This window comes from Stegodyphus dumicola, chromosome 6 (genome assembly GCF_044657685.1).
Source record: "Stegodyphus dumicola isolate Sdum_Otavi_A_Nest chromosome 6, ASM4465768v1".
NCBI lineage: Eukaryota > Metazoa > Arthropoda > Arachnida > Araneae > Eresidae > Stegodyphus > Stegodyphus dumicola.
This window is the reverse complement of record NC_140773.1, coordinates 217,665,839-217,792,143: the sequence shown is the minus strand read 5'-3', so window position 1 is coordinate 217,792,143 and position 126,305 is coordinate 217,665,839. Positions and strand designations below refer to the sequence as shown.

Genomic DNA, 126,305 nt, shown 5'->3' with positions numbered 1-126,305 from the left:
AATCAAATCGAGTTTATAGATAACCATATTCATAGGATCAAAGGGACTTACCAGCTCAGTTCACGTCTTCTTCTGTTCTCTGAAGACATCTCGTGGAGGACACACACTTTTATACTCGCGCGACATCTGTCGGGATCGCGACCCCATCTAAATGTCAGGGTCATTCCAACCTCTTAAAAGGATCGGAATGAAAGAAACACTTTGATAAAAAATATATTTATGAAAAGATATCTGAGGGTCGTGAGAATATTTTCTCTCCCCACCCCCCGCCTATTTCAAAAAAAAAAAAAATAAAAAGTCTTTCTTGGATCGCGTCAAGATTACAAAACAACTCACAGGACTTGTTTATCTCGATCTCGTCAGGGTCACCGTTTCACATAAGAAGATGGATGGACCCTGAACTTTAGACATGATAAAAATTAACTCTACCCGCCTTTTGTCTGGGAATAGGGTCTCACAGTTTCTAAAAATAGACCAGATCTCATTCTTGGAATTCTAGAAAGTGTGAGACAACATTCCCAGACAAAAAGAGGGTAGAGTTAATTTTTATCATGTCTAAGACATGATAAAAATTAACAAAAAGTTTTTTTTTTTTTTTTTTTTTTTAAGGCTGAAAAATTTTTCTGAGAGAGCTGAGAAAGATTTTTCCTCCCAATCTTTTTCGACGATGAAAAGGGAAAACTACTGATCCAATCTCCCTACGCTTTAGGGAAAAAAATACTTATGAAATATTCATGTGTTGAAATTGACTATTCAAATAAGTGACATTTTGTTTCTCATTGGAACTGTTCAACGGTGAGTCCATTCGTCTCATTCTTTGGGGTAGAGGATGAAAGTACAGCGGTTTGTTGAAATCGATGATAGTTTCCTCTTTAGTCGGCGGAACTGTAAATCTATCCCGTCTTAACTCTTCTAATCTCTTTGAAAGTCTTTCCACTTGCTCTGCTAAGGTTTCCTCGGTACTCATGGTCTCTCTTAGTTTAGGGAAGTCTTGACGTATTGGCTAGAGAACAGAGGGTCTTTTTCTCTCTATACATATATCACGTGGGAGCGTGTGATTTATAAATCCTTGTGAAATCTTTCTACGTCTTGTGTAACTTGGAAGATTCGAAGATTGGGATTGGAAAGAAATCAACATATTACAAAAAGAAAGAACTTTTTTTTCTATTTTTTTTTCTCTAGGGATTTACATACCATTTCATTCATGAACATTCAAGGGTTCTCTCCAAGACCAAATTTTAGAAGAGGACCACAAAGAGTACACTTGAGGATCCTCTTTCAGCTCTAGGTGAGATAAGGGTTGAGACCAAGATTCTTGGGTCTCTAAAGCATCCCAACTTAGACATTTATTATTATTATTATTATTATTATTAGAAAGTTCATCCTCCTCCTCCTCCTCATCGTCGCACGAGTTCTCCTGGGGAGATTATTCCGCCTCCTCTTCGTCTTCGACAGCTTTGCTTTCGGAGGGGTAACAATGTAATTTCCGGAAAACGTAACTGCCCTCCATCAAATGGTATCGAAAATTTCTCACCTTGTTCTCGGCACAATGAATCATCTTTTGGAAATATTGGTGTCGCGTGCATTTCGACTTGTTCCGCCACTCGGTTTTCCCTGGGATGTAAAACTCGTAAACGGATCGCTGGCAGAGCTTGCTGAAAAATTCGGCTTTATCGTATCCATTGACGTAGATCACCTCCACATTTTCGGTCAGTATTTTCAGGATCGTAGGAAGATGCTCGTAGGAAAGACGACCCTCGGTCCATTGAAGGCCGTGTCGGTTATTTGTAGTCTGGTTGACCACAGCTTGATTGCGGGACGATAAGTCATCGTAATGGACAGGAGGGAGAAAAATCATGGATTCGCATAAGGTTAAATCGCAAGTGATGTAGCCCAGTTCTTTCAAGATGAAACATATATCTCCCGTCTTTGGATCATAACAGTGAAAGTATTCCATGTCCAGAACAATGTAGGAATCTTTGAGAGGTTTGGCACTCAAAATGTCCATCTTCTTCAATTGAGGAAAAAAAGAAAACAAAATTCTCTCTCTCTCTCTCGCTGTGTGTCCTGAAGGAAAAAATGGATAGCGTTCTCTCGCCGTCTCCTCTTTTATATAGGGAGAGAAGGTTGCATGTGACAGGTCGTATGAATTCTGGGAAAGGTCACATTCGTATATATATTTGTTTTTGAATAATATCGTGCGTATCTCAATACACATCCATCATAATAATATTAAAGGTCACCTTGGAAAGAAAAAGAAATAAAAAACATGGAACACGTCCTCGACTTTGAAGGTTTCTACGATTCTCAAGGAGCCTTTATTGTGAAAGAATTGGCTTACGTCACATTGGACGGTACTTCTCGAGGGGTATTTGTTTTTAAACCCCCGTTTCCATGGCAAATGCTCACCGAGAAAGAAAAACGAACCGCTGTGTGGGTGAGTGATTATTATCACGGCTTGTCGTGGTACGAAGGAGAAATTCCGTACAGTTATTTTCCATGGGTGTTAACGACGTTGACGGAACCCTTTTCCATGATTTGGGTGCGAGGAGAAATGAAACGGCGGTTTTTAGAGAAATGGTTGCAAAGATCCATTTATTGCATTTCGGGATCGACGCAAGAGATTCTCAAATACAATGGGATTGAACACATGAATTGTCCTAACCATACAAAAGGTTTTTTCCATTGCGCTCTACAAAAAGCGGTTCGGTATCATTATTATTTAAAGACACAGAGAAGAAATTCGCAAGGTCGATCCTGCACAATTCAATCTTGACAGAACTCATTAAAAAAATACATATATCACGTTACTTCTTGAACAGCACAGATGGTTCTGAAGCGAAACTTGGAATTTTGAAATAATAGATCAGGGAGAAATCATTCTTAAAAACAAATGGTAAAGTCTCGAATCGGCTGGGAGAAAAAAAATTTCTCAGAGGTGAGATAAAAATTCTCTAATGGAAAAAAAAAAAAAGTTTGGTTAATTTTTATTATGTCTTAGACATGATAAAAATTAATAACCCTCCCTTTTTGTCTGGGAAGGATGTCTCACCCTTTCTAAAAATAGACCATGACTCATCCTTTCGCTAATGGCAATCATTCCATGAATGAATCACGATTTGTTTTTCAAAAGAGTGAGACAACATTCCCAGACGAAAAGGGAAGGGGGTCGTTAATTTTTATCATGTCTAAGACATGATAAAAATTAACAAAAAGTTTTTTTTTTTTTTTTTTGAGTTGGAGAATTTTTCTCAGCTCTGAAAATTTTTTTCCAGCCGACTCGAGACTTTACCATTTATATTTACGAATAGTCTTTGGATTATTTATTTATTTTCTTTTAAAAAGAAAAATTCTGAGCTAGACCTATCTATTGGCTTAACATTCTGGCCATAGAAACAGTCTAGAATCTCATTTTTTTTTCGAGGCTAATGCACGGGTTCTCCAATCAAAAGGGTTACTATAAAGGGATTGGTTTGAATGCATTTATCTGCAAATGTTGTAGGATTCTGTTGTTGAGAAGGGGGTATATTATTATTATTATTATTATGATGATGATTGTGGCAGATTCGTTTTCTACATGGAAGTCTAATCTCCTCCGAAGACCTTTTCTGGGGATCGTCGATAGATGGTTTTTCAATAGGAATCGTTTCCCTCGGATCCTCAAGAGATAGAGGAAGGTCCTATCTTGAGACATGAAGCGGTCTCTCCTCCTCCTCCTCGAGAAGTCTTGATAAAGGAAGAGGATTTTCGGTTCCCTTATTCTCGAGGGGTCTTGACAAATTGAGAGGTCCCTCCTCTTCGAAAGAGAGAGAAGTTTTGGTTCCCTTATCCTCGAGGGGTTTTGACAAATCGAGAGGTCCCTCATTTTCGAGGGGTCTTGATAAATGGAGAGGTTTTTCATCTTCGATGGGTCTTGAGAAAGGGAGAGGTTTTTCATCTTCGAGGAGGTTTGACAATGGGAGAGATCTCTCCTTCTCGAGGGGTCTCTCTTTCTCAAGGGGTTTTGAGGAAGGGAGAGGTTTTTCATCCTCGACGGGTTTTGACAAACGGAGAGGAATCTGAACAGGCTTCTCCTCATCCACATCATTATCGAGGAGGATGAGGATAGGCTTTTGGAAAGGTTTTTTCTTTTTCTTCTGAACAGGCTCCTCTTGATGCTCGGGGAGAGGGATGGGGTAGTTGTTCCACCATTCTATTTTTTCTTGCTCGAGGATTTTTTCAAAAGTCGTGGCCTCTCTATGATGAGACGAACGAGGAGAGTCCTCGAGAAGAATATAATAGGTATTCTTCCCAGTCTTCTCGATCGAGAGAGGTTCGTGCAAACATTTATGCAACCATTCACTAAAATGAACGAGAATCCCTTTTGTCTTCTCAAGACGATCCATAATCCTATTCATTTGCGAGACGGTTAGAAAGTGGGACGTGTAAAAATATTTGGCTCGTTTCATTAACAAAATTTGTGCATCCAAAGGTGGAATGTCACGAGCCATCAACACGTTTTCGTCGGACAAAAATTCGTCCCGCATCTTTTGATAACTCCCCACGGTATAATAACCCGCACATTTTGAAAAATCGGAGGCTTTCAGGTAAACGACTCCTTGGATGATATAAAAGGAAAGATCAACATATTTATATTTGAAAGGAATACACGTAGTGAGCTGGGGATGCCTCCTCATGATCCACTTGGACAAAAATACGACTTTGGGGCTCTCCCCTTTTATTTATAGAGAGAAAGAGAGTGTGACCTTCCCTTCCCTCCTCCTCCTCTCTCCCTGCTTCCTCTATCTCTGGACGTCCTTGGATTGGAAAGGTTGACTTTGAAAAAAAAAGAAGGTCATGGTTGGATAATTTTTTGTTTATTAAATTATTACTTTCACTTCCTCATTCCCACACACATTCATCTTTTTAAGAAAAGAAAAATAGGTCATGGAGATAAGATTTCTTGGAAAGAAGAGAGAGAGAAACAAAAAAAAACAAATAAAACGGACGTCATAGAGCCTCTATGTGTGTCTGTGTGTGTCTATATAGATATATAAAAAGACGAGAGTACTGTGCGAGATCATTTCTTTTCCATTGGGAGCCATGTCGCTATTAGACGTTTTTCCGACTCAACGGATTTCGAACGGGGAGGATTTGAAGACGCTAAAGCAAATCTCCAACTTGAAAATTTTTTTGGCGTGTCATTGTGCGACATTTATTCCGCATTTACCACCTCATCAAGCGATCGTTTCTTTCAACCTAGATGTCGAATCCTCCAACCTGCTCGTTCAGAATATATACAGAAATTTATTCGAATCGCAACAAACGAAAGAGGAATCTCCCTTCTCTTGGAATCGGATGGATCGACCTTTGAGACGGCCCATTCAAACAGACCGGCGATATACAGATCCGCGCACGAGTTTTCGGTGGAAGAATATTTTTCTCACGAAACGATATTTTACGTTTGGAGTGAGAACAACGGCTGAGGACGAAGTTCATATTGTTGAAACCACAGCCGCTCCTCTCGCCTATTACGAATCATCGTCCCCCAATCTGAAGGAAAGAAGTTTTAAAGTCAGCGACAGGATGAAATATAAGAAATATATTCTAAGACCTTTTCAAAACTATGTCGTTCCCCCGAAAACGCAATATCTCATCGTCACAACCCAGAAGAGTCTCTTTCTCGTCGATCGGTGCTCGTACTCGCTTTGGAAACAATTGAAAGAGGAGATTTCTTTCCAATCGCCGATGATGTTTCAAGAAAAAGAAGAAGAAACCCTCCGCCACCTTTACCCATCCCTTCCTTAGATGATAAGAGGAGCTGGACCAAACCGTTATTTCCCGAAACAAAATCGACCCGGCAACGGAATGAAATTGAAGTCATCACAATTGAAGATGAGGAGGAAGAAAAATAATTACCTCTTAAAAAACGGTCGACTTACCGGAACCTACCTGGCGTGCAAGATCCGCTTCAGAATCCAGAAGCTTCTTCTTCTTCTTCTTCCCCGACTTGTTCAAACAGGCAACCTCTTTTGGACTCCTCACAGACAGAACCTCTTCCAATATCCTCTTCTTCTTCTTCTTCTTCTTCTTCTCCTCCAACCTGTCTCGACATTGTAGAGGTAGAATGTCAGACGGGTTCACAAGCTTCAAAAAGTCCCGACATCGTAGAGGTAGATTGTCAGCCGGGTCCACAAGTTCCAACAGGTCCAGAAATCATGGAGGCAGAATCACAGCCGGGTTCACAAGTTCCAACGGGTCCAGAAATCGTAGAGGTAGAATTTCAGCCGGGTAAACAAGTTCCAACGGGTCCAGAAATCATGGAGGTAGAATTGCAGCCGGGTCCAGACATCCTAGATCCCTCCACTCATCCCAAAGAGACTCCAAGTGTTTCAAGACAGCCTTGTGAGGATCCAGCCCTTCCCGTATGGAATGATTATATGGACTTACCAAATTTTGTGCAACAGGAAGGAGAAGAAAATAATCATACGGATGGGTGGGTCAAAGACTCTTTACATCATTTAACCTCGAATGAAATTGAACTGTTATGGAATTGCATTTCTGAAATCACATCGGAAATGGGATAAAAACCAAAACAAAAAAAAATTTTTTAATAACAAATGGGAGGAGGGTCATGATGTCAATTAAAAAAAATATTATATAGAGTCCAATCTTGGTGGTTCACTTCAGTTTTCCAGCATGAGGTGATCCACGTTTCCCGAAATATGGATCCCATTCCAAGAAAGATTGTGTAGAGCCTTCACTTCAGTTCTTTTTTTTTTCTACCAAGAGGAGAGGGTCCCCAAAGGGCTACCCATGTCCAAAGAGAGAAAGTGTAGAGCGTTCATTTCAGTTTTTTTTCCAAGTTTAGGGGAGGGAGGTCTCAAAATGAAACCCCTCATTTTCAAAGAGAGATGGTAGAGCGTTCATTTGTGTTTTTTTCCAAAGTTAGGGAGTTTTCAAATGGCTACCCATTTCAGAGAGAGAGAAGGTGGAGAGCGTTCATTTCAGTTTTCCAACATTAGAAGGTCCCAAAATACCTTCTGAATTCAAAGAGAGATCGTGGAGAGCGTTCATTTCCAGTTCTCCAAGATCAAAAGAAGAGGGTCCGCTTTTCCCAAAAGGGCTTTCCGTATTCAGAGACAGCGAAATGCAGACTTCAGTTTTCTCCCTCCCCAAGAATAGAGGGTCCCAAAATGGCTTCCCATTTCAAAGAGAGAGGGAGAGGCGTTCATTTCCATTCTCCAAGATAGGGTCGTCTGCTTTTTCCCAAAATGGCTTCCCAATTCAAAGAGAGAGAGAGAGAGAGAGTAAAAGGGTGTGTAGAGCGGTCATGTTCATTCTCCAAGATAGTGTCGTCCGGTTTTGCTCAAAATGGCATCTCCCCATTCAAAAAGAGATCGTAACCAATTTTTTCCAGTTTTTTCCAAGATGGGGGGGAGAAGAAAACCTAGGCTGGAATAACACGACACACAGAGAGAAAGAGAAAAAAAACGCCATCTTGTCATTTTCTGATAGGGTACCGGTGTTCAAATACTTTTGTGACCGACTGTACATCAAAGATTACCATATAAAGCCCATTTTTATTTACAGCGTAAAATTCTACAGAGTAAGTCCAGAGAATCCCACATTTTAATGCATAACTTTCTAGAAAATATTCCTTTTAGAATAACAATAAACTAAACTCAAATATTTTTTACACTCACGATACACTTCTTCTATTAGGTTTTTTGACGAAAAACATATTTTTTTGCAAAACTAATGTGGGTATGTTAAAATAAATAAATACTTACCAAGCAGACGATAGCAAAATTCATTACGTTTAATTGAAGGGAATTTCTATGCTTGCCTCGCTACCACACTGCGAAAATTTTGCTAGAAAATTGAAATTAGTATTTTTCCATTTTGCCGGAGCAGACCATAAATTCGCCAAAACTGGTACAACTAAGGCTCCTCTAAACCAGGCTGAATCACCAACGTTTATCTCTTGGCGAGGGAGTGAACGCGCTGCCAATTTTGGCGCGTTTATCGCACACGCTGGCTGAATGTCTGCTGTTTTTTTAAAGATTTATTTTATAGACGCGCGGTATTCAGCGCATATAAACTTTTCGGATAATTTATTAATTCTCGAATATTATATAGACGTTTTTACTTAAATAAAAATTTCGCGTATATTTTGTAAACATATTCAAAATAACTTATTCTTTAGATGTTTCAGTTTCGTTAGCAGACTATAATAAATAAGATATGAATAAAAACTTTCAATAGTGTCAAATGGTGAAATAGTTAAAGCGTAGAGTGTGCAAATAAATTTATCTTAATGACATTTTAACAAAAATTTCCATAAAAACACTGTAAATTCATACTAAAAAAATAACTTAAGAATATGTTGTCATTTAAGTCTGAGGTACATGGAAATAATTGTGCAAGATTCTGAAGAAACACTTTCTTTTAAATGTGTGAAATATTTCATAACTGTTTGGGTCTCGTCCCAAATAACACACACTAAATAAATTCGCTGGTTCGATTCTTTATTAATTCTCATAATTAATTACAATTAACTCATAGCTGTGACCAGCCCTCTTATACCGTCGATGGCGATTCTCAAACTCGTTTGATCATCACATTACAGATGCGCATGCGTGGATTACATTACAGATGCGCAGGCGCGAACATGCCGCCCCGCGTTGCAATGCTTAGCATTCAACTATTGTAATTAAGATATAGCATAAAAATTAAACAAGTATATCATAAACAATTTTGAATAAGTACTATTACATAAAAATCATTTTTATAATTAGACATTTACCATATACATTAGCGTACAACTCAAAGCAATACAATATAACATTTCAGTTACATAATGACATTTTATGTGAAGCACATTCAATACTGCACAATAACTATAAAGAAGATACTCATTTTTGTATTGGTAAGACACATAATTTGGTAATTGGTCGTTTGAAAGTTCCAGTTTGAGTTTTCACATTACACACGTGAACCTTTCCATCTTTATCATAAAATACTTCTATTATACGACCAACCGCCCAATTACAACAAGGCAAATTATCTTTAATTAAGACCATGTCTCCAACTTGTATATTGGTTTTAGAACTTTGCCATTTAGATCGATTTTGTAAATGACTTAAATAATTGGAGTTCCATATTTTCCAGATAATTTGTACTAATCTTGTGATCTGTTGCCACAATTTTAACCTGTTAATGTTAACTTCCGTGATATCTGGCTCAGGGATCGAATTAATTGCTCTACCAATTAAAAAATGCCCAGGTGTTAGAACCTCTAAATCATCAATGTCCGAAGACAAGGGTGTCAATGGTCGAGAATTTAAAATTCCTTCAATCTGAATCATAATTGTTAAAAATTGTTCAAATGTCAATTTTGCATTACCTACGACACGTTTGAAGTGGTACTTAAAAGATTTAACTCCAGCCTCCAAAATTGGGTGCTCTGGGAGGGAGAAATTTCCATTCGATATTCTCAGAACTCAAATAACCAGCTAAAAGCTCATCTTGTTCGTTCACTATTTTGTTTAACCTCTTTAATTCTGCATTTGCACCTACAAAATTCGTAGCGTTATCACTAAATAGTGTTAAACTTTTACCTCTTCGTGCAAAGAAAAGTTTCAAGGTGGCTATTAATGCTTCAGATGTTAGATCTGTTATCAGCTCTAAATGAATGGCCTTAGTAACCATACAAATGAATATACACACATAAACTTTTTGATATATACCTTTTCTCTGGTTTTTGTATTTAATTAAGAATGGGCCACAGAGGTCAACTCCAGTACAATTGAATGTAAGATTAGCTGTGATTCTTTCCTTGGGTAAATCACCCATGATTTGCTGAGCTACAATGGGATTGGCTTTAAAACATATTATACAATTTTTTACAATTTTTCTAACATTTCTACCACTTACAATCCAAAATTTTTGTCTTATATGATATAACAAAGACTGAGGACCCACATGCAAATATTTTAAATGATAATAATTAACTATTAACTCTGTTAATTTATGTTTAGAAGGCAGAATAATAGGAAATTTTTTCTCATAAGTTAAATTGCTATTTTTTAATCTAACTCCAACTCTCAACAGTCCATTACTGTCAATGAAAGGGTTAAGACTTTTTATAGAACTATTTCTTGGAACAATACCTGATTTTTTAAGATCATTTATCTCATTTATAAAATACTCACCCTGTACTAATTTTATTAAAGTTTCTTCAGCTGCTCTCAATTCTCCCACTTGTAAATTACCTACCTGCTTTTGTTCTTGCTTACAATTCTTGTAAAACCAAAAACAAAAACTTATAATACGAATTAATTTTAAATACTTATTACTGCAATTCAATAAATCATTAATAAAATTTTTTACATTCAGATTTAAACATGTAGATAGTTCAGAATCATCAAAGTTTTTAAGTTCATTACTGTCCCTTTCAGTAATTGCTGCAGGTATAACTCTTATAGGGTACTCATCCTTCATTAAGAAGTCAGTCCCGTTCCACCACAGTTGACTTAGTTGCAGTTTTTTGGCAGACATACCTCTAGATATGAGATCTGATGGGTTTTCTTCAGAAGCGATATGATGCCACTGTGCTATTTCAGTCAGATCCTGTATCTTTGAAATCCGGTTTGCAACAAATGTCTTGAGAAGGTGTGGCTCTTTGTTGATCCATGACAGCACAATCATAGAATCGGTCCAAAAGTCGATAGCAATAAGCTCCAATTTTAACGATGATTTCACTCGATGCATTAGTTTAGCTAATAGCACTGCTGCACAAAGCTCAAGTCTTGGGATTGTAGTCTTCTTTAGGGGGGAGACACACGATTTACTGCACACCAACCTCATTGATGTATGGTTTGTTGCTGATGTTGCTTTACAGTAGATAACTGCTCCATAGGCGGCCTCTGAGGCATCACAGAAACCATGTAATTTAATCTTGATTCTATCTGGTAATAAAATACATCTAGGGACTTCAATGTTGTTAATTAGCTGCAAGGTAGTGGAGAATTCTTTCCATTCTTTAGCCTCCTTTTCTGGCAAAACATCATTCCAGCTCAATTTTAACAGCCATAATTTCTGCATAAATATTTTTGCTACAATTATAACTGGAGAAATGATACCCAACGGGTCAAAGATGCGAGATATGACGGATAACACTTGCCGTTTCATAACCTTTACGTTGTCTTCGATTTTAACGTTGAAGCTCAAACAATCTCCTTTTGACTTCCATAAAATACCCAATGCTTTAGATTCTTCTGATTTACCAAAGGGATATGTTTTGTCGTTTGTTTGACACAGTTCAGTAGCATTACTACACCACTTATGGAGTAACATACCTCCACTCTTCAAAATGCCTATTAACTGATTTTGAAGTTCTAACGCAGAACTTAGCGACTCAGCTCCAGATAGAATATCGTCCATGTACATGTCTTCTCTCAGTACAGGTGCTGCTAAAGGAAATTTATCTCCTTCATCCTTTGACAGCTGTACAAGTGTTCTCATTGCTAAAAATGGTGCACTCACAGTTCCATAGGTTACAGTGGTTAGCTCAAAGTTTTTAACTGGCTTATCAATGCCTTCTTTCCATAAAATCCTTTGCAACTTCCATTGATCTGGATGAATAGAAATAGCTCGATAGATCTTTTGTATATCAGCAGTGAAAGCAAAAATATATTTCCTGAATCTCAGCATAATTGAGAATAAATCATCTTGTATCACACCTCCATTATACTGTATAGAATTTAGAGAGTTTCCTTTGGTTGTCAAAGAAGAAGCGTTAAATATTACCCTCAAGGGAGTTGACTTACTTTTCTCTTCTCCCCTATATACTCCAATATGAGGAATGTAATATGAACCTCGTTCCTCCTCGCTTTCACTCACCTCAACCATATGTCCTAACTGTTGATATTCTTTTAAAAAATCTGAATATAATTTTAAATATTCGGGATTCTTTACTAAGCGTTTCCATAAGGAATTTAATTTATTCGTTGCAATTTGTTTAGAACTTCCTAAAGTGTCCGGATCCTCCTTTAATGGCATTTTAACAACGTACCTACCGGTTTTATCTCGTGTATAATTTTCTACGAAATGTTTCTCACAAATTAAAAATTCTTTGTTTTTGGGTTTATCAGTTTCAATACTTTCTAATTCCCAAAATTTTCTAAGAGCTTTATCTAAGTTATCTTCTTCCTTTATCAACCCACAATGAACCCTGTTTTCAGTCTCTGTTGGAATACTTCCAGATACGATAAAACCAAAAACTGTATCTTGAAAAATAAGATCAGGATTATTCATTCGAATTTGACTCGGTTTGAAAAGTTCATAAAAAACTCCCGCTCCCAACAACATATCTACCCTTTCTGGAACATTAAATCCTTCATCTGCTAATTTTAAATTAGGAAGATCTTGCACTGAAATTTTAATTTTGCGCGAAGGTGTTAAATCAGCAGTTATTTTTGGAATTACTAAAAAGTCCAAATTCTTTATAAAAGTTCCTTCTTTATTGCATATCGAAGCATTAATTTTATGCTTTATTGTTAAAGTAGCATCATTTATTCCCGAAACGGAAATGTTTGTTTTTTCTTTCTCTAACTGCAAATGCTCAATAAAATTCCGTGTCAAAAAGTTCGACATACTGCCCCCGTCCAGCAGACACTTCACTCTGTGTTTTTTTCCCTCGTTATCAATTAGAAAACATACGACTGTTGAAAGCAGAACTGTACTCTGTTTATTCGAATAATTGCTAATAAATGCCTTTTGAATGAACTCCTGCGCATTAACATTCAAGGTCGATGAGTCATCTCGTTTGGGAATGTTGCAGTCAGATACATTTGTTTTGTTTTTATTTTGTTCCGATTCCTTTACGATATTATTTGCTTTCGGAAAGTGAATAGTTTTGTGGTGCCGTTTTTGACAAAAACAATAATATTTCGATGGGCAATTTGATACTGAATGCATATGTAGACAGTTAAAATATAATTTATTAGATTTCACAACCTGTACTCTTTCTTGCACCGGTAATTTTAAATAGGATGGGCATTTTGCCAATCCGCGATTCTCGTGGCATAAAATACAGTTCTCTGTTTTAACATCTGATAAAAACACTTTAGCTACACTTTTTGAGCTATTATACTTACGATTAACATGAGAATTCTCAGTAAGAGGTTTTCCTCGTGACGTGAAATATAAATCTATTTCTTTACCTAACTCACTAGGTGAAAACCATGAATCACCTTGCCTCACAGCAATGTGAGAAGCTGTTCCTGTATCTAAAGATTGGTATAACCTATCTGAAACTATTAGTTGTTTGAGGGTCTCGAAGTCAGTTACCTTCCTTAATTTTAAATAATAATCCCAAGCAGTTACTAAGCGTGACGCAAACTGCACATGAGTTTCATGTGGTTGTTTAACAGTTTTTCTGAAGTTTTCTAAACACGAATATGGTGTTGGCTGAAACTCCTTCAGAACTACTTCTTTTACTTTTTCATAATTCGCGATATCCTTATCATGTAAATAGGTTATTATATTCGAAGCTTTGTCTCCTAACAGCTAACAGATTTAACAGAATTTCTGCTTTATAGTCCTCCGAAACATTTTTTGTAATAAACGCTCGTTCTAATGACGAAAAGAAAAATCCCCAACTCTCAGGCCGTATAGGAATTTTTACAGTTAAGGTTCTGATACTTTTTATTAATTGATCTAGTGACTCTGATTTTGTTTCGGTTCCGCTTACACCATCAAGTTTAGTTTCTGCTTTAAGCTTAGCCAACTCTAACTCATTCTTTGATCTCTCAAGTTTTATTTTTTCTAACTCGACAAGTTTTTGCTCTTCCTGTTTTCTATTTTCGATAATAGAGTTTGCTATCTCTTTTACTAAATCTTGTTTAGTTTTGAAAATTTCACTATTCTCAATAATATCAGTCAAATCTGCTATAGTCATTTTTTCTTCAACATTTAGATTTATTTCTAAGGCAATAAGCCTTAAATCTTCTTTTTTAGCACCCTTAAATAACATTGTTATTTATAACAGAACAAGCACAGAAAGTACAGAATTAACAAGAGAGGAATCACTTACCTCTGCTTTCCTATACTTTTGATGAATATCCGTATCCAAAATTAGCGATATTCGTTAAAAAGAACAAGCTTGGAATACTGGCAAACACAAACACTCTGTTCTCAAAAACGAAACACTACTTATTCATGCACAAACTCACACTCCGGTCGACTACGACCAGATATGTTTGGGTCTCGTCCCAAATAACACACACTAAATAAATTCGCTGGTTCGATTCTTTATTAATTCTCATAATTAATTACAATTAACTCATAGCTGTGACCAGCCCTCTTATACCGTCGATGGCGATTCTCAAACTCGTTTGATCATCACATTACAGATGCGCATGCGTGGATTACATTACAGATGCGCAGGCGCGAACAATAACATATATGGAAGAAGAAAGTACAGCATTCTGTGTTTTGGATGCTTTTCATCAAATGTAATATAAATACGAACTAGAAACCGTAATAAAAAGTCCTTCCTCTTCAATCAGATCACCTTTGTGTTGCATTGTATTTGTAATACTTCTAAAAATCCAGTTTTTACCTAAATTAAAAAAACAGTTATTCCATAAAAGATAATAGATATAGGAGCCTTAGGTACAACCGATGCCTCGCTGGTAACCTTTTACGCCTCATTTTTAAAACAAGTAGCAGCCATTTCTTATCGGATTGATTGTTTCTTTCAATACTGGCATACATTAGTTACATAATTTCTGATTAAGCTCTTCGTATTAATTGAAATAATTCTTGCATTTAAACTTGTATTCCAAATTAATATTTAAGAAATTAATGTAGATAATTACTGAGAGAATTATATTTTTGTAGCGTAGTTTACGATACGAACGTGATACGAGCCGGCGAATCAGGATGTTGAACCATGAAAGCGTACCTTTAAAGTAAATTCTTAAATTAATGTCTTTTTACAAATTTATTGTCTTTTTACAAAATTTTAAACGATATTAAAATATTTATGCCTTCAAAATAAAAAATTCTTATAACTAACATTTTTATGTGTATACTGTATGTTGTCGCCAATAAAGTCTGCTTGACGAAATTTGCGCCGGCGGAACGGAAAGTGCCTTGCAATTCTATTCTTATTCCAAGTGGTCGGAAAAAAATTAGCTTGAATTTACCTTGCCTTTATTCTGGAAAGCGGTTTTGCTTTTGTCATCGCAGTCTCAAAAGAGCGTTAATTTTTTTAGCCTGATTTCTGACGGCTCAATAGGTAGCAACAAATTCATCTTTGCAAGCGAATGGCAGCTCGTTGATTAAGGTCGAGGCAAACAAATATGGCGTTTTGAATTAAGAAGTGATTACGTTTAAAAGAAAAAGAGAAGTGTTATGTGAATCGTAATGTTTATGTGAGATATCTCAGGTATTATTTTAAATAAGGTAATTATCTCGTATTTGTATTATGTTCAATGTGTTATAGTTCGTATATCACATGCCAGTTGTGTATGTTCTGAAGCATTGGTGGTTTAAAATTTTTTTGTTTACATGAGACATACGATAATTTACTCATGTGACAGAGAACTAGCTCTGTCGACTAATGCCTTTCATATGCTTCTTTTTCTGTTTTTTTAACGTAATCGATGCACTTATTTTTTTATTAAAAGTTCTGTATATGGTTGGCGCCGTGCATGTTTTCAAAATTTTAATCGGGATTTAGATCAGAATGAGCAGTGATTTCGTATAAACTCAGTCAACTGAAAAGCACATGCTTGCATGTCTGTTTTCCTCTTAAATTCTATAGGAAATATAGTGTAAATTATGTGTATTTTATCGTAATGAATTTGAAAATTTGTATTTATTGTTGAGAAATGAAAAATACAGCTAATCTCTAAGTTTGATAGGTGCGTTGATGTTTGGATTTATTTATTTTGAGTTTTCGGTTGATCTTTACATTATGGTAACTTGGCGATTTTTGGCGAAAATTTGGCAACCAACTCTCCTACAGCAACCCTCTATTTTTTTTCCCCGCCGCCATTTTGTCTTCACGAAGTAAAGACATGTTTCTTTTCTTCTTATCTACTGAACACTTCTTCCAACAATCTACTAGCCGAATTACACTTTTGCTAGAAATTTTATCAAACAAAACTGCTTAATCATGACAAATATTCACTGCAAAATTGGGAAAAAGTGCACAATACCATACTCCTTACGCGTTTTTCAAAATAACACATACACATAAACCATGTACACGCCGACTTATTTTTACTTAAAAAAACATCCCAGAATTGCACAAAAATGGCATTGCGCACACTCTTCACTAAATCCATGTACACTGCTTTTTTCTCATAAATTAGAAAAATTTCACGAAAATACATGACAATTTTCTCAATCTTTAAACCCGGTAAAAAGAACATATATGAAATTACCTGATCGCGAAAAAGTATTTACCCTTTACAAATATGAATATTTCCACATATAAAATAAATAAAATATCCAAAAACTTTTACCTCTAAATCATCTATTACATTATACACGTCACCAATGAATTCATACCACAAGTATTACAAATACTTAGTATCAAATATTTAAATTATTTCCATGCACGTTTATTTCAACTTAAACGTATACCAAATTCCTACAAACATAAAATTCACAAAATAATTATCATTTAATTAAAATATCACTAAACCATGTACACGTCGACTTATTTTTACTTAAAAAAACATCCCAGAATTGCACAAAAATGGCATTGCACACACTCTTCACTATATCCATGTACACTGCTTTTTTCTCATAAATTAGAAAAATTTCACGAAAATACATGACAATTTTCTCAATCTTTAAACCCGGTAAAAAGAACAAATATGAAATTACCTGATCGCGAAAAAGTATTTACCCTTTACAAATATGAACATTTCCACATATAAAATAAATAAAATATCCAAAAACTTTTACCTCTAAATCATCTATTACATTATACACGTCACCAACAAATTCATACCGCAAGTATTACAAATACTTAATATCAAATATTTAAATTATTTCCATGCACGTTTATTTCAACTTAAACGTATACCAAATTCCTACAAACATAAAATTCACAAAATAACTATCATTTCATTAAAATATAATTAAATTCAAAAACACTACTTAAAATATAAATGAGCACATACATTAAATTAATAAAAATTACCTTACAATCCTAATTACTTTAAACTAAATCATTGCTAATAACAATTTCCCAATAATACCAAATTCCTTTCCACTTTACATTTAGAACAATGCATAAAAATAATATCCTCAAATAATAAAAAATACTAACTTACCTAATCTTCTTCAGAATCTTGATTACGTGGCGGATACACTTTTCTAATTCATTCAATATAATTATTGAAAGATTTTTTCTGCGAATTTTTCCTCCATACTTCCTTTGCTAAATAAAAAGCAAACTTCTCATTATCACAATGCCTAAATACCCATTTCAAATTCACTTTAGTTAGGGCCATGGCATCCAAAAACTACACAACACTGTTTCACACAACACAGAATAAAGCTAAATACAAAATTTCCACATTTTTTCCCGATTTCCGATTAAAGAACCGTAATTCGCCATTAATATCACATGACATATCCCATGATCTCTCATTTCCCTCATGCAAAATAATGCGTAATCGGAACTGAGTACTGCTCACATTATTACCAAAGTCCCAGGTAGTAACCTTTATCGCCTCCAAAATGTCGCCAAACTGCCAGTTACCATATTGTAAAGATCAACCCAGAATTGCACAAAAATGGCATTGCTCATACTCTTCACTATATCCATGTACACTGCTTTTTTCTCATAAATTAGAAAAATTTCACGAAAATACATGACAATTTTCTCAATCTTTAAACCCGGTAAAAAGAACATATATGAAATTACCTGATCGCGAAAAAGTATTTACCCTTTCCAAATATGAACATTTCCACATATAAAATAAATAAAATATCCAAAAACTTTTACCTCTAAATCATCTATTACATTATACACATCACCAACGAATTCATACCGCAACCATTACAAATACTTAGTGTCAGATATTTAAACTATTTCCATGCACGTTTACTTCAACTAAAACGTATACCAAATTCCTACAAACATAAAATTCACAAAATAACTATCATTTAATTAAAATATAATTAAATTCAAAAACACTACTTAAAATATAAATGAGCACATACATTAAATTAATACATACATAAATACCCATTTCGAATTCACTTTAGTTACGGCCATGGGATCCAAAAATTCACGAACACTGTTTCACACAACACAGAATAAAGCCAAATACAAAACTTCCAGATTTTTTCCCGATTTCCCCCCTTTTCCGATTAAAGAACCGTAATTCGTCCATTAATATCACATGACATATCCCATGATCTCTCATTTCCCTAACACAAAATAATGCGTAATCGGAACTGAGTACTGCTCACATTATTACCAAAGTCCCAGGTAGTAACCTTTATTGCCTCCAAAATGTCGCCAAACTACCAGTTACCATATTGTAAAGATCAACCGAGTTTTCTGTTAATATAATTCTATATTTTTGTTTTTGTCACTACATCATGTTACTCAGTGATAATTAAATAATCATCATCCGTAATGAATTCCTGAGTGCATAAGTTCTTTTGAATTGATATGTTAGTTCTTATGGATTGATATGTTTACTTTGTTCTTATGAATTCCTAAGTGCATAAGTTGTTATGATTGTAATAAGCTAAAAAACATGTTCACTGGCTTTTGCCAAGACATGTAGTTCAAAGTAAAATGTATATATATATATATATAACCCTATATAAAAGCTATTTAGCAGGAGACAAATAGAAATAAATTTTGACCCTTGATGAAGCATAGGTTTTACTAAATGACGGAAGGATCTATTTATTATTGAAAACGAACAAATGTACTAATCTGAATTCGTGAATCTAAAGAAAGGTTCACTAAGAGGTTTATGATTGTTGCAAGATTCTGTGACATGCGAAATTAAAAATAAGAAGTGGGGGAAAATGTTAAAATCAGCATGTTATCAAGAGAAAGTTTTATAATTGATATTTATGAAAAAAATTCCATTTCTTGATCCTAGTGACTTTTGAAGAGCGAAACTTCATCCAAGACCAAAAAACTCATATTTCGAAAAGTATTGTGTGTTGAGTGTCTTTCTGGTTTTAAAAAGTAGCCAATCGTAGATCAGTGAACTGTGGCTGTTAATTTCTGTAGCATAATTCCCTGCTGTAAAGGACTTGCTCACCTTGCTTTGGCTCCATTCATTTAGATTAGTGAGAGTGTAGGGGTGTATTTTGTGAATTGGGCCTCAGCTAGAAGTGTTTTTGTGAATTACCCCACCTCAAACTATAAAGCTGAAATTATCAAGCGAGAAATTTAAAAATTCATATTCTACATAATTTCCATACATTAAAATATCCGAAACTTCCATGAATCATGTACATTGCAATGTATGCAACGAAGACTTCTCATTTGCACATTGCGAAAAGGATGGTTGTTAATGCCATGGCAAAAAGGGTGACTGTGAATGTAATTTCTTATGCTTTGGTTTCTCAAAAGTATATAAAATTGGTATTTCAAAATCTAAAGAAGGACCAAATTTAATCATAAAAGGTTATGAAACAGATGGTATTAAAGCCGAATGCTATGTTGTTCAGTTTTTAATTAAACATAAACTACAGATTTCATTTTCAGAATGTAATGTTTCCAGACTCTGGCGTATAGCAAAAAAAAAGATACAATTCTGTTTCGTGGAGCGTAAAAAAATTGCAGCAAAATGTATGCACAAAAGCGCCAAATCTAGTGGATAGGCTGATTTTAAGCTGATTTCAAATACATAACTTTTTATACAGAATTAGCTCTTTTTCCAAATGTATAGTTTATCGGTAAAAGTATAGTTTACGGTACCCCTTGGCGAAAGTTGGTGATTTTTGGTGGTACATGGATACCGATTTTGTGCAATTCTTCGACTCGTTACTTTGGCTTGCGAAGCGGCGATTTTTGCACCAAACATCGCCACTACACAAAGCCAAAATAACAAGACAAACAAAGGCACAAACTCCGTACCCATGTACACTGCTCAAAAAAAAAAAAAAAAATGGGACAGTGCTGTATCTCCCGTTCTACTGAGCCGATTGACAAAATTCAAATTGCATTTTTCATGTCTCGAAAGCGCGACTTATGATATATATTAGATTTATATATAGCACTATTCTAACATAGGTATTTTGACACAAAATCGGACTTTTTCTGAAATAACATACCAATTTTTTTCCATATTTTGATTCTACGTCTCAAATTTTGCCAGAATACCAAGTTTTGTAAAAATCGTACAAGTAGTTTTTAAAATATTAGCTCTCAAAATTTTAGCTCCTCAATGTTAATTGAATTTGGCAAATATTTATTAATATCTCTTTTTTTATTAAACTTTTTTGATTTTTTTCTCTCACATTTCAAAATTTAGGTTCATTCCAAATAAAATTTATCCATTTTTTGTGTTTTGTTTTTTAAATTTCTATTTTTAAATAATTTTTATAAATTTTTCGAAAAAAATTTTGAATTATAACCTATAAAATTTTTACCATTATCTTAAAGTAGGTGTATTTTTAAGCATATCTGCAAAAAATTAGACTTTTTTATTCAAAATTTTCTAAGATATACACGAATTTACATATTTTCGAGTTTTGAAATTTGGCATCTTTTTTTTGAGCGATAATAACGCCAAATGTGGTCTATGGATATTTGTTACAGTGAATTGCCACAGCTATTTTTAACCTTAAATTTCAAGTAAGATTTTACGAAGCATTAATTATATAACATTTTTTCCCTCAATGAAGCGTAATAAATATTTATTAATACTATATGAAAAGCTATTTTTTTTTAAATTATAGATGATATTATTCAAATTTTTAACTATTTTTTTAAATTTCTCTCTATCTTCCTTAAAAAAAAAAAAAAAAAAAAAAAAAAATAAGAGTAAATTTTTACCTTCAGCATTTTATCGTCTGCTACTTTACTTCGTTTAAATCGAATTGTCTAAAACTGAAAATTTTCATTTGATATTTATTTGAATTTTATAACATTAACTGCATAATTTATTTCTAAACAAACTGTTGCTTTTGAAGTGGCTGAAAGAGCGGCTGATACTATCATCCACATTTTTAAAGCACAGTATATTTTTATAGAAACATAATATTTAGAATAATCATTTTTATAAAAGTCAAATTATGATATAAACATACGGCCCTCTAGAGACTGAATTAATGGAAGTTCAATGGTTATGTAGAAATGATCTGCAGCTACTTAAAGGCTGGATAAGTCAGCAGATTCTGTGGACAAATAAGAATAATTCTATAAACGCCACCCAACATTCAGGATTCAATTAACAACGAGGATACGATGTTTATTAAATGAATTTAAGAAATTTTAAAACATAAAAAACCAACTCATTTTTATCCTAAAATGTATTTTTGTGCATAGCTTATTTTCATTATATCCTTAAAATTATAATTTAGAATGTAATTGTCAAGAACTGAATCCTAATCATCAGTAATATAATTAGTAATTATTACGGTTATTAATAAATCCTTCTTATAAAGTAATTGCAAATATTTCAAAAAGCTTTCTGTCTGAATGCAAATATTTTTCTATGCAAATATTTTAAATTTTATATTAATCAAGATTGCACACGATATTATTTATTTGCACTTCAATTCTTACCGTCAGTTCCAGTAGAAGTTACAAATCAATTATATTTAATTAAGGATTGGATTGGATTATTTAATTATGGCAAAGCACACGAGGGCTATCTGCCTAAAGGGAGGAATGCCTTCGTGGAGGACTTTATAAGGTAAACTGGCTCGTATACGCGTTATACATGGGGAAAACCACAAAAACGCCGATGCGGCCAGCCCGTTCGTGAGATTCGAACCTCGGACCGAACTTCCAATGATCAGCGTCTTTACCGCTCGGACGCTGGTGGGCTATTTAATTAAGGAATGACCATCTAAGTTTAGAAACAGCGTACCGTAACAGCAATTCAATTATTGGCGCCGTATCTTTCATGTTACTCCCGATTGGCAAGCTACATGATTTTTAATGAGTATTCGGGTTTTGCTAGTAACTTCCCTTGGAAATCGCACTTAAACTAGGTTAGTTGGTTATTTGAACATAGAAAGAACATAGGAGCTATTTGATTAAGATGCTTTCATAGAGAACCTTTGTAAAGAGAACCTAGAAAACTACGAAAACCAACCATGCAAGCCTGGGTTAGACTTCGCAACAAACAATTAGTATTTAACAATCTTCAAATGCTAGGCAACTGGTGAGGCTCCAATTAAATCTCCAATTTAGTATTTTATTTGTAAATATTTAAAATATTTTTGTATTCTTAGACACAAAAAGCAGAATTTAAGTTTTGTTAACTTGTTAGTAAACTACCAAGCCGTAGTGCAAATGAATATTCAATTTCTTTTGCAATAATTGTATTCACTTAATATTCTTGGAATATGAGCTAAAGAAGGAACGTTCTCGGAAGATTAAAGAAGTGTTTAAATCCAGTGATATTACGTTTGTCTTACAAGCTTAGGATCAAAACGATTCTGCAATTGCCCGAGTAGTTTACTTGTAAATGGCTGTGAATTAAGCAGATGACTTTTAATCTTACGTTTTCAGTCAGAAAACGTATTCCAAATGTTTTGTATTGCATGACAATCCATCTTTTCATTATTCAATAACCAATCGGAGAACCGCTTGTGCTCCGAAAATAAGTATGTGTACTCAATTGTCCTGCATGTTCTTCAAATTTGTCTTCTTATGATTTTTTCCTCCCCAAAACTAAAGGCAAGTTTTTTGACTCAAAGGAAAGTTTTTTTGACATTGAAGAGACAAAAGGATTATGACATCTACTTTTAGAGGCATGTCAAAAACAGATCTCTACAAGCCTTTTCTTCCATTACATGTTGTGCATTCAGACAAATAGTTGCATCAGCGTAAATTCTGTAATCTATTTTTTGTTACACTCTTATTACTTTATTAACATACAGTGAATATATACTAAACCTTTTACTTCAGCTTCAGTAATTCGGAATTTTTGACGGAATTGTTGTCGGAACTAGGACTTGGAAGATAAGTCAAATTGAATATTTCGATAATTCAATAAATTCATGGTCGAAGTTTTCAATATTTTATTTTCGGAGGGAGGGGAAATTTTTTCAGTTTTGGTCTAATATCCTAAGTATATTTGCTTCGATTCTTTATTTTTTCCCATAAAAACGAAAATCTTACGCATAGTATACATATAACGCATAGCTTCAAATTAAAATTTAATAATATACAGGATGGTTATAATTAAAATTTCACTTTGAAACGGTCATAAAAGGAAAACTACTGGATCAAATGTTATCAAATTTTGTAACCGTGTAAAGGATGTCATGGGAATTTATTTTCCACGAAAAAAAGAAAGTTGGAAACCTCACCACCAGGGAAAAAATGGCGCTGTATGCAATATTGTTAAACGAAATATGGGTTGGAATCTAACTTAACCTTTTGTTACACGGGTTTAATATGTTGTATACCCTTAAAAAACTTTGAAGTAAGCAAATTACCATTTAAAGGCGTTAAATTCGATAAAAGTCGAGTGCGCCATCTGTGTAAGTGAGAAATTCGTCCGTGAAAACCACGAATTAGCGATTAGAAAATGTGAGATCGCAAATCACTCGCACAAGTGCGTACAATCTGGAAATCGTTTTCTTACAGATCGCTAATTAGTAATTTTTGAAGTCTGAATTCGGCACTAAAACATGAAGATACTGATTCGAAACGCTTTTAATCGATTTTGGCCAAAGAAATCTCTCATGTTACCTATCTAGTTCCATTGCATTCACCTACTGCATTCGATTGCATAGCAGTCATTCCACACCTTTTAGTGTTGAATGACAGCTAGTATTATAACTGAATCATTTTTCTCTGAAGAGCAGTCGACAGCTGGACCACTGTGATTGCAGCTCACTTAGAGTCAATGTTAAAATGTTTCGTGATACATGAACTGCAGTAACGTGGCATTTTAGATACTACGATTTTCATGCAGGGCTGGGCCCCACCTCACGTGTGTCGCACAGTTACTTAGGCAACATTTCACGAATGAAAGTCTTATAAGCCAACACTTCCCCTCTTCCCACCAGACCTCAACCTCTGTGACTCTTGGCTATGGGGTTATCTCAAAAGCACTGTTTATGGTTATAATATAAACAATTTGGCAGAAATGAAAAATGTACACTGACATGTCCGTAACATTCCTCCTGATATGCTAAGAGCTGCTGTTGAGAATGCAGTAACAGGATTTAACTTACTTTCGGAAAATGCTGGACACTTCATTGAACCTGCTTTGTAACACGTTTCAGAAAATATTAAACGCATTTTAAACAGATGTTTTCGTGTCTTATTTCATTTAACAATATTGTATACAGCGCCATTTTCCCCCTGGTGGTGAGTTTTTGAACTCTTTTTTTTTTTCCGCGGAAAATAAATTCCCATAACCTCCTTTACACGATTCCCAAGTTTGATAACATTTGGCCCGGTAGTTTTCCTTTTATGACCATTTCAAATTGGAACTTTAATTATAACCACTATGTAAATTAAACTTTAAAAGTTTGACAGTTTGGTTCAAGTCTCAGCTTTAAATATATATATATATAAATATAATCTTTTATATTAATCTTCTTAGAAAAAATGTTTTAAGAAGCTAATTTTTCCCTCGCATTATAGATTGTATAAAAAACATGATCTTTAATATGATTTAGATTGTTTCAGCCGATATAAGAATCGGGTTACTCGGTGGTGAAGAATAAACACTGCTGGACTGTTTTATTTCTTTGTCATTTAGCAAAAAGTCTTTTAATTAAAATATTTATCCTTTGGACTTTGCTCTATACTTTGTTTATAGTTAAAATGTCTAGAAAATGAAAAGCTGTCTTCAGCTGAAACACAGTTGATGCAATTGATATTTTAAAAAATTGACAAGAATGCAAAATTTATGAAAATTTGGCAATCGAAAAATCTTAATTTTCTTGTGTGAGCACTTAAAATAACTGTAAAAGGAAAGAAGAAAATTAGGGAGAAAAGCAAGCAAAAATTTGCAGGGAAAATTTAGCTCTTAGACATACCAAGATGTTTCAAAAAGTTGGACGCTTTTGAATATACTTTCAGGTTACTTCAAAGAATTTAGGCGTTCAAAGAGAAAACACTTGGGCGTGTACACCAGCAAATACCATCAATTGAGCTTGTGTTATCAGAAAAGACAAAAATGATATCATTGCAGATTAAAGTGAAGAGCGACTGGTTTTAGACTATATGGTTGTATAAATTTAAATTACGTTATAGAACATCATATCGTACCATAAATGGAGAATCCCATGATTTTCTCATTCGAATTATTTGAAGATTCAGGAGTTTATCCAGTATTGTATGTGAATATCACCTAAAGGCGTTTTTTTTCCCTCCTGATGAAACAGCGGCCGAGCGGTAAAGTCGCTGAACTCTGGTAGTTCGGTCCGAGGTTCAAATCCCGCAAACGGGCTGGCTGCATGGGCGTTTTCGTGGTTTTCCCCATGTGTAACGTGTATGCGAGCCAGTTTTCCTTAGAAAGTCCTCCACGAAAGCATCCCTCCCCTTAGGCAGATAACCCTAGTGTGCTTTGTCATAATTAAATAAACCAAAACCTCTTGATGAAACCAGTCTTTTCTTTCATCTCATACTTTCAAAATGTTTAGCCTCTAAAGACTGATAAAGGCTCTGACCAAATATTGATGAAATGGATTGAATTGGATTATTAAGTTACGTCAAAGCAAGGCTATCTGCCTAAAATGAAGGATACCTTTGTGAAGAACTTTCAAAGGAAAACCAGCTGGCATACATGGTACACATGAGAAAATCCACGAAAACACCCATGCAACCAGCCCGTTTACCGGGATTCGAACCCCGGAGTGAACTACCAGTGTTCAGCGACTTTACCGCTCGGCCGTTTGTGGGCCTTTATGAAATGGAAGGCGATAACTTTATTTAAAATGATTGTCAGAAATATCAAGATATTTTGAAAAGTTGGATACTTGCGGAATGCCTAAAGAAAAAGAGCAAGAATAAAGTAGAATGCCTGAAGAAAAAGAGAAGAACAAATAAATTTTTGAGTAAAATTTAGTATTTGTATTTTTTTTTTTAATTTAAAACTTTTTAATCTTATGATATTTGATTCTTATGATTTCAAAAATAAAATATTTGACTAAAATATGAATAACATTTAAGAAACCAAATGTAGGATAAAATTGTGTAAAGCAATGGGCACAATGATAAAACTGTTTAAAGCAGTGTATGCAAGTCATCCTAAGTTAAAATGTCGGTTATACATCTCTCTTATTTATATATATCTTTTCTGAACGGAACATTGAAAGGCGTGTTAACTATGCTTTACTGTATTTGCTCTTTTAATATATTCAGTTTTCAAACGCATCGTAATCTGGGTTACAAAGTATTCTTCCGAAAGAAACGCAATTCAAATAAATAAAATCAAATTCTGGAAAATTTATTTAAAATGCTCAGTTCGAAGGAATAAATAGAAAATTTTAAAACAATTACCTGAAGAGACAATGCAACACAAACAATTAAAATAAAAGTATAAGAATTTAAAAATTACCTAAAATAATAACTATGACAAAAAATATATATAAAGAAAACTATTTGAAAAAAATAAATGCTGCACCTTTATTTACGCAGTTCGAATAGGTAAATAGAAATTTTTAAAACAGTTATTCGAAAAAAACCATGCAACTTAAACAATTAAAATGGAATTCGAAAAAGAAAAAATTTCTTAAAATAATAAGTTATAATTAAAAATACAATATAAAGAATATTATTTGGAAGAAAGGAACGATGGTGACTTTTTTTCCTCTCACGGGAAAGGAAACTAGGTTGCCATACATTAAGAAGTTCGCCAAGTGAACTATTCTTGGCGCAAACTGACAAAATAGTGCCAACATAAGTTTTTGAATTTCTCCCTAAATTTTGCTCCAAATTTTACAGAATTTCATATTTAGGCATAATTTGAGTCGTAGAATCGAAATATGTAAAAAAATTGGTATGTTATTTCAGAAAAAGTCCGATTTTGTGTCAAAATACCTACGTTAGAATAGTGCTATATATAAATCTAATATATATCCTAAGTCGCACTTTCGAGACATGAAGAACGCAGTTTGAATTTTGTCAATCGGCCCAGTAGATCGGGAGATGTAGGACTGTCCCTTTTTTTTTTTTTTTTTTTTTGAGCAGTGTACACATTGACTTATTTTCACTTAAAAAAAAATCCCCGAATTGCACAAAAATGGCATTGTGCACTCCTTTGACTTTATCCATGTACACGTCGACCTAGATTCACCTAAAAAAAATCCCTGAATTGCACAAAAATGGCATTGCGCACTCTTTTAACTTTATCCATGTACACGCCGACCTATTTTCACTTAACAAAATATCCCAGAATTTCACAAACTTGCATTGCGCACTCCTTATACTTTGTCCATGTACACATTGATATATTTTCACTTAAAAAGTCAAAGGAGCACCAAATTCTAAAATATAGTCAAACAAAAAATACATTATCTCAATAAAATAAATTTTAAACCAAACAATAATATAAAAAAAGGAAAAATATGTTATACATTTAAGCACTACCAAAAAGCAAAAATTCACTTACCATAATTTTTGAGTATAATTATGTTCATTAATTCATGTTTAGTAATAATGCATACTACTTAGGGATCTATTTTATTTTTAGGATGATATTACAAAAGTGAAATTCAGGCAGAGAATAATATTTTTAATTAAATTTATTCAGTTCCCATTTGCTTATAGGTCCTTAATTTTTTTCATTAATGGTCCTTAAAAGTACTTAATTTCCGTGAGCAGAAATGTGTACGAACCCTGGTTAAAGGATTTGCATCTACTAAAAATAAAGCCAAGGAAATCGTAAGTTGCAAAAGCAGCGAATGGTATCACATTGTCAGGTATGGAAGAAGAAGAAATCAAGAATTAGTCGAGAGTGACGATTGTGAAATTACAAATGAAGAACTAGGTCTTATAATACCAACAGTGAAAGCAGCTATAATGAAGATCATGAGCCTGAAGAATAAGATGTTAACCAAATTGCTTAAAAAAGGCACACAAACTGTATAATTTTGTAATGGAGATTGATTAAAATAAAGAAAAAAGAAGGCACTTTAGGAGAAATATTGAAAAACTTTACACTCCTTACCACAAAATTTTTAATGTGTTGTTAATAATCACCAGTTATTAAAAAAAATAAGTGTATTATGTATGTATTTATTAAGGAGTTATAAAAGTCCTTTCACTTAATATTTGTGTCATTTTCCCCTTTTAATTATAATAATATTTAGGTTTGTATAAATTATATATTTTTAACCTGAACTATATCTAATCTGGCTTTTTCCATAGAAGTTAACTTTTGCAGAATGCGATTTTGCTGTACGTGCAGTGTGTTTATGACATAATGTGTTTGGCAAGGGTTTACTGGATTATTCGGCTGATCTTTGGAATATGGTAACAGGTAGTTTGGCGACATTTTGGAGGCGATAAAGGTTACTACCTATGACTTTGGTAATAATGTGAGTACTCAGTTCCGATTACGCATTATTTTGTGTGAGGGAAATGAGAGATCATGAGATATGTCATGTGACATTAATGGACGAATTACAGTTCTTTAATCGGAAAAGGGGGTAAATTTGGAAAAATATCGGTAGTTCATTGTGTGTTGTGTGAAATAGTGTTGATTAATTTTCGGATTGCATTGCGCTAGGTAAAGTGAAAGAAAATACCAGTAGGACTGCAGCCGATTGGAACTCTTTCTGTAGGGAAGTGTGCGTGCCATGTAATGAAGATTCTGAAGGAGGTTAGGTAAGTTAGTATTTTTAATCATTTGAGGATATTATTTTTATGCATTGTTCTAATGTAAGGAGTAAATAAATTAATATGGTATGGAAAATTGTTATTAGCAATGATTTAGTTTAAAGTAATTAGGATTGAAATCTTAATTTTATTAATTTAATGTATGTGCTTATTTATATTTTAAGTACTGTTTTTTAATTTAATTATATTTTAATTAAATGATCGTGATTTTGTGAGTTATATGTTTGTAGTATTTTGGAATATGTTTGAGTAGAATACGTTGAGTATTTTCATGCATTTTCATGAAATTTTTCTAATTTATGAGAAAAAAGCAGTGTACATGGATATAGTGACGAGTGTGCGCAATGCCATTTTTGTGCAATTCTGGGATTTTTTTTTAAGTAAAAATAAGTCGACGTGTACATGGTTTAATTATATTTTAATTAAATGATAGTTATTTTGTGAATTATATGTTTGTAGTAATTTGGTATATGTTTCAGTGGAAGCAAACGTGCATGGAAACAATTTATATATTTGACACTAAGTATTTGTAGCCATTTTTAATGTTTTGTTATAGATTCGTTGATGACGTTTATAATAGATAATTTAGAGATAAAAGTTTTTGGATGTTTTATTTATTTTATATGTGCAAATGTTCATCTTTGGAAACGGTATATACTTTTTCGCGATAAGGTAATTTCATATATGTCCTTTTTACCGAATTTTAAGATTCACAAAATTTTCATGCATTTTCGTGAAATGTTTCTAATTTATGAGAAAAAAGCAGTGTATATGGATATAGTGAAGAGTGTGCGCAATGCCATTTTTGTGCAATTCTGGGATTTTTTTTTTTAAGTAAAAATAAGTTGACATGTACATGGTTTAATTATATTTTAATTAAATGATAGTTATTTTGTGAATTATATGTTTGTAGCAATTTGGTATACGTTTGAGTGGATGTAAACGTGCTTGGAAATAGTTTAAATATTTGACAGTAAGTATTTGTAACCATTTTTAATGTTGGTTGATCTTTACAATATGGTAACTGGTAGTTTGGCGACACTTTGGAGGCGATAAAGGTAGTGTTTTTGAATTTAATTATATTTTAATGAAATGATAGTTATTCTGTGAATTTTATGTTTGTAGGAATTTGGTATACGTTTTAGTTGAAGTAAACGTGCATGGAAATAATATAAGTATCTGACATATATGTTCTTTTTACCGGGTTTAAAGATTGAGAAAATTGTCATGTATTTTCGTGAAATTTTTCTAATTTATGAGAAAAAAGCAGTGTACATGGATATAGTGAAAAGTGTGCGCAATGCCATTTTTGTGCAATTCTGGGATGTTTTTTTAAGTAAAAATAAGTCGGCGTGTACATGGTTTATGTGTATGTGTTATTTTGAAAAACGCGTAAGGAGTATGGTATTGTGCACTTTTTCCCAATTTTGCAGTGAATATTTGTCATGATTAAGCAGTTTTGTTAGATAAAATTTCTAGCATAAGTGTAATTCGGCTAGTAGATTGTTGGAAGAAGTGTTCAGTAGATAAAAAGAAAAGAAACATGTCTTCGGGAAAGAAAATAGAGGGTTGCTGTAAAAGAGTTGGTTGCCAAATTTTCGCCAAAAAACGCCAAGTTACCATAATGTAAAGATCAACCTTAATGTTTTGTCATGAGTTTGTTGGTGACATTTATAATAGATAATTTAGAGGTAAAAGTTTTTGTATATTTCATTTATATTATACGTGGAAATGTTCATCCTTGGATAGGGAATATACGTTTTCGCAATCAGGTAATTTCATATATGTGCTTTTTGCCGAGTTTAAAGATTCACAAAATTTTCCTGCATTTTCTTGCAAATTTTTGTAATTTATGAGAAAATAGCAGGATAGATGGATAAAGTCAAGAGTGTGCGCAATGCCATTTTTGTGCAATTCTGGGATGTTTTTTTAAGTAAAAATAAGTCGGCGTGTACATGGTTTATGTGTATGTGTTATTCTGAAAAACGCGCAGAGTTTGCTATTGTGCACTTTTTCCCAATTTTGCAGTTAATATTTGTCATGATTAAGCAGTTTTGTTCCATAAAATTTCTAGCATAAGTGTAATTCGGCTAGGAGATTGTTGGAAAAAGTGTTGAGTAAATAAAAAGAAAAGAAATATGTCTTTACTTCGTGAAGACAAAATGGCAGCGGAAAAAAAACAGAGGGTTGCTGTAGTAGAGTTGTTCGCCAAAAAATCGCCAAGTTACCATAATTCAAAGATCAACCCATTATTCTTTTCTAATCATTATTGTAGTTTTCTTTAATATTTTCTAATTGTGAAATTGTAACTGTTGTCTTTCAAGGGCTGTATTATGTGAATGTACTTTGCAATAAGCGCTAAGATAATGGAAATTCATCTTGTGTTACTGTACAGCTGAGTGCATAAGATTTTTCAATGTTTATTTATGTAAGCAAGCCATTTTTCTTATGAAAATGCCCTGCTTAGTTTTTTTTTTTTCCTCTTAAAGAAAAGAAAGAAAAAGAAAAAAAAAAAAGATAATTCAATTGATCTTTGGATTATGGTAACTTGGCGGTTTTTTGGCGACCAACTCCTCTACAGCAACCCTCTATTTTTTTTTCGCCTCCATTTTGTCTTCACGAAGTAAAGACATGTTTCTTTTCTTTTTATTTACTGAACACTTTTTCCAAGAATCTACTAGCCGAATTACACTTATGCTAGAAATTTTATGCAACAAAACTGCTTAATCATGACAAATATTAACTGCAATATTGGGAAAAAGTGCACAATCGCAAACTCCTTGCGTGTTTCTCAGAATAGCACATACACATAAACCATTTACACGTCGACTTATTTTTACTTAAAAAAAACATCCCAGAATTGCACAAAAATGGCATTGCGCACACTCTTCACTATATCCATGTTCACTGCTTTTTTCTCATAAATTAGAAAAATTTCACGAAAATGCATGAAAATACTCAATGTATTCTAATCAAACGTATTTCAAAATACTACAAACATATAACTCACAAAATCACGATCATTAAATTAAAATACTCGTATAATTAAATTAAAAAACACTACTTAAAATATAAATAAGCACATACATTAAATTAATGAAAATTAGATTACAATCCTAATTACTTTAAACTAAATCATTGCTAATAACAATTTTCCAATAATATCATATTAATTTATTTACTCCTTACATTTAGAACAATGCATAAAAATAATATCCTCAAATGATTAAAAATACTAACTTACCTAACCTCCTTCAGAATCTTCATTACATGGCACGCACACTTCCCTACAGAAAGAGTTCCAATCGGCTGCAGTCCTACTGGTATTTTCTTTCACTTTACCTAGCGCCATGCAATCCGAAAATTAATCAACACTATTTCACACAACACACAATGAACTACCGATATTTTTCCAAATTTACCCCCTTTTCCGATTAAAGAACTGTAATTCGTCCATTAATGTCACATGACATATCTCATGATCTCTCATTTCCCTCACACAAAATAATGCGTAATCGGAACTGAGTACTCACATTATTACCAAAGTCATAGGTAGTAACCTTTATCACCTCCAAAATGTCGGCAAACTACCAGTTACCATATTCCAAAAATCAGCCTATAATTCTTAAATACGTTACTAGAGTAAATAATCTAACAAAGGGAGTATTCTGCTTCTTTTAGCATTTAAGCTTCACTCGAGTATTGCTGAAGAACTTTAGTGAAGGCCTGTAGTTTTATAAATTAAAACATTGCATATGTTTTCTGTGATTGAAACATTTCTCCTTAGTAAACTTTTTGATGTAATAGATTAAATTTGTGCTTCATACTACTGCATTACATTTAAGTTTCATTCTAATAAATTTTGTGATTTTTAGATGGGAAAACGGTATACTTCATTGAAAAAAATGACAAAATCATTCTTTCTCCTTATGAAAGTTTATTAACTGTGGAATCAAGATGTCAAGTTCAGTATCTGATGCAAACCTGGAAAAGAAATTTCAGTCTGTTACAAACACGCAGGATAGTATTCAAACATTATCATTATGGTTGCTGCATCATAAAGCTCATCATCAAAAGATAGTTAGCTCATGGATGAAAGTATTACAGAAAGGTACTATTTTTTCTCCTCTTGACAAAAGCATATTTACATGAACAAAAATTGTGTAGTAGTTAAGGTATATGTAAAAGTTTTTTCACAGAAATTATTTAAGGAAATTTTTACAAAAATTGTTTTATATACAATAAAAAATGTTATATAAAAGCATTAGCAAAATATTTATGTAATGTTAATAATATTATGTATAATGGCTCTAAAATTTGAAGTATGTTTTTAATCAGTTTTATATATTGAAATTTTTGCATTTTTGAAAGAACTATGAAAAGTGTGATTTGATATTGGCTAGTATTTGCCAATACATTGGTAACATCTGCCTTTTGTGGGTAAAACATATTTTTAATGTCAGTAGATCAATTAAGCTTGTTTGCTTTTTTTAAAATTATTATTATTTCTTGTTGATATTATTTGGCAGTTGCATTCAGATTGTTATTCTCTGCAACTGTCCATGTGAGAACTAAGAATGCAAGTGGTTTCTCTTGAATCGGTTTCAGATTCTTACCCTAACATTGACAGCTGATGTTGATACAGTCAAAAGTCGTTAATTCGGACACCCATAATCTGGAATGATCTATAATCTGGACCTCAAAGCTAAAAACTTTCTGCGCATGCGCTGCGTTGACACATGCATTTACGCGTGCGCATAAGACCTTTATAACTGCACATATGCGTGTACACAAGCGCAGAATACGTTTTCGCGTGCGCGCTTTATGTATAACGAACGGTATAAGCTAAAATGATCTAATTATCTATTTCAGTTAATGTTGATGATTGCGTTGTTCCTTAATCTTCAAATTGGATCCGGCTTATTATTTTTTGCAGACTGTAAGAGCAATTTTATAAAAGTAAACTTGAACTTTTGATTATGTCAAATAGAATTTCCGATGCTGGAGCTCCCAAAGGATCTACAAAACAAAAGTATGTTTTGATGTCCGTCAAACAAAAAGTGAAATTGCTGCAAAAAATGGATAAAGACATGAAGAAGGTGACAAAGAGGTTAATGAAAACGAAAAAATTTCGATTGACAAGTTAGTCGGTATTCTCGGCACAGCAATTACGGAACTTGAACAGCGGAACTTTGGAACTGAACAAGAAATTATGTCTGTTTATAGAATTAAAGAGAAGTATTATCACATAAAACGAAGCAACTTAAACAACTTGCATTGAAAGAAATGTTTAATAAAGTAAACAAATAAATATTAAGCTTTTTTTTTTTTTTTTTTTTTGTAAATTTTGATACCCTTTAGATCATAATTGTTGTTTATTTCATAAATTACGGTTTCATATTTTTAATTTTATAATTTCTACATGCCATCTTGCGAGATTTAAACTGATGATCTATAATCCGGAAAAATTGATAATCCGGAATCACCGGTTAAAAATTGATAATCACGGAGTCCCAACGAGTCCGGATTAACGACTTTTGACTGTATTACTTTTAACGTTATCCACTATATACCTTTTATCATGTACAATTTGATTGCAAAAGAAATAAAACACTTCTAATTTTTAGCAGACTGCTACACAGCTGGATATAATGGCAAATTTAGTAAACATTCTTAGAAACATTAGTTCATTTCTTGGCAAATTTGGTAAATACATGATACAAAATGCAATAAAAAATAACACAAAATGAATCTTCCAAGAAATCTGAAATTTCAACAGGGAAAGAGTTGCCAAAAATTATGCTGTGCAAATATGCACTTTTTAATTGGTCTGACTTTAATGTTGGAATAAAAAAAAGAAGCTGTCCTTAATCCCATTTCCCCACAAAAAAGGGGGGGAACATTAATGAGAAAAAAGAAGGGGGCATCATAACTGTGTAGAAGAATCTGGAACTGGAATGCTTGCAGGAATCAGAATCAGGTAGTATTTTTGATAATGTTTCAACAAGTATTGGTTAATATCTAAGTATCATAAAGGAAATTGTGCAGTCAAATTTTAGTAAAATAAATCATATTTTCTTCCGTTCTCATTTCCCAGTCCAAATCATATAAATGACAGTCAAGTTTAAGTAACGTTATAATATATAAATAAATAATTAAGGGCAATTTATTTAAGTCATTTTATCATTATGGGAGAATATTCAGAAAAAAATTAAAGCAAAATTAATAATTTTAGGAACTAAGACCAAATTTTTTTATGAAAGTTTGGGAATGTTAAGTCTTATCCAGATTTACTTTAGTTGAATACTTCTTTCATTAGAACTTTCAATTCTGTATTATACTCAATTTTAGATAAGCTCTATTATTTTGGGAAGACTGTTAATAAAAAATGCTCAGCAGGAAAATTTTAAGCTCAGTAATATTTCCAGAATAATAGTCATTTATAATGTTTTAAAGAATTCTTGTATTTCTAACAAAACTAGAAATTTAGACAATTTGATTTATATGCAGATTTCATAGTTGAATAATTGATCAAAGTATTGGGAAAAAACTAAATATGATATCAAATATGTTTAGTCAAAAGTTTCTATTAGATTGTGTGTATGGTAATAAAATATTATGCAGATAAAAAAAGGAAAAAATAAGGCAGCTTTACCTTATAAACAGTCCATCCCACAACATCATAATAAGTATCATAGTCTGATAATACTGTGTTTTTCCCAAAATAAGACCTAGTTTTATATTAATTTGGCTTCAAAATACATGTTAAAGTATATTTTCAGGGAATTTGTACGCTTCATGAACAATAATTGGCACTTGTTCATGTTAAAAAAAATACATTACTTAAACTTCAAAAAATATGTTTTTTCAGGTGCTCAAGAATCATTTAAAAATAAACAAAATCATTTATTCTAATACAGCCATGTTGTGTTCTTCTGAAACATCATCCTAAAGTTCCAAATCACGAAATTCTGGCCTGAATTTTTCACAACTTCATTTCTTCTAAGACCATTAGCCCTAGTCTCTCATATTGCCCATTATGTGATACAGTAGAAGTCCAGAAATCCGCAACGCTTGGGACCATAGGTTGTGTGGATTTCAGGGCAGAAAAGATAATATTCAAACTAAAAGTGCAAAATAAATAAGGTGTATTATATACATTAATGCAATAATTATACGCATTAAATTATTATAGCATATATAAACTGATTATATTGTTCATTTATATTAGGCTCCTCTATTTTTAAATCAGCATGAATCTGCTTCTCCTTTTCTCTCAGGAGTAGTCCTGAAATAGGTGTCTCATCACTCTGCCGCTGCTCTAACCACTCGTACAAGACAGCATGGAGGTTTGCCGATTTCGCTTCATGTAAAGGTTTCGGATTTCGGTGTTAGAATCACTGTTGCTGTAAAATTTCCACAGCTTTTCTTTATTGTTCCGTATATCATACACAATCCGTGTGGCAATTCCATACGATTGTGCTATAAACCAAGCAGTAGCACTTGCCTCCATCTTTAGCAGAATTTCCACTTTTTTCATTACTGTCAATGCAACGTGTTTACGTTTTTCAACGTTGCAAGCAGTAAAATCATGATTGCGTTTCTTATCTGTCATTGTATTAAAAAGCACTGAAATTTAAAATATTCTTAATTTATCCACAAAATATTTGGATAAAAAAAACCGTTATCACTAAACAATCTCGTAAGATAACAAAGTTTCGAAAGTACAACAACGTGAAGCGTGAACTTGAAAGAAAGAAGAATTGAGTTAGTCTGCTTTCTTCGATGCAGATTGGAAGGAAAAAAAAAAAACTTATCATGATGTCAATTATTTGGTATTTCCGTTATGGCTCATTATTATTCGGTAATTATGACATCATTATCCAGGAATGACATCATTATCTTCGATATTTCGTACTGCATGTTGTGGTTTCCGAAACCTATAAACTAAATAGTTTGAGAGGCAATGCAGATTTCAGGTCGGCTGATTTTCGGTATTTGACTGTATTGACAACATGTGCGGTTACCATTTGGATGCTTGTTCTGGACTTAATAATGTGGCAGTGGCTAATGCTGTAAAAAGTATTGTACTTTTTTTAATGTTTCTGAATTGTATTAGGCTGCTCATCACAGACTAATTGCAATCATGCCTAAGTTTGGCATAGGATTTAGGAAAAAAACTAGTCTCTACATATAATAAAAGAAAGAGTCTGTCTGTGTTTGTGTGTGTGTGTGTGTGTCTTTCGTTCGCACTGCGCGTAAGCTAATAGACCCACAGCTACAAAATTTGGTACATAGGTGCATCTAGACAAGAGCCAGTGCACCTCAAAGCTATTTTTTCGAAATTTGAATTTGAATTTTTTTTATTTAATGTTTTGTGACAAAATCATGTCGTTTTGAGACATAATGGGCTATAGGAAAGCGAGATTTTACTCTACACACTCCTTTTTCACATCGTCATGAAACTTAAGCACTTAGCTATTTTACCAACATAAATAAATTTCGTGTTTCAATAAATCGATTAAATACAAATTTATTTAACAAAGGGAGCTTAACACCTTTACAATGGGATATTTTCTAAAAAAAGTTTATTTTTTAAAATGTACAGTTTATTTTTCTTTGATTTTTGGGCATGTTAAACTTTCATCCTTGCGACTGCTTTTATGAAAAGAATTTTGGAAAAATGCTAATATTTTGTATTTTTAAAAAGTTTTTTAAATGAAGCTTCCGAGTACACTTCTCACATCTCACATCCTTAAAAATGTGATTTTGGCAACAATTTTCCTGTCTTATTGTTGTTGATAGATTTTTGATGAAATCGCATCATTTTGAATAGTTTCTTTCATTCTTTTAGAAGTATGGGTTTGGCAACAATTTTTAATCGTATTTCTTATGTCACTGTTTTTAAAAGATTGGCATATTTCATTGTCATTTATATATATAATAAATTTTTATTGATTATTATTATTATTTATTATTATTATTATTATTATTATTTTGATAAAGTTGTTCTGTAGAGTAAAATTTTACGTGGAATTTTATGTTTTTTGAGTTACTTTCGTGTTATTTTTTGCTTATTTCACTGTTTGTAAGATATTGAAAAGTTTTGCATGATTTTTTTTTCTTCAACGGAAAGTTGGTTAATTTTTTATTAGGATAATTATTATTTGTATTAAGAGATATGGCTTATTTCATTGTAATTTTTCTCTTGGAAATATAAGATAAAATATCATTAATTATACTTTGCTTTTCAGAATTTTTTGTTTTTTGTATTCTTTTATGTTATTTATTGCTCATTTCACTGTTTTTAAGATATTGAAAAGTTTTGAGTCACTTTTTTAGGAAACAGAGTTCTTAACCTCCTTTATGCCATTTGAGTTCTTAAGATTTTGCAAAGGGAAGTTGGTTAATTTATTTATTAAGATATTTAATATTTGTATTAAGAGATATTACTTATTTCATTGTAATTTTTTTATACGTAATAACTTTTTTTTTTTATGAAGTTGTCCTGCAGAGTAAAATTCTACGCAGTTTTTAATTTAACATTTGGTGTTTCCTTCAGCCATTTTCCCGGTACGTTTAAAAGCCAGACGAAGGCTGGCAGCGAAGCTGCTAGTAATGTATATAAGTATTACAATTATGAAATTTTGTTTTATTGTACTTTATAGAATAATTTTTTTTTTTTTTTCCGGGGGTGGAGGTGACTTGTATGAAGGTATATAAATATATAAATGTTTATAAATTTCCTCCACTTTTTTCTTTTTTTTTTAGCCAAAATTAGCCACAGGTTGACCCTATTTTACTTAGCAAATGATGTTGTACAAAATGGTAAAAGGAAAGGCTTTCTACAGTTTGGAAATTCTTTTGCTGAAGTGTTAAGAGAAGCCACCTTACTTGTCAGGTATGCAACCTTTTTTTAAATTAATACAGTGACATATTCAGTAAAACATTTGTTGCTTTTTTTTCTTCTTTATTTTTTTGTGTTGGTCATAGATATTTAGCCAATACTTATATTTAGTCAACACAGACATTTAGCCGACAGGGCATTTAACTGACACAGACATTTAGCAAACAGCATGTTTAGCTGACAGTAAAACATGTGACAATGTTTAGTAAAATTTATCCATATTTATCTGATAAAATACTATTTCCATGGTACTCAGCAAGAAGGTTTACAAATAAGGGACAGATTAACTTTATTGTTGCTGAAGAGATTATAGATTTTAAAATTAGACATAAAGGCAATATTTTTTGGCATAGATTTTGAAATAAGTTTCAAGAGCTATCGGACATAGGTCTTCCTAGAAGGACCAAAATGATTTTATATGGAAGGAAATGAGCAGAGCTATGGAAAAACAAATGTGATGTCATCTGTCTAGGAAAACATAATGAAACATGAAAAAAACTGAAGGAAACTAACTGTTGCTAACTGAAGGAAAAAAATATGTTATTGTGGAAGTGTTCAAAGAAATTTAATTTACTAATTGAAGAAATTTTATGGACAATTGTGTAGATCCAAATTGTAAAATTAAGTATCTAACTGTGATTAGATACGAAAACTTTGCTTATTTCTCCTTATTGAACATACAATTCTTGCTCCCTGACAAAAAAAAAAAAAAAAAAAAAAAAAGCTCTTTCGGTTTGGCCGACATGCATCAAAACACTTTACAATAAGCTAAAATTCCACAAGAATTAAAGTCAGAATTGAGATCTTTAACCTTTTCAAGACAATCATCCCATGTACACATTCCCTATGAACGTCTCTGACAGCTGGGCATCATACCCACACATCACTGGAGAACTAACACAATGGATGGATGATGCATATGTACATTTTAAGTTGAACATGTTTTAAAGACCACTAGATGGCATCCTGTGTCCATTACTTTTGAACTGAATATAGTTTTAGGATCCTGACTTTCAGTTATGTTCACATTCTGTGTTACGTTGGTATCAGCTGTTGCGGGGAAGGAGAGGAAGTGCAATGTAAACAAAGAGCTAGGCTACTGATATAAACATCGGTGTTTCTAATATCTCTTTGAATCTTCCCCACAATATACTATGTAAGGTGTTTTAAGTTATTATATGTGGAGTTCTATGAGGTCTTCCCTTTTATTTCAGAAAACCTTGACTTCAGTTTATTATGGTTAGAAAGTGTTATGTATGAGAGGAAAGATATACTTCTATAGTAAATGAGACAATTAGTGACATGGATGAGAGTGGTGACTCATTTTCTAAAGAGTCAGAGAGTGATATTTCTAGTGATGCTGGTACAGGCAATTTATCAGAGACTGAGCTGACTGAAAATACCAGTCTTCTGTTTTCCATGAAAGAATTTCGTACTTCTTCTTGTAAATGGTCTTTCATGTATTTTTTAATTAATTAAACAGTACTTAGCAAAAGCGGTACTATTCCATTTTGAGGACCATAAAAAAATTGCAGCGAAAATGTATGCGCAAAAACGCCAAATCTAGCAAATGCGCCCTTCACAGAGCGCCAAATCTAGCGTACGCGCTGATTTCAGATTGCATAAGTTTATAAAGTTCTATTTTTCTTAAGACTCCATTGAAATACTAGTTTAATTTTTAAATTTTTTTTTGATATCCTATGGATTTAACAATTTGGGAATTGCACATGACGAAAAGTGTGCAATAGAATTTTGGTGCAGAATCCTTCCCACTGCTTGACGCATTTTTAAGAATTGCGCATACTCTGTATCCATGTACACATCAACCTATTTTCACTTCACACACACACACACAAAAAAAAAAAAAAAAAAAAAAAGCACAAAAATGGCATTGCTCACAGCCTTTATCTATGTACACATCGACCTATTTTCACTTAAAAAAAAAATCACAGAATTGCACAAAAATGGCACTGCGCACACCCTTTACTTTATCTATGTACGCATCGACATATTTTCACTTGAAAACTAAAAATTGACAAAAATCCAATTGTTTTTACCCTTTTAAAATGCGGCAAACAAATAAGTGGGCGATTCTGCACTTTACCGAGAATTTTTTCAAAGAAAAGGCATCATTCATTATAGAAAATTATGTTTGAACAACCAACGAAATGAAACTCTGCTTTAGCGATAACTCAGTAGCAAAATAGCGATGCAGGCATCCATTCAGTTATGTTTAGCAATTTTTTTTATAATTTATAATAATGATCTGAAATAGTTATTTACTCTTATGCTTCCATTCAGTCATGTTTAGCTTTTTTTATATAAATTATAGTAATGAAAAGTATTAAATGAAATTAGCCTTTCATCTAAATTCATCTTAGATAAAACATCAATCTTAGATAGTTATTTACTATTATACTTCCTTTCTTGCATTAGGGTTGCCACAATTATTTTTGGCAGCACTGGCATCAATAATAGTTTGGTGATTTTTTACGGCCCTCAAAACGAAAAGTACTGCAAAAGAAAGTTAGCTATGCAATTATTTTAAAGGCTCTCTCTCTCTTTTTTATTTATTTATTTATTTTATTTTTCCATGGTAAGAGTTTTTCCCATTTAATTGTCTCAGAATTCACAGAATATGCATCAGTTTTCTCTATAAAATAAATTTTACACTTTTTTAACATTAAAAAAAAAAAAAAAAAAAATTCTGGCTTTTACTGTTACAGAATTGGTAGGGGTAATTTTTCTTTAGGATTATAGACATTGCAACTTTGACAGTATAGTAGGATTTGAAGGCAAGATTTATAGAATCTAAAAGATTCCAGAAAAATGGCACAAAATGAAAATTGTCTTCATAGTATTACATAATAACATAGTACTACATAATGGATGTATTTTATAGGAAATTTGTGTTGAATTTCATACATTTTGGAAAATTTTTGGAAGAACAATGCAAATATAATATTTGAATGTTTTACTTCAGATACTAGAAGTATTATTTTTCTTAACATTCCCTTTATTTTCTCTACTTTTCACTAGATACAAGCATGGAAAATATCAAAAATTCTTCTAATCTTATCACACGGGCAGGCATTTATAGAAAGGAATTTTTCTGTTTGAAAGAATTGAAAACTGATAATTTAAAAAAATTATCTTATATGTCTCAATGCATCATACTTAGGGCTGGCGCTAGGCATTTTTCTATCTGATTTAGCTACTCTATGGGTCCTAAATTCTGCTGCCTAGTGCCTTCCTAAATTCTAAAAGTTTTTCCAATACTAGATTTTGTTGTTCGGTGTGTCACTAAATTCTTAAAATTCTGCCACAAAATTTCGGCCCTTACCATATATCATTTCATATTTATTCTGAATGTTCATATTATTAAAGAAATAAAATTAGCAGCTTTTTCTATATGTTCAAAATGCATTTAGTTTTTTTTAGAATAACAAAAATCTCTAATTAAATGCAAAACTTCTAAAATGAAGCAGAACCGTATTGAAGAAGAAGGGGGGAACAATGCATAAAGAGAAAGAAAATTATTCTTCAAAGATGTGTACAGTTATTATTATGTAAATTAATAAGTTGTTTATAGTTTCAACATTTGCTATAACTTAGCCTTTCCGTTTCCTCACCAGAATGTAAATCAGTTAGTTTCTAAACAGTAAGACAGAGTGTGTTTCTGGCCTCCACTTGCACGCTGCACTAATTCCTGCCAGCATAGATTCAAATTAAATTGTGTAATCTTTGACTATTAGTCCACATTTTTAGTTTAAATTTGACTGCTCCTGTTTAATTACATCACCACGAGCTATAGTTGATTGTGTTAGCTTAAGAACATGCCTTTATGTTCTAAGTTCTTTTTTAATAAAAGGTTTATTTAAAACTTTATCTGATTTTGTAGGTAATTTCAGACATGGCAGTAATTTTCTTCAAAGTTCTAGTTAATTTACATGTCTTGGTTACTAGAACTTGAAGAAGTGAGCGGTTATTCGCTTGTCTTCTTACTACTATAAAATATAATTTCAAAGAATTGTTAAAATATCCTTTTGTTCACTAAAAGAAATGTTAACAGACAGTCCTTCTAAGGCTTAAAGTAAAGCCTCCGCTTGGGCTTAAGATAGAAAATAAGAAACTAAACTAATTCTAACTAGCCAAACTTGAGCCAAAGCTGTACAGAAATTGTTAACCGGGTTGGCCTGTAATTATACCTCACTGGCAAAAACCAACAAGCACGTTAGATTATGGCCATATGTAGTAAGATAGGCTTAAAACAATGATGTGGCCCAAAGGCAGAACACGCTGTACTGAGAACTTCTGAGCTTTTCTATGGAAGACTGAACTTCCTATTAAATACGGGTTGTACTTCATTTACATGAAACACGATACTGAAATCTCATTCTTGCGTTGTAGGTGGGAAACAAAAGTTTAAAGGAAAGGTTTTCAGAATTAAAAATAACTATTAGAAAATTAAAATAAGCCCTAAAAAATTAAAAAGACACTTAAATTTTTTGTTGCATGTTGCAGCTACAAAATATAAATGTTTTGTAGTTTTTAATGTGTAATTATTCTAATATCGTATGAGAATCAATGTCATAAATTATATGTATTTTAAACTGTGAAATGTTATTAGATTGTGATTTTGATAGTGCTTTTTTAACAAATATTTTTAAAATATATGAAAAGCTTTAATAATAGTGGTCGTGTAAATCTATAATGACTAAGGGTATCTAACTGCCTAATTTAATTATTTTTAACTAACAGCTCACCCTTAAAAGTTATCTGCATATTATTGTCCTTCATTAATATTTACCGTGGTCATAAGATACAGCATAAAAATATAAAAATTAATGTAAAACATTCTTTGCATCTAGTGACACTTAATGCAAAACAACTTATAACTTCTGGTGCTTTAATACCTTTAAGTATATTAATTGGGTTACAACCATGAAGACTCTATATGAAGGTAGGACATGAACTGCATCAGACAGACAGAGCACAACTATCTTTCAAAACTTGCCAACTGTGCCTACATCATGTTTTCAGGTTTGCTTAGATCAGCAAAGTCTTTCTCTAGGCAAGCAGTAGTAGCAACAAGTCAGTCTTCGGTTACAAATCATACTGGTTATGATTTGACTTTTCATTTTAACCTATGCTATTTACTAAATCTCTGGACTGAGCAAGTATGTGACAAAATAAGACATAAAAGTAAAAATCAACATAAAGTTGAATGTTAATTAAGTAAATTTTAAACTGTAAATAAAATATCACTAATCTTCTTTCAAATATATATACAACAATTACAACTATTACAAGTGTAAAATATTTAATGCTACTTGATAAATTTTTTAAGTTGATTTTATTCTCAAATTTGTTTTGTAATTATGTGTATTAAATTAGGTATAATAATAATGCATCCTACTTAAATCTGTTTTATTCTGAGAATGGTATTACAAAAATGAAGTTCACACATAGATAATATTTTTAATTTAATTTATTCAGTTTCCATTTGCTCCTTAATTTGTTTCATTAATGGTCCTTAAAAGTACTTAATTTCCATATATAGAAATGCATACGAACTCTCATACAGTTCTCTTAAATTTAACAATTTTGTTTTATTCTTACTGTTAGAAATTTAACATACTTGATTAAAATTATTTGTCTTGAAATCAAGATTTATTTTTAAAATAAAGTATTAACATAGTTTTGGATTTATCTCTTACAAATGTTTGAGTTTGATTAATATTACATTTAATTTTATTCTCAACTGACATATATGAAATTGTGAATCTTTAGCATACAATAAGAAAAGTTTCGTTTTGTAAAACACCTTTCAATAGATATTTTTATTAAAAAATGCATCACAGGTAACAAAAAAGTAAAAAAAGTATGATGCATAACCGTACTTGATAGGCAACTTAATCATAAAATGTGCAGTGATCATAACAGTAACATAATAATGTTTAATCTTTATAGCATTGATGCCATTTTTTTCACTTATCAGTAAAATTCGTTGTTCCATATTTAAAAATCTCATGCATGGTTTAATTCTTGGGGAATTTCGACCTCACATCAGTGGGGTTTGACGTATATCTGATCCGTGAAGACCTATGTCTGATCGGCCAAATGAAAGTGTTTTAAAAATTGTCCTCAGGGAGCATGAATCGTATGTTTGAGAGCAGAAGTAAATAAATTTTTGATAGCTAATCACATTGAACACTTAATTTGGTTTTGGATATATAAAAATTATCTATAAAGCTTCTTCAGTTTATAAACGGAATTTCTTTAATCCTTTGTGGCACATTGTGCCCGGTCTGGGCACACCTAAAAATTTCCTTCTTTACACACAGGAAAATTGAATGAAAAAGGATTTGAAAGTTATGATAGGTTACTCTGAACCTTCTTTATTTATAGTAGATGGCAGCTCAACACAAACCAGTCTATATATTTTAGCCATATTTAGTTTTTTAAGACCCTCATTTTTCAAAGAAATCTTCCAGATTTTTTTGGGTATAAAAGGAATTGTTTGAAAGGAAATTTCTACAGGGGTTGGACAAAAATATGGAAACACCTTTAAAAAAACATGTTTCTTTGCTTAATATGGTGTAGGAAACCCGTTGGCATCCAAAACAGCTTGCAGTCTTCTCGGAATGGATAAATACAGTTCCTGTAAGTTTGCCAAGGGAATATTATACCATTCTTCCTGCAAAATGGTGGCAAGTTCAGATAACGATGTTGGCGGTGGATAACGAGAACACACTTTCCGTTCCAGTGTAGACCACAAAGGTTCGATAATATTCAGGTCTGGTGACTGTGGTGGCCAGGGGAGATGGGACAACTCATCCTCGTGCTCATAAAACCAGTCCTGGACAATGTGATCTGTGTGAACAGGGGCTTTGTCGTCTTGGAAGACACCATCACCATCGGGGAACAAAGTTTGTACCATGGGATGAACTTGATCGGCCAAAATGTTCACATAAGTCTTGGCAGTCATGTGCCCTGACACAGTTATCATGGGGCTAGCAGAGAACCACGATATGGCTGCCCAAACCATAACAGAACCCCCGCCATGTTTCACTCTTGGCAACAAGCAGTCTGTATTATAGGCTTGAGATGGCGTTCTCCAGACGTAAACTCAGCCAGAAGTGGGAAACAATGTGAAAGAAGACTCGTCAGACCATATTACTCGCTTCAACTGCTCTATAGTCCAGGCTTTATGACATAAACACTACCTTTTCCTGTTACGGGCATTAGCATCACTGATGAGTGGCTTCTCAATTGCAGCACGGCCAGCAATTCCCTGTTTATGAAGCTCCCTTCTAATTGTTTTGGTACTCACAGGGTTCGGTAACACAACATTCATTTCAGCAGTAACTTTTGCAGCTGTGGTTTTCTTATTTTTCGTCACAATTGCCCTTAATGATCGTCTGTCACGATCACTCAGGACACACTTTCGTCCGCGCTGTGATTTAGCAGATGATGTTAAATCTTCGATACAGTACCTCTTGAAACACTAAACACCTCGGCTATCTTGCAAAATTTTTCTTGTGTACTCCTAGGCCTAATTAAGGCCTACTTTTTTTTAATCGAAATTCCAACTTTAAAAGGTAGCGTGCTGGAAAGAGTTAAACCATTCCACATTAACAAAAAAAAAAAAAAAAAAAAAAAAAAAATTTACTTTAGTTAATGACATTAATTTTTCAAAATACTGATTCCTTAATTTTTTCGCATTTCACTGCTGTTTTCATGGACAAATTACATTGCATTTTTTTTTTTTTGCTTTGCCTGCACTCATTTCTTTCTATACAACATCATTTCATTTTTCTGAATGCTGAAATTTTTTTCTATCTCCCTTCTGTTATAGAGAGATCTATGTCTGATTACTCTTAAAATTGATTTCAAAATCAGGCCAAAATAATTTTGCTTTTCTTTCTAATTTTAAAATCTGTAGTCTTTTTAGCAATAAATAAGACCAATATATGTGTCTTGTCCATAAACCTTCTCGTTATTATATTTTACTGAAAAATTATTTTTTTATTTAAATTTTTCTTTATTTTAAAATTATTTCAGTAATCTCATTATTATTTTTTCTTTATTTTTTAAGTGTTTTTCTAAGGAAATTTTATTAAAACATAAGATTGCTTTTTTGTCTAATTTTAAAAACCATAATCTCTTTAGCTTTAACTAAAGATGAATAAGTGATACTTGTCCATATCCACTTCTCATTGTGCATCCTGGAAGCAGTTTTATCAGATAAATATTTTACAAATTTTACTGAAACAGTGTCATATGCCCCCACCAATCGTGTATGCATTGTCAACGTGCCGTCCGCTAAATGTCCATGTTGACTCAATTTCCTGTCGGCTTAATATCCTAACTGTCTGTGTTGGCTAAGTGTCATCAGCCTGTTCTGCATGTATTGTTTTCTGATGATGCTTAAGTAAAAAGTAAAGAAGTAAATTAAGCTTTGAAAACATAATTTGCTTTTAACATTCAGATTTGAGAAATTCATAGTAGGTTTAAAATTTGGACAATGATCTTATTCAAGTTACTTCAAAGTGCTTAAAATTTAACTTTTATAAGCATGTGAACTCTTATCTTAGTGTGATAGTTATTTATAATTTTGAAGTATATATTTATTATGCTAACATGGAAAAGTAGAAATATTGGTGCCTAAAATATGAGTAAAACTTTTATGATTCAAAACAATTTTAACAAATGTCAATATTATATAAATACTTTAAATCAGAGAAGACAAGAACTTCCTTCTGTCCCTTCTGTACTACAGAAATTAATTCTTACAATTCAGTGTACTGCTTTGTATAAAAAATTCTAATTTGGGATCTAATGATGACTTTAACTTTTAGAGATGAACAAATACGGCCTTCAATACAAAGAGTTTTTAATATTTGGGAACAGAGGAATGTATATAGTCCTGAATTCATTGCTGATTTACGAGCTATTTTGGGTAATGATGATTTTTTAACTTATTTTTTATTCAAAAAGTATTCTGAATTATGCTTCTTTTCAGTAATTTGTTAATTAATGAATTGTATATTTTTAGCAAATGCTAAAGTTCCAGCTACTGCACCTACCAAACTCTTGGCACAATTTAAGGTATACTTTATAAAATTACTTTGAAGTATTGTTAAATCTATTAGTTTTTTCAGTTTCTCTCATATTAAATTTTTTTTGTTGTCTATGTTTGTATATTCATGTGTATTCCTTTAAGGAAAAGAAGAGCCATAAATTTTATAGTATTTTTTTAAATAATCATATTGTTATTTTAAAGAAGAAGCTATAATGAAGGATTGATTATAAATATGTATATTAAGTAAGGTTTAATTGACAATATTATGTGTAGTATAATAATAATATTTTATTAACAATTATTTAAGTATAATTTTTTTATTTTTAAATAATATTTCATTCACATTATGTAGCATTTTAATATAAATTTAAAAAAAATTAATACTCTAAATATTGGAACACTGCAAGTTATCTTTGGAGGAAACTAAATTTAGCCTAGATTGTAGTGAACCTATGAATAAAATATAGGGGGATTCAAAATGAATATAGTGATTACAAATGGCTTTAATTATACTGGTTTCCAAAACTTTAAGGAAAAATCACAAAATTAGCAATAACTCATTCAAAAATAAGCCAATCCGTTTGAAATTTGAGTATGTTGTCAAATTAGAGTTGCTGAGTGAAACTGCAGTATGCAAATTAATGGCACTGCGATTGAAATATATCATCAGCGAGAAGTATAAAATTGCATGTTTGAGAGTCAGGCTTGCAGATTTCGCTGTGATACTGAGATAAATTTGGGATAGCCAATTCTTAACAATGACTTCCAGGTATCATTTGCCCGAAGAACTGTGATGGAGAGCTATTGGGAGACTAGAGGCAGGACAAAGTCAGATAAAAGTGGCCAGATGCCCGAGTCTTTCTGTGGTTCATAGAATTTGACAATAATTTCTAACCAGACTTGCCATCCAGGTGGTTCAGCCAAAGAGGGCCAACCACTACAATGGACGGCAATGACCAATATTTGTTGCTATATGCACAAAGGAATAGAACTGCAACTCTAATGCATCTCAGATCTTCTCTTGCTGCAGCCATTGGAAGGCTGGTGTCAACATCAACCATGTATGGAAGGCTTTGTGAAAGAGGTTTGTATGCAAGGCAACTAGCCATTTGTTTGCTGCTCACTTCACGTCATGCAAAGAAATGTTTGAGGTGGGCACATTAATATGCCCACTGGATAGTTAATCAATAGGGATGAGTCCAGGTTTTGCCTCCAAAGCGTCAGTATATGTTATTAGTTTAGAGAGACTCTTGAGCCCATTCTCATCCATCAAGACAGCCTTGAAAGAGATGCATACAGAGGCAGCATCTGTGTTTGGGCTGGTACCTCTAAGGGTAGACGTGTTCTTTCCACATGGAGGCATGAATACTCAGGCCTATAAAGATGACATCCTAAATGCTTATGTGCATCCTTATGCCAGCACAATAGGTGATAATTTCAAACTAAAGGACAGCAATGCTAGACTACACCGGCAGCAAACAGTTCAGTGCATGGATTGGCCAGCTCGATTATTCGACCTGAATCCTATCGAAGATGTTTCAGAAAGTTGTATAGCTGCTGTTAAACCTCCTCTTCAGTTCCTTGCCACACTTGCAACTGCAAGAGCAATTGTTCTTGCTTCCTACAGAACTGATTGACAGCATCAAGCATCACTTTATATGCTTTATCGCTTCTAGGAGGCATTATGCTCCATAATTATGGTAATTTTCCTATACCAAACAAGACGTCGATTTGTTCATTTTATACATATGCTTAATACCTGTAACACCATAATAAACACATAACATCTGGTCACTTCTTTTCATATTATTTTATACGTTAATGTACGAGGGTTGGAACTTTAATAGTGGCAACACAGCTGAAAAAATGCTACGCAACAAAACCAAAGAATATCGCGTATGCCACACGTGAACTACATACCTACCATACCTCTCAGCAAAAAGACTCGTCCTGCCTACGTCACGCACATGCGGAGTGAAGCGAAGAACGAATTCTTGTATTAGCTCGTCTAAAGTAAGTGTTGTCAGGATATTTTCAAAACAAGAACGACAATTTTGGATAAAAATTGAATGTGCCAGAGGTCGTATAGCACGATAGTGTCATCAAGGTCTTCAAGAGGCTTGCCGGGAATCTGCATTGCCTTACAGAACCGTAGCAAGATGGGTGAAAGCATTCAATGAAGGACGGCAAAATGTGGCAGACATACTGCGGCCAGGTCGTCCGAGTGTCAGCAATGCAGACGTGCAAGCTGTTGCCGCACTAATGGACAGTGATTGCCGACAAACGATTCGTCAGCTGGCCGGACAAACAGGATTAGCGCATACAACTGTGCTGCACATTCTGAAGGAACGCCTGTCCATGAGAAAAATTGCTTCACGATGGGTTCCACATCAATTGACGGAAATGCAGAAATGGCTACGATACGATGCTGCCCGAACCCATCTGGAGCGCTATGAGCACGAAGGAGATGCTTTTTTACGCCGTATCATTACGCTGGATGAGACTTGGGCCCGATCGTACCAGCCAGAACTGAAACACCAATCAAGCGAATGGCATCATCACAGGTCACCACGACGTTCGAAATTTCGTCAGAACCCCAGCAATGTGAAAGTTATGGTGATTCTCGTGTACGACTGTGATGGTGTCATCCTAACACATACTGTTCTTCCACAGCAGACCGTCACTCCGCAGTATTACTGCTCATTTTTGGAGCACGATCTCCGACCAGCTTTGAGAAAAAAATGGGGACACTTTCTGCAGAACGCTCCTCTCATTTTGCATGAAAATGCTCGGCCGCATGCAGCGCAAGCTGTGACTGATTTGTTCAATCGATGAGTCTGGGAAGTGCTTTACCATCTACCATACTCCCCAGATCTAAGCCCTTGTGACTATGACTTAATTCCTAAGATGAAGGAACCACTTCGTTTCACTCGCTTCCAAACTGTTCCTGAAATTCTTGAGGCAGTAGACCGGTCCATTCAAACTATTAACAAAACAGGCGCTGCTACAGGTATTCTGCGACTTCCACATCGTTGGAAACGGGTTGTACACAATGCTGGCGACTATATTGAAGGACTGTAAAACATGATGACATGAATCACTTTTGTATTCCTTGTAAATAAATAGTTGCCGCTGTTAAAGTTCCAACCCTCATATGTTGTGTAGTGTGGGTCAGTTTCATTAAATTCTACATGTAACTTTTTGAGTAATTTTATTTTTGTGATTTTTGCTTAATTGATGATAACCATTGTATTTATTTGAAAAGAATTTATCAATAAGAATTGCAAAAAATATAAAAGAAAGTTCACAATTTTGTTTACTTACTTTATAAATGTTCTGTGTAACTTTCATTGGTAACATGGACAACATCTAAACAATGGTCCATTTCTCGCCATACATTGTGAAGCATATCTGGAGTCACTAACAGAAGTGCATTGAAAAGCTCATTTTGAGTTCTGGAACTGTTTTTGACATTAGTTATGTGCACATCTTTCACATAACTCCAAAAAAAAAAAGAAATCACAGGGTGTCGAGTTCAGAGATCTAGGTGGCCAAGAGCAGAACATATCGGCATCTTTAGTTTGACTAGTCCAACACATTACAAAATGTCGGTTTAAAATTTTGCAAACTTCCATACCCCAATGTGGTAGTGCTCTATCTTGCTGAAAGATGTAATTCGTTTTGAGCTGGGGCATCAGCTATTGCTCAAGCATGTCAAAGTACACATTTGCTGTAACACTTTGCTCAGTGAAGAAAAAAAGGACCATACAGTTTCTATGCTGACATCGGATAGACATTAACTTTTGGTGAGTCATGCTGATGATCAGTTACACTGCAAGGCCCATGTATGAACATTGTGCTGGCATGCCACTTATGTGGAAGGTTGCTTCATCAATCAAAATGAGAAGTTCAGCAAATGTTTCATCCTCCATGGCTTCCAGCATTAATGAAGCTTAATTTATACATGTGATGTATGTAGTCTTCCTGTTTCAATTCCCGTAGAATTCCATATGGTTTCATTTTCAGCCTCTTTCCGAAAATATGCCAAACTGTTGTTTGTGTCTTTCTCTGAGTTAATCAGTTTGCAAACTATTTATTTCATAACTCTGGATATTTAATGTTTAATCCTTTCGCCGTCCTCTCGTCCACGAAAATTCCCCCCCCCCCAGCAGCCGTCTGTTTTTCGTAGTGTGTAATGTTGTTTTCTCTGTACATCATAACTTTCTATACATGACTTTTGTAGTGAATGAATGCCAATGAATATTAAGTAAAAAATATAAGGAAATAATAAAAAATTATAAGGAAATAAATATGCAAAAGGGTGCGAATATTCATAAAACCCGGGGAAAATTCAATTAGAAATAGAATGTCTGATTAGTACTGCCCTCTAGGAAGGTATTAGAACAAACAAAAAAAAATCTGATGTGTACACCACATGACTTCCTTGTACGGAATATTAAATTATACACATTTGTTTCTTGCATTTCTTTTAAACTTATTGGATTTAATTAAATCTACTTCGCCGACAGCGCATGAACCACAATAGAATAAAGGCATTCTTTAAAATTCACTCTATTTGTTTAACATAGCAACACTCTGGCACTAGGTTCACTTAACAGTATTATATTTCATTCATATTATAGCTCAGAATGCACAAAATGTATATCATTTAAAGAATTATCTAATCGTAGCCACATGTTCTTTTCAAATACTATAATAAAGCTAGAACGGTGTAAAAAATAAATTAAGCAAACAAAACAAAAAAGAAACAGTTTTTCACAGACGATTGAGTATTTCTCATTCAATTAATTTAGTTTTCACTTCGCGACAAGACAAAAATACGTAAAAGCTCAAAATATCTGTATTAAAAATTAAGTAAATTTTAAACACTTATTTCTTCGAAAAATTTCCAGAAAGGATTAAGCATGATTTAATTCGCAATAATAAATGAAGGCGTTATTTTTGTTGTTGCGAAGCTTAGTCTCTCTAGATTGGCAACAAATGTACAATTCTGCTGTTTCAAATGTAAGCAAATATGTCCGCCATGTTATTTAAAACTTAACCGCACTTAAACAGCTTTTAAATTGTTGATAATTGTACAAATATTGCTTCCAGAATTACGAAAGGCATAAAAACCTTAACCGGAAGATAAGAACAACATAATTCAATCATTTTAATGCAAAAAATGTACAATTTACAAACATATAAAAGTAAAGAAACTGAGATTACTGTGCCGAGTAACAGAGTGGATATATATATAAATATAGTATTTATATACGTTTGATGCGGCCTATTGCAACCAAAATACGAGGTGCACATCTACATGTTATAGCAGTCCTATATACAAAATTTCAACGTTCTGAGGCTACTCGTTTTTGCGTTATGCGAGATACGTACATACATACGTTCGTACAGATGCCACGAAAAATTCTCTTCAGAATTAATTTTAAAGCAGTTTTATATTTTTTTTGGAGGAAGCGAGTCTTTTTTTTTTTTCTGTCTTTACGTACAGATATCACGCAAAAACATCGTTAAATTGCATTCGATAGCGGTCAAAATGGGTATTTTCGTTGAAATATGCTGCCTGAAACTTTTCGCGATTGAAATACTTCCTTTTTACTTCGTACAAGGAAGTAATAAAAACTCAAACAAGTAAACATTTAGAAAGCATTTAAAAGTTTTAAAATGAAGAAGAATGCTTGAGGCGCATTACGGCCGCCCTGCGGAAGTTTCACTTACACGCGTTACGGACGACAAAGAGGTTAAATAACATATATCATACAGGCAAATACATGAAAGTGATAGATAAACTAGATAAGAATATATAACGTGCCAAGAAAGTTATTGGAATCAGATGGAACTCTATATATGTGTATATAATGTTGGTATATGTAAGTAATTACAGTATAAGAATAAAATGTTGGCTTTGGTTTTCCACATGCAAATTTTGATCGGAGGTCGATACGCGGTAAGCTAACTTGGTTGCCGCTGATTGGTCGATGACGTCAAGATCGGCGGGTTGGCCGAGTATTATATATATGTACGCCGGTATCGGCGAATGTTCTTGTTCTCTTGTGTGATTATCAGTTAGCATAATGCTAGTTTGCTTTCAGTCAAATGATTTTAAATGTGAAGGCTACAGTGTTAGCTCTTTTATTTTATTTACGGAATAAAGCGTGAATTTTATTTAGATTAGTCTTAGCTTTATTTAAGGGAAGCAAAATATGCTTTGCCTTTATCACAACTGCCAACAGGGTTATGTGCCCAGCGCCAACAGCTAATCGGTCATCCAGTTCAACTCAGCATTGAAGGAATGTAGGTGAAGAGGGCCGTTATCCACGAAAAGAAACTGACCTGTCTTAGAAGTTTGTTCAAGTCGTTGTGCTCACACTTAATTGAAGATATCATTACTACCTGAAGGTTTTGAGCTGTTAAACCATGACATCTGGGATCGATGGAAAGTCGACATGAAAATGCTGTTACTGGATAGAAATTGTTGGAGCTTCATAGAAGACAAAGAAGAAGAATTAGATAAAAGCAGGAGTTCACACTGAGAGAGAACAGAGCCTTCACTACATTATATTACAGAATTAAAACTGAGTTCAGGCCGCTGATACAAGAATGTTCAAGTGGTAAGGAAGCATGGGAAGTTCTACAGAAGCAATTCGAACTCAAAACAAGGGCAAGGATAATTCAGTTACTGGATGAATTTTTTTAGTATTAGATATACGCCAAATGAAGAAATAGGATTATTCATTGCGAGGATAAGAATGACTGCAAAGAAGTTGGCTGAAGCTGGTCACAAATTGGCAGATCTTTTTAAAGGATTCCAGGCAATAAGGAGATTACCCCAGGAATACTCCGGCATTGTACAGTTGATCTATAGGTGGAAGGACGAAGATTTTATGCTGGAAAGAATTGCTGAAGAGCTGGTAAGGGAAGAAAGCCGACTTCGCCAGGTAGACGCCGATTTAGAAGACAGCAAGGTAAGCGTGTTTAGTACTATTGATTCAAATGCAGGGAAAGATAAAGTTGAAAATAAAACTAAATCTAAGAAAAAGATGGGGAATATGAGAATAGGACCTTGTTTCAGATGTCATAAATTTGGGCACTTAATCGCGCAGTGTAAAGAAAATGTAAGTAAAAATGAGAAGTTTAAAATAGACGATAAAAATGGACAGTTTAAAGATAAAGAATTAATGTTAGTAGAAAATTATGTAACAACTACAGATAAAGGAGGTAACGCAGATAAATTTAATTGGGTCGTAGATACTGCAGCTACAACTCATTTCTGTAATAATAGAAATTTAATGACAAATTTCGAAGAAATAAACGACATACGTATGTCTTTAGCTGTAGGAAATTGTGAAACTAAAGTACTAGGAAAGGGTACCGTCAAATTTGCAGTAAAAGTAGGCAATCGAATAAATTGGATTGAGTTAGATAATTGTTATATAATCCAAATCTAAGAAGAAATTTACTATAGGGAGTAAGGGTAGAAAAGGCAGGTGCTCATTTTGTGATTTCAAAAGGGAAGATGTGGATATACTTTAATAATTGGGATAGATTGTGCTACGCTAAACGATATGACGGACTTTATCACGTAAAACCGTTTAGATATGCAACAGGTAAAGGGGTTACGGTAAAAGGGTTACTAGCTGGTTACGGTACAGAAATTGGAAAGTTAAATAAAGTAGATGATGCAATGCTATGGCATCGGAGATTTAGCTGCGTAAATTTTGATTATGTTAAGAAAACTAGTAAGAATCAAAGCGTGAAAGGGTTACCAGAAATTGAAAAACCAATAGAGAGGTATGAATCATGTATTATTGCTAAATATAGTAGAATAACTTTTAAAACTGTTCCGAAGAGATCAGATAAACCATTGCAGTTGGTTTATTTAGATATTTGTGGCCCACTACCACTTCCATCTAAGGGTGGGAGTAAATATTTTCTTGCTATTGTAGATGACTATAGTAGATTAGTAACAGTGTATTGTATGAAAAATAAAAACAAATCATTCTACAACTTTAAGAATTATCATAGGCAAATGGAAAGACTGACGAATAGAAAATTAATAAGTATACGCACCGATAACAGTGTAGAATTCTGTAACAGGCAATTCGAAGGGTACTTAGCCGAAAATGGAATTAGTTTTGAACGCACACACGCGTACACCCCAGAAGAGAACGGTGTGTGTGAACGTTTTAACCGAACGGCATTAGATGCAGTTAAAGCTATGCTTAATGATGGTAAAATGGGAAAAGAATGGTGGGCAGAAGCTCTTGGCTGTTTCGTACGTACGTGGAACAGAGTATGTCATAAAAGCAACTGAACCCCATATGAAATGTTCCTAACTAGAAAACCCAGTATTTTTTATTTTATAATATTTGGTTGTAAAGCCTATGTTTGCATGCCAGAACAGATTAGAAATAAATTACAAATGAGGTGCAAAGAAGGAATCATGGTAGGATATGCAAAGGAAACTAGGTGTTATAGGATATGGCTGGCAGAAGAACGCAGATTAATAGAAACCTGTAATGTGAAGTTCGATGAAAAACTGAACGCAGCAAATGGCATCCTGGAACAGAAATCAAAACCTAAATTTAAAAGACTAGAAAAATCTGAGCTATTAGCAGAATCAGATGAAGAACAGGAAATTTCTAGAGAAGAAATAAAATTGTCAGATGACGAATCTACTCCGAAAGAAGTATTAGACTTAAATTGGCAAAGAAAAGCACTTAAAAGGCCAGATGGAACACCTACAGACATATATTATTATGTAGAGAGAACAGACACCCGTTTTAGATCTTATAATGATATTGAAAAGTATTGTGAGGCAAGAAATATTAAATTTGAAAAAGATAAGTTTGATTTTAGTGGAAAAAACGAATACTCGGGGAAAGTTAATTTTGTAGAACAGGAGACTAGCTCCGTGTCTGAAGAGGCAAATTCCGTAGAAATTGTTATCCCACAAAATTTTAAAGAAGCACGAAAATCAATAAATGCCAAAGAATGGGATAAGGCAATGAAAGAAGAAATTGACACAATGAAGAAAAGAAAGGTTTGGGAATTAGTCGAAAAGCCAGAAAATAAAACTATGCTAGGAAACAAATGGGTCTATACGCTAAAAAGAAATGAAAAGAATCAAGTGGTTAGATACAAAGCACGTTTAGTAGCACAGGGATTCAGGCAGAAAAGAGGTGAAGATTTTGATGATGTTTACAGTCCTGTAGTAAATTTTTCAATCATAAGAATATTTTTCACTATCCTGGTATGTTTATATGGATGGACTAATTGTCAGTTAGATGTAAAGAACGCATATTTATATGCAAACCTAAATGAGAAAATATATATGACCCAACCAGAGGGATTTATCGAAGAGGAAAATAAAGTGTGTTTATTACACAAGGCCATTTACGGTCTACATCAAAGCGGCCGTGAATGGTTTTATGAATTTGAAAGTACTTTAGAAAATCTACATTTTAAGAAAATACAATGATGTAATTGTGTTTATAAGGGTTCAAATGTAATTCTCTTGTTATATGTAGATGATATTGTGATTTTTAGTAAAGATCAATATAGTATAGATAAAGTAATTTCACAGCTGAGTAAGTTTTTTTATCTTAAAGTATTAGGCAAAACTAAAACGTTACTTGGAATTGAATTCTTAGAGAATGAGAATGGGGTTTTTATACATCAGCAAAAATATATCGAAGAAATTTTTGAAAAATTTAAACATTTCCAGATACCAATAACTTCACTTCCTATAGCTAAAGGCACTATTCTTACAAAATTAGATTGTCCATTGTGATACTTCTTTGGCAAAATGAAGCAACTCCAATGATGGAACACAGCAATAACTTTTATTTAACAGTAAAAAAAATGGCGACATACAAACAAGAAGAGAAAACATATTCTAACATTTAAAAATAAATTACATTCTTCGTGCGAGAGTCGCATGTGGCACTCGAGTCTGGTTTCAAATATTGCCATTCACAAATACCTTAATGTTCATCTATTTAAATTATTTAAACTACAAGATTTTAATACTATTTAAAGCTGTTACACCATCTACAAGTGCAGAAATTGCGGAAATGCATACATTACCCTTTAAAAAACTGTTAGAATGTTTAGTTTTTGTAGCTAACAGGACAAGGCTTGATATTACATATGCAGTGAATATCTTATCACAATTTCAGGAGAATCCTGGAATTAGGCATTTGGAAGCATTGTTGAAATTGCTTAGTTATCTCAATAGTACTAAATTATATAAGTTAAACTTATCGAGGATTAAACATCTAAATTTATATTGTTATTCAGATGCTGATTATACAAGTAATAGAGATGACCACGTGTCCATGGGAGGATTTATATTTAGATGAAGTACCGGTAATTTGGAAAAGTGTTAAACAAAAATGTGTAAGTTTATCAACCATGGAAGCGGAGTATATCGCCTTATCTGAAGCAGCGAAGGAATTAATGTGGACGAAAAATGTCTTACAAGATGAAATTTTAAAGTTTAATTTAAGAGAGTGTAAACTATTTTGTGATAACAAGTCTGCCATTGATTTTTCTAGATCGCCAATAGAAAATCACCGAACTAAGCACATAGACGTAAAATATTTTGTTAGAAGACTAGTAAATGATGGAGTGTTTGACCTTGAATTTATCACCAGTAAATTAAATACTGCGGACTTATTTACAAAAGCAGCGTCTGCTGTTAATTTAAGGAAGTTTTGTTTAGATGTTTTCAGTGTTTAAAGACAATAAATGTTTTCGTATAATAGAATTGAACTATGAACTTCTGTAATTCTGTGCAAGTTTTGTTTTTGTCTTTGTATGAGGAAAAGAGGGCCATTTGTTGGCTTTAGTTTTGCACATGCAAATTTTGATCGGAGGTCGATCGGCGGTAAGCTAACGTGGTTGCCGCTGATTGGCCGATGACATCAAGATCGGCGGGTTGGCCGAGTATTATATATATGTACGCCGGTATCGGCAAATGTTCTTGTTCTCTTGTGTGATTATCAGTTAGCATAATGCTAGTTTGCTTTCAATCAAATGATTTTAAATGTGAAGGCTACAGTGTTAGCTCTTTTATTTTATTTACGGAATAAAGCATGAATTTTATTTAGATTAGTCTTAGCTTTATTTAAGGGAAGCAAAATATGCTTTGCCTTTATCACCACTGCCAACATAAAAGGATAAATTTATTGAGAAAAATATTGTACAATTTAGAAGAGGCTTTTGTACCTTATTGGACTTCCTATAGCCTAAATTCAAGAGAAGTGGTAATGCCTAAAAGTATACAAGTTATGTATGATATTCTTAAGCGTAATTGTCCATATATGTTACTTCTGGGCCTCTAGACCCTGTACATGTATAAACTATCAAGACTGGTCTTATAAATGCTGGATCAGGGATATATCTGGCAACTTGGCAAGCCTGTAATGTGTGTGGACCTGATGAAAGCATTTCGATGAAATTTTGATGTGTATGGATAAGCACTGTCTTGCTGGTAAGTGCTTATTGAAAGCTCTGGTCTGAGAGGCAATAAATACATGTAGTCTCAAGAAGTCTTACCACAGATTTGTTAATGCTGCCTAACATATTTGTTGCTATGGTAGGTAAATGAAACTTCATATGAAGCTACTCTAATTAAAAGAAAGAACATTATGGATGTTGACATAGATATATTTTTCCAAATTGCATTTCCTAGTACGATATATAGATTCTGTGTTTGAATTTTTTCCTCTTTTTGTGTATGTCATTATCTGAATCATTTGTGTTCATTCAGAATCATTTGTGTGAGGGACATAGTCTTCTTCACCCAAGGAATTGAATTTGCTTATAATTACTTATAGTAAATTGTTTTCTAAATATTTTCCCGAGTTCTTTATCTGCTAATGGTCTTTTGTACTTACATCTTACTCCTTTAAGAGAGGATGTAAATTACCATTTGCATTGCTCATGCTATGGGAAAATATTGCATAAACATTTACATGAAAAATTAAAAACAGGAAAATCAGATTTACTACATTTACTACCATATTTGCACATAAAAAAGACACAATTTCAACTAAGATGAAAATAAATTGTTAACATATTCCTCACTATGTACTGATGTGCGACTGGCCGTTAGATGATATCGCCATATTATGGGCCAATCTATAATCTGTTTTAAATATGTTAAATTACTACTAAGGGTCTCCACATTCAAACATAACTATTGTCAACTCCCAAAGTGAACCTGAATTCATCACCAAGAATTATATGCTTTCAATTCATAGCAGTTCCAGTTTTGTGTTCATAACGTCATTGTAAATGATGCTGACAGTGGCTGCCTCCTGGTGGCTGAATGGGTGTGGTGACGCCAAATATCCTGCTGCAAATGCTGGAAAATTGTTCAATCCAAGACAGGATTCTGTAATAAAGATACTACTTACTGTTGGATGATGGACAGTGAAATTCTAAGAGTCGTTTATTTTTACCAAAAAAAATTATCTGTACTTATAGTCTGTTTGAGCCATATGAAGCCTCTTTGCTGTGATACATGTCATATTTGTGTAATACCTTTTCATCATGACCACAGAATTGCCAGGCTAGATGGCTTTCTTAGAAATACCCAATCCTATTTCTTCCAGGCCGGTAATGTTTCCCCCCTCTCAAAATGTGTTAACTGGGTAAAATGTCGTTGACTGTATTATAGATGTATGCCAAACAGTTAGAAATCTCAAGAAATGAAAAATCAGTACATTAGATAAAATTAGTTTCTGAAATTTTTTTATAGGCAAATGAAAGTAAGTTTTATATTACCTCTGGTGATAGGGCTCCATTGTGCAGTTATAGCAAAATTGCTATCACATAATTATCTGTTTAAGATATAATTGCATGCTAAGTTTTGCAAGAATACGACATTTCTTTGTTGTGGGGAATGCGTTAATGAAGATAAATTGATGTGCATGAGAATTGATGCTGTCCAAGACCTATTATTTCTTTCTAATTGAATTAAGGTCAAATGTTTATTCATTCCAATTGCATACTTAAATAAATTCAGGAGTACCATATTAATGACATATCTTCTTAACTTACTTTTATTGATTTTTGTCTTTGTAGCCAGAATTGGTTATTGAGAAACTGAGATCAACTGCAAAACTAGAAATGGAAACTGCTACTAAATTGTCTACAATCAATTTAAGCAAGCTGAATGCAACAAATGCTGAAATTGTTCAACAGTTAAAAGGTATATATGAAATCCTGCATAACAGTGTCATTATTGAATTTTGATTATTGATAATTTAAAGAGTGTATGAAAGTATGAGTATGATTTCAGACAATATATTGCTGTTCTTTTAAAATGTTGATTTTATCATGTGATATATGATAGACAAGCATGTATATACAGTATATACATATATGTGTTAATATGCCATTTCGTAGCACGTTGCAAAAATTAAATAATCCACTCAAAATCAGATCAGAAAGCAGATTTTGTACTGAGTATAAAAAATATTCATATGCATATTACCAAAGGTTATTGCAGGCATACATGTAAGGCTAAATATGTAGTAGTAATATAGATATATGAATGTTATGTTGATACATTGCAAGATATGCACATGGAAAAAACACATGTTAAATGAAAATGTAAGGTTTGTTTTTATTTTAGACATAACAAAAAGCTGTCTTTTCTACTCATGAAGATAGATGATAAAGAGATATTAAACTGTGGAAACAAGTTCAGATAGACAGTACTTGTACTAGAGAAGCAGGTGATAATATTGACCGTGATGATTTTGCAGTGTTATAAGGAAATAGTTTGATTAATTTGTTAGATGAACATACTAGTAGCTTCCATTAGCAAGCACTTGGAATCCATAAAGCTATGGTTCAATATGTTTTTACATAGTAGACAGCATCTCCTTATTTTAGTCAACTTCCTCTACTGCTATCATCTTCTAGTGCCACAATAACATTTACATTTCACACCACACCTATAGCAGGGTTTCCACTAGAGATTAAACAGAATTTCACTACCTTTCCTTTTCAGTACTAGTGGCCGGACACTGGTAGTTCGTCCAGAGTTTGATTCTAGGAGAGCGAGCTGCCTACTTCGACATTTTCATGGTTTTCCCCATGTGTAATGAGGTTTCGAGCCAGTTTCGCTTAAAATATTCTCCACAAAGGCATCTCTCCCCATAGGCAGTTAGTCCTTGAGTTGCTTTGCATTAATCACTAAACCTTACGTAATCTTTTCGGTACTGTGTAGATGTAAAAGGAATGCAAATTTTCCAGCATTCTCCCTCACAAATCTGAAAAGAGAATAACATGAAAAAAAAAAATATATTCATTAGTGAAAATTCATAGCTTAGGTTGATTCATATATTTTTTCTATGTTTGTCCGTACTGGGTTTTTTAATAAAATATCACCTTGTATTTCTGCCATTCAGATACATATTTAGATTTAATTTCATCTTCATTTTATAATTTAATGAAAATTAGTGTGTTTTATTTTAAAATGACAAGCTGGATTCTTTACTAAATGCTATGCAATTTGGTTAATATTTTATTACATGGCTAGTTCCACTACCTTTTCCAAGAAACTAAGTTCTGTTAATAGCAAGTGCTTCTTTGAAGCTTTGGTTAATAATCTGTGTTCTGCTTCACTGCCTGATAGTGCTACAATTCTGTGCTTGTGCAATTTGTAAGAAATCAGACACACTGCTAAGATGAAGCTATAGCCACTAAGAAATTTTCTGTCCAGTCTGTGTTTACATAACATTTAAGATTTTCATTTGTTTTTAAAAAGTTATTGTTACGTATAATGTGGATACAAGGTATTGTAGCACTGGTTTTGTTTAAACTCAGGGAAAATATTTTGGATTACTGTAAAATTGACTAAAAGTCTACTTACAGAATTTTCAGTGTCATGTTATGTTAGATGTAACTAAATAAATCAAAGATCCTATTAAAGATAAAGATTGATATTTGTTTTTGCTCTCACTTTCATTTTCTTCGGGGACATCTGAAGATTTGCAAAGTTTGCAGTTAGAGTGAAATAGCAATGCTCTAAAATAGCATTTTTTAAACTGTGGATCTCGAGCCCCCTGGGGATCGCAGGACATGCAGCAGGGTGTCGCCAAAAATTTAGTAGTTTTGATATTTTTTTTTAATTATTATAATAATTTTACAATTATCAAATATTTTTACACAATGTACCTGAAAATAGTTAAAGATAAGACAATACAGGCAAAGGGAAAAAAGAAAATGTTTCAACGCGTTCTTTTTATAATAGAAATATTCATTTTATTTGCTTTGCACATGACGCTGTCATTTCGTCTGTTACTTATTTAAAATTTTCATATTGTTATCTGTCTTAAAATTAGAAAGTAAAGTTAATGACCTAAAACTGCAATAGTATATTACAGTATAAGTGAAAAAATTGACAGTTTCACATACACGCGTGTGTTGGATTTGCAAAATGTATATGGGGTCCCACAAAATTTTCGTAAATATTATGGGATCCTGGGGGTCACGAAAACATCTCGGTGATAAAAAGGGGTCACGAGTGAAAAAAAGTTTAAGAAACCCTGCTATTAACTTACATTCTTGCATACCATATTTGGCCAAATGTTCTTTTATGTATTGAGCTTGGTTAATTGATACATTTTATTTTTTTTCCAATATTGATAGTTAAACACAATTTAATTTACCCAAGTCCCTTATTTCAGAATTTTTGCTAAAAGACTTTTAATGTGTATCACTGAAGATTTTCATTTAGTTAGAATAATCAAATCATCAATATATGTAGTAATTATGATGCATCATCTTTTCTGTACATGAATACAATTTCTAATTAAAAGTTTTTTTTTTTTTTTTTCATTTTTCTAATTAAAAGTTTCTGTCAAATTTCATCAGGTTTTAGGTTTTACATCTGTCCTGTTTTGACTCCTTAAATTGGCTTTTTTTTTTTTTTTTTTTTTTTTTTATCATACTGCCTCTGTTGTCAAAAGTTATGAAATCGTGTAGTTGGAGCATTACAATTTCATCACTTTCTCCAGTCAAGTAAGTTGTTTGAAGATTCGTGTGGTTTATCTTTAAATCATACTCAGCAGCCAAAACAAGGAGTATGCGTATAGAATTATAATGAAGTACAGGTGAAAAAGTTTCCATTCAGTAAACTGTGTACTTCAGCAAGCATCCTTTGGCAGCAAGTCTGGCTTGTATTGATTAACAATGCCTTCCACTTTTTACTTTACTCAGAACACCCATTTGTAACCTAAAACATTTTGATTTCTGTAAGGTTGGTTAATTCTGAGGTAATGTTTTTCGTTAAGGAATTATATTCATTTATCATAGCTGTTCAATCTGAACTAATGTAAAGAATCGTCCATTTTTCTGCATGAGGTTACGACAAAGCTTCTTCAAAACTTTCTGGAGCTAAGAAACCTTAAAAGTTGATGAGAGCTGTAGATACTATTTTTCCTTATGCTTCCTGGGGTAACATATTTTATGTTAACAAATCAGTTGTTATGGTTTTGATCTTTACTCTAATTTGTTCTTCCCATATACCTAACCAGAAATCAAATTAGCTTTGAGTGTATTTAAGTTGTGGTTTTTAAATCTTAAAAGGAGAGAGCTTCTGGAACTCTTGCCTGCTGTTAATTTTTTGCCAGCTATATTTAAGTGGTATTTTGGCTTTGGCATTCTCCTAAGCCAGTGCTTTAAACTTACTCACTAGTAAAATAACTGAGCCAGCTTATTCTATTGGATGTGTAGTGTTAGACTACGTTATCAGTGTTTGAATCTATTTATCTGCTACTGTTTAATTTAAACAGCCACAAGTGGTGATTTGTCTGTAGCACAAGTTGTGCCCTTATGTTCAGTTCAGACTAAAAATTTTTTTAAAAAAAAAAAAAAAAAAAAAAAAGGTTATTTTAAATCCTCTTAAATACTTTTTGATTATTTAAGAAATAGTGATAACTTGCTGTGTTGTCTATTAGAATCTGCAGGACTTAACCTCAGTTCCAGTTATTATAAGCAACCCTATAACCCTATAAGCTATAAAGTAGTAAAATATTTAATAGTTCACCCAGTATTTCAGAATCTAATTCCTATAGTTCTATCTACTGTTTCAAGGAAATTGGTTAAATAATTCTGCATTATTTTGTTCACTTTCATATTTTTAGGAATCAACAGATTCATAAGACTTAATTTTATTCAGTTTATTAAGTCTTGCTTTTCAGCTTTTTAAACTGATGACTTTCATGTAATTTCATCCATGCTTCATGCAAAGTTCCACGCTTTTTTATGTGTACTACCTTAGACGATATATATACTAAAAGCAATAATTGTTAAAGCTTTCTGATTTTTTTAACCCATTTTTTATGTTCAACTTTCAAGTTCAGCTTTGAAAGTTTTTGGCTTTATAATTTGCTCATTCCTGACTTCCCAAAGTTCTGACCAGATTAAAATCATTTCTACTTGGAAATAGCTATAGCCACCTATTGCTAATTCAAATGCGAATTTTATCTAAATTGTTAATTTGTCCAGTGGAGTTTATCATTTTGATTTTCTAATGTCAAGAAAGGCAAGGGAAAGAAAATTGTTTCACTTGCCTTGCTTTTCATCAATAACATGGTTGTTTCGTTTAATTCCAAGATAGAAATCTCTTTGAGTTCTGGATCCATAACCTTGCTTATGTTGATACATAACAGCACATGCTTATACAGAACACAGGATTAGTGAATAACATAAAGGGTGTTCCAACAAAAATGCCAGATTTAATATGCCTGCAAAAATACTTTATTTTTAGAAAATGTGAATATTTTTACATACTTACAATGGACAAATGTTCCAATTTAAGAATGTTGATTTTGATTTTACCTGGCAAGACTAGCATTTTATCACTATGTGTTCATTTTGCAGCTTCATTGCAGCTTAGTCAACTTGAAGCACAATGCAAAGGAACAGTGAGATTTGATGGGGAAAACTCATTTATAGTGAATAGTAAGTGTTATGCACAGTCTGTTAGAAAGTTTTGTGCAGTTTGTTGGTGTGAAAATGCACCTAATGAACAGCAAATTGCAGATTAATAAAGAAATTTGAGAACACAAGTTCGTTACTATAGGCATTAAATCACAATGCTCTCGATCCAGCAGGTTTGTTGAAAACATTGCTATTATGTATGACAGTGTTATTTATTGCAAGTCCCAAAGAATCCAAACTTAAAGAGGAAACGGAATGTGTCATTAAGTCACGTCGATAGGCAGATATGTGAGAAAGTGATTTCGAAGTAAGAAAATTAAAAGATTTTGATAATGAAACATTGAGTTTGATGATTCCTGATTTAAACATTTTCTCAACATGACAAATTTTTCCACTTTTACTAAAAAACTATTGTTTTAAAGATGTGAACTATTTTAAGAAGAATGAAGATGATGTTCTAAGGATGAAATGTGTGTTAAGTGTGTTTGAAAAGACGTATCCAGATGATATTCTAGAAAACATGCTCAGGCAGTATAAGAAAGTGCATTTAAAAGACTTAACCAGACAATGTTTAAAAAGACATATGTATGAATATAAATTCAGATGGACTCATCCAGACATTGTTGAAGAAGAGATTTCACAACGGTGACGACTGAGGAAAAACTCAGTGAAATTTAAAATTCTCTTTTTCTTCCTTTTTAAAGATTCCCAAGATCATGATCTTTTTCCCAGCACACTAGGAAGCATGCCATCAGAATAGATGAGCATGTGTGGGATGTCATCTTTCACAACTGACAGATGGTGTTGCTTGCTGTCTGATAGAATTTATCTTTGTGGAAAAATGCACCGCCATGACAAAAGATACATAAGGTGTTAAAAAGGTGAATGTTGTTACCAAAATGAAGTCTTTTTTTTTAAAATTTAATTTAATTTATTTATTTTTCCTTATTTTGACAGTTTTCCTGTAAGTATTCATCTCCCTGTCATCCATTTTCATAGTTTGTAAAAAATTGTCTATATCCCCATTAAATCTTCAAGTTAAAATGTTAAATGGACTAGGGCATCCATTTTCCCTTAGACATTAAATTCTTCAGCATTAATGAAGTGAAGCTTTCAGATGTCAAGGCAAGATAAGTGATTATCTCCCCATATTAATATGAATTGGAATTCTATTAAAGAACTTTTCTTAACTCATAGAGAAGCAGATTTCATAGCAAGTACACATAAATATGCATGTGTATGTGTGTATATTAAGAGTGTATAAGTTTCCCCCCCCCATTTCTTTCTGATTTGTGTGAAGATATTTTTGCATAAGCAACTGACCTATCTATTTGCAGTATTGTAATTATTTATTGTTATCTTTTAGACCGAATACATGGACAGCAGTTTAAACGTGAGTTTGATGAAAGCACTCGTTGTTTGGAAGAGCTAATAAAATCAATGAATGCTGAAATTAAGGAGAAAACAGCCTTAATATTATTACTGGAGCAGAGTGAAATTTATTACGATACCCAAAGGGGTGAAGCTAAAATTGTTGCAAATGTAAGTTTTTGTTTTATTTTTATTTTATATAGCATATTTACTTTTATAGTCTCCCCCACACTTTTTTTTTTTTTTTTTTTTTTTTTCTTCTAATTTTATTGTCTGATAATCGAGAAGAAAAATGATGCAAATAACTTACTTCCTGAAGGATGCAATTACAAGACCATAACAAATTGAAATGTTCATGGATAAAGTACTAAAAATACTATACTAAGTACTATAATATGGCAGCTTTCACAATATTATTTAATAAAAGACACATTCTAATAAGAATACACAGTAAGATTAACTTTACAATATCTGAAAGATATCTTCATTTATAATTCCATGTATTTTGAATCTTGGTCACTAAACCTCAAATCATTCAAGTTACATCGTTCCAACCTTTTTACATTGTGCATGAGCAGAAAAAAAAGTCACATTGTTCCTACTTTCAAATAATTTTAGCAAAGTATCTAAACCACATTTGATGTTTTATCACTTTCAACAAATATGCCAAATTACAAAAAGTGCCAATATATAAATTCACGTATATCTTCAGAATCTTGCTGTTTTCTGACAGGCACACAGTCGACAGGATAATGGGTAAGAATTGATTTTTTCTCCTTAAGTTTAAATGTGGGAGCAATTAATTTTTTTAATTATTAATGTTAATTTACATGTATGTTGTTTTTAGGCATATAAGAATTTTGGTGCTAGAGTGAAAACTTTGCAAAAAAAATTGGAAGAACTCACAGCAACATTTCCTAGTCCAATACCTTCTCCTTGTCCAGATGCTCCATCTCCAACCACATCAGATCAAGAACTGGAACTGAATCTCCCTAATGATAAAGATAAATCAAGTTTGTATTAAAGCTTATCATTTAACTCTACTGATTTACTGTCAGGGATTCATTGCTCTGTACTGAAATACTATTAATTAAACCTTGCTTAATGAACACCTCACATAATGAGTGTTTCGCATAACAATTATGCCCTTAACAAGCCGTGTTTTGCAGAATGAATGATGTGGAGATACTGTGACTTCACATGCAGGATCTGGCCTGCATCCTGGCTATTAGTCTGTATTTAATGCTTTAGTTATTTTTTTATTTATATATTATTTATATATTTAGTTATTTTATTGTATTTAATGCTTTAGTTTAACATTAAGTTAGCACCTTAATGTTGCTTTTGAAAGTTGTATTCAGACGCATTACTTTTTTTTTTTTTCTGCGAAGTTTAAGCTTGCTTAATATTTGTCTCCAAAGAAAATGTCACAAGAAGAGAGAAACGGGATTTGAACCTCAGACCGAACTACCAGTGTTTAGCGACTTGCTGCTGGTGGGCCAAGAATTTTTATGGAATAGTTATGTATTCTTGATGTTACTGAAAGATTACTTCTGGTATGGATCGGTGAGAAACAGATACAAGTATTTATTAATAAGAAATGTCAGGGTAATTTAGTGCTTACGAAGATGTTTACAAGCTCCCTCATTGTGCAAAAGAATTTGATAAAATTTTTATTGAGGTTAATGTTTTTGTTTTAGAATAAGATTTATTTTTTAAGATAGGAATTCTGATTTTGAAAAATTGGGAATATCTTCTCCTAGAAAATGTTATTTTGTTCTTTTCAAGTGGAGGCTTCTAGGATTGTCAGTTTGAGACTAGCATTATTATTATGCTGAACTTGAAGGATTTAATGAGATTTGGTTTTTAGAAATTTTGGGCAGCTATCAGTTCTAAAAAATAATGCATTGCATAAGAAAGCTTCATACTGAGATACTTTTAACCATTTATGACTTCTTTTATACTCTGGATAATAATTTTAAAATAAAATGTCCCAGTCAGGGTTTCTATTAAATCATTCATTACATGTGATTTTTTTAATTATCTTCTCATCTCAAGAGATGAATCTTTAACAAAATTAAAGCTTGTAGCTATGGTAGATATTTCTAACATTAAAGAAATAAGAATTAAAAGTTTTAGCACAGAATTTGCATTTTTAAACCATTCACTGTAGACAGAATTTGCATTCTTAAACCATTCACCATTCATTCTGAGAGTTCTCAGAAGTTGCTGGCGGTTTTCGATGACATTCATAGATAAATTTCAAGGTCTGTCTTTATGCCTGTAAAATTTTTCCATGCCTTACACATTTTAGCCTTAGTTTTTCTCCATTGCATTGCTGTGTCGTGGAAGCTTTACTTCTTCTCCCAATTCAAATTTTTTGGTTGTGTGTGGGACGTAAAGAAAGCAGCAAACTTAGACATAAAGGCAGTCGGAAGCTTCATCAACATATTCAATAAGCGTGGGAATTCTGAAGGTTATTTGCTGCAGTATGTTTTTAATTGTGATGACATGGATCTCTTCTGGAAAAATAGGCTGAAGCAAACTTATATTACAGCAGAGGAGAAGGCATTACTGGGCTACAAGCCAATGAGAGACAGACTATTGTTTTGGGTGACCAGAAAAATGCCCACAGGAAAAATGCTCAAAGATATAAAAGCTCACTGGAAAAAAAGCCCACAAGAAAATATACCCACATAGAAAAATTATGGAAAAATGCTCACTTAGAAATATGCTCACATGAAATATGTTCACATAGACAAATGTTGATATTAACCTTTTGAGGGGCGGTAAATAAAAGCATGAAAACTCCAGTGAAATTTTGCATGTACTGTAATATTTTGTACGACTGCCCTGTATGATATATTTTCCTGTAACTGACAATAATTAATTTTTGTTTTTTACTCAATTTTTTCATAATTTTAATGTGTATCAAGAAATTGATGTTTGAATGTAGTTATTTAAAAGGAGCCAAAAAAGTTGTAAAATTTCTGCAGAAATTTAAAATTTTAGCATTAAAATTAACATTTTAGGCACTTTGATGATGCCTCTCAGTTAAACATTATGAAGCAGCCTTCCGAAAATCTAAAACCACAAATTGTTGCGAAGCTTTCATAACACACTAAATTCTTTATTTAATTGTAGCCATCCCAGTATGTGGGTTTTATTTGATGTACTGAAAAAAGATTTAGCCTGTCAACGCTTGTTATTAGCAAATGTAAATACAGGGTGTACTGCAGGGGGGGGGAACTTACATTTAGTAATCATGAATCATGTAAGAAACTATGATGAAATCGATGATAAATTAAATATTTTATGTAATTTAAGTAAAATAATCATTTCTATTTGCTTATTCTTCTAAATGTTTTTTTTTACAAAATGTAACTTATATTTATTATTATTTTATTTTTTAACAATTAAAATTGTAATTAATTTTTCACTGTTTATTCTGTTTCATTTTTACTTCCTTCCTCCTCTTCTTTTCTTAATTCAAAACGGCCCATTTGTTAATCTTATATAGCAACTGAATTTACACATAAGTTATACAGTTTCTGAAATATATACCATGAATATTTTGGTAATTTAAATAATTTTTCTTTAGAAAATTCAAGCAATTGAACGATGTTCAGATCTGTTAATTATTGATTCATTAATGTAAGGATATTTCTATGTGAATTATTTTTCAGTGGGTTTATTTCCATGTGAACGTATTTCTAAGTGGGCATTTTTCCATGTGAGCTTTTATCTATGTGGGCATATTTTTGTGTGGGATTTTTTCATGTGAGCATTATTCCTGTGGGCTTTTTTTCCTAGAACCATTGTTTTGTGCAAATGCAACTAGCAGTTTAAAAATTAAACCATTGCTCATTTATCATTCAGACAATCCACGAACATTCAAGAATTATATGAAGTCCAGAAGAGGAGGCTGGGGCTCTTCTTGAGATGAATTTGCATTCAGTGCCTTGCTTGTTATAAACAGTCTTCTATACAGCCTCCAGGCCTAGAAAATGACATCCTTGAAGATGTTGGCAGAAGTGGCATTATTCCTAAAATCTGGCAAAACTCTGGCAGAAGCTTCATCGTATAGGCCAGTTTGTCTACTGCCAGCGCTCGGTAAGGTATTGGAAAGAGTAATTCTTTCAGACTGGACTTCTTCCTGCAAAGGAACAATGCCCTGCATCCCAACCAATATGGATTTTGAATAGGCAACTCAATTAAGCATGCAATAAAAGATTTAATGGCCACTATCCAACAGAACAAGGATAACAATTTGCACTCACTGGCAATAGCCATTGACATCAAGGGAGCTTTTGATTCCCTTTGGTGGCCAAACGTAATAAATTTGCTGCACAACATGGCCTGCCCAACAGCCATTATTACCATTCTTTGCTCGTTCCTTCTAGATCGAAGTGTACAAGTAACATCAGACAGTGGCATTTATGTCGAAAATGTTTTTAGAGGGTGCCCACAGGAGACATGCCTTGGACCAACCCTGTGGAATATAGTGGCAAACTTGGCATTTCGTCAGTTTGAGAGTGTAGAATATGCTCGAATCATAGCCTATGTGGATGATTTTATGCTAGTTGTGGCAGGAAGAAGTAACCTCGAATTGAGATCTCAGTACTATCTTGATCTGTTCTCACAATGGGCCAGAGCACATAACTTTCAGATTTCAGCAGAGAAAACTAAAGCTTTACTCATAGGACGCAGCAGGCAGCTTAGATGCAATCCAAGCATTAAACTCCATGGAATACCGGTAAAATGTTCCCCCAATTGAAATATCTTGGGCTATTACTCGACAACAGACTTTCTTGGGTGCCACATGTTGGGAATTTAAAGACTTGAATTAGCATCCTAAGCAACAACGTGAGATGCATGACTTCACATAAATGGGATATCTCGTCTAAGCTACTAAACATTTGGCATAGAACCATTACAGAAAGACTAATAATTTATGGGGCAGCAATCTGGGATGGTGAACTTACCTCTCATATGAGAAGATCCCTGCTCTCTATTCAGAGACAGCAGCTACTTCAAGTATGCAGGGCCTACCGTACCACGTCAACAATAGCCCTACAACAACTGGGAGGAATTCCTCCCCTAGATTTGATAGTAGAAAGGAAGGCAGCTATCGTAAGGGTTACCAGGCTGGGTCAAGCTTCAACACTCTGGGGTCATAGTTATCACCACTTGGACTACGAGGAGCAAAACAACTGCAATAACTTTCATCCAGCAGCTTTTAATCTCTCCGACGATATCAGCATTAACGACCAACAAATTCAGAGGAACAGTAATAACATTTTCACAGATGGCTCCAAAACTGAGAACAGCACGGGCAGCGCCTTCTGTGGACTGGAAAATGGAGTTGTAACATTTGAGTGGAAAAGGAAACTAGGCTTGAGCAACTCGGTATACCAAGCAGAGCTTCTAGCTATCAGTGCTGCAATTAGATATCTGAACACATGGCAACAGGAGAAATTCTCCATACTCAGCGATTCGGCATCAAGTCTGGCAGCTATTGCAAGTCAAAACAGCCAAAGTCCTTTCGTATACCGAATTCAGAAACAGCTTCTGACAATGCATATTTTGCAAAGACCCACTTTAAAATGGTTTCCCACTCACACAGGGATTCAAGACAATGAAGCCACTGACCTACTGGCCAAGCAGGCAGCCAACTGCATGAATATATTAGAAAGACCAACTAAACTTCTTTGGTCTCATATTAAACGAACAACTTCGACAAGTCTGCTACAAAATTGACAAAATAGATGGGCAGAGGAAGGACGAAGGACATTTTGCTTACTACCAAAAGTTAACATGGAAATAAAGACCCACTGTGCTAGCCTAACACAGTTCTTGACAGGTCATGGACCATTCTCAGTATACCTGAACAGATTTAGACTTAGGGATACTCCTTTCTGCGAATGCAGAGAGGAAGGCGACATGGACCATTATTACTTTCATTGTGTACATACAAGAAGCTGGCATTTGAATGTGGATGTCTAACGCACTCAAAAACAGAGTAGCCCTTGATAAAATAGAGAAAATCTCAAGACACTGCCTAAGCAGAAACAACCGTGAATAATATTATGTTTCAAATGTTCAGAACTTAAAGTAGATAATCAGAATAACCCTTAGTGCCTGCAGTTATCAATATGTAAAAACTGTTATTAGTATGTAATATTCAACCTTGTTACTTTGGAGTCTTTCCCGCCGTGATGGTATATAATTCTGTTTGGTTCATGTCCGTGGTCGGAAGCCATCATAGGGGTGCATTCACTCACTCACCTCCTTGAAGATTTGAGATTTGTCAAGATCCAGTTCCTGCTTCTCAACACCAACTTCTTTACTGTAGCTCATGGACTAGCAGGTCATTTCAAATTTTAAAAAGCTCTACACAAAAGCATAGTTTCTTCAAGGGTGGTTTTGAGATAACTGAAGGAGCCACTCTCACTTCATTGTCGCATTCTTTAAGATGACAAGGCATGGAAGGGGGTCATATAGAGAACCCTTATTTCTGCATGAAAAAAGCTTTGTTGGAGTAGCGTTGTCAAATGCAACTTTCGTGAGCTTTGAGTAGATGCTTGAATCCTGTTACCAACAAGTTTATGCCTCTGGCTGAGATTATAGGGGCTATAGACGTATAACAATGACATCAACAAGAACATAGCCTAGCTGATTACTAAAGAGTTTATGGAGCTGCATTCTGTGTACACATAAGAAATTGTGGAGGAGATTTCATCAGGCAGGAAGACGAAGTTGTGAGCAAAGCAACTACCTTGTGCTACAAATTTATTAAACAATAATGCTGTGTCTCATTTTAGCAAAATTTTGAAGTGTAGGCAAAATAAATGTCTTTAGACAACATTCTCGTAAAAAGAGATGTATTATAAATAATAAATTACATTATTATAAATTTGTATGAGTATTCCTCCCCCCTGGAATGGAATGCATTATCCTATTTTACATTGATTCCTGTGAGGGAAAAAATTGTTTCTATTTTAAGCTTTTTACATGTATATTAATTTCATGCATTCTTAGAGAGAGCATTACCAATTTCTTTTAAATTCAGAGTTAAGTTTGTGAACTTCTTTTGCGGACTTAAGGTGGAGTTAGGTTTTTTTAAAAAATAGGCCATTTGTTGTATTATTTAATAAAATTATTTGTATTTATTTTCTATGATATATGTTATATCATATTGTTGATTTGTTGTACTGTCTATGCATTTTGATGTTCTCGTGTATTTAAATGATTAACTTATAATTGTGATATCAAAATTAATTTAATTAAATTCCGATGCTTCACTTATTGCCTTATTTCAAATATTTCTGGCATTTTCTCAGGGCTTGTCAGAAATGAGATGAAGGTTATTCAAACAGCCCTCTTGTGCTTTGTCTAAATTAAATAAACCAATCAAATGTAAACATTCTTTAGTTAAACTAAAAGCCGTGAATATAACAATTAATGAATTATTTTATTCACTGAATGTATATTACTTGTAAATAAATGTATGCTCATAAAAGCAAAACCAAAGCTATGTTGCAATAGCTTTTAGAAGAGGTTTTGAAGTATAGAATCCATAAATTCTGAGACCACAAAAGGACTGCAACGTAATCAGAACAACTTAATCAGCACCATGCTCAGGCAATCTTTATTCCTCAGCAGTGCATTTGGTCATTGGATCTAGTGCAGAATGAGCCCATTCATGAGATCATGGGCAAGAATCAAAGACTGAAAATTCAGATAGAAGGCCAATGCTTTTTTATCCCTCAGCCATCAGTAAATCAGTTTATATTAATGCGTCGTATAAGAATTGTTCATGTTTAGTTTAAAAAGCACTGGTTTGCGGAAATTTGTGATTTAAAGCTCCATTGATAATTCATACCTGTTTTATGAATGCATTCTAAATCTGTACCTAACAAATTATCCTGTCATGGTTTGTTGTTATGATTTTTTTTCAAATCAAATATATTTTTTATAAGTGCATTATTTTATATGTTGATCACTGTTGCATTTTGATGTGAGTTTATTGAAGATTATTTTGCTGTTGACTGGAATATACACATGTGCTTAACACAAGCTGTTTATATATACCTAAATGCTTATAAAGCTACATCCAAGGAAATGTTGACAAGAACATTTTTAAAAAAAAAAAGTGTAATCAAGTGCTAATTGTCAATTAATATCATACAGAAGCTTGTGCGAAAAAATAGCTAAAAAAGAACTCGACATGTGAAGTATTGATTCCAAAATTGTGAAGACTGCTTGCTTTTCCCACAATTTCAAATTAGATTTGCCGCAAGTACAAATTTATACTTGACTTTTTTAGATAGTATTACTATTTGTTTCTTTAATGTAATTTTATAAAGTAATTTATTGCTGCTTTTAGAGTGAGTTTATTTTCTTTTGTAATAAAGTTCAAAAGGAAGTGGAGAATCTAGAAAATGCTCCGTCACCTGTTGGCTCTCCAGAAGGTTTGAATCTTTCTCCTGAACCCAAAGAAGAGACAAAAGTGCCAGTCACCACAGTCCAGAGTGTGGGAAATCCTATACCAACACTTTCAAATTTCTTTTCACATGGTAACATATTTCTTACCACTTATGTCAGGGGATCAGTTTTCCTCTTTCATTTTGTTTTCCTTTTCTTTCAGACTTAAGAGAGATATTGTATGTGTAGCAAATAAATAATAAATTCAGCTTTAACCCTTTGCAGCACCTGATCTAGGCAAACCTATAAAATTCCTTCTGTACACACAGAAAAAATGAATGAAAAAGAATTTATAGGTTACTCTGAACCTTCTCTATTTATACTAGATGGCAGCACAACACAAACCAGTCCATATAATTTAGCCATGTGTAGTTTTTAAAGACCCTCATTTTTCAAAGAAATTGTTTGAAAAGAAATTTCTATGTTATTTTTCTTGGCTGTATGCTAACTCTTTATTCTGTACTAACTGCTATGCGGCCACTCTTTGTAGGGCTTTTAAATGTACCAGAAAAATGCCTAAAGGGAACACCAAACAGAATTTAAAAACTGCACAGAATTTTACTCTGCAGAACAACTTTATTTTGAAAAATCAATAAAAATGTAGTACATATAAAAAAATTACAAAACAAATAGCCCTTAATACAAATACTTATTATCATAATAAATAAATTAACCAATTTTCCGTTGCTTTCTCTCGACAAACATCCAGTATCCAAGAGAAACATTAAATTCAAAAACTGCACAGAATTATCGCCCTCATTTTTCTGAGTGGTGAAAGTGCTGATATCGGCAAAAATGGCAACAGTAATATATCAGCAACAATGGCTAAGTGCCATTGTTGCTGATATAATGAGAGAGAATTATTGATTTGATGTGATTTCATCAAAAATTAAGACACAATAACACGCCGAATAAATACTAATTCAGAAGTCAAACAACAAAAATCAGCGTTATATTTACAAAATTTTCACAGGACTAGTTTCGATGGTTTTACCGAACCATCATCTTCAGCTGCAAAACCGCAAATGAACAAGATAGGAAATAACATTTAGATAAGATAAGAAAGCCTGGACAAGAATAAGCAAGTTCATCAAAAATATTAAATTTAAAAAAAAAACTCATTCGAATTTTGAAAAAAAAAAAAAAAAAATGCTACGAGGTGCACTGGCTCTTGCCTAGATGCATCTTTGTACCAACTTCCGTAGCTTACGTGCAGCACAAAAGGAAAACACACAGACAAACTCTTCCTTATATATATAGAGAGAGAGATAAGTTTAAATTTTTACCTTCAAATCTTGCCTAAAATTGAACAGCAAATATCTGGTTTGCCCAGAGTGGGGTCACTGAAACACTAGGATCAGACAAACAACTTGATTTTTGTTTCACTGTAGTTCTCCAGTGAGCTCATTCAGAATAGAAAGGTGGGACCACATCTGTGTTTCATTTCCTGTTTTTTTTTTTTTTTTTGAGGGGGTTGATTATTAACTAAGAAATTGTTGCACTTTAAATGTGTTGTTTCACCTTCCATTTGAGTCTCTTACTTTTCGCAGAGATGCCAACTCTCCCGATTTCTGACCGTACTCCGCCAACACGATTTTTAACATATTTCTCCTGACTTTCTCTTATTTTTAAAACTCCTTATGATTTTTATGTAGCTTGGCTTAATACTTCGTTATTTGGCCACCAAAATTGATTTTTGGCGTCTGAAAGCATCTGTTTTTCTCTATTATATAAAAAGAAACATATTAAAAAACCATGATGAAACAAGTCATTTCTTCACAGAGATATGGTGCATTTCTGCTTTGTGTATGAGAATCCAAAATGTGTTTCACTTCTCCAGTGAGAATAAAGCTCCGCTGTGGGTCATCTAGCATATACTAGGCAATGAGCACAAAGCAAGATCAAGTTTGTTTATTTCCTTGGTCTCACTAGTGAGCAGCATAAGTTTCACATGCTTCCAAGAAACTTATTTATATCTGTGAAAAATGTAAAATACTTGTTTACTTTTCAAAAATCATACATAGATGATTTTCCTTCTATTATTTCATCAAGGAAATGTAATATTTCACTGTGTATTATTTGTCATTGCGATTTTTCAATTTTGCTCGGGGGAAGGGCAGATGTTCGTAAACATGTGCATATTCAAGAACAGCATGAGTTGTACTGGGAAAAAAAATTACATTTTTCTATGGAAACAAAGGACCAAAAAGTTATTAGCGTAGAATGCCTGTTCTGTGACCTGACAACCTGACAGTGAATGCATTGGATCATTTATTTAGAAAAATGTTTTCCCGGCAGTGAAATTGCTAAGAAATACTCAAGTGTAAGAGCAAAAATGGCTGCAATTGTAAAACAAATGGATTCAAAAAAATTAATCTTCAGTTATTGATTGCATTAAAACGCTTCCATTCTGCCTCTCTAGGGATGGAAACAATAATACTGATGCAAAATTGTATCCAGTTGTTTCTTTTTTTTAATCCGGAATCTTCAGAAATTTAGTGTAGTTTAGTTTCTGTCCCCACTTTAGAAGAGATTCAACTGGCTTTAATATGTAGCACAACTAGTTATTAAAAACTTTTAAATAAAGGGCAATTCTTCTCAGGGTAATTGCTTAGCACTTAGTGCTGCACCACGACTTATAGGCTTAAAGACTGATGTTGCTGGCATCTTAAAAAAAGGCAATTCATATTTGCAAATTATGAAATGCACCTGTCACCTCCTAAATTTAGCAGTGAAAAAGAGTCGGCTTCTTTGCCAATAAGTGTGATTGAACACATTGTTTATGTTTATTAACAAGTCCAACAGCTGCATAATACTGAAATACATATGTACACACTGGTTGTCTTTAGAGAAGTGTTTAGCTACATGGTTGTTCAATAAGTTCGCGGAACGGAAATGAAGAAACCAATTTTTATTCGTAAAAATGACTTTATTTTTCAACGTAGTTTTTCTCAACTTCAATACACTTATTCCATTCTAATTTATGGATCCCTTGACTGTGGTGGTTTTTCGGCAGCTCTGCAAAATATCCCTCCACAGCAGTTATTACCTCTTCGTTTGAAGAAAATCGTTTTCCACGGAGATATTGTTTGAAGTGTGGGAAGAGCCAGAAGTCGGAGGGAGCTAAATCTGGCAAATAGGCTGGATGTTGCAACAATTCGTACTTCAATTCAGTTATTTTAGCAATGGTTTTTTGAGCTGTGTGCACAGGTGCGTTATCTTGGTGGAAAATGATTTTCTTCTTCTGTAATCCGGGTCTTCTTTCACGAATTTTTATCTTTAATTGATTCAGAAAGTTACAATAATTATCTAAATTAATTGTTTTACCAGTTTGAAGGTAATCTCTAAACAAAATTCCTTTCACATCCCAAAAAACTGATGCTAACACCTTCTTGGCTGATTTTTGCACACGAACTCGCTTTGGCGCCGAAGAGCTGTGTTCACACCACTCCTTAGCCTCCTGTTTTAATTCAGGATCGTGATGATAGACCCAAGTCTCATCCATTGTGATAAATCGACGGATAAAGTCGCTTTTATTCTTCTTAAAACGCTCCAAATGTTGCTGGCAAAGTCGCATCCGAATGTGTTTTTGCTCCATCGTTAGAGAATGTGGCACCCATTTTGCACAGAGTTTTTTTAAACCCAAATTAACACTCAAAATAGTGCTCACTGTGCCCAATGAAATGCCTAAAGCCTCTATTAAATTTCTTTCAGTCAATCGACGGTCTTCCAATACCATATCTTATATTTTTCCGATGATTTTCGGTGTTGATGCGGTTTTTGGACGTCCCTCTCGCGGATCGTCTTCAAGGCTGGTACGACCACTTTTGAATAAACTAGCCCACATGTAAACCATTGTTTTTGAAGGAGCAGATTCACCCAACACATTCACCATTTCAGTATGAATTTCCATTGCCTTTAAACCTTTCTTTACAAAGAATTTGATAACTGCACATTGCTCAGTTTTATCCATACCTGAAAAACGGCGCAACACGTTAGATATAAAGGGCGGTTTAACAATGAATAAATTAACAGATCGAAATGAAACTTTTGACGTGTTCCTAAGAAAGAACAAATATGAAAATGGCGTCGAAGTTTTCGGTCTAATATTGACGAATAGATGCCGTTCCCCGAACTTATTGAACAACCTTGTAGAATTCTCGACCAGTGGAACCCATTTCTTACATTTTTTTATGGAAGAAGTGCATGCTTCTAAAGATAAAAAGCTGTGTTGAAAGTTATAAAATACCTTAAGTAAATGGAGATGTAGTTATTACTTCTGTTGTTAAAAATAGGTGTGAGAAAAATTAAATAACTTCTGCACCTGCGAGCAATTTAATTGGCAATTGTCAAAATAATATTACAAAATATAAGCGTAAAGCATTCCCAAAATAATAATAGTAATAAAAATTGCTTGTCAAGGTACACATTTTCCAGTTATTGCAAGTTTATCTTATTAAGAACAAACATTTATGTTTTTGTCTTCGGATCTTAACAAAGCTTTTTTATATGCTTTATTTTACCGCCATTGGATGTTAGCATCTAAGGGCTCCAGATCTGCCAATGTGAATATCCCCCAAAGCATAACATCACCGCTACCAGCTTGTGTATGACCTGCTGTACAGTAGGGAGCAGCTGTTCACCTGGGAGAAGGTGCACTTTGACATCATGACCATCAATATGATGAATGAGAAATTGTGATTCTTCCAACCAGGCAACTGTCTTTCCCGGGCCCACTGTAGGCATAGTAGACAATGATGCTTGGTCAATAGAACTGCATGAGTGGGACGTTTGCTGCACAGTACCTTATCCAACAGTGTCCACTGAACTGTGTGTTCCAAAACACTTGCTCTTGGACCTACATAGTATTGGACTGTCAGCTAACCCACTGTCTGGTGCTGATTTTGCTGAACCAAGTGGGACTGTCTCTAATCTCCTTTTTCTTTGCTGACGCATGGCATCAAACACCTTGATGTCTAGTGCTGATTTCACTGTCAATCACATATTTTGCATAAATACTAACAACGACAGATTGTAAATAACCTACCAGTCAAGCAGTTTTGGAGATACTCTTTCCACGTACTCAGGCTATTACAATCTTCCCTCTTTAAATTTGCTTAGATCACCAGCCTTTCTCCATGACTTGCAAAAGCAAGTGCAAGAATGATTCCTTGACCAAGGATGGGTTAGTTTTGGAGTATCCATTGTTGGCATCGTATACCTCCACATCAGAAGAGTAGAAATGAAAAGAATTAGGAGAAAACAGAAAAGAGGGGATTTTGCTGTACCAAGCAAGACAGTCTCCAACATCCTTTTTCATTGATGATGCATGGACATCCAACACCTTGGCATCTACTGCTGGTTTTCCCTTCATTTATCCAATTTGCATTAATACTAACAACAGCAGATCGTAAACAACCTATTAGTCATGCAGTTTTAGAGATACTCGTTCCGAGTCTTTGGACCATTACAATCTGTCCTCTGTCGAATTCGCTTAGATCAGCAGCCTTTCCCATAACTCGCAAAAGTAAGAGCAAGGGGGATTCCTTACCTCCTCCAGCAGCAGTTAAATATCTTTCCCACTTATTCACATGCCCTCCACATCATACAGATGAATTCATTGAAAAATATGGAAATGGTCAAAACGTTTTGGCTCATAGTGTAAATTTGCAGTACTAGTTTCGAAGGTTTAAATATCGAACCTTCTTCAACAGCAGACATGTCAGTGAGGAAAGGAAAGCCTGTTCTCAGGAGATAATGTTTTTTTAACTCATATTTCTTCTACTGCTAAAAAAATAAATATTACTTCATGCAGAAATTGCTTATTTTAAAAAAGTGTTACTTTTAATAATGTTTGACATTTTGTGGATAAGTTCCCATTTGTACTCACAATAAAAGAGGGAAGAATTTATGATATAACATGAAAGGAATTGAAAAAAGAGTTTCGGGGATTTTAATTATTATAAGGTTACAAACATTGATATAAATGCAGTGATTTGTTTTATTGAAAAGATGTATGCAGTAGGTGGGACTTCTAAATATGACAAGATCATGAAACATGATTGCATAGCATTCTCGGAACAAGAAAGGGGAGGGAAGACTTAGTCCTGCTTCTCTGTGACAGAAACAGATTCTGTGAGAATATCTTGATAGTCAAATATAAACGGAGTAGAGACAAAAGCAAAATCAGCTACTGCGACTAGCTATATATATATAAAGAAGAAAGGTCTGTATGTGCGTTTGTTTGCTAATAACTCAGTCAATGCTATAACTATCGTCACCAGACTTTCTATAGTTCTTTTCTGGGTCCTGGGAAAAGTCAATGTCCACTTCCCCCCCCCCCAAAAGCTAAAATCTAAGATATTAATTAAAAACTCGAGAAAATGATAATTTTTCTGAGTGGCAACAATCTCGCAAGCTGTAGATGAAAATCTGCTTTATTTCGAACGTTGTTGCCACTGCTTCCTTTCAAAATGTAGAGTTTGTAATAAAACATGTATACGTTTTAAGATAAAAGAAAAATAGCGTTGTCAAACATTAAATACATTATTCCTGATTCCAAAAATTCATGGGGAGCCATTTCGACTATTCCCATCTCGGTACAACTTTAATCAGCCAAAATATTAATTAAAACTCTGAAAACATTAGTTTTCATACTCGTTTTTCCAAGTGACAGCAGTTTCGCGCATTAGAGATAAAAATGCTTTCTTTCAAAATGTGTTACTACTGCTCGCTTTCAAATCGTAGAGTTCATTAATAAAAAATTTGTAAATTTTACAAAATTCGTGCATATGAAGAAGAATGTCTGTCTGTGTGTTGTTCGCGTTATTGATTTTTGATCAATTATAATCAACTTTTTGCCACATTTAATTGATTAAAATTGAATATAGGTGAAATATTGAATGGAACTTAAGCTTTTACGACCATTTGATTAGAAAAATGAAAATCATTAAAAATGCCTGCCGTTGTTGCTGATATAATGAGAGAGAATTAGCTTGTTTTAGTATTGAAAATTTTTATGTGGTTTCCATATTGCAGCAGACTGAAAAATGTATGATTATGAATTGTATTTTTTGCATTGTTATTAGAGAAGGATTAAGTGGAATCGTCCTTTCTGTTGTTAGATGCATTATTCTGAATCTGACTTAACTGGTATCGGGTACTTCTGCTAGTGTTAAAATAAATGTGATTTTTCATTTTCTTTAATGGAGTTTTCTTTTTATAATTATATTTCAGATTCATGCACATTTGTTTTCTAAAAAATTTTGCATTCTTCTGAATTTTTACCAGAAATTGTTTAATTTTTGCTATCACAAAGTAGGCAGGTATGCATACAAACAACAATGATTTAGCCACTGTAAAACTGTTCTGCCTGATATGTTAATGTAGGTACCATTTATAAGGTCGCAGTTGTGTGGTCAAGAGTAAGATTTTGATTCGTTATAGATTTAATTAGTGAAGAGTCACTAATAAGGGTACATATATCACTCTGAAGTCTGTTGTACCTTCCATCGATGCCAGTGCTTTCTCAGGATGGGTCCACTTTCAGCGATCTTTTTTAACTGTGAGGTAATGCTTTTCAGTGTACCTACTACTGTGATAACTCGGGTAATATTTTACCCTGCCTCAAACTGTCCAATTGTTCACCCATGATTAAAATTCCTTACAAACTTTCTGCATTTCAGTATATGTCATAACAGCTGAAAATTTAGTGCACTGGCTTCTGAATCACCTGCAGTGGAGTTGTCTGAACTTTTCTGCTTGGAATTTGGAATGATTAAACAGCTTTATTGCATTTCCTTTTAAATATATAGTTTAAGGATCTTGACATCTATGTTTATTTTTTCTCTAATTCTGTGGCAGTCAGAAATATTACTTTGCATAAAGCAGTTGTTTTTTCATAACTCTCAAGCAGTGTATGCATTAATATTGATGATAGATTTTCTCTAATAAAAAATTTTCCAATAAGTGCTTACAGATTTCCTAAAAATATATAAATATATTTAGTGCTTTAGGAAACTTAGCACATAGGCAGAAATATATCTGATATTTGATATGCATTCTAAATTTATTTGCTTAAAAGAAGACAGGAAAAAAAAACAAGAGAGAGAGAACGAGAATCGCATGGTATGAAAATTTTATTGTGTTCTTAATGTTAGAAAGAACTGCAATCTTAAATCTATTTCACACACATAAACAAAGTTAAAAATTGCAAAATCTGCTACTTTTTATGAGATATACATCAAAAATCATTTTATAGATTTTACATGGGAGAGAAAATTGCTTTTTCCCCCCCTTAAAATGAAAATACTTTCCCTTGTTATTTACATTAAAGAATGCAAAATTTTTAATTTGTGTAGTTTTCAGAAATTTGGCTGAGCTTCCTTTTCATTTTAAGTAATTTCATATAGTACTAAGTATTTGGGTGACGGATATTCAAAATAATAAAATTATATGAAGTTTTAAATCACATTAATTTTCAGACACATATGGCTTTATCCATTTTTTGCAGGAATTCTAGTTTTACTGTAATAGACATTGAAACATGCCTTCACTTTGTAAATCCTGCTGTAGTTCCAGAATTACACTAAAAATAAAATAAAATAAAAGTTAAAAAAAAATCTTTTTATTATAATCAAAAATTCAGCCTTCAATTTTCATAAAATTGCGGTAATACTAACAGCCTGCAAAAAATAATAAGTTAGATCAAATCAGAAAATTAAGGAACAGTGTAATCTGCTATATTAACTGAAATTCCTAGGAATCAGTAAAGTGTAATTTTAGCCTCCGCTATTGGCTATGTATCATGAGATTGGTGATGAAAGAGAAGTTGTTCGGCTAAATTTTATCTTGCTTCTATTGTGCACTGAGACAATTAAGCCTGAATTGTATTAGTTATTTTTTATACTTACATATATTTCATACTCATGCTTAAGGCTTATCTGAGTCTTGAATAAATTAATTCCCACATATACTTATTTCTTATCAAGGGCCGGTGATAGATATCTTACGGCCTGATGCAGTGTCTGCGGGTGCTAAATTCTGCTAACAAGCGCCTTCCTAAATTCTAAAAATTTTGTCATCATTTTGTTGCTCGGTATTTCTCTAATTTCCGAAAATTTTGTCTTCCCTAAATCCTGCTGCCCAGTGTGGCCATACAAGCTGTGATGCCAGTTCTGGTTTATGAAAATAACAAATCAGTTATTCTTAATTCAAATAGCACTAAATGTAACCTTTTGGCCTATGAGTATCATTAACAGAATCTATTTTTAGTATATGGAAAGAAATTTTTGCTAATTTTTCCTCGTCAGTATTTCTTAGTACATTTAACTTAAATCTGTAATCATAAAAGGTTACCATACTCTGTTATTTAATAACTAATATAAAAAAATTAAGCATTCCTGCACGAGTCATTAATCAAGTTCATGTGTTGATAAATATGTGATGATGAAAGTAAAATATAATAAATAATGATTTGTGTCAGAGATATAAAATGTTAGTAGGTGTAAATTCAATGATGTTTCTGTGTAGATTGTTTTGGTTTGAGATATATGCCAAGTAGATACACAGCTACAGAGACAAATTATTGATCACACAAATTTATGCTAAAATAATTTTTTCTTTAATAACAAAGTATTTTATTTGGTGCCAAAATGAAATTAAGAATCGGGACTCCATGTGTTTTATTATTGGGGGGGGGGGTGAAATGTGCATACTTAAAGCATATCAAAAACAAAAAAAAAAGTAAAGGTTGTTTGTGGCTTTGAGGTCTGGATTTTAGATCATTCCAGATATTGGACATCAGATCTCGGACTTTGTACTGTATGTATATATATAACATGGTTTATTAAGTCATAATCTCTCAAGATCAGTAACCTTCAACATTTAGAATCTTGCATAATAAATGACTTGTTTACAGTTAAATGAATTTGCTTCAAGTAACTCAAATTTTGACTGTAGTCTAGATATTTATTTTGCTGGTTCTTAAGACTGAAATGTTGGTAGTATTATGTAACTCTTAGCCTAACAAAATTAGATTTAATTTTTGCTGAGAACTCTTTTAGGATATCATCTAATAACTTATTTGTGCTGTCCTGTAGTGAAAGATTCCATCTTATAGTATGACTTTTTATTGTTCTGGTTTATTTATAAATTATTTCAGTGTCAAATACATATTATTATTGCTGATAATTCAGAGACTTGAAAAAAAGTATTTATTACTATATTATTTTGCGTAAAGAGTTGAAAACTGAAATTGTTTACTTTATTTTTATGATAACCTAAAACTACTGTATTTTCAGAGCAAACAGGCATGACATCATGGTTGGATGCATTTTCAAACAAGAAAACTCCTGTTGTTGAAAAAGAGGAAATTAAAAATGATCCAAGTAGCCTTGATAGCAGACTATCAAATTTACTTCAGAATATACCTAATCTACCCTCAAGTTTACAGACATCGCTTTTTGGAAGCACATCATCTGGAAACAATACTCCGTTACAAGATACAAATTCTCCAGTCATTAATAAAAAGGAAAAGCTTCCTGACACATTTTCAAGTGCAGAAGGAACAACTCCAATCAAAGATGAGTATAGTGGGCAAAACACTCCTCTTCAAGATGAAGATACCCATTCAAGTCATGCATTTTTTACCAAGTTAGCTTCCAGCAATAAAACTCACAGTCCAAAAGATATATTAAAAGGTTTGACTAGTTTAATACAGTCGGCATCAGGAGATAAAACAGATGAAAACCACAAAAAAGAAAAGTATGCATTTAATTCCACTGAAGCGTATGACCAAGAAGGGGGTATGTCCTCTTTTATTAAAAAAATAATTCCATCTATTTCTCAGACATCACATCTTACATCTTCACCTTCTACATATTTTAATTCACCTCAGCCACCATCTTCAAGAACTGTACCAGTTGTAACTACTACTAATGTAAATTCATATCAAACATCAACATTTCATGATGTACCGACATACACATCAAAATCTGAGCCCAGCCGAGAAGGTTTGTCATATATCCCTTCACTTGTGCCTTCAACACCACTTGATAATTTTAGTTTTGTCCCTGATGCATTTCCAGACACTGAATACAATCCTGAATTGGAAAATTTTGATACAAATATGGATGTAGAACTTCCTATCAATGACAGTGATCTTGATATACCATCACCTGAAATAGAACCATTGTCTCCAGTACCTGCTTCTTCTGAAAGTGATGTACCTCGATCCATTAGTGGAAGAAGGCTGAGTACTTTGATTACAGTAGTGACTAAAGATTCCCCCGACGACAGTCTTCCAGTGAGTTCTATGTATTCTTCAGATGATATGTACAAAAGTGACAAAGAAAATGTTACAGAAGAATCATCTGCCTGGATTGATAATTCTAGTTGTGTTGAGAAAAGCATTGTTCCTCCTTTACCTGAAGCTACTTTAGGCAAAGTTTCCCCTAATGAAGAATTCTTCATAGGAAAAACGGAACCAACAATACCTCCTTTTTATGCAACAATTCCACCACCTCCAGTAATTGATCATAATGCTCCAAATGGTCAAAGTATGGAATTTTTAACTCCTAACAATACTACAGTTGAGAGTCCACTTTCAAGGATAGAGACTGTGCAATCTCATAGAGAGGATTTAAGCAATGGAAGATGGTTCAACAATAATTGGACTCAAAATGAACGAAGAAATCTTGTACCACCACCGCCGCCACCACCACCTCCACCATTTAATTGTGGTTTACAAGACACTCGCTTTTATGGGAACAAACGTTTTCCTCCTCCACCAAATTTTCATCCAAGAAATAGTAACTGGTCTCCCAGAAATCGACCAGATAATTCATTTCATCATCCATATGGACCACCTCCAAATAAAAGGTTTCCGTTTAGAGGCAGGGGGTGGGGAAGGCAAAGGCATCAGTATAATTAAATGTGAGAGCACTGAGTGTTTTGTTTAGCTCTTATGAATATTTGCATGAAAATAAGCAAACATAATATTGAAAATGTATATGTTCTTCACTGATGATAATACACCAGTGATTAATGATATTTTAAAATTTATCATGAAGCTTTATTTTTCATTCTGTATAGAAATATTATCATTCATCCACAGCTACACTTGAACTGGAAAAAGTGTTTTGTTTCAATGAGGAAAAATTGTTTTTTCCCCCTCCTTTACATTCATCTTTTGATATTACAAGAATTGTTTTTGTTAATGAGATTGAAGGCATATAATTCAGTACTTGTTGTTTGAACTCTACTTTTCAAATATATTCGTGTCTTTTAGGGCTGCTGTTTTGTTCCCAGTGTTCTTAAAAGACATCTTTAAAATAAAAATGTACTATAGCGATGTAATATTTGTTGTTGTTTCATTTCTCTCCCTCAACCTTTTAATCTAAGTTCTAAAGATATATATATATATATACTCAGAAAATGTTATTACTTTAAAGGTTAATCTGTGACTCTGTGAAGATAATAAGACAATGTATCACCCTGTCTTATTTTCTTGGTTAAGTGACTTTCACAAAGAGGAATGTTTAAAATAAATCAGTTTGGCAGCTTAATAGTGCACAACTTGGTAATAATAGAAATTAAACTCTACAGCTTGTGAGAATAACAGAACTTAAAGTAAAGTTTTAAAATATGATATGGACAACACAGAGTATATCTACTAGTTTTGGTTTAGGCTGTCAGCTAACAGGAACAATTATGGCTAGAAGGTTAAGGCCAAACCAAGTAATTTAGGTTCTGGGTGAATATTAGTGAAGCAGTCACTGATGAATACCAAAATCTCTCTCCGTAATTCAAGAACATTGTTCTTTAAAACATTAACTAATTTGCATCTTGATGGGAGCAGATGAAAGTAGAGGTATCACTAAAGGCAAAAATAAATAAAATAACTAGTCAGCTAATATAAAACCCTACAAATGTTTGTTTTTGAATGTATCAAAGTATAGCTAGCTAAGTCAACACAGAAACTAAATAAAGTAATCAGTTAATGCATTTTCAAATCACATCTGGTACTTTTAGCAAGTGTTTAATGATGCTTACATGTTGAATGTATTGCTAATGACATTAATTCTGTGGATCATAAAAGTTATAAATTTATTTCGTTTTAATAAAAAAGTTATTAATTTATACACCTTATGATATAAACTGTGAGTAGTTTATTAAAATCAGTTTTTAATATCTAAAATTTTTAGTATCCTATAAAATTTTAAAAATAATAGAAAAATTTTTTTAAAGAAAATTCGTATTAACCAGCAAATTGAATGTAATAAAAGTTATAATCAGTGATATAAAATATTTGCCACAGGCAAACTTTTGAAGGAGTGAATTGGAATTGGAAAAAAAAATAATTTACGCAACATGGAAAATATTGGAAAAATGTAATCCTGATAAATGTGGACCAAAAAAAAGAAATCTCTTTGTGTCTCATACACAAAAGGCTAGCCATGGCTGAAATTAATGAATGACGCAGAATTGCATGTCTTTCTTTACATTACCTTTTGCATTATTTTTTAAATGTTCTGTTTGAAGGGAAGGAAAAAATAAACAGAAACGAAATATTTTTCATACTAAATGCATTTGCTTAAAATAATATGGGTAACTTGTACTGAAATCTGAATTTTTTTTTCCTTAGTCTTCCTTTTAAAGCTAATTTGTTCAGAAAATTTACACTTGCCTCTCCAAATCAAAAACTTGATTATCAGAAAAAGAGAAATTATTCCCTCTCTCTTTGCTTAAAAGAAGATTTATAGAATAAAATAGCTATGAACATCTGAAATAGGATGGTAGTGTTATGCTATATATAGAGTCATTCAAAAAGATGGACCTAATTTAATTACTTTGGATTTCAAGGAGCATAAATTGGACATGAACAATCTAGATACTAATGAAAAGAGGTACCTGCGTACCAAAAACTTGTGTAAAGTGTGTGTACACAGGTTATAAGTGTTCTATGTTCCCTCCTTTGCTGCATGGAAAACATCTAAGCAGTAAGCAAAATCATCTCACATGCAGTAAAACATGTTACTGAGTGCACCGCAGCAGTGATGTGGTTTTGCAGGTCGTCCATAGTTGTTTGTAATGATGGTATATAAACAACCTCATTAGCATATTCCCACTAGAAAAAGTTATCAGGGTATGAGATCTGGAGGTCTCGGTGGCCAGAAGTATAGAGCCAGGTCTTGACTTCTCGTGATTTATCCATCGCTGAGGAAGGGATTGATTTAAAAATCCTCATACATTATGGTGCCAATGGTATGGAGCTCCATCCAGTTAGAAAATGAAGCCATGCCAATCTTCGGTAAAAGCCATTATTCCAACATGTCCCAGTATGTTATTCTACTAACCGTGCTATCTGCAAAAAAGAATGATCCATGCACTTTTATTTGTGATACAACACAGAGCATGTTTAGCTTTGCTGATTCTGTCTCATGTTGCAATGTTGGACAGGGATTAAGCAGACACCGTATGCAAACATTGCCTACGTAGCTTCGTTGCTAAAAATTAAACATGGTTGAAATGTATCATCTTCCATCATTTCTAACATGTCACCACAAAATTCAATGCACTTTTCTTTGTCTATCTCTCTGAGCACGTGCTCAAGTTGTAAGTAATAGGGCTTGTACAGCAAATGTTGTCTCAAAACATGCCATGCATTTGGTTGTGGTATTCGTAGTTCTCTACTAGCTGTATTAGTTGACTTTCTTAGACTACGAACAAAACTATCATGTAATCATCTGAGACATGAGGTCAGTTAGGCACTTTTGATTGCAGTATTAGGCACTTTGGTCTTAATGCATATTTGGTGGTTTAAATTGAGTTAGGGTAGTGGTAGATTATACCCCCTCCCTCGTTATCATTAATACCAGTGCTTCTTTTTGCTGTTTAAAATATTGTTTACTTTCAGAAGTGCTAACCATGAGATGATTCATTATGTTTTGGTAATTAACTTTTGAAAACATACTATTATTTTCATCTTCAGTATTCTGATGCCATTTTAAGGATATAATGTAATATTGCATACATTTGATTATAAATGAATTTAGAGAGAAGATTGCAGATACTAAACATCTATAACATTCCTGCCAAACTAAACCCTTTTATTGCTGAGATGCCTTGGTGATTAAGGAATTGTTTATTATTCTTATAATTACACAAGAAAATTACTAGCTGATAAATATATTGTATTTGTTACAATTTTATGATTGAAGACTATGTTATTAGCTGATTTAAAGTAATTTACTTTTACCACATAAGAGGCATTTTTATTTTATTGTTTTTGATTAGATGTCATAATTTCTATGAATAGAAAAATTTAATTTTTATTGTTAGGAATGAAACAGTTGTTTTATTATGAAAGTAGTTAATCAATTAACTCTGAGTAAGCATATTATGGGAAATCAAATTAGAGTAAGTTTTTAGTTATGCAAGATCCTGTAATCTACTTTTTTTAGAAAGCAAGACATAATGTGCTTTCAAACATTATAATACATTTATTATCTTATGATTCATGCATTTCCCCCTATAGGCAGAAGATAGCTGTCGAGTTGCTTTGTGTTAATCAATTAACCTTTATGTGTATTATATCAGATGCAGAGAAAGGCGATCCACTGATATTTTGATGTGGCAGCTGCATAACTGGAAAAAAAAAATGATTATTTAAAAAAAGTTTTAAATGCTTTATTTTTATTTATTTTCCCTCAACATTAGATGAGCCTTGCATAAAATGCTACTGGGGTAATGTAGGTAATTTTTCTTGAAACTGTTGTATATATCATCTTTATTATAAATGATGCATTAAGGGGAGAAATGTGTTCATGGAAGAATTTCCGAGGGAAACATACATATTTATGTTACACATGCATAAATCTATGAAAAACCCCATTTGCAGGAATTCAAACCTGGCTCAAACTACAAGAATTTAGAAATTGTAACCATTTAGTCTCTAGTGGGTTTATAAGAAGATGGCTTATATATGTTAGAAAGCTAACTGCGTGTATTCCATTTATATGTATTCTTTGAAGCATTAACAGCGGGCCTATGAACATGAATGAGACAAAAATGACTTAACAGTATGCATTATAGATGAGAGAGAATTTTCAGTATAGTGTGAAGTTGGTCCTTGATGTAGAACGGATAATAACCCCAGTCAAATATTTACGAGGGTTATCCAGAAAGTAGATTACGTTTTGGAATAAAAAAATAAACAAAGTATAGGAAACAAATTTTATTATATACAGATGAAAGCCACACTCAAATACTACTTTTCTACATAGTCACCATACAAATTAAGGCATTTATCGTAGCGATGTACGAGCTTGGAAATTCCTTCATCGAAAAATTCGGCCGCCTGCGCCTTCAACCACTTCGTTACCTCTTTTTGCAGCTGTGCGTCGTCATCAAAACGCTGCATAGCCAGCCACTTCTTCATTGCTGGGAATAGGTGGAAGTCGCTCGGTGCCAGGTCGGGACTGTACGGCGGATGAGGAAACAACTCCCACTTAAAAGATTCAAGAACTTTACGAGTGACATTTGCCGTGTGGGGCCGGGCGTTGTCGTGAATCAACAAGATCTTAGAGCTCAACATTCCTCTGCGCTTGTTTTGAATTGCTCTTCTGAGTTTTTGGAGAGTTTGGCAATACCTTTGAGAGTTTATTGTAGTGCCTCTTTCCAGGAAGTCCACCAAAATTACACCTTTTCTGTCCCAAAAAACAGTCGCCATCATCTTCCTTGCCGACATTGTTTGCATGCATTTCTTGGGTTTTTGGGGAGAACTTGTGTGCCCCCACTGCATTGATTGCAATTTCGTTTCACAGTTCACATGTTTCACCCATGTTTCGTCACCAGTAACGATGCGATCGAGTAAAGAGTCACCATCCTTATGGTAAGCGTCCAAAAAGTTCAACGCTGCAGCCATTCGCTGATTTTTGTGGTCCTCTGTCAAGATTTTTGGAATCCATCTTGCACAAAACTTGTGGTAACCAAGCTTTTCGCTGATGATTTCGTGCAACAGACTTCGCGAAATTTGTGGAAAACTCAAAGAAAGTTCCGTTATTGTGAAATTTCGATTTTCACGGACTTTAGCATCGACTTTTTCGAGAAGTTCGGCGGTCACTATGCTGGGTCTCCCACTTCGATCTTCGTCGTGAACATTGGTTCGGCCATTTTGAAATCTTATGACCCACTGACGCACTCCACCTTCAGTGATAATGTTGTCCCCATACACTTCACGAAGCTGCCGATAGATTTCTATCGGTTTACAGTTTTTTGCAGTCAGAAACCTTATTACTGAGCGCACCTCGCAGCTCGCGGGATTTTCAATTAACGCAGACATTTCAAACTGTCACAGTATCTGAACGGAGCACAGCACGAACCTCTCACTAGCACGGCTAGATGCAGACTGAGCTGCGCAACGCTCTGACCCCAAGATGGCCGCGCTAGCCCCGCCCCTAGCAGACACAGACGGAAACGTAATCTACTTCCTGGATGGCCCTCGTATTATGTCATACCAAGATAGCATAGGCAAGCCAAGGGATGCAAAGATCCTTAAACTAAGAATGGATTCGAACACACCCAGCATTAGCTAAGCATATAAAATTGCTATGTGCAAATGATTTGTCTGAAGTTTTCTAATTGCAGCTAAGTAGCTGGCTGCATTAGCATTTTCTTGTTTTTCTCGTTTAACAGAAGAAGAAACTATCTGTAGAAATTTCTCCATGAAAGCATGTCTCTGGCATGATAGCCCTGGTCAGGTGTTTCGCTCTAAGCTAATAAATTTGCAAATGAACACTGGAATTGATTAAATGAATGTAAAGAGGTTGTTGAAGGTTGAGGTATAGGAATAAAAAGACTCTTGAAATTTTTCTTTATCTCCAAACTAAGCCTTTAACTTATACTGAAACAAAGTTTCTTCTTGATTGGGCTAAATCTTTCTAGAATTTCTATTTTGATTCTTCTTTCGTGAACTAGCATTAAATGTACAAACATTATGTTATTTTTGAGTGTAATAAAGCTTTTAATCTGCACAAACTCCCTACGAGTGGCTTAGTGGTTAAGACCACTGAATACTGGTAATTCAAATGCAGGTTGAAAGGGCTAGCTAGCTGCATGGTTGGTTTTTGTGCCTTTCCATATGTATAATGTGAATATGAGCCTGCTATCCTTAGAATGTTTTCCACAAAGATAGCCCTCCTCTTAGGCCAGGGGAGAATGTGATCAGCATTTTACTTAACGTGCTAACGGTTTATCTTTAGTTTATGAGTGTAAAAATCTATTTTTATTCAAGTTTTTGTATTTATCAGCATTTTCTGTACTTTTTCTTGTTTAATTTATGAAATATATTAAAAATAGTCAAAATTTAAATAGATATACATATTTTTCGAGTTTTGTAAGGAGAGGTGTCTAGCAATGGTAAAAAGGATACAGGGAGTGAAAAAGCTTGAGAACCCCTGCCCTCGTTTGCTTTGCCATATTCAAATAAGAACCTGTGCGAGGTACTAAATGGACGCTCAAGAATAATCATGGTGATTTCAATTGAGACCATGTACAATGAATATTCTTGAGCAGGTTTTGTTTACGAGAGCAAAACGTCATTGCTGTTAAATCTGTTATGTTGTGGATCTTCACTTTCTTCTCTTTCAAAAATTCTGTTGGAGCTCTATTTGTTGCAAGAAAGAAATGGAACAGAAAAAAAGGCACGACTTTGCGAGTAGTAGGGGCGTAGTTAAGAGTTTGCAGCGCCCGGGTACAACTGAAGAATTTGTGCCCCTTTCTGTGTGCCAAGAATAGGAAACATTTTATTAAATAATTTCGTAGCATCAATTTGGCGCCTCTTGGATGCTGTGCCCGGGGACACAAGTCCCCCCTTGCCCCACCCTAGCTATGCCACTGATAAGTAGCAAACCGAAATAATAACCCACCTTTTTACTTTAAAAGTGTTGTCAAACTGGGAGAGGAAATTTCCGTATTACAGCCAAAGCTAGTTGACCTGTGATGGTGTTGATAGCAAAGAAATAACACTGTTGCCAGTCGATCCGATAACATGAATGGTGTCAAAATCCGTCATTGTCAGCCCATGAAGATAACCTACCTTAGACTATGATTATATGAAATGCTGGTCACCATATAATTACAGTTCATCTAAAAATAAATATGGAACTAGTATAAATTAAAAAAAAAAAGACATCATAGTTCCTTCTTAAGAGTTGTGCCAGTGATTAAAAATCTTATTTATTTTTTATGTAAAGTTTTACATAATGTTTTACCCCAAATGACGTTAGCCAAGAAGGGCTATTAGTCTCAAAACAGGATTTTATGTTGAATAACTATAAAAATGTGAATCACTTTTCAAATTATTGCCACCAAATATTATCTCTCTGTGTTATGTTTAAAGAAATTATGAGGAATCTACATGAAAGTATGTATGTTTCTCGCATTATTATAAAACAACGGTACCTAGAGCCATCAAATTCTCAATAACGTAGCCCTCCACCAAAATATGAACACCTGGAAGCCCGAATTTGGAATTTGTTTTATTGTCTATTTCATATTTTGTAAAACTTTAACGAATTTTTGATTAACAACCACAACAATTTCAAAGCGAGTAGTGGCGACACTGTAGGAAATAAAACATTTTTATCTCCAGCACACAAAACTGTCTATCGGAAATTCTAAAGATATGCTTTTTTTAAATATTTTCAGAGCAAAGTAGCGTTAGCCCGAATGCTCTCGAAACGTGTATGTGCCTGTAAATGAATAAAACGCCCGTTTTGACATAATATAAAATCTGAAAAATTTCAGATTTTTCCTCTTTATATTATTTTTTTTATTATTATTACTATTTTAATTAAAAGTAATGCATTTTTAGTACAGAAAACAAATGCTTGTATTTTTTAATTTTATTCTCCGCTAATAGTTTTATAATGTACTGTATAATTTCAAACTTTTTAACAGATAAATTCATTATAATGTATCAAAAATCTTAATGTTTACTTTATGCGATTTTGTGTTCGTTTTCAACTTTTATTTACTTTGCTAGTTCTCATTTTACTAGTATTACTTACCTGTTTTTAGTTTGTCTGCTTATTTATTCTTCTGATACTTTTATTTCCTATTTTGAAATATTCATTTTAAATATGGAGCTTACTTTCGTGCCGTTGACCATTAATTTCACACAGCTTTTGATTTTCCCTAACTCTAATACTTAATTTTACATTTACTATATGTTGTTATATATTCTTAATACAGTACAACTCAAATTATCCGAATCGCTTTCAGAATTTAAAAAAAAAAATTAAGATGGAAAAGTAGGGTTGGACAATCAACGAATATTAAAATATTAAAAGGTTTTAAACTACTACGGTTTTAAACTGCTTATCACTGCTTGAAAACGAAGGTGAAAATTCAAGAAAATCAATGAAGGCAGCAATAAACGAAAATATAGAAGATGTCGTTTTCAAGTGGTTTTTGCCGCAACGTTCTATAACTCAATTTCGTATCCGATTCTTTGTGAAAAAGCTAAAATCTTAGCTCAGAAGCTTAACTGGACATCCTTTAAAGCAAGTAACTGCTGGGTAAGAAATTTTAAGTGCAGGCACGTTGTCCGTCAAAAAGCTGTCTGACCAAGATATTCAGCATGACTTTCAGCACTTGTAAGTACTATACAGTACACTATGTAACATGTATATAAAAGTATTGCCTTTTCAATTTAATTAATTAAAACCTCTTTTTCTTTAAAAAAAAGTTTTTTTTTTCCTCTTATTTTCAATATACAGTACATACAGTTATTAATTAAAGTTTATATAGACCCTTTCTTCGGAAAAAATCCAATTGGAGTTCTACTGTACATTAATCTCTAAATATGTTAAATTAATTAGTTACTTCTAAGCTTTATTCCTTGATAATAATTTACTTTAGGATTTTACCTCTCATGCAGCCAAAAATATTTCTTTTTAACAGGTGCAGCATAAGGCCGTGATTTTAAAACTTACTGACTTTCTCAATGTCAGCTTTTAAGTTAGCAAGTGAATAGAGAGTTTTTAATTTTCTTTCTAGAACGTGTTACTATCGAAATATATAATTTGTTAATTTTATTAGCTTATTATAGAGAAATATATTGCAGTTAGAAATATTTAAATAGAGGTTGCCTCACGCGTTAAAATCTGAAATAAAAATCGATTTTGGTTTAGAATACAAACGCAACTTGAAAAGGGAGACTTTCTAAATCAAAATGAAGTGGTCTATAATTAAAATTAATTTTTCATTTTATACACATACATACAAGGCGTCCGTAAAAGTAATTGCGTGGCTTTTTGTAATCGTTGGTGGTTTCCCTTTCCCATTTTCGTTAATTTTATGGCAATTATGGGCGTAAACAATACTTAAATTGATATTTAATCGATCTTACAATTTCAGTACCATTTTCCAATTTGTAACTTCTTTGGTAGTAATGGTGGGAGAAAGGTTCATCAAATCATCAAGCTATCTGTTCTAAAAATAATATTAAAAAAAAATCTGAAAGCTTTACTTATACTTATGACTTACTTTTTTCTGGTCATTAACTACTAAAGAGTTTTCGCCAGTAGATCGCATTAAAGTGCACTAGGCAAAGATATTTTCAAATAAATGATACTAGGGAAGTACCAACACCCGAGGGCGAAGAAAATTCAGCTGCGTGAGCAGGCCTATCTTAATACTTACGAAAGTAGGCGTTCATCATAAAAATTGTGCAGTGGTAAGCAATGGCATTAAATTGAAGCATGCAGGCAGGTTCATTGAGTTGTAAGGCAAATGCAGGTGGTGAGTGCAATATAGCTAGTAAGAGTGCAGGATAAGCAATAGTGAGACATCATGAAAATGGCGCGAAGACAGTTTGAAGCTGTGAATGGCATAAGAGTTCAAAGTCCTTCAGAAGTATGCAGCAGCTAGATAGGCCGTAAAAAGTTCAAAAGTTCGTAGAATTATACCATAAAGTAAAAATTTTTTTAAATAATTTAAAAAATGAAATAGTAATATAAAATCTTGAATAAAAAATTTTCTTGATTAACATAAGTATAAGATGCAACACAAATAATAGGATAGAATCCAATTTCAGAGTTCAAGTAAATTTTAAAATTAAAATTTACAAGTTACCACCATGACGAATTGTGATGAATTGTCCTTGGGCGTTTGACAGTGTATTCAATGGTTGGATCATAATCCAACATTTGTTTAATTGCGTTATACTGACTATGCTTCATCTTCTCGAAGAAGTTGTGAGCTGTCATGAGTATAAAGTTATGCACAGATGGAATATCCAGGTCGTTATGAATTATAGAGTTTCTCGCGTACCAAGGTGCATTCACAATGCTACGTAGAATTTTATTTTAGAGTATATCTAGTTTTTTGCGCTCAGTTTTATTGGCGATTGCCTAGGCCGGCACTGTATATAGCATGATCGGTCGAATTAGAGATATGTAAAGCATTTTCTTTATTTTTAGACTGAGCTTCGATTTTTTGCCGATAATAGGATAAATTGCCATGTAGGCTGCATTTGCTTTGTTTAAGATATAAGAAGTATGATCTTTCAAGTTGAGAGATTTATCTATGTAAACACCTAAATATTTATAGGAATTAGCTACAGGGATTAGAGTTCTATCTAAGTAGATATCAGTATTGACTCTTAATCTTGTTTTGTATCTCCGATAGAGCACAATACAACATTTAGAGGCGTTGAGCTTAATTTTCCAAGTCTTGCACCAGTGATTGATCATATTGAGATGCATTTGTAAATTACTCAGAGCGAGCTGGGGACTTCTGGATTCAGTCAGTACCACAGTGTCGTCAGCGTATTTGAGTATTTTCGTGTTGAATGGGTGCGGGAAATCATTGATATAAACATTATAGAGCCGGGGGGAAAGAACGGATCCTTGCGGGACCCGGCTATGAATTGTTTTTCTGACAGATAAGGCGTCACTGCAGCGAACTTGAAAAGTCCTGTTTTTCAGATAGGAACTAATGAGTTTTACGAAACTGTTTGGAAGCATAAAATTATTCAAGTTATGCAGGAGGCCTGCATGCCACACTCTATCAAAGGCCTTTTCGAGGTCGAGATAGCATGCAGCCACCCCGATTTTCTTAGTAAAGGCTTGCGAAACAAATTCCACCAAATTGAGAATTTGATGAGTAGTGCAGTGTCTACTGCGGAAGCCGAATTGCAGATCATCTATTAAATTGAGTCTTTCGAGAAGGTTAGTGAGCCTTGAGCAGAGGATTTTTTCAAATACTTTTTCCTAATGAAGGTAAAAGACTGATAGGTCTGTAGGAAGTGACGAGTTAAGGATCTTTCTTTGGTTTTAAGATATTGACTATTATTGAGTCTTTCCATTGCTGAGGGAAATAATTATTTCGGATGCAGGCATTAAAAAATATTGACTATGTTAGTAATACAACGTCTAGGAAGGGCTTTAAGGGCTTCATTGCTAATTTGATCATAGCCTTTGGCTTTCCTTGGCTTGAGTTTGTGAATAATTTCTCTTACTTCTCTTGGTGAAGTAAAGGGAATGAAATTTGTTATAGTATCAGGTTCAATGTTCCGTCTTACTTTCTTTGGGAACACGCAAGGACCTGACTCGGAACAGAGAGCTTACTAAAGCTATGTTCAATAACTGTGGGAAGTAGACAGGATACACAAGAAGGGTATACAAAACCCTTTATTTTCTCTCTTTACAATAATTTCCGTACTTCGGAATACAAAGACCCACTACTTGTGGTCTAAACGTAAGAATATAAAAATATAACTAAACGCTAATTTAACTTTGAAATACTAAACGTGGAAGATTGGCCTTATATTAACAGGAAGCCGTATGTAGTACAGAGAACTGTTAACACTACAATACGTTTAAAATTATCAAGAGGATTAAACCTCTGGCCTGGAAGGCAACCAGCAACTGAGTAAAACTTCTAAGGTAAGCGGCCTGCTTCGACTAACTCTTTCCTCTCTCTCGCTTGGCAACAAGCCACAACTTAAGTACTTGGCGTTCGCCAGACAAATTTTGCATAAATAAGTTAACGCTTTTAATTCTGGCCGGAAGTAGAAAATAAGAAGTGATAGTAAAGGTTTAAAATAAAATAAACGTTAGTAAAACTTAAGATCCTTACATACTTCCCGCCAGAGTTAATTAGTTTGAAACTGAGGTCTAAAACGACCTTGTTGAAAACTTTTAGCTCTAGAATCTAACGCGAGGCCAAACTTTTACAAACATTTCTCACTAGAAACTAGAAATTAAAAAAAAAAATTGTTTTTACAATAGCAGCTCCATGGACACCCAATTTTTCATCTGTACTGCATCTAAACAGGAGCTTTTAGTTGAAATCTGGTTCCTTCCAGAGATCTGGAAGGAAAACTAGTTTAATGAAATGTTACACAATTAAATGGCCAGTCACATGAATATTTATATTTCTCCTAACATTCTTATTTCATTCATGACTTTTATTTAATTATCTCTCCCCGTACTCTCTGACATGTGTTGTAAAAGAAAACACCGAACACGAATGTGTTTATGTACACATTCGTGTTCACATTCGTTTATGTACACATTCGTGTTAGTTTATGTACACATTCGTGTTAGTTCAACACTGCCTCCTACAATCAAAACACTAACGTGTTAAAATTCAACATAACAAGACCTCGTAACACACCCTATCTTCATCTCTAAACCCTGAGGTACTATTCTGAAAGTGGCTAACTCTGAAGTGTAGCGTCAGAGAGCCTAACTACATTCATTCAACCTTTAACACATATTCACCATAATTTAGTCTTTTTACAGTCACACGAATAAAAAAAAATTTTAACATTACTTTCACTTTTACCATATCACGGTATTTCTTAACATTTAAAATAACAGTTCACATTGTATAGAAGAACATATTAACATGCCGTTAATTTTACGCATTTGAAAACATACATTAGTAGTACATTGTTAACTTCTATTCTTTTCAAAGCAAGTGCCAATTCTTTCTACATTGAAATACTACATTTCAAAAAGTCTTTCAGACTAAAATTTCTTTCTTGCCAGAATGTTTTAAATAAAATTCATACAATAACTTTTACAATATTTAAGTATTTACACATCGCTATTATACATCAACTTTAGTTTTACGCGCGAGTAATTGAAAAACATAATACCAAAATCGGTAACAACTCATTTCTAGCCCTTTTGGCGATAAAGGTAGACCTCGCATGAGGTAAAACTTCTTGAAATCTGCCACTTGCAGTAAGAATGAAAGAATAACTTAAGTTTGCAAAGTAACATAAAATTTTACTTATCTTTGTGATATTCGGACATTCTTTTCTGAGCCCAGTCCTGGAAGGTAGCACAGATTCTCGTTTGATTTATCCTCCTTCTTGTGCGGGCTCGCCCTTCAGTGCCTTCCTCTAGAAGCTTTCTTTTTTCCCCAGTTCGGTCACTCTTGAATACCTTCTTTTTCGCTTCTGCCTGTGGTCTTGGCCGTTTGTGGGCAGCTGGTCTTGGCGGAACCGGGAAACTTCTTTCGCGTTCCTGCTTGGACCTCGTTGCTGGCCGTTCAAATTTTCCTTGTAACTTTTCCTCCGCCGCTGGTGGCCCTTCCGCAGTTCGGCGACATTTGCTGCGGAGAGTCCTGTCGGATGAGTAGATCTTCCGTTTTAGAGCCGGGTTATAGTTGCCGTCATTTCTGCTGGCTCTCTTTGCATACGTCGTCCTTCTCCCTTCTTCATTCTGGGGGTGTTCGTGAGCTCTCTTTTCTGGACGGTGGAACGGCTTCTTTTTCTTGTTACCTTCAATTTTCCCGCAGGGAAACATTCTTTTCACTTGCTCCTGCCTCTTAATGGCTTGTCCTTGTACTTGTCGTTGTTCCAACTCTGGAGCTTGTGCCTGCCGTGTCTGCCGTGCCGGATCCTGCAAAAGATCTGTAAATATTTGCATTTTATTACGATCATAGTAGGGTTTGATTTGATCAATGTTTGCGGAGCAGGTTTCACCATTCCTGGCTTTTAACACTACTACAGCGTGAGTTATTTTTTCTATGACATATGGTCCTTCAAATCGTGGAAAAAATTTGGCAGTTTTATCTTCTGGTGCTGAAGAAAGTGAATGCTTAATTTTTAATACTTCATCCCCTACTTTATAAGTTACTCCCCGTCGTTTCAAGTCATAATACAGCTTTTGTTTTCTCTGTGCTACTTCAATATTCTTTTTTGCTTCTTTAATTAATTTTTTCTATATCACCCATTTTAAATTCTGGGGCTCTTTGTTGCACATAAAATAATTTATCTAACAGCGTTATAATCTTTCTGCCTAAAAATAACTCAGCAGGAGTTTTGCCCGTTGTATCATGTTTTGCGGTCCTAAGGGCGAAAGCAAATTCATTGACATAGTTATCCCAGCTTTTATGAAAATTTTTAACATAACTACGGATAATTTTCACTATATTTCTATTGACCCGTTCCGCTATATTTGATTGCGGCCGATACGGGACCATTTTTAAATGACGTACGCCCAGTTTTTGGCACATGTCTTCAAATACATTACTTACAAATTGAGGACCATTATCCGATATAACTTTTAGGGGCGCCCCGTATTTTAAAATATATTTATTTAAAATAGAATCAGTAACTAATTTCGCGGAGGCTTGTTTTAAGGGAACAATTTCGGTCCACTTACTAAAATGATCAACCATAACAAGGAGATAGCGACTTTTATTTAACTGACTTTTTGGGAAAGGGCCCAATAAATCGATGCCAATTATTTCATTTGGAAATTCGGATTTAATACTATTTAGAAACCCGGCCGGGCGGAAATTAATATAATTAACGGCTTGACATGTTGGGCAGGACTGGACATACGCCCTTGTTAACTTTTGCAGTTCAGGAAAGTAGACTGCCTCGCGTACGCGTTGGATAGTTTTTCGAATACCAGCATGAGAAGCTAAAGGGCTGTCATGGAGCTCCTGCAGGATATTTAATCTAAGACTAGCTGGGATAACAGGTCGAAATTCGTTGTTGGAATTCGTAGTTTTTGTATAGAATAATAGACCATCTATTAGTTCGTAATGGGCCGCCCTATTTCTTATCGCCACAATATCTTGGTGGCTAAAATTTTCAGGATCCTTTAAATACTGATAAATGCTTGCAAACTCAGGATCATTACCCAGTTCGGTTATTACAGTTTCTCGGGAATTTATTGTACATGTTGTGAGCATTGCCACCTTTACAGTATTACCTTCTTCATCTATTTTAATTCTGGATAGGGCATCTGCTACGATATTTTCCTTTCCGTGGGTATGCTTGATTACCAGATTATATTCTTGTAGCTTGAATGCCCATCTTATTAACCTTGTGGATAAGTTTTTCCCTGAGTACAATCTAGTTACCGCCGCATGATCAGAGTACACTGTTATTGGCGCCTTTCCAAAATAGACTCGGAACTTTTGCACTGCTAACAGAACTGCAAGTGCCTCTCTCTCGGTCGAGGAATAGTTTCTTTGTGTTTGATTTAAAGTTCGGCTAAAAAATGCCACGGGCTGCTGATTTTGCGAAAGTACCGCTCCTACCGCATAATCCGAAGCATCCGCTGAAATTTCTAAATTCTCATCCTTTTCAGGAAATTTCAACACAGGGGCTTGCGTTAATGCTTGTTTTAATTTTTCGAAAGCACTATTGGCTTCGGCCGTCCACGAGAATCTTGCCTTTTTCCTTTTTAATTTTAACAATGGTTCAGCAGTAGCTGCAAAATCTTTTATAAAGGACCTAAAATATGAACAAAGTCCTAGAAAAGAAGAGAGTTTCTTCGCCGTGTTTGGAGTCGGATACTTTTGTACAGCGATTATTTTTGATTCGTCTGTCTCGATTCCTTTCTGAGATATTTTGTAACCTAAATATTTTAATTCAGGGGCTGCAAATTTGCACTTTTCGACATTAACTTTTAGACCGGCCTCATTTAGTAAAGAAAACACCTGTCTTAAATCCTGTACATGTTGGTCGAGATTATCACTAGTAATAATGATATCGTCTAAATAGATAAATGTGGACTTTCCAAGAACAGGCCTTAACACAATGTCCATACATCGCTGAAATGTTGCCGGTGCCCCTGAAAGGCCAAACGGCATACGCAGAAATGCATAAGTGCCAGACTTGGTTATAAAAGCAGTCTTAGGTACGTCCTCAGACCTAACCCCTATTTGAAAATAACCAGTTGTTAAGTCTAAAGTCGTCATATATTTGGTGGATGTTATGTTTCTTAGAATTTCTTCAATAATAACGGATATACCGGATATTTAGTTATGGAGTTTAATTTACGGTAGTCAATTGCGAATCTCCACCTTTTTGGATGTGTCAAAGGATAGTCATTATTTTTCTTACATAAAACCACCGGGCTAGCATAACTACTTGAGATGGGCGTTATGATCTTTTTACGTAGCATATCGGTGATATGCCATTCTATAATTTTTTCCTTATTCTTATCATACCGGTATGCTTTGGGGCGAACTGGCATTGAATCTCCGGTGTCAATACTATGGTTAGTAACCTGAGTAAATCCTGGAATATCACTAAATAACGAAGCAAATTCAGTTACCACTTGTCGGATTCTTCGTTGCTCTTCATTAGGCAGGTGGTCAAGGTTTAACATCGGCGGTTCAGCCTTTTCTTCTCGAACTGGTTTCATTGTCAGCTTAAGGGACGCTTCATTAAAATCTAGCGTTGCTTGTGCCTCTGAAAGAAAATCTATTCCTAAGATAATATGTGCTTGCAGATTCTTTACTATGAAAAACATAACCTTTACTTGTTCGTCCTTGATACGGACATACAGCGGTAATTTACCTATACCTTTGCGCAGCTAACTTTTACTATACTCTTTCTCTTCGCGCAGCTAACACTGTCGTATTATCCGAATTATATATACGATATTTACGAAATACTTCCTAAAAAAATCTTCTGCCACACAGGAACACTGCGCGCCTGTATCCAGGAGTGCGGTGGCTGGGATATTATTCACCAACACTTCAATTTTCGGAAGAGTCAAATTTTTCACCATTACTGTATTTAACTTGAAGGAAGAGGGGTTTTCGTGGCCTTCGGATTTCCGCACCCTCCCGTCAGCAGAAATCCGTTTTAGTTTAAATTATTTTTCATTTCCGTGCTTTCCTTCTTTTCCCACTGGCCTTGAGACTTTTTTCTGGGTTGCTATTGAACTGTCGACGTTCGCCGGCTGTTTTTAAATGCTCGGGTTTCCTTGCCCACTGATTCGCTTTGCTTCCGTAGCCGCGTGCTTGAGTTTGCTGTAGACGTGACGCACCAAATTGGTTTAGCTGTTGATATTGGCGTCTTCTTTCAATATCCGCCGTTCTTCTACTTTCAAACTGGATTGCTAGCTCAAATAACTTTTCCAGTGTAGTCGGATTTCTTAATTCAATAAAGTCTTGCACTTGGGGCAGTAATCTCGGCAAAATCACTTGAATTATCTCAGGATCCGGACGGTTTCCATACAAGGGTTTGAAGACGTGAATTTTTCTTAAAATAAAGCTTGAGAGATTTTCGATTTTTTGCTGATATATACTGAAAAGTTCCGTTTCTAATTTCGCACGATCCCTTACAATAGGGAAGGCTTTTAGTGGGGCAGTCTTGAAATTTTCGTAAGTATAGGTGGGACTTCCTGCTTGACCCAAGAGACTTCTGCCTATACATTTGAACCAAATAAGCGCTTGGCCCCTCAAAGCGCTGGTAAGTAAGGTAACTTTTTGAAATTCGTGCACGGGGTAGAGCATGAAGTGGTCATCCAATTTTTCCAAAAAACTGGTTACCGGTGAGTTTCCATTAAATGTTGCTTCTGGTTTCATCGAAGCGCGCATGGTCTGGACGATGTAACCAAATCCTTCCAGGGCGGCAGCCGGCATTTCTGGATTCTGAGCCGCTTCTGCAGGCAGCACAGGTTCTTGAAACTCGGCCATGGTTATTCTTCTTCGTTGGGCGCCACTATCAGGTTCAATGTTCTGTCGTACTTTCTTTGGGAACATGCAAGGACCTGACTCGGAACAGAGAGCTTACTAAAGCTATGTTCAATAACTGTGGGAAGTAGACAGGATACACAAGAAGGGTATACAAAATCCTTTATTTTCTCTCTTTACAATAATTTCCGTACTTCGGAATACAAAGACCCACTACTTGTGGTCTAAACGTAAGAATATAAAAATATAACTAAACGCTAATTTATTTTTGAAATAATAAACGTGGAAGATTGGCCTTATATTAACAGGAAGCCGTATGTAGTACAGAGAACTGTTAACACTACAATACGTTTAAAATTATCAAGAGGATTAAACCTCTGGCCTGGAAGGCAACGAGCAACTGAGTAAAACTTCTAAGGTAAGCGGCCTGCTTCGACTAACTCTTTCCTCTCTCTCGCTTGGCAACAAGCCACAACTTAAGTACTTGGCGTTCGCCAGACAAATTTTGCATAAATAAGTTAACGCTTTTAATTCTGGCCGGAAGTAGAAAATAAGAAGTGATAGTAAAGATTTAAAATAAAATAAACGTTAGTAAAACTTAAGATCCTTACAATAGGAGAATTGTTAATACTGTCACAGGTAAAATTAACTTCTTCTTCTTCTTGGGAGTTATTCTCAGGCGGGTGAGTTTGAAAGATTTTCTCTAATTCATTAGCCATTATATTAACAATCTCGTCCTCAGATTGATAGGATATTCCCATGTGATGAATTGCATGAGTTTGATTTGGTCTGCTATTCCTCAGAGATTTAGCAATTTTCCATACTGCTTGATCTTGAGGATCCAGGTTTGATAGGAGAAAGTCCCATTTTTTGTTTCTGAATTTTATAATTTCATGCTTGATTTTCCTGTTTAAAAAGTTGATGTGCCTTTTGGCACGAGGGTCACCGGACCGCTGCCATTCCTTATGTTTTCTATTCTTCTCTGCAATAATATCTTTTATATATTTAGGAAGGGAGAGAAAATTAGTGCTTTTGCAGGGATAAGTCGCATTATTGATTGCATCTTTCATTTTAGGGGTGAATTTATAAATTTCATTCTGAAAGCTTTCAAATTTTATAATAAACCCAAAGAGGAGTTTTTTCACTTACACACACGTTTCGAGAGTATTTCGAATAAAAGTATTTAAAAACAGCATATCTTTAGAATTTCCGATAGAGAGTCTCATTCGCTGGAGATAAAAATGTTTTATTCCGCATAGTGTTGCCACTGCTCACTTTGAAATCGTTGAGTTTTTTAATCAAAAGTTCGTTAAAGTTTTACAGAATATGAAATAGATAATCAAACAAATTTTAAATTCAAAATTAGAGCTTTTAGGAGCCCATATTCGGATGGAGAACTCCATTATTCAAAATTCGATTTAGGGACCGTTGTTTTTTCCCAGTGCGAGAAGCATGCATACATTAATGCGGATTCTTCATTATTTACTTTTTTAATATAATACAGGCTGATAATATTTGGTGGCAACAATTTCAGAAGTGATTCAATGCTTTTTGCAATTCGACGCAAAATGTCGTTTCGAGACTAATAGCCTTTCCTTGGTAATAATTTGTATAGTTGCTGTGATACATAACCACGCGCACAAATGGATCTAATTTCTTGTTGCATCTAATATTATTATTTATTATTAATTTCAGAAAATGGTACAAACACAGGTTAAATTTAGCACTCCATTCTTTTTTCCGTACAGTCGGTCACAAAAGTATTCGAACACCGGTACCCTATCAGAAAATGACAAGATGGCGTTTTTTTCCCCTCTTTCTCTCTGTGTGTCGTGTTATTCCATCCTAGGTTTTCATCTCCCCCCCCATCTTGGAAAAAACTGGAAAAAATTGGTTACGATCTCTTTTTGAATGGGGAGATGCCATTTTGAAAAAAAGCTGACGACCCTATCTTGGAGAATGAACATGACCGCTCTACACACCCTTTCACTCTCTCTCTCTCTTTGAATTGGGAAGCCATTTTGGGAAAAAAGCAGACGACCCTATCTTGGAGAATGGAAATGAACGCCTCTCCCTCTCTCTTTGAAATGGAAAGCCATTTTGGGACCCTCTATTCTTGGGGAGGGAGAAAACTGAAGTCTGCATTTCGCTGTCTCTGAATGCGGAAAGCCCTTTTGGGAAAAGCGGACCCTCTTCTTCTGATCTTGGAGAACTGGAAATGAACGCTCTACACAATCTCTCTTTGAATTCAGAAGGTATTTTGGGACCTTCTAATGTTGGAAAACTGAAATGAACGCTCTACGCCTTTTCTCTCTCTCTCTCTCTCTTTGACATGAGTAGCCATTTTGGAGGATTCTCCACCACCATCCTAACCTTGGAAAACTGAAATGAACGCTCTACACCTTCTCTCTCTCTTTCTCTCTTTCTCTGAAATGGGTAGTCATTTGAAAACTCCCTAACTTTGGAAAAAAAACAGAAATGAACGCTCTACACCATCACTCTTTGAAAATGGGGGGTGTCATTTTGAGACCTCCCTCCCCTAAACTTGGAAAAAAAAACTGAAATGAACGCTCTACGCTTTCTCGCTTTGGACATGGGTAGCTCTTTGGGGACCCTCTCCTCTTGGTAGGAAAAATAAAGAACTGAAGTGAAGGCTCTACACAATCTCTCTTGGAATGGGATCCATATTTCGGGAAAGGTGGATCACCTCATGCTGGAAAACTGAAGTGAACCACCAAGATTGGACTCTATATAATATTTTTTTTTAATTGACATCATGACCCTCCTCCAATTTGTTATTAAAAAAGTTTTTTTTTTGTTTTGGTTTTTATCCCATTTCCGATGTGATTTCAGAAATGCAATTCCATAACAGTTCAATTTCATTCGAGGTTAAATGATCTAAACAGTCTTTGACCCACCCATCCGTATGATTATTTTCTTCTCCTTCCTGTTGCACCAAATTTTGTAAGTCCATATAATCATTCCATACGGGAAGGGCTGGATCCTCACAAGGCTGTCTTGAAACACTTGGAGTCTCTTTGGGATGAGTGGAGGGATCTAGGATGTCTGGACCCGGCTGCGATTCTACCTCCATGATTTCTGGACCCGTTGGAACTTGTTTACCCGGCTGAAATTCTACCTCCATGATTTCTGGACCCGTTGGAACTTGTGAACCCGGCTGTGATTCTACCTCCATGATTTCTGGACCCGTTGGAACTTGTGGATCCGGCTGACATTCTACCTCTACGATGTCAGGACTTTTTGAAGCTTGTGGACCCGTCTGACATTCTACCTCTACAATGTCGAGACAGGTTGGAGGAGAAGAAGAAGAAGAAGAAGAAGAAGAGGATATTGGAAGAGGTTCTGTCTGTGAGGAGTCCAAAAGAGGTTGCCTGTTTGAACAAGTCGGGGAAGAAGAAGAAGAAGAAGCTTCTGGGTTCTGAAACGGATCTTGCACGCCAGGTAGGTTCCGGTAAGTCGACCGTTTTTTAAGAGGTAATTTTTTTTCTTCATCCTCATCTTCAATTGTGATGACTTCAATTTCATTCCGTTGCCGGGTCGATTTGGTTTCGGGAAATAACGGTTTGGTCCAGCTCCTCTTATCATCTAAGGAAGGGATGGGTAAAGGTGGCGGAGGGTTTTCTTCTTTTTCTTGAAACATCATCGGCGATTGGAAAGAAATCTCCTCTTTCAATTGTTTCCAAAGCGAGTACGAGCATCGATCGACGAGAAAGAGACTTTTCTGGGTTGTGACGATGAGATATTGCGTTTTCGGGGGAACGACATAGTTTTGAAAAGGTCTTAGAATATATTTCTTATATTTCATCCTGTCGCTGACTTTAAAACTTCTTTCCTTCAGATTGGGGGACGATGATTCGTAATAGGCGAGAGGAGCGGCTGTGGTTTGAACAATATGAACTTCGTCCTCAGCCGTCGTTCTCACTCCAAACGTAAAATATCGTTTCGTGAGAAAAATATTCTTCCACCGAAAACTCGTGCGCGGATCCGTATATCGCCGGTCTGTTTGAATGGGCCGTCTCAAAGCTCGATCCATCCGATTCCAAGAGAAGGGAGATTCCTCTTTCGTTTGTTGCGATTCGAATAAATTTCTGTATATATTCTGAACGAGCAGGTTGGAGGATTCGACATCTTGGTTGAAAGAAACGATCGCTTGATGAGGTGGTAAATGCGGAATAAATGTCGCACAATGACACGCCAAAAAAATTTTCAAGTTGGAGATTTGCTTTAGCGTCTTCAAATCCTCCCCGTTCGAAATCCGTTGAGTTGGAAAAACGTCTAATAGCGACATGGCTCCCAATGGAAAAGAAATGATCTCGCCCAGTACTCTCGCCTTTTTATATATCTATATAGACACACACAGACACATATAGAGGCTCTATGACGTCCGTTTTATTTGTTTTTTTTGTTTCTCTCTCTCTCTTCTTTCCAAGAAATCTTATCTCCATGACCTCTTTTTCTTTTCTTAAAAGATGAATGTGTGTGGGAATGAGGAAGTGAAAGTAATAATTTAATAAACAAAAAATTATCCAACCATGACCTTCTTTTTTTTCAAAGTCACCCTTTCCAATCCAAGGACGTCCAGAGATAGAGGAAGCAGGGAGAGAGGAGGAGGAGGGAAGGGAAGGTCACACTCTCTTTCTCTCTATAAATAAAAGGGGAGAGCCCCAAAGTCGTATTTTTGTCCAAGTGGATCATGAGGAGGCATCCCCAGCTCACTACGTGTATTCCTTTCAAATATAAATATGTTGATCTTTCCTTTTATATCATCCAAGGAGTCGTTTACTTGAAAGCCTCCGATTTTCAAAATCTGCGGGTTATCATACCGTGGGGAGTTATCAAAAGATGCGGGACGAATTTTTATCCGACGAAAACGTGTTGATGGCTCGTGACATTCCACCTTTGGATGCACAAATTTTGTTAATGAAACGAGCCAAATATTTTTACACGTCCCACTTTCTAACCGTCTCGCAAATGAATAGGATTATGGATCGTTTTGAGAAGACAAAAGGGATTCTCGTTCATTTTAGTGAATGGTTGCACAAATGTTTGCACGAACCTCTCTCGATCGAGAAGACTGGGAAGAATACCTATTATATTCTTTTCGAGGACTCTCCTCCTTCGTCTCATCTTAAAGAGGCCACGACTTTTGAAAAAATCCTCGAGCAAGAAAAAATAGAATGGTGGAACAACTACCCCATCCCTCTCCCCGAGTATCAAGAGGAGCCTGTTCAGAAGAAAAAGAAAAAACCTTTCCAAAAGCCTATCCTCATCCTCCTCGATAATGATGGGGATGAGGAGAAACCTGTTCAGATTCCTCTCCGTTTGTCAAAACCCGTCGAGGATGAAAAACCTCTCCCTTCCTCAAGACCTCTTGAGGAAGAGAGACCCCTCGAGAAGGAGAGATCTCTCCCATTGTTAAACCTCCTCGAAGATGAAAAACCTCTCCCTTTCTCAAGACCCCTCGAGAAGGAGGGACCTCTTCCTTTATCAAACCCCCTCGAAGATGAAAAACCTCTCCATTTATCAAGACCCCTCGAAAATGAGGGACCTCTCGATTTGTCAAAACCCCTCGAGGATAAGGGAACCAAAACTTCTCTCTCTTTCGAAGAGGAGGGACCTCTCAATTTGTCAAGACCCCTCGAGAATAAGGGAACCGAAAATCCTCTCCCTTTCTCAAGACTTCTCGAGGAGGAGGAGAGACCGCTCCATGTCTCAAGACAGGACCCCCCTCTATCACTTGAGGATCCGAGGGAAACGATTCCTATTGAAAAACCATCTATCGACGATCCCCAGAAAAGGTCTTCGAAGGAGATTAGACTTCCATGTAGAAAACGAATCTGCCACAATCATCATCATAATAATAATAATAATAATAATAATAATATACCCCCTTCTCAACAACAGAATCCTACAACATTTGCAGATAAATGCATTCAAACCAATCCCTTTATAGTAACCCTTTTGATTGGAGAACCCGTGCATTAGCCTCGAAAAAAAATGAGATTCTAGACTGTTTCTATGACCAGAATGTTAAGCCAATAGATAGGTCTAGCTCAGAATTTTTCTTTTTAAAAGAAAATAAATAAATAATCCAAAGACTATTCGTAAATATAAATGGTAAAGTCTCGAGTCGGCTGGAAAAAAATTTTCAGAGCTGAGAAAAATTTTTCAACTCAAAAAAAAAAAAAAAAAAAAAAAAAAAACTTTTTGTTAATTTTTATCATGTCTTAGACATGATAAAAATTAACGACCCCCTTCCCTTTTCGTCTGGGAATGTTGTCTCACTCTTTTGAAAAACAAATCGTGATTCATTCATGGAATGATTGCCATTAGAGAAAGGATGAGTCATGGTCTATTTTTAGAAAGGGTGAGACATCCTTCCCAGACAAAAAGGGAGGGTCATTAATTTTTATCATGTCTAAAGACATGATAAAAATTAACCAAAAGTTTTTTTTTTTTTTTTTTTTCAGCTCTGAGAAATTTTTTTTTCTCCCAGCCGATTCGAGACTTTACCATTTGTTTTAAGAATGATTTCTCCCTGATCTATTATTTCAAAATTCCAAGTTTCACTTCAGAACCATCTGTGCTGTTGAAGAAGTAACATGATATATGTATTTTTTTTAATGAGTTCTGTCAAGATTGAATTGTGCAGGATCGACCTTGCGAATTTCTTCTCTGTGTCTTTAAATAAAAATGATACCGAACTGCTTTTTGTAGAGCGCAATGGAAAAAACCTTTTGTATGGTTAGGACAATTCATGTGTTCGATCCCATTATATTTGAGAATCTCTTGCGTCGATCCCGAAATGCAATAAATGGATCTTTGCAACCATTTCTCTAAAAACCGCCGTTTCATTTCTCCTCGCACCCAAATCATGGAAAAGGGTTCCGTCAACATCGTTAACACCCATGGAAAATAACTGTACGGAATTTCTCCTTCGTACCACGACAAGCCGTGATAATAATCACTCACCCACACAGCGGTTCGTTTTTCTTTCTCGGTGAGCATTTGCCATGGAAACGGGGGTTTAAAAACAAATACCCCTCGAGAAGTACCGTCCAATGTGACGTAAGCCAATTCTTTCACAATAAAGGCTCCTTGAGAATCGTAGAAACCTTCAAAGTCGAGCACGAGTTCCATGTTTTTTATTTCTTTTTCTTTCCAAGGTGACCTTTAATATTATTATGATGGATGTGTATTGAGATACGCACGATATTATTCAAAAACAAATATATATACGAATGTGACCTTTCCCAGAATTCATACGACCTGTCACGTGCAACCTTCTCTCTCTCTCTCTCTATAAAAGAGGAGACGGCGAGAGAACGCTATCCATTTTTTCCTTCAGGACACACAGCGAGAGAGAGAGAGAATTTTGTTTTCTTTTTTCCTCAACTGAAGAAGATGGACATTTTGAGTGCCAAACCTCTCAAAGATTCCTACATTGTTCTGGACATGGAATACTTTCATTGTTATGATCCAGAGACGGGAGATATATGTTTCATCTTGAAAGAACTGGGCTACATCACTTGCGATTTAACCTTATGCGGATCCATGATTTTTCTCCCTCCTGTCCATTACGATGACTTATCGTCCCGCAATCAAGCTGTGGTCAACCAGACTACAAATAACCGACACGGCCTGCAATGGACCGAGGGTCGTCTTTCCTACGAGCATCTTCCTACAATCCTGAAAATGCTGACCGAAAATGTGTAGATGATCTACGTCAATGGATACGATAAAGCCGAATTTTTCAGCAAGCTCTGCCAGCGATCCGTTTACGAGTTTTACATCCCAGGGAAAACCGAGTGGCGGAACAAGTCGAAATGCACGCGACACCAATATTTCCAAAAGATGATTCATTGTGCCGAGAACAAGGTGAGAAATTTTCGATATCATTTGATGGAGGGTAGTTACGTTTTCCGGAAATTACATTGTTACCCCTCCGAAAGCAAAGCTGTCGAAGACGAAGAGGAGGCGGAAGAATCTCCCCAGGAGAACTCGTGCGACGATGAGGAGGAGGAGGGGGATGAACTTTCTAATAATAATAATAATAATAATAAATGTCTAAATTGGGATGCTTTAGAGACCCAAGAATATTGGTCTCAACCCTTATCTCACCTAGACCTGAAAGAGGATCCTCAAGTGTACTTTGTGGTCCTCTTCTAAAATTTGGTCTTGGAGAGAATCCTTGAATGTTCATGAATGAAATGGTATGTAAATCCCTAGAGAAAAAAAAATAGAAAAAAAAAAGTTCGTTTTTTTTTGTAATATGTTGATTTCTTTCCAATCCCATTTCTTTTCCATAACTCCAGCCCAATCGACGAGAAGAAGAAAAATTTTCCAAGTTACACAAGACGAATCTTCCAAGTTACACAAGACGAATCTTCCAAGTTACACAAGACGTAGAAAGATTTCACAAGGATTTATAAATCACACGCTCCCACATGATATATGTATAGAGAGAAAAAGACCCTCTGTTCTCTAGCCAATACGTCAAGACTTCCCTAAACTAAGAGAGACCATGAGTACCGAGGAAACCTTAGCAGAGCAAGTGGAAAGACTTTCAAAGAGATTAGAAGAGTTAAGACGGGATAGATTTACAGTTCCTCCGACTAAAGAGGAAACTATCATCGATTTCAACAAACCGCTGTACTTTCATCCTCTACCCCAAAGAATGAGACGAACGGACTCGCCGTTGAACAGTTCCAATGAGAAACAAAATGTCACTTATTTGAATAGTCAATTTCAACACATGAATATTTCATAAGTATTTTTTTGTTTTTTTTCCCTAAAGCGTAGGGAGATCGGATCAGTAGTTTTTCCCTTTTCATCGTCGAAAAAAGATTGGGAGGAAAAATCTTTCTCAGCTCTCTCAGAAAAATTTTCAGCCTTAAAAAAAAAAAAAAGACATGATAAAAATTAACTCTACCCCCCTTTTGTCTGGGAATGTTGTCTCACAATTTCTAAAAATAGACCATCACATCTCTATTCCTGAAGAATAGAATTCCAAGAATGGGATCTGGTCTATTTTTAGAAACGGTGAGACCCTATTCCCAGACAAAAGGCGGGTAGAGTTAATTTTTATCATGTCTAAAGTTCAGGGTCCATCCATCTTCTTATGTGAAACGGTGACCCTGACGAGATCGAGATAAACAAGTCCTGTGAGTTGTTTTGTAATCTTGACGCGATCCAAGAAAGACTTTTAATTTTTTTTTTTTGAAATAGGCGGGAGGTGGGGAGAGAAAATGTTCTCACGACCCTCAGATATCTTTTCATAAATATATTTTTTATCAAAGTGTTTCTTTCATCCCGATCCTTTTAAGAGGTTGGAATGACCCTGACATTTAGATGGGGTCGCGATCCCGACAGATGTCGCGCGAGTATAAAAGTGTGTATCCTCCGTGAGATTTCTTCAGAGAACAGAAGAAGACGTGAATTGAGCTGGTAAGTCCCTTTGGTCCTATGAATATGGTTATCTATAAAATCGATTTGATTCTTTGTTTTTTTTTGAATAATCATAATAATCATAACTTCATTTAAAAAGAACTCTCTTCTTAACCCTTTGAAAAGAAAAATGTCTCTTTCAAGACGACGACTCTAAAACATTTTATTGTTTTTTTTCCTTTCTAGATCTTCCCTGTTATACATATATACCTTTTCGACTCTTTTTTTTTTGCTCCTGTTTGTGGAAGACATTACCGTATTCATCGCCATGGCGTGTTCAGAAAACTTTATCGTGCTCGATCTAGAGGGTTTCCAGTCCTACAACCACAAGAAGGGTGAATTTACCTACGTTTTAAAAGAATTGGGCTATGCGACAAAAGATTTTTTGACCGTGGGATCGTTGACGTTTGCTCCTCCTCACCCCTTCCACCAACTGAGTGACAAAAACCAAAAGACGAATGCCTGGCTGACGAGAAACCGGCACGGACTTCGTTGGAACGAGGGTCATATTCCCTACAACCATTTAGGACGCATTCTCCAATCGCTCACTCACAGCTTCTCCACAATTTATGTGGTGGGATGCCAGAAAGCTAAATTCTTTGCTAAAGCCTTGGATTATCAAAAACCCGTGACGGAAATTTATGTGCCAGATGGAATCATTTGGAAGTATCGGGAAAAATGTGCCCGACATCATCAAAGGAGGAAATATTTCCATTGTGCCGAAAACAATGTGCGCAACTATCGATGGCATATTATGGAAGGAGATTTTCATATCAATCACGTCTATCCAGACGGAACGGAGAAAGAGGAGAGGATTCAGGAGGAAGCAGACAATCCTCTGCAAGCTTTTGATAAGGCCTACGATCAGTAAGAGAAGGATCCGTCCCCAAAAGCGTACGATAACCTCATCCAGAAATGGGATAATCTGTCCTGTTTCCAAGTGATGGAACATCCGGATGAGCATACGCATTTCCACTTGATGGGCTCTTCTACTTCTTCTTTGTCGTCAACTTCCTCCAATAACTGGAGGAAGACGGAGGGTTGGGGAGACATACCTGAAAATATTCCCCATTACGATCCAGCAGCCTGTTGGGACGAACCTTCCAAAGAATCTCATGAGACCCCCAAAATATCTTCAGAGGATCCAAAGACAAAATCCACTGAGTGTTGGGACGATGAACGGACGACTCATGCTCCAAAATCCACTAAGACTATGTCCACTGAGTGTTGGGACAATGAACAGACGACTCATACTCCAAAATCTACTGAGACTAAGTCCACTGAATGTTGGGACAATGAACGGACGACCCATGCTCCAAAATCTACTGAGACTATGTCCACTGAGTGTTGGGACGATGAAACCGAAAAGACGACAGAGAATTGGGCTGACCGTTCTCAAAAGTATTTGAATTGATGTATACATAAACTCAGGAGAAAAAAATAAAGAAAAGATTTTTAGAAATAAGTAGAGAAAGGTTCTCCGCTTTCCCTATATTTATGGAAATGGATTGAGAAGAGAGAGAGAAAGACGAATCAGGAGAACAAAAAAAAATGGGTCTTGGAAGGAATGAGTGCAAATGCATTCGATTCCTTCCGAGACCCATTTTTTTGGGTCCCTCTCTCATCCAATCTTGGAAAAGAACTTTGTCCTATTTTTCTAGGTCCATTCAAAAAGAAATGAATCTATCCATAAATTTTCTTAAAAGAAAAAAAAAACAAAAAGATCCTTTACCTCTTGACGGTCCAAAGTCGAGAATCTTGGAAAAAGTCATCCACTCTCCATCCAGTCAAGCTTCTCTGTAGAAAATCCAGTAGGTGCATCTGCATTCTTGAACACCCGGCAGTTATTATTAAACGCGAAACGTCGAATGCTGAAATAGTTAACAGTGATCCCATTCTTAAAGAAACGGGGATGTTTTATTCATCCAGTCGAGTGCGTAAAAATTTCTCTGGCTGAAAAAAAAAAAAAAAAAAAATACCCCCCTTTTCGTCTGAAAATTGATGTCTTCAATTTTTCAAAAATTGAAGACATCAATTTTCAAATTTTCAGACTAAAAAAGGGGGTTATTTATTTTTCAGAAACTTTTCCCAGCCGACTCGATGTGAATAAAACTTTACTGTTTGTTAAGAATGTTATTTAATGGATCGATTTCAACCTATCGAGTTTCGCTTGAGTTCCGGCCGTGCTGTGGGCCCACCGGGATACAAGTTTTCCCCTTTTGGAATAGAATAAAACTTTACCGTTTTTTAAGAATGTTATTTAATGGATCGATTTCAACCTATCGAGTTTCGCTTGAGTTCCGGCCGTGCTGTGGGCCCACCTGGATACACGTTTTCCTCTTTTGGAATAGAATTTCCGTCAAGGTAGGCTACTTTTCCTCTTTTTGCATTTTTCATGTCATTTCATTTGTATTACAATATACTGAAAACGGGCGTTCGAACTGATTTCTAGGCTATTTCAATACAAATGGAGCTCGATCCAAGAAAGAAATGATGTCTTTTTTTTATTTTGTGGACTGCCAATTTGTATTTGAATATACTTAAAACGGGTGTTTGAGTCGGTTTTCAGTATATTTCAATACAAATAGAGCTCGATCCAAGAAAGAAATGATGTCTTTTTTTTTATTTTGTGGACTGCCAATTTGTATTGGAATATACTGAAAACGGGTGTTTGAGTCGGTTTTCAGTATATTTCAATACAAATGGAGCTCGATCCAAGAAAGAAATGATGTCTTTTTTTCATTTTGTGGACTGCCAATTTGTATTGGAATATACTGAAAACGGGTGTTTGAGTCGGTTTTCAGTATATTCCAATACAAGTGGAGCTCGATCCAAGAAAAAAATGATGTCTTTTTTTTATTTTGTGGACTGCCAATTTGTATTGGAATATACTGAAAACGGGTGTTTGAGTCGGTTTTCAGTATATTTCAATACAAATAGAATTTGATCCAAGAAAGAAATGATGTCTCTTTTTTATTTTGTGGACTGCCAATTTGTATTGGGATATACGGGTGTTTGAGTCGGTTTTCAGTATATTTCAATACAAATAGAGTTCGATCCAAGAAAGAAATCATGTCTTTTTTTTATTTTATGGACTGCCAATTTGTATTGGAATATACTGAAAACGGGTGTTTGAGTCGGATTTCAGTATATTTCAATACAAATGGAGCTCGATCCAAGAAAGAAATGATGTCTTTTTTTTATTTTGTGGACTGCCAATTTGTATTGGAATATACTGAAAACGGGTGTTTGAGTCGGTTTTCAGTATATTTCAATACAAATGGAGCTCGATCCAAGAAAGAAATGATGTCTTTTTTTTTATTTTGTGGACTGCCAATTTGTATTGGAATATACTGAAAACGGGTGTTTGAGTCGGTTTTCAGTATATTCCAATACAAATAGAGCTCGATCCAAGAAAAAAATGATGTCTTTTTTTTTTTTTTTTTGTGGATTGCCAATTTTGTATTGGAATATACTGAAAACGGGTGTTTGAGTCGGTTTTCAGTATATTCCAATACAAGTGGAGCTCGATCCAAGAAAGAATGATGTCTTTTTTTTTATTTTGTGGATTGCCAATTTTGTATTGGAATATACTGACTCATTCTTTCTAAAGAATAGAATTCCAAGAAAAGAATGGGTTCTGGTCTATTTTTAGAAACGGTGAGACAACATTCCCAGACAAAAAGGGGTACATTGTGTCTGTGCTGTAGACCCTGAACAACCTATCGGTCACCGGTAATATATCTGGAAGGACCCCAAAAAGTTATCCACTGTGGTTGGAATTGTGTTCACTGGAGGCTATTTGTTTTTTTGCGATCTCGCTTTTAGTTTTCTCTGAGATTCTTTAGAAATGGGTGAAGATGGGTAGTGTGAAGCGGGGGACACCTGGATCAGGATTCCCGATTAGGGTAGAGAGGGAGGCGTGTTGCCTTTTCAACAGCCCACAGTGTTCTGAACAGAAACGTGGAATGCTTTTATAGAAAAGAGAAGAGTTGAAAGTGAAATTAACTGACCCCCTTTTGTCTGGGTATGTTGTCTCACCGTTTCTAAAAATAGACTAGAACCCAGTCATTTCTTGGAATTCTATTCTTTAAAAGGATGAGTCATGGTCTATTTTTAGAAAGTGGGAGACAACATTCCCAAACAAAAGAGGGGGTGAGTTAATTTTTATGATGTCTAGAAGACATGATAAAAATTAACAAAAAGTTTTTTTTTTTTTTTTACATCTCAGAATTTTTTTCTGAGCTCTGAGAAATTTTTCCTAGCCGATCCCATTTCGTTTTTCAACTTTCAGTTTCAACTCTTCACTTTTGCTATCCATTGTCGTTGGAATTGTGTTCACTGGAGGCTATTTCTTTTTTTGCAATCTCGCTTTCAGTTTTGTCTGAGATTCTTTAGAAATGGCTATACAAATTTCACCATCTATATAGAGATGATGTCCAAACAAAGTCGTCCCCGGACCATCTTGATGACCGAATATGTATAGAAATAGTCTGAAAATGGGCTTGAGGGCCGGTTTCTGGACGATTCCTCTACAAATTCGGCCGCACCCAGAAAAACAAAAATACATAATTTCTTTTTGGGTGGACAGGAGATGATAAATTTCTTTATCATCCAATATTGGAGGAGAGAGTGGCCCAAAAAAATAGGTCTCGGAAGGAATCGAATGCATTTTGAAATGCACTCATTCCTTCCAAGACCCATTTTTTTGGTCTCCTGATTCAACTCTCCAGTCTATGGTATAGGGAAAGCGGAGAACGTTTCCCCTTCCTTAAGCGACTGGAGACCATAGCTCATCATCATCATCATCATCACCATCTTCACCATCATCCTCTTTCTGATACTTTTCAACGAAGGCTTGATGTCTCTGGATGATTTTGGGGAGATGATGGATCCCGAATTGAGTGATGAAAAAGAGAGGACTCTTTTTCCTTTCTTGTTCGTCTTGCACAGTCTCTCGGAGGGTGATATACGTTTCCCCGTCCTCCTCAATTTTCGTCAGAGGTCTCATGAATATTTTACACATCCAAGGGAAGAGCGACTTGTTATGCAGGGATTTCGAAGCGACGAAGGCCGCTTCATTCGAAGTGAGGACAATCTGGTTCGGTTGACCCCATTCTTTGGAGTAGTTGTCCAAATCGCCTAGTCGAAGAAAATTGTGTCGATTAGGAAAAAAGACTTGGAGAACACTCGTCGTATGCGAGATGTTCGTAGGCAAGAGAGTCAAGATATCTTTGGCATTCCAATACAGGAATCCTAGATCCACATACGCGTGCACGTAATAGTCATCGTTATATTCCAGTTTGAGCAGCATGGCTTTTGTATTTTTTTTTCCGTTCTCAAGGCGAAACACTCGTCTGATATGAACAAGAGCTCGCTGGCGATCCGTTTATATAGACTCCTCAGAGAGAGAGGGAGGGAGAGGGGAGGAGGAACAAGGTTGATGAATTCTAAAATTAAAAAAAATGATAAAACATGAGTGTTTGTGAAGGTCATAGAGAGATGATTATAAAGTTGCTTTATTTTTTATTTCCTCAAAAGAAAAAACCAAAAGGGTCCCATTCCCTACGACATGGCCTTTGAGAAGGTGACGGGGTCGAAATGGGTGAAGATGGGTGGCGTGAAGCGGGGGACACCTGGATCAGGATTCCCGATTAGGGTAGAGAGGGAGGCGTGTTGCCTTTTCAACAGCCCACAATGTTCTGAACAGAAACGTGGAATGCTTTTATAGAAAAGAGAAGGGTTGAAAATGAAAGTCGAAAAACGAAATGAGATCGAAATGAGAAAATATTTTCAGAGCTCAAAAAAAATTCTAAGATGTAAAAAAAAAAAAAAAAAAAAAAAAAAAAAAACTTGTTAATTTTTATCATGTCTTCTAGACATGATAAAAATTAACTCACTCCCCTTTTGTCTGGGTATGTTGTCTCACCGTTTCTAAAAATAGACCAGAACCCAGTCTTTTCTTGGAATTCTATTCTTTAAAAGGATGAGTCATGGTCTATTTTTAGAAAGTGGGAGACAACATTCCGAGACAAAAGGGGGTGAATTAATTTTTATCATGTCTAGAAGACATGATAAAAATTAACAAAAAGTTTTTTTTTTTTTTTTACACTTCAGAATTTTTTTCTGAGCTCTGAGAAATTTTTCCTAGCCGATCTCATTTCGTTTTTCGACTTTCACTTTCAACTCTTCACTTTTCTATAAAAGCATTCCACGTTTCTGTTCAGAACAGTGTCTCTCTCTACCCAAATCTGAAACCCTAGTCACGAGAGAATATGAGACTAGAAAAATAGTTTAGCTTATTGATCTAAAAAATGTCCCATGCTAGAACTCAGAATTATAATCAGAGCGGGGCTTTCCAGTATCCACTTCCAAGATTTTAGATTTGTCATGGGTGACATGTTCCCAAATTCATAGATTTATCAATTATAGTCCCCTTCTTTGACAAATGGCTAAGAAATTCTTAAAGAATATCATGATAAAGATTTAGCTATCTATATATAACATTATGTTTTCTTTTCAAAAAAAAAATCCAGTGTTGATCGAAATGGACTTTACGCACAATTTATTGTATCCCCACCTTTCCAAGATTGGTTTGAAGAAGTGATAAAAAAAATCTGTCTGGAAGGAAAAGGGTGCATTTCGAGAAAAGAAAAGAGGACCCTCTTTTTCTCGCAATGCACCCGTTTCCTTCCAGACCCATTTCTTTTGCCTCCTCAGAACTCTCTTTCTTTTCTCCTCCCTCTCTCTCTTAAGAGGGATTGAAAGAAAGAGGCTAGATGGAAAAGTTTCTTTTTTTTTCTTTCGAGAAGATAAAAAAAATTTGGAGGAGGAGCACATTTTTTTTTGGGGTAGTGGTGGTTGTTTTTTTTAGAAGGTGATAACTTTAGTGACATTTAAAGAGACCACCAGAGGATCCGTTTGAGTCTCGACGACCTTTTCTTGACGGGGGTCTGTCTGGCAATAAGCGCTGGCATATTGTTTAAGGTAAGTAGAAGAATCCGTCATGCCTGGATGAGGCGGTATGTAGCGCACTCCCAGATTAAAGAGGGTGATGAAGGGAAATTTCTCCCCCGGATAGAGCAGTCGGTAAACGGGTTGATTGGGTACAACTCGAACCAGCGGCTGAGTTAAAATGCTATACACCCAGGCCAGAAGCTGATTATTTTTAGGATTATTTTCGGCCAGATGTAACATTTCTTCGCTGGAGAGGACATATCCCTCTTGAGAACTGCCGAGACTCTCAAGATCTTTTATTTTCCTGAAGACGTGGTGTTCGTCGAAAAACACGGAGAGAATGTCCCAGGTTCTTTTACTGGAAGTATGAATCAGAGGCAAAATGTCCGTAGCGTTCCAAAACAATCTTCCGTCATCCACATAACAGCGAATGCTCACAAACTCATTATATAAGATGCGGATCATCATCTTGAGTAGAAATATGGATACGCACAGCAGTCTCTCTCTCTCTGGGAAATAGAGTCTGTCTTCCACTCGCCTCTCTATATATACGAGAAGACCACGTGATGGGCGACGTGACGGTTGACTTCTAGAAAAAAAAATCAACTTTGTCTACCTCTCTCTCTCTAAGACCTTCTATTTTTTTTCCTAAAGGACACCCCGTCACCTTTTCAAAGGTCATGGGATTGAGAGAAACGAAAAAAAAACAACCATCCTTTGTATACTACCTATGACCTTCTCCTAGAGACCCCTGTCATTTTCTTCTCGAGAGCTACGTGATGAAAGCTTTTTTTTTATTCTAGAGTTTATCAACTTTGTAGACACATGACCCCGTCACCTTCTCAAAGGCCATGTCGTATGGAATGGGACCCTTTTGGTTTTTTCTTTTGAGGAAATAAAAAATAAAACAACTTTATAATCATCTCTCTATGACCTTCACAAACAATCATGTTTTATCAATTTTTTTTATTTTAGAATTCATCAACCTTGTTCCTCCTCCCCTCTCCCTCCCTCTCTCACTGAGGAGTCTATATAAACGGATCGCCAGCGAGCTCTTGTTCATATCAGACGAGTGTTTCGCCTTGAGAACGGAAAAAAAAAATACAAAAGCCATGCTGCTCAAACTGGAATATAACGATGACTATTACGTGCACGCGTATGTGGATCTAGGATTCCTGTACTGGAATGCCAAAGATATCTTGACTCTCTTGCCTACGAACGTCTCGCATACGACGAGTGTTCTCCAAGTCTTTTTTCCTAATCGACACAATTTTCTTCGACTAGGCGATTTGGACAACTACTCCAAAGAATGGGGTCAACCGAACCAGATTGTCCTCACTTCGAATGAAGCGGCCTTCGTCGCTTCGAAATCCCTGCATAACAAGTCGCTCTTTCCTTGGATGTGTAAAATATTCATGAGACCTCTGAAGAAAATTGAGGAGGACGGGGAAACGTATATCACCCTCCGCGAGACTGTGCAAGACGAACAAGAAAGAGAAAAGAGTCCTCTCTTTTTCATTACTCAATTCGGGATCCATCATCTCCCCAAAATCATCCAGAGACATCAAGCCTTCGTTGAAAAGTATCAGAAAGAGGATGATGGTGATGATGGTGATGATGATGATGATGATGCGCTATGGTCTCCAGTCGCTTAAGGAAGGGGAAACGTTCTCCGCTTTCCCTATACCATAGACTGGAGAGTTGAATCAGGAGACCAAAAAAATGGGTCTTGGAAGGAATGAGTGCATTTCAAAATGCATTCGATTCCTTCCGAGACCTATTTTTTGGGCCACTCTCTCCTCCAATATTGGGAGAGAGAGAGAGAGAAAAGAAATTTATCATCTCCTGTCCACCCAAAAAGAAATTATGTATTTTTGTTTTTCTGGATGCGGCCGAATTTGTAGAGGAATCGTCCAGAAACCGGCCCTCAAGCCCATTTTCAGACTATTTCTATACATATTCGGTCATCAAGATGGTCCGGGGACGACTTTGTTTGGACATCATCTCTATATAGATGGTGAAATTTGTATAGCCATTTCTAAAGAATCTCAGACAAAACTGAAAGCGAGATTGCAAAAAAAGAAATAGCCTCCAGTGAACACAATTCCAACGACAGTGGATAGGAAAAGTGAAGAGTTGAAACTGAAAGTCGAAAAACGAAATGGGATCGGCTAGGAAAAATTTCTCAGAGCTCAGAAAAAAATTCTGAGATGTAAAAAAAAAAAAAAACTTTTTGTTAATTTTTATCATGTCTTCTAGACATGATAAAAATTAACTCACCCCCTCTTTTGTCTGGGAATGTTGTCTCCCACTTTCTAAAAATAGACCATGACTCATCCTTTTAAAGAATAGAATTCCAAGAAAAGACTGGGTTCTGGTCTATTTTTAGAAACGGTGAGACAACATACCCAGACAAAAGGGGGTCAGTTAATTTCACTTTCAACTCTTCTCTTTTCTATAAAAGCATTCCACGTTTCTGTTCAGAACACTGTGGGCTGTTGAAAAGGCAACACGCCTCCCTCTCTACCCTAATCGGGAATCCTGATGCAGGTGTCCCCCGCTTCACACTACCCATCTTCACCCATTTCTAAAGAATCTCAGAGAAAACTAAAAGCGAGATCGCAAAAAAAGAAATAGCCTCCAGTGAACACAATTCCAACCACAGTGGATAACTTTTTGGGGTCCTTCCAGATATATTACCGGTGACCGATAGGTTGTTCAGGGTCTACAGCACAGACTCAATGTACCCCCTTTTGTCTGAGAATGTTGTCTCACCGTTTCTAAAAATAGACCAGAACCCATTCTTTTCTTGGAATTCTATTCTTTAGAAAGAATGAGTCATAGTCTATTTTTAGAAACGGTGAGACAACATTCCTAGACAAAAGGGATTAGTTAATTTTTATCATGTCTAGAAGACATGATAAAAATTAACAAAAAGTATTTATAATATAATACAAAATTGGCTGTCCACAAAATAAAAAAAAGACATCATTTTTTTCTTGGATCGAGCTCCACTTGTATTGGAATATACTGAAAACCGACGTGAACACCCGTTTTCAGTATATTCCAATACAAAATTGGCTGTCCACAAAATAAAAAAAAGACATCATTTTTTTCTTGGATCGAGCTCCACTTGTATTGGAATATACTGAAAACCGACGTGAACACCCGTTTTCAGTATATTCCAATACAAAATTGGCAATCCACAAAATAAAAAAAAAAACATCATTTTTTTCTTGGATCGAGCTCCACTTGTATTGGAATATACTGAAAACCGACTCAAACACCCGTTTTCAGTATATTCCAATACAAAATTGGCAATCCACAAAATAAAAAAAAGACATCATTTTTTTCTTGGATCGAGCTCCACTTGTATTGCAATATACTGAAAACCGACTCAAACACCCGTTTTCAGTATAATCCAAAAGAAATTGGCAGTCCACAAAATAAAAAAAAGACATCATTTCTTTCTTGGATCGAGCTCTATTTGTATTGGAATATACTGAAAACCGACTCAAACACCCATTTTCAGTATATTCCAATACAAATTGGCAGTCCACAAAATAAAAAAAAAGACTTCATTTCTTTCTTGGATCGAGCTCCATTTGTATTGAAATATACTGAAAACCGACTCAAACACCCGTTTTCAGTATATTCCAATACAAATTGGCAGTCCACAAAATAAAAAAAAGACATCATTTCTTTCTTGGATCGAGCTCCATTTGTATTGAAATATACTGAAAACCGACTCAAACACCCGTTTTCAGTATATTCCAATACAAATTGGCAGTGCACAAAATAAAAAAAAGACATCATTTCTTTCTTGGATCGAGCTCTATTTGTATTGGAATATACTGAAAACCGACTCAAACACCCGTTTTCAGTATATTCCAATAAAAATTGGCAGTCCACAAAATAAAAAAAAAGACATCAATTCTTTCTTGGATCGAGCTCCATTTGTATTGAAATATACTGAAAACCGACTCAAACACCCGTTTTCAGTATATTCCAATACAAATTGGCAGTCCACAAAATAAAAAAAA

The 126,305-nt window shown here is 34.5% G+C and overlaps 1 protein-coding gene across 4 annotated transcripts; it reads left to right on the top strand.

Moving 5' to 3' along the window:
• Positions 1-15,298: 15,298 nt before the first annotated feature.
• LOC118198004 (uncharacterized) lies at positions 15,299-88,224 on the top strand. 4 transcript variants are annotated; one of them, XM_085819517.1, is made up of 11 exons: positions 15,316-15,456; positions 28,917-29,014; positions 32,902-33,137; positions 38,798-38,927; positions 47,798-47,898; positions 47,995-48,047; positions 61,138-61,264; positions 67,376-67,551; positions 68,228-68,393; positions 75,798-75,959; positions 86,169-88,224. In XM_085819517.1, exons 3-11 carry the CDS (start codon positions 32,984-32,986, stop codon positions 87,797-87,799), a joined length of 2,700 nt encoding a protein of 899 aa, XP_085675643.1. In that variant the 5' UTR covers positions 15,316-15,456; positions 28,917-29,014; positions 32,902-32,983; the 3' UTR covers positions 87,800-88,224. The 4 variants fall into 4 exon arrangements, with proteins under 4 accessions (XP_085675642.1, XP_085675645.1, XP_085675644.1 ...); XM_085819516.1 differs by lacking the exon at positions 28,917-29,014 and having other exon boundaries at positions 15,299-15,456; XM_085819518.1 differs by lacking the exon at positions 28,917-29,014 and having other exon boundaries at positions 15,305-15,439.
• The last annotated feature ends 38,081 nt before the right edge of the window (positions 88,225-126,305 follow it).

Bases quoted from the DNA above. Each gene is read 5' to 3' on its own strand.
- LOC118198004 (XM_085819516.1), top strand. From the start codon at position 32,984: ATGTCAAGTTCAGTATCTGATGCAAACCTGGAAAAGAAATTTCAGTCT. The intron at 67,552-68,227 runs GTAAGTTTTTGT...TGTTGTTTTTAG, and splicing joins AAGCTAAAATTGTTGCAAAT to GCATATAAGAATTTTGGTGC. The intron at 68,394-75,797 runs GTTTGTATTAAA...TTTGTAATAAAG, and splicing joins TAATGATAAAGATAAATCAA to TTCAAAAGGAAGTGGAGAAT.